Raw genomic sequence first — 110,847 nt, 5'->3', positions numbered from 1 at the left:
GGGGGGGGGGGGGCGATTGAGAAGAAAAAACCTTAAATTGTAACAACGGTCGGTCGCTTTGTAAGCATTTTTTTTGTTGATTTTTATTTAATAGCACAGATAAAACTTTACCCAGCATTTTTTAAAATTTTATTCTTATTAATTAATATCATCTTCTTGCTGCTTGCCCACAAATGTTTTTCGCCAGTCTTAAATAATGTTTACAAAATGAAATTTTTAGTGTCCGTAGCAAAAGTGAGCAAATCAAAGTCCGTGGGAAGCTGCACACAGGACCGTTGCATTGTGAGCTAGCGTGCGATTGTGCTGTTCCAGCCCTCACGTATTTTAGACAACGTTTGACTGAACACAAGCCTGGATTAGAACTACTAACATCTTGTTAGTATAACACTTGAAAGATTTGCTTCTACAAACAGTATTAAAATGCCAAAACTTTTTAAATATCCAACGTCATAAAGTATAAGCAATTTTTAGACAGGACACATCTTTTATCAGAATGCAGTAAATGTCTGACTTTATGATATGACGCTTAAGGCTAAGAGAAAGCTATTTGCCTTCGATGGGTAAAATAACGACACTCTAAATACAGCTGTTTGTATGTAATCAATAAGTATAAAGTTATAAAATCAAAATGACAAGAAAAATGAACATTGTGCTAAAAGTTGTAGAGAACAGAAGACAGCAGGTGCGGTCGCGGAACTCTTATTAAAGTTTATTTTAAAGATAAATAAACATCGCAGCGAGCGGATTCAATTTCAAAATTCTCCAACCGTTCAGTCGCAATAAAATAACTCACGTTACATTATTTTCCGTTTGCTCAAAGAATACCTTTACTGAAATTGTTTAGAAGCCACGTATCTGTCCGGACTATAAAACCTTAACCGGACGGACATTCTAATATCGCTTGGTGGACGTGGCTCGTCCGGATGGTACTCGGGTATGCTGTACCAGAATACCTTAAAACTAGGGATGCTGGGATTTACTTAAAAATTCACTTTCAGAATATTTTCGATAGATATTACGAAGTCTTCGTCGACGTCGTCCGCTGACTCGGCAAAATCAGCGATAACCTTATTGTCTCGTGCATAAAACTCATAAAGATATTTCTAAACAATCACGATTTTCTTCAAACTCCGCTTTGATATAAAATTTCTAGATTCACTTAGAAATATTTAGCATCGTATAAAAACAAAATTAATTTATGTTATTTTATTTATACGGTGCTAAATATAGATTGACTCGTATGAAAAGTGATTAAAAATATACGACTTTAGCTTCATCGTAAATGAGTACCTTTCGAAATTTGTTTTCAAAATGATCAAATTAAAGCTAAAATACGTGATTGCAGAGAATTTAAAAAAGAGGGCTCTGAGTCCCTCTCTGTGCAATAAAAGGACCAATTATCCAAATATACGTAATCGCGCCAAATGTCGTGACCCAAAAAACGATATCACGTAGCAATTATACCTTTTATCGGCCCCTGTGTATTTCAAACGGATTTCTTTCGTGATATCTACATCCCGTATATATTTAGCCGGGCTCTAACTGTCCGGACATACAGATCGGATAAAATTGAACTGTTGTTTTTAAAATGTATTAGTGCATTTATTCGCGCGAGACGAGACGCCTGCACTTGCGATCCGGTACGATTATATTTTAACCTTATCTGGGATACTGTAACCAGAGACCCCTCTCCGCTGGTAGCCACAGAGCAGATTAGTTACTACATTTAGTTTAACAAATTAATGCAACATTATTCTACCGCAATTTAATTAAATGGCATTATTCAAGTGCGGTGTTGTTGTGTTTATAATTTTAAGTACTAAATAATTTCATTATATTACGTATTAGTTAAAAATATCTTAGAAACTTTATTTACTTTTTACTAAGAATTAAAACTGATGAGAGAAACTATTAAGATACTATTACATTAAAATATGATGAGAGAAAAGTAAATCGATAATTTTAGAAATAAATTAGTTGTTGTACTGTACAAAGTGGTTATTCGATTAGTCTGCGGCACTCGTCGAGGATGAGGGGAGGCGGCACTGGGCATGTTTATATGCACAGGAAATGCACAAAAACTGCAATGTTCCCGGATGCCTCTTTAACATAATAATAGATTTCGGCTTTCGAGAATTTATTTTTAAATGGCTGGAGCGATACGTCGCCCGTAGTGGCGGTACTGTAAAAACTGTACGATAAAACCCCTACGAGTGCCGCTGCTCTGCGTAATGTTGCCTTTTAAAAAGCAATTGTTAATCCCGCCTTTTCCCTCTTCGTTCGATGAATGGAAATGACTTCGACTGTGAAATCAATTCTCTCAAAAAGCTTGATACATTTTTGTCAACTGTTTCCATTGTATGCTGCATATGGAATAACTATTTTTTATTAACAATAGAACAATAACAATTAACTTACGTACTATCCTATTTATCAATGACTTAATTCTCAATGATGCAAGTATAAAGTTCTTTACAAAGTTAAAAAAAAAAACAGAATAAGAGAATGTTATCATGGATATGCATATTATGATATAGCATTAGGTAAACATCGTGAGTCGCGCCGTCGCTTTATGATATTAAAAACGACGAAGAATAGCAAAGTAAACGCCCCGGGCGTCATTTTCCATTAGAGCTGTATGTTCATTTGTTAGCCTTATTTCGTACACAACGGTCTGCAGTGAGCTTTATACGAAGCGCGTTCGTCATTTCGAGCGAGTTTTTTTTACGATCGGGCCCAAAAACGCCGAGTTAATCAAGTGAGGCCGGTAATGCCTCCCGAAAACGTTTTTAATTAAGGTTGATTACACACTTCTTTCTCTGTTAAGAATTTTATTATAGCATTGTAACGTTTGACGAGCGATTTGGCCGCTTTAAACAGCTATACAATGGCTCAAATCTTGGCATATGAATGCCTTTCGGTGCGGGGCTTTATCACAAAAAATAAAAAGCAATGGTCACGGAGACTTTGCTGATATTGCATTTTTCGGTATAATAACACGACAGTAGCTCGTAAAACGTTTTCATTTAATAAAGTGAAGAACTTGAATAAGGTATATATGTATTTATATGTATTATATATCTGATGCTATGAGCTCCCCGCTCGCTCGCTCGCTGTATCGCTTCGTAGCGTTTATGGCTTTTACTATACGATGCCTGAATCATTTTATATACAGCTATGTATTTCCACGATATTAAATTTAAATTAATAATGAAAACACAACATTTTATACATATTTTATATCATGTTTAAATTAAAAGTTCTCACGAGATGTTTTTCGATTTATTATACAATGAATTTGAATCCGTATATTTGTCAAATTTGTTTAAATAATAGATACAGACTATAATTATAGCGATAATAGACATGTTTACGTACACAGTATGTCATTTGTAACTTATCCTTCTTGTTATGGATATGTGTATGTCATAATACGTAGTTCTCTCTGGTCCCTTCGCCCTTCGCTCTCGCGGCCCCATGCGTTCAGAACCAGGGCCCCTCGGCCCCTCGGCACCTTAGTTCATCGTATCCCCTTGCAGCATTTGACGGTATATTGTTCTTGACGTGTTAGCGAGTGAGCGTGTTAAGAACGATGCTTGTACATATCATGACAACTGAGGATACCTTTTTTAATTTTAGTAAAAGATCTGTTATTAGTCATACTTACCGTCGACAGTCCACCACGTTCTTACGACGTTAGGGAACAAAAACTCGTCCAAATATTGACTAATTTAATTTGCAAAATATTTCCGGCGGGTACTGAGTTATGAAATTCACTCGTGCCAATCCTGCCGAAACTGGGAAATCCAATTACTGAATAAAACACTCACGCCTAAACAAAGATCACGTAAAACGTCTGTGGAGAATGCAAATCGCCGCCCGCGGCCGGCTCGGCGCGTGACGCGGCTGCCTCGGCAGGGGAAGTGTTATTTCTTCCGTCCACGGAAGTACTTGCGCCAACTTGATTGACAGTACTTATTTATTCATCCCCTTGCCCTCGGGAAGGGTGTTCAGCTTTACCCTTACATTATTAACACACGTGAGTATATATTTTTATTTTTAATTGGAAAACAAAGCAATCATTCTCCACTTCTTAAGAGTTGTTTAAAGGCTCTTAAGGAGAATTTTTGTGTACACTTAGTATAAAATCTAAACTTTCCATAGACAGTAATTAAGCAAGTATTTAACCGATTTTTTACTCTATTTAAATATACTTTAGTCTTTTGTGTGTGTCTAGAATCTTTAAGTTCCAATTCGTTCAATATCTTTTGAAACACAAGACTTTAAACGTAACATATCATGTAAATTGTTTTCTTAACAATTTAATTGTAAAGTCTTTAATATATTGACATATATTTCTGTATTTCACATCGCTTCAATCAATAAAATGTAATCTCGCTGATAAAGTATTTTTAAATCCTAATAGCGTCATTGTCCTACTATCTTATAACCTTACCGTATGACCGATACAATGATCCTTGCACACAGAAACGTTGCAGTATTAATGCAGATTTTATTACGTACTTTTAATTATTTAGAATTGATGTCGATGACCTTAATTTACTTATAATAAGCGTCTATGACCTAGAAGTGGACGTGTATTACGGATTTTCATTTTGTTCGATACTGGATGCCGATGATTTCATAATTTGCGTCATGTTAACGCTTAAAATATTTTATAAAGTATGCGATGCATTTCAGTATTTTAAAAAATACTTCTTAGGTATTTTAATCATCAATTAGCCTATATCTGGAGTGATCTGTCCTCGGTGATATTTTCAAACTTAGAGCCTTCAAGAAGCAAGCGTAACATCATGGCAAAGTCCGGCAACATATCTGTGGCTCCTCTGATATTGCAAATGTTCATGGGCGTCGTTGAACACTACGGTGTTCCCGATGCTCGTTCGCCCCCTTATCTTATAATATATAATATATATATTTAGACATGAATTTGTAATTTTGGTCATGATACGTATAGCAAAGAAATTTCATAGATTAAAAAAAGTTGCCAATATATTCATATGGCAAAGATACTTTCAAGGGAATATTGAAAAGGCTAATACTAAGCTTATAATAATAGGCTATTGTTTTACTGGAAGAGACTTAATTTTACTATAACCTGAAAAACTCTTTAATATTGTCAGTAATTATAATCCTGTCTTTGGAGTAGCTTAGACGTTTCGCAATTTGCCGAGCAGAAAAGTCAATTAGTTCATCGGCTTTCAATTGCATTGCTATGGTTTTCCTTACAAAATGCTCAATGACTAAATACTCTGATGCAATTAGACGTTCAATGCACGAGGGAACGTATCTCTCCCTCAATGTACTAGGGTGACTATTTATTACTATATCCCTCACTAAAATATTTTACCATTCCTCCATACCTCTCCTCCGTCGATTAAAGGTGGGCAACGCATATGCAATTGCGTAAGTCTATGGGCAACGGTCACTTCGCTATTTCAGCGATTTCAGGTGGCCGCTCGCTCGTTTGCCACCTTATGATATAAAAAAAAGGTATCGGTAGAAGGTAAGGAATTGTTAGAAGGTATTTCCAGACCGACGGATTTCGATTAAGATTCTGGAAGAACACATTGGCTACTTATTAGTAGTAGATAGTTTTAAATGCTTAGAGAAACTAAAAAAAACATTTAGGGTTGATGTGATGGATGCAGATAAAAATAGAGATTAAGAACATACTAAGTAGGATTTTTGTTATTTATTTTTATAATTTTCTATCTAGAAAGGCAAAGAACTTTATCGCAACACTTTCTTTCCTTACCACGTGATATTCGACAGATACGACTCAATTGGAAACAATTTTCCACATTTCAAGATAACTTACAAATTTTAATATGATTTACCTTGTTTTATCGGTATTGTAAAATCAACTCGTTTCTATTTAAACCAATGAAACATTTATAAGAAGATTCTAGACTTTCATATTTCAGATGAATAGAACCAGATAGACGTTATATGTTCATCGTCGTATTCTTGTTAGAATTCTTTTGTCTCGTTTCGATTTAACCCCAAAATAAATAAATAAGAGATAAAATGAAGTGTTATAGAAGAAAATAAGGGTAGTTATATATGATATGTCAAAAAAATGTTGTGCCAGAATTATTTTAGAATTTACGAATTTTGGCGCGATTATTGGCTTACTATTTTAAAACATGATCAATAGAAAAGGTTGAAATACCTAAAATAGATGTAATCGAAGACGAAGAATATTTTGTGTCCGTATTAGGAGGTAAAGGGTGACTAGAAATTACTCCGTCGACATGTTATATATAAAAGAATGTAATTAGTAGCGAAGTAGCGCCCAGGTAAACAAAAACAAGTAAGGTGACACACTGATAAAAAATATGTTAATCAGAGTTCGTTGTCCCCTTATCTGCGACCTCTGTATCACTGATAGCTCTTATCAAAATCTAAGCTTCGGTGCACGACAGTATCACACTGCTTAAACACTTTGCACAGAGGATTTAAGACTTGGAAGAAGGTAATTTAGTGTGTTTGATAAGTGTAGGAACATCTTAACATGTTTACTTCAGGACTCTAGTATTATCTGGACCCCTATTGCGAAAACAACCGAAGAAACGTTAAGAGAAAAATGAGACCTGTTTTGTATATTCTTTATTCGAGGACACTAGGGTCGATGATAATTCGTATAAATATATATTTGTTCATGCATATTTGGTTCTAATTTGATTTTGATACGATTTCTTATCATCATATTTTTAAATCGTTGTCATCACTTTAACACAGACATTCCACGCAGTTCGGTTTCACGATATTAATTCATGAACAAAATATGATATGTCATGTTTATCTTAATAAGGAAATCGGCTTTATTGTGTTTGTATGTATATTTTAGATGCGTCCATTTCAACTGTTTAGAAAAACAAAACTACAGATTAATTACGATTTACGATAACAATCATAACAAACATCTTTAGATAATTCAAGGGACAGGCTTTAATCGTCAGCCTCTTATTGTCGTCTAAGGTCATTTGGGCCGATGCGCCAATTAAATTATTCCTTTAACTCTAAAGCAAATAACTTACAGACGTGTTTGCCTTCTTCGTTTCAAACTACTTTATGTACTAATATAGTACATAAAGTAGTTAATATTGTAATACAACTAATATAATGTGTTTAGTATGAGTTTATTTAATTATAACAACAGTAGGTAGTACCAAAATAAAACATAAAAGATAAAAATCAGCATAACAATGTAACGCATGGTATATTCGAAGGTAATGTTACGGACACAAACGAATGACCAAAAACAAATACAATCGTCGGCCGTGAAAATAAAACAATTAACCTAGATACATGTGGATCGAGCGCGCCATGAAATTATAAATGATGTAGGAAGTAGTGTGGTGCGGGGCTCGCGTGCGCACCGCCACTGCACGCCCTCTACATAAATATAATAATTGCAATAACAACTAGCTTCATCACATATAAATACAAAAACAACACGTTTAGTAAACAACAGAACACTAATAAACTAAACTAAATATGTTTTCATTGAAAAATTACAAGTTTTTAAACACCACAATGTGGCTATTATTACAAAGTAATCACAGAATAATGACCATTTTGATGCCTTGTAGAGTAGCAAAAATAACAGTCAAGTCTATTCGAAATATTTATTACAAAGTATCTGCTTAATTCATCTTCCCTTGCAGTGTTTGTTTAAGCTTTCAAACTTTGTCGTTTCGAAAGGATTACATGAGACAATAAGGCGAGATCAAATGTCCTTCATTGTTACTTGTGTCGCAATAAGAACCTTTAAACAACTTAACTACTAACTGACGTAAAATTTTAACGACTAAACACGGATGGAATGTCTACAACTATGTAATTTAAAAAATAGTTTCAATCTTAATATTACTTTAAAGTGTACTTAGGTGAGCTTCTTGTTCTGAGTGCGATAAACCAGAGATTCTGGCCAATAGTCTACAACAAAAATTTGTTTATTCATGTTATATCATATTAATTTATATATATTATATATATCATATCATATATCATAATCATATATCGAAACGCATTCAGTAAAATATAACATTTAAAATAAAATAATAGTGAACAAAAACAACAAAAAGTTTCCCGTTTGCAGCGCATGCGATATTTAACCTTGTATTTTATCTAAAAGTGAGTCAACGGTCGTGGTCTTCTGGTTTCTTCCACGCGCCCTTCGCGTCGCACAACTCAACAGCATTAGATTCACACAAATGCATACATACATACAACATACATACAAACTAAATACGCGAATTAAAACAGAGGTTATCTAGGTCGATGATTCGGTCAAGATTTTCGATTAAGGTTTTTTTTTTCAAGGTCTCATGCAATTCCGCAAAACGAATTAGGGCCGCTGTTTGATTTATTGACGTTAATTTATATATTTTTTGCTTCGCTCTAATTAATCAGCATGAATTAAACGATTCTTGTAATTCATGCCTTCTTTATATAATTATAGTGCACTTTTAGAAACATATTTTATTCATCGTTTGCATCGCAGGTTTAGTTATTTAAAGATCTCTTTTTTTGGTATAGGGGCAACGAATTCAAAGATAATTTTTGAGGATAAGCTGATATTTTTCTAAAAATAGCCCTAAAAAAGTTAATAAATAAATTTTAAAAATTTAATGATTTCTAAAATATTCCTTAAAAGTATTTCATTGGAACGGATTCAAGTTAAATAATGCATTAAATAAATTGCAATGAATTATATTCTTTAGTTTTTCATTTACAATGATATCGGTAAGACGCAGTAACTCGGCACGAGGAGAAACTCACGCAAATCACTAAGAAAAACAGGACTTGCAAAATAGAACGTCATCATTCATGTCACGCCGACCTCCTGTGCATGTCAATAACCTATTTCCTGACAAAGCAAGGTTATGCCGTCACACGGCGATAAACGATAATACGTGTTTATCTAATTTCTATTTATTATCGCATTTCATAATCTAAGGTGTTCACCAAGGAGGCGTTTTAGGACCAATTTTATTGTCGATTCATAATTACTTTCTCTTCAACGTATCTTTTTAAAATTTCCCGTTTTTACTGCATAATGCATCGGGATTGGAAACAATGAGTTGTTTTTTGCGTGTGAATATCACTTGAGTATCAACATGATCGGTATTTTTATGTAGCGTCACTGATACAGTTACTATTATCATTTCTCCCACAATTTACAATTCCCCATACAATTTAAATTGGAATGCAATGCTCATTGCGCTTGGCAACACATATTGAACACAACGCCTTTAAGTTACCTATGACCTAGCATCGCTTTAAGAACAATTTATTTTGAAGAATATGTTTTATATATTACACTATTTTTATCAACTATGTCAATGATACTTCATAATAAGTTGCAACAGCGTTCATTGATGTTACAGTTGTAAGGTCAATCTGCACTGGGCCAGCATGGTTGACTATGGCCTAGTCACCACAAACGTAGGGTAGGCTCCGAGCTGCGAGGAACGTATAGTGAGCTGATGATGATGTTAAAAGCCTTTGCCTATCTAATTTTGTTAATACTCTGTTTGTCTATATTATATATTCTTTCTTTTCCTACAAAAAAATATCAATGTCGTATTTCTTCCAATTCTTGCATCATGATGAGTTGCAATTGTGTTTGTTGTGTGTATTTATCAATATTTTCAACGCAAGATAATTCCTTATAATGCAATGAATATAAATTAGTAAGTTTATAAGGCAAGGAATGAAGCAAGAAGGCGGATGGAGATGTCAACACGTGTTAACTCCGTCAACGAATTCTCTGAGATACGTAAACATTCTCATTGCTTTGAAACATGTTTTGGTTATAAAATAGTACAGCTTTACCTCGATATTGGAACATCATGTCGCTTAATAATAAATATTTCTTCTCTACTTTAACAGGACGGAAATTTCTTGGCACCGAAATAGACTTAAATAAAATTACTGACTATTTTGAATATACACAAATTATATCTGCTAGGAATTGAAATCAATTAAATATAATAAAACCGGCAAAGCATCTACAGTTTCTTTAGTATTGCGGCTGTCCGTGATTTCTTTTCATTATATCTCAGTGCTCATTTACCCTCTATTCATAAAAAAAAATCTTTTATACTGTGGATATATTGTCGTCTGCCTATCTATTCTAGAGTAACATGTTTTATTTATCTTTATTTTTGCCAATACAGATCTAAATTAGTATTTCAAATACTCTAGGTTAAGTTAAACATCTAAATATGTAAGACGTTCTACTTCCCTGTGTTATCAAGCGACAGTCGACAGATTGTCTGGCGCGGAGCAGCGTCGAGTGCGCGATAGCGGCTGCTTAGAAGCTGATAACACGTGGAGGGACACTCACTTTTTATTAGCAATGACGACGTTGTGTTAGTAGATAAATATGCAAAATAAGAAAAGCAAGAACTACGACAGAAATTTTTGGTATCACAAAATTGCTCTTACTAACTAATTATAGATCTGATTGAGATTTATTTCATATATGTTGCAAGCGAGTTAAACAACTAATTTTCTCTGAAGTTCTTTTCGTATTAGTATAAGATTCTCTCTCAAAAATTAAACCTTTCGCACACTACGTTCATTTGTCTTGTCTTGTCACTGCAAAGGACATTTTAGTATCGTTTAGATGACTACTATGTTAGTTAATATTTATATAGAAATCTTATATATAAAAATTCTCGTGTCACAATTTTCGTTCCCATACACCTCCGAAACGGCTTGACCGATTCTCATGAAATTTTGTGAGCATATTGAGTAGGTCTGAGAATCGGCCAACATCTATTTTTAATCCCGCGCTTACGGAGTCGCAGGTGACAGCTAGTATGATTATAAAATGGAACTATCGTTATAACAACATATGCAAGTAATAGGATATTCAGTAAACAGTACACAATATATGAGAGATCAACGCAAGCGGAGAGCGTTGCACCGCCATTAAAAATATACGGACTTTTATTTGTTGATTCGATGCTCGTATGTAATGACGTGTAAGTCGCGCCGGAGGCCGCTTTTAAATAAATATCCAGGGATTTATACGTCGATTCCCTGTCATCCGTTTGACGAGGTAATGTAACGTGGCAAATGGCCAGATTTCGAGAAATTTACCATCGTAATTATCAATCACTTTTACTTGTCCTCTAGCATTTTATTGGCTTACTGTGATGTTATTTTTTGTGTAAAAAAAATTGGCAATTCATCATTGCTCGGTCAGCCAAGACAAGAGTTAATGCACTGAAATATTTACGAGCTTGTTACGAATTTGTAAAGTCGTGGTCGTTGATACAAAACTGATCTCATCCAACATAGCAAATATCTGTTCACCTTATCTAGATAACGTATTGAGGATTTTCTAAGCCAGAATAACTATTACTATATCTATCCTTTTTATTCCTCTATATATAGTTAGGAAATGAAAAAGAGAAAGCGTTGCATTGTCCTTTCAATTACTCTAACACAATTCGTGAATTCGTGAGTTCAATCGAATCGAGCACAAATCTACGCTACATGGTCCGGAACTTAATATGTTCCTTATAAAACCTCCCCTAACAGGAGCGGGGGCAAATTAATTTAGCCTCAGCTATTTGACATTCATTTCGGACCGGCGGCACCCTTGTACGAGTCGCCTTAATATGTGCCAATTGAATTAATCAACAGTCGTATCTGATAGTTGGTATCTTGTGTCGCAAACGTAAAGGGTGCATAGTAAAACCAATTAGTTGGGGAATGTGATTTTCCGATAAACAAGAAGCCGGATTGCAGGATCCAATGGACGATGTATCGTAAAACAGAGATAAACATTTTTATCGCTGGATACGGGGGTTTAAGTCATGTTACACTTGCTCCCATATTTTAATAACCCTATGAAGGTACAATTGGACTTTAGTTTCTTTAAACGCTGTCAGCGCTATGTCCCTTAGAAGAAAATGAAGATCTTCCTCATTGCTACTATTCTTCGGTTTTAGTGATAAAATACTATCTTCAACACACTATAATTTTAAGAACTAATCAAAAATTCTCAGGGTTCTAAACCAACTAATACTTCTAGGGATAAAAATCTATTATCAAAGTATCTTAGGATGTTAGTTTTGTTCTTGAATCAATGATTACCTCGGAACAGTGTGTTCTAAGGTCTGTAAGTCAAGCCTAAGGACGTTACTTCGGCTGCTGAATAACAAGTCGCCGATTAGCATGCAGTCCGCAACGACACTGTCGTGAGACGCGGTCAGAATCGAGACCAGAGACCAGAGACTGGCGACCGGAGACAGCAGGCAGACCGGTCTCGCTATAACAAGATCAGAGCACTTCTAATTTATGCTTTGACATGTGATGCCATCTCTCCTATTGATCACTATTTACGAACGATTAGATTTAGGCTTAAAGTGACTTTATCATTTTTGTATGAAAAGTACATTAAAAAAATTAGTTAGACTATTTTTAAAGTTTTTTTTATTATTATAGGGACTTAATAAAAACAATTTTGTATGGACTCCTTCTGAATTATTACCTATTTTTGTATAAATACGTTATTATTTTGAGGCAGTGACACCTGTCGTTACATTCCCTGTCATCGACCTCACCGTCTGTGTTATGGATATGACATGGCTCTCTTGTATACTTTGATAGGTAACGAAGGGTCTGGAGAGGTCAACGAACCCTAAATGGCTTTTACAAAACTTTCCAAATTCACATTTGCTTAATTGCTTATGAATGGGTGACTTCAGCCCACGTCAATAACACGAGTGAGATAAAGTGATTTTTATAATGGATACTTCATTGAACCTTTCAGCTTCTTAAGGATTAATAAAAGAAAAAGTAGCCTTTTCTTCTCACCTTGTGGATTTAAATTCTATATTTAAAAAAAATATATTTATTTTTGAATATTGCATATGTTTAAAATAGATCTTTGATGTTTAACTCCCGTCAGAACATCATTAATATGCTATGTCAGTAATTCGTCCTGACCTTAACTTATCTGACAGATCTATTTACCTATTGGATGTAACGAAGGTTCGACATCTGAACATACGAGTATATAGTACATAGAGTAGTACATAAGTGTGCGATCACAAACTGGTACAGAATTAGATAAACATCTTCATTATTTATTTAGACTCTTGAAGATTTATTAGAAAACCTATAATACAATACGAGAAGTAAACGTATATAAAAGAGTTGAGCACTACTTTAATTGAACGCAGTAATGTTACCCGCGATCTCTTCCACGCGGAGTGAAAAAATAAATTAGTAAGCTATGTGTTAATCTAGACTACGTTCTATATCTATGCCAAATTTCAGCGAAATCCATACAGCCGTTCTTGAGATATCTTCTAACAAATATCCATCCATCCAGACATTCGCATTTATAATATATGGAAGACATATCTTAAATATTCAACTGTTTTTGGGACCTTTACATTCTAAAAGCGACAGGCGATATCTATGGCGACCTTCTAAAGACCGTTTAATTAAGCAAATTCACAAATAAGATTTCTGAGTGCCCCCAACGAACCCGCTTCTACTATTATTCAAATTTATTGCTTTAATTTTATATGCCCTTCCTTATATTAGGCGTTTCATTACTCCGTTTTGATGATACCATCATATTTTGCCACTCATAATTTCTACTGTCCCCGAATTTTATGGTGGCCTCAAATTTTATACGTTCTTAGGCTTTACATAATTGAGGGGGCTGTAAATTTTTATACTTAAATGTGTTCGTGGAATATATTCCTGGAAGTGTAAGGATTGATTTGCTTCACTAGTCACTTTTAATACTTATGAAGCATCATTTTTTTAGTACTTACTTTTTCGTGTTTATACTTACGAAATAAAAGAGCCGCTCCAGTGCTGTGTCTCCAAAAATGTGTGTGTGTAATTTTTGTAAATAATAGACAAAGGATTATTTCATGAAATATTCGAGTAATTCAGTTAGGCGGATTTGTTTTTACAAATGTATATGTTTTTTACTATTGTATTTTTTTGAGTCGTGTGTAAGTTATGAACAATTTTTTTTCATTTTAAAGTAAGTCAATTTGCTCGTGATACATGTATGTGTAGAATATTGTCTAGGATATGGAAAATGTAATTAAAAATCAGGTTATTTTTTATAAACTGGATGATTTATTTTACCATATAATAATATATATTCATTATTGAAACAAAGTACGATACAAAATGTACACTTTTTATCTTAAATCCATAACTACAGTATCGTTATTCCATACTTAACAATTTAAAACACTACGTACATTATATGCAGTTACTGTACCTTAAAAGGTAAATTTATAATTTACAACGGACGTGGGGACGCCATCGCGTCGACTGCGGCGCGGCTAACGACGCCACGCCGAACTTATCAATACAAAATAAAACCCTTAAACTATTGCAGGACAATAGATTATAATAAAATAAACCCAATAAAGGGTAACATTTTTTTTTCATTCGTTCAAAAGAACCGTGCGTTGTATTCATTTCGCTTAAAACAAATCTGTTCTTCTAATATTTACAATGTTTTAGAACGGATTTCTTGGGGGCGCTAGGGTCGGGCGCCTCCGGCCGCGCTATTTGGTAAGCCGAAAAATCAGAACAATCGTTTAGAGCTACTTAAAAGAGATCCATCGGTAACGGTATTTAAGAGCTTCATTAGTTTTTGGTATAAATTGAAAAAAAAACACTAATTAAAAAATCAGGTATCAATGATGCAAAGGCCACTACGAATTGTAAACGCGTACGAAGTGAGACAGCTCTATTCAAAATAGACGGAGAGAAGAGAGTACGACAAACTGAATTTGTCTAAATTCGACCCAAAAAAAAAATTACAAAAGACTAGAATTGCTCGGAACACACGGTCGTTGTGTGAAACGGAACACAAATTACGTGGCCTTATGAAGTTAATCATCAAGTTATTTACAAAGGAAACCAATCAAGTGTATTTTGATGACGAAGATGACTTCAGTCCAAATCATTGTATACTCGTTAAAGCCTTTTTTTAGCTTTGAATGTAGGAAATATTTTGTATCTGTATGTCATATATATATAAGCGCACACAATTTCAGAGTATACATATGTGCTACTACTCATATAATCTTAAAATTACTTGATAATTTTAATGGACCATTATTTTTTTTTTGTTCCTAGAAAACTTGATGAAATAAGGTATATTTACAAAGAAAATAAATCATGTTATTTGTAAAATTCGATTTTCAAAACTGAAACATATTTAAAAAAGAAATTGTAAATCGTTTTAATAATGTATTGGAAATTTTGTAAAATAACGAAGCAGATTTTTATTAAAATTAACTGAAACAGAAATGATAAGTAATTTTAAAGAATGTATGTTTAAACTTTTGTCATTATTATTATTATAATAAAATATTATTGTTACGCCTACGTTAGTTCCTTGATTCAGATTGTGCGAAGTTTTCCTTTGTTTATCATTATTATTAACTTTATCATAGTACCAATAAATATTAATAAGACAACTACTTCAACAAAGACTTTATTATACCACATCGCTAAAATATCCTCTACAAGTTGTTACCAACGTACAACAAACTCCTTAATTACTGTTTAATCTTATAGACACCGATTAATTACAACTACACACAATGTTTAATTGTGCCTTAGCCGTCATATATTTGTTATTTAAAGGGAAATAATAATAGATCCTAAGTTAAACAGCTTAAAGATTAAATTAACAGCCGATACATACATATTATATTATACACATATAATTATGTTCAAAAACTTTTTTTCAAATAACATAACAAGAATATTTTTAACTTTTCAGTTCTGTGAATTAATCACTAACATTTTGTTTCTTTCTCAATTGAATCGTATTTATAAAAAACTTATACTACGCATATACATGTTTAATTTAATTGTTAATTTTTTAATCCAAGAATTTCGATTTACTTTGTAGGACAACTGATTTACCGTGTTTTTCTGAGACCGTAATCCATGTTAAAAACAAATGTTTTATGCAAAGATTCTGGTTTCAGAAACCTACGGTTAGAAAGTTTTTGTTAAATGATGCTGTGTGATCTCAATTGTGAGTTTCCACTATCCATACACATGTATAAAAACACACCTCTCATTTACTTAAAAAACAGAGATAGTAAAGTGTTTCGATACAGGTATTTTAGTGGAACCTCACAGAAAATATAAAATTCGACAATATCTTGAATTGCACTCCGTATTTTAAAATAGACAAAAATGTGTCTGTCTGCATTGAAAATGTTGAGACCACAAGGTTAACTGTCTTACAATTAATTTGTTTTATTTAAAAAATCATAAAACGAATTAATTGTTGCGGATTTGTTTAAGAGCTGTTTACACTGATTCATTACATGTTTCTTCACATTATATAATATCTACTAAATACATAGTCTACAATAACTACTACGTCTTCTATGATATTTACTTTCTTTGAGACGTTTATTTTACCCTCTAATTTTTGTCACAGTATCGCTTTATTTGACTTTTATATTAACAGTTTTCAATACTTATTTACATTAAAAAACAATTCGACAATTTCAATGAAAAATTTACAAGAAGGCTATGAAGGAATAAAGCCTATGATTGAAGCAGGAAAGTTAGAATTCCGCGGGACATCGGCTCACACCGAGGAAGGCATACAATAACATTTTTTTATTATTTTTTCAAAATGGGACTTTATACAATCTAATATTTAACACAAAATATCAAAACCCTGATAATTCCAAACATTATTGAACCGCAACAAGAAGCGCTAAATTACAAAGTTAAATTCGATGTTGTGCTAAATGTATTCGGGGTTTGTCATCTCACCTTCACACCGATAAAAATTGAACACACAATTTACCACGTCTGTGTTCAACCACGGCTCTAATTATCAATTTACAAAAAACAATTAACGGTTTCTTCTTAAAGCATCCGAAATGTATCATATAAATTTACAATAGATATAGACGTATACATAAAAACTACAAAATTTGAGCGTTCGTGTCACTATTTAAATATATTGCTTTTACTCGATGAATCGATTCAGTGAAAGCGGAACTCAGTCCTAGATAAAGGACTGAGTACAGAAGACAAACAAATATATCCATAAAAAAGCGAAAGTTGTCGCTACCAGAAAAGCGTAACGTGAATAGGTCGAAGTTTAAAAACAAGGGGGCATAGAAGTCGAGGCAACGAAATAGCGGCCATCGATACAAGAATAAAGAGATCTCTTCACGGAATCAACGGAGGTAATTTGGTTACGAGAACACAAGTTATGATACCATCTGTCGATGCAAAGGAAACGTGAGTTCGAGGCCGGCAGGAGGTAGATGTAGTGGGTTGTGCGTGCGCGACTTTATGTCCAATGCGATGGAAATAAGAAGTAGAATAGCGTGCGAGCGACATGTGAGTTGCGGTGCTGGCTATAGCTGGAGCAATTACCTCAGCGTACAAAAGTGCCGTGATTAGTCGTCAGCGGTATGGCAAAGCGCAGCGCACATGTCGGACCGCGAACAGAAATCTATATGAAATGCAAGTCTGGCTTCCGAAGAGACCTTAAATATAACTTTATAGAGTTCAACAGCATCTATATATAACCACTACTCGCTTATACATATCTTGAGCATCGCTAAAATATACACATCATGAAGAGTTTCAAGTTGTTTATTAGGCACAATATTGTTTTTTTTTTTTTCAATTTAATTATAATACATGTATATGAAGTACATATATCGCTCTACGACACAAGACAATATTTACTTACGGTTGCATACAGTTATGTAAAGATAACGCGCATTTTGCGTATTACTTTAAAAATAATTAGATTTCCATAGACACTTACTAAGTATTACATGAAGTTTTTACATAATATATTTATAAGAATATAATAATATAAGTAAAGCATTTTTCTTCTTTATCGATTAGAGCACAACGGATCCCATACATGTACTATCATTTAGGGACACAGAATATTTACAAATATTGGGACTTTTTTATCTGAAACAGTATATTAAGAAGGTATCTTAGCATATGTTAAAGTGATCGAGGTAACATTCGTGTTTGTAAACATTACCCCGTTAAGTGACAACGTTACATGGAATTGACAGATTTCCCGAATTTCTCGAATCTCGAATAGAATTTAGCAATGCCGCGCTGTGGAGGCCGGGCCAGCAAGCAAACGCCACAACATTAAGTACAACATTCGCCAACAGACGGACTCGTGAGCAACTAACTACTTTTATTCATAAAAACTTCCATTAAAGTACAGACTAATTCGTCAAACGGACGCCCGACTTCCACAGCAAAGCAAATTATCAAAAATAGTTACATTATTGTTTTCCCTTCTTTAAAATTATGCCCAGTTCTAAAAATTAAAAAGTTAGAGAAGCTAGCGCAGCTAAAACTAATCTATGCGATATCAGTCTCCACTAGAACCTTACAATTTAGAAATCCATAAAGTAAATCACAGAGTTTGAAACAGCAAAACATTTGAGTGAAATAGAACTAGTGTTTTGTTCATAAGTTTACTTTTACCACCGTCCCGCGATACATCAGCTCCTCTCTTTGATATGTATCATCCCACAGACGTTCTCGACGAAGTAAGCATTAAGAAAAAAAAGGAGAGAGTTGAACAGTGTCCCTTCGCATGCTGATGGGCCGTCACTGTACGTGATACGACACCAGAAGATCATACCTTATCACCGATCGAAGATAACCTTACCTTAAACGACCTAACGTACAAATAGCAAGACATATCAAACCGAAACACCTAGGAAGGCCTCGCCGAGCTGGGCCCCGCGGGCGGCGCGCCAGGACAGACAAGCAGCAGTGCTGCGGGCGCGCGCCGGGAGCCCGCGCTCGGCGTGCCCTACGCTCACTCCAATGTGCCTACTGGAAATATCCGCACTCCCAAATTCTTTCAATGACATACCGATTAGCTTCCGAAAAGGAAATTATAAATGTACTATCTACTATGTGTGCATCAAAGTATAAAGTGAACTTACGTACAGTAAATAGAACGCAAGGCAAACTTGACTATAACCTAGTCTTATTTTTCTATTTGTCGAATGATACATATTTCATCTATTATTTCAGAACATAAAAACGACAATATTTCTTAAAGTAAATATAAAATGATAAGACGACTTAAGAGTTGCGAACGAAGTGTTTAGAAGCCAAGTCGAGTAATGTACACGTAGAGAAAAGGGCGCGGGGCGCGGGGCGAGACTCGACTGGGCCGGGTGGCCGGCGACGGACAGATGAGACGGATCGTTTACTGAGATGCGTCCGAGACGTGCCCTTCGGAAATCGAACCGATCGTGTTCGTGTCGAACGTAATTCAACGAAAACAACACCGTAAAAAGAATTAACTCACAGCCTATGTATAAAAGAAAACTCTTCGCTTCTCGTCCTCGGCGCACACGCGTCGCAGCGCTCTACAGACACTCATCGAGAAAACAAGGGAACCGAGGAAGAATGCGGTCGCCGGCGACCGGTCGACAAACTTAAAAAATTTCACCCTCGAACCTTATTAAATAACTTTGTACATTAAATCCAAAAGTCGACACATGATTTTGGATGTAGGCACTCTCTAGGCGGGCGGCGAGCGGGTGACGAGCGGGCGGCGAGCGTGCGCGGAGCGGCCCTTGCTGCCCCGTGCGGCCCCGTGCGGCGGCTCGGCAATGAGATCAGGGGAGTGGCGGCCGCGCCCGGCAGCGCGCCCGGCACCGCGCCGGCATTACGTCAAGTATGATGAGAACGTGTGGTCCACCCAATCGCCCGCCACGCCGATCTCGCTCAGCATGTCTGACACGTCCGGCGTGCACGAGAACTCGAAGTGTGAACCCGACGACGAGGACGCTGTCTCGAACGACTCCATGTCGGTCGTGAGCGCGTCTAGGTCCACCTCGCAGTCCGCAGGCAGCGGCAGCAGGTCCGTAATCGAGTACAGATCCGTTAGGTCGGCCTGCTCGCGCCGCGTGCTGTCGTCGTAGAAACACGCGGACTCGGGCGAGTCGGGTGCGCAGGCGGGGGAGGCGGGCAGCGGCGGTGGTGCAGGCGTATCACCGGGCAGGCCGGGTAGGCCGGGCGGACCGGGCAGACCGGGCGCGCCGAGCACGGTGGGTGCTGTTGGTGCAGGCCGCGGTCGTCGCCGGCCGCTTCCCCGGTTGTTGTTGGAGTCGGCGCGCTGCTTGCGCTTCTGTTTGGTGACGGCGCCAGTGCGTTGCGCGGGCTTGCCGGTCTTCTTGCGCGGCCGGTACTTGTAGTCGGGGTACTCGCGCATGTGCAGCTGTCGCAGACGTTCCGCCTCATCGATGAACGGCTGCCGCGCTTCATCGTTGAGCGTCTTCCACAGGCGGCCCAGGTTCTTCGAGATCTCGGCGTTGTGCATATCAGGCGTCTGCTCGCATATTTTTCTGCGCTCGATCTGCGACCACACCATGAACGCGTTCATCGGCCTCTTTATGTGATTGGGATTGTTCTTCTTCGTCTGCAACAAAAGACATATCGTACGTTAGTTAAGGTCACGATTCCAAACGGAAAACGGCTCTACGGATCGTCAATTTAGGTTAAACTATAAATCGGTACGATATTCCAGTCCGAAAATCAGCGTTATCTGTTTAATTGTGGCGAGTGTAATTATTATTTCAGGCATGTCCGATCCGCCGAGCGCGCCGGAGAGCCGCTCGTGGCGAATTAGTATGCATGACGTTGCACCATTAAGTCTGCGTCCTTACTATTAATGATATTGTTATCATAGGAATTATTATTATTACAAACAAGTCGAAATCATAATATATTCTAATAGATCGATAGCGGAAAATTTTACGTCGTTCGCGGCATCGGAATAAGTAATGGAGCTAGTGTTGGTCGGGTTTGTGCGCGAGAGCGGAGAGGTGGGCGACCTAATTTTAATTCTATTTCTAGTAATGTGGTGCGGCACCACCACGCGGCGAGCAGCACTTGCCCCGCACACGCGCCGCACTCGAGCCGCACTCGTTCACTGCGACGCGTCTAGCTGCTTCCGTGTCGGTTGCACGATGTAAACATTGAGGAACGAGGATAGTAAAGGACGGAGGAAGTTATTATCAAATCGTGTAGGAAGTGCTAAGGACGCGCGCATCGAAATGTTCATTTTATGTTACTTCTAACGTCGAACGGACGGCGCCCGTTTTCGTATTTGGCTTGCGTACTCCGAGGCATCTCTAAGGAAAAAGTTTACCTCCCTATCTCGCGAAGTCTCCGAGGATGTATAAAAGTAACACCGCACCATGAGAACATAAGCGAATATCTCTTTTATTATTCAAATCTTACTTTCGCTAAACTACGTTTCGCTGGTAACGGAGAGAGGAAAAAAACTCCAACTCGTCTTTTTTTGTTCATCTTATTTATATTCAGAACAAAAAAAGGGTTTGTCAGTCGGCGACTAAATCAAGTTCGGAGCTCGCTCCGGCCTGTGCTCAAGGTGAACTGAATAGAGGTAGACCGTTTTTTGCTCCATTACTAAAAGGTAGTCGGGCTGATGCGAAAATTATTATTACTAATTGTGTGATACGAACATATTGGTCATACAAAATTATCATCAACCTACATTTCTGTGTTTCAAGGACTTTGCAACCTTCGCGATAAATAGGATTGTAATGATTTCTAGGAGCTATTTTTATTATCTTAATCAGATCTAGATTATGCTTATCATAGGTCATCACTAATTAAAACTTTTAAATGTATTCAGTTTTAACATTTAACAGTTTGTTTACGGCATTAGTTATGTTTGTATTAGTACAATTTTGCTGAAAACGTTAAAGTGAGTTTAAACAAACTTGTTTAATTAGTGTAAATCCGACAAGACAATCATGAAACTGCTTAAATAGATGTTTGTTTCGTAAAGACGTCTCAGGCATACGCGTTGATCTCTTTGCGAACACCACGTATTAAAGTAGCTAACGAGAACAAAGTGAGGGTAAAGTTGTTGAAACAAATGTGTAGAATGATTTAGATTGTATAACGAAAAAGTTATGTGGGACAATAACAAAGATTAGATATATAAAACCACCAAAAGAAAATGATAAAGAAGAAATGCGGCATATATTTGTAATATTAACTTTTGCAAGTATGTCTAGTTTAAAAAGTAAGTAAAAAACTCACTCCAAACATACAAGTATTCACAAAATGTCACATTGAACAACTTACATTGATAGTATGTTATGTTATTTCAAATATTTTCATAATATTACTATCGATTACTAATACATCATTTGTACAGCGCGGAAAACACTTCAAGATGTTAGATGGCATTGCTTTTAAAGTGTGTACTCACGACACAACTCTTAAGACTTTAATCCTTATATAAACAAGATAGATAAATCCTTGCTGATTACCAATAATGTCATATTAGACGGCAAATATATAGAAAGATACAAGATATATCGGAATATTAACGTACAAACCTAGATATAAGACTTGGTTTGTTAACACATATAGCCAGAAATTAATATCCGCTTGTCAAATTCATTGCTTAAATAGAATTCCTAATTAGATTTTTTAGTACTGATTTTGAAAAATAATAATTAGTAGCCTATGTGTTCTACCAGACTATGTTCTTCATCTCTGTCAAATTTCAGCGAGATCCAAGCAGCCATCTCTAGAAAGAGATAGATACCTTCTAACAAACATCCATCCAGCCATCTTAATATTCGCATTTATAATATTAGAAAAATAGCAAGACAGTTATAATCATGCACATTTATCAAATATCATAAAACGTATGTGTTGAAAATAAAAAAGTCCGTTATTTAAGGAGCGTTGTGGACATGCGAGTGCACGATCTCAGTTATCCGTCATGTTCAGGAAGCGAAGTGGTCGCCCTTGCAGCGGCGCGGCTACGCGGCCCTCATACAGACTAGATACAACCAAATAGAAGGTTGCTAGGCCATATCTAGCCCCAGGATCACGGCCTCTCTACTTTTTTTTACCTGTACTCGTATCTCGTGTCTTTCGCTTTTTATGTCAGGAAGACGTGTGTGATCGATGTAGACCTTATATGCTCTACATATGGACATTGGTTGGCTTGTTCCGTCATAACTGTTATATGATTTAGGTGCACGTATTTGAAAGGTTGTTATTATAATTGACTAGTTCACTTCCTTTTAGAGACGAAAAAATATTATACATGTCTGTTATGGAACTTAAATTCAATTTGCTCATTTTAAAATATTACTATAAAGAGCAACTAGATGACATTACCCATGATTGTTTAATTTAATGCATTGAAAAAGCCATGAAATAAGCAATCAATGATAAATAGACATATTTGGATACGTATCAAGCAATTAATATCTACCATATAGAAAAATTAAGGCTATAAAATTCATGAAGTTGTCATTAAAGGTAGGAAAAGTGTGAATAAATCATCAATACAGAAGTTCATTAAATCACAGCCATGCATTGCCCATAATCGCTCTCCGATTGTATTCGACAAAACGAAAATGCCAACATCGAACGAATTAATAAATGAATTTACGATTATCAAGCTCGAAAACACGCAGTTGAAGTTTCCGTGTATTTAAATAGCACGTTTATTCAATTCCGGAGTTTTCGCAAGCCGAATGGAGGTCAGAGACGCGATAAGGCTCTTAAAAGATGATTAATAATGACTTCCTTCGAGGGAACTGGTTTTAGCTCATGTAGACAACCGGTCGCGAAGTTGATTCCTTTGATAAAATTTTTGACATCGCCTTCTTGAGCCCTATTTACATTTTCGGAGCAGTTTAAGTATACGTGAACAATATTATTAACAATATTTGAGAAAATTATAATTAAGGCCGAATCGAAATAAGTACTGAAGGAGAAAAGGATGAAAGCGAAATCAATTCCACAAGAGGAAGGTACAAAAGACACAACAGTCGTACAAAATTTGATACTCTCCATCAAGGGCTTAAGCACTTTACAGAGGGAGGATTTTAACACATTATGCGATCTACATTAAAGGGCACGAGAAAATATTAATGAAGATGTTAGACAATCCCAAGTCCTTTAGACCAGAACAAAGGCCCCCGGGGACGGCGATTAGGCCGGGCCTCATTGTAATGACGCCCTGCCAGATGAGGCCTTTTGTGTTCCCTGATAATGACTTATAATAGTCGAAATGAAACTTTCTGAAGATACGCAAACTGCACGGACGACTAGATATTATTGTTACGGTTCCACTGAACTCAATTAAATTAATTTTTGATACTTTATTTTATTTATATACCGAATTATTTCCTTTCGTGTGTGTATATAAGGTAAATGATAATGAAAAATACCAATAAATATAATCCTCTGAATATCGAAATGTAAATTAAAATCCTTAGAAGAAGTCATGATTGTATTTAATTTGTATAAATTGCAAAAATAGAAAACGATAGATAGAGAACTGGGAGTACGGGAGAGGGTTCGCGCTTCACCGATCCTTTTATTAACACGGAGCCTTATTACCGAAGCAATTGGTTCGTTCGTTTCAGAATAAAGAATCGACGACATCTTGCGCTTTATTAACTTGGAATCGCCGAGTTTGCTGGAATTATTACTGTGTTAAATATGAATAGCATCCAGAGCCGTCGTGCTGCGGACTTTTATAAAGATATAAACTCACTGAATATTTAAACAGGCGCTTTTGTCTAGCGATGTTTATTCAAAACTTACAACGCTACGTAAATGAACTTGCAAACTTCGAATTGTCTTTGAATAAAATTTCCCGAGACCGCGAAATACTTAATACTCTTACTCTACTTAAATGTTGAAATGACCCCGATGAAAAGTCGTCTTCCATTTTAAAAGTTGACAGTTACATTGGTGAAGTGAAACAAAAGAACGTTTGTAGAGAGCAAACACAAAGAAACAGAACCGCTCGCGTCGAGCAAAAAGCTAGTCTCTAAATAGAAAAGAAGATATCGAGAGGTCTTGGATTGTTTTAAATTTAAATGTCTGTCGCAGTCGGAGCTCGAGCCGCTAGTGTTGACGATATATGTTAAGTAGGGCGTCTAGAGAAAAGGCTGCGGGCTATCGCTGTATAAGGAAGAGAATATAAATTGCTTATAAGTCAAGGATTCTCGAACGACGCAGTAGGGACGTATCAACTCGTAACGCGCAATTATTGACTCAAGGAATAGTCTCGAAGGTTTATTTTACATTAAATTATAAACTGAACGTTTTGAAATCTAGCTAATTACGTTTATCGTAGGCATTATGTTTATTTAATATACTAAGCCTTTACAGTAAGTAATGTGTAATAAGTAATCTAAATGGATTATATATGTTAAAGTCTGTTAATAACAAACTACATTTGTTAATGTAAATTAGTCCGTACTTTATTAAATGAAATAAATAATAATAAATATGTAAAAGCTTTGATATAATTTAAAATGATAATAAGAAAATTATCATCGTCATCAAAAGATATAGTCAAAACAAATTGTGAGTGATAAATCGCACAGCATTGCGAGCAAGGCTTTTTGTCAATCCAAAAGTCAGAAATGACAACGAATCAGAATGAATTTGAATAGCGAAGCTGTAGCGAAGCAATTATTGTTTGAGTTGGAGCGAGTTGAACGGCTCGCAGTAAATGCTGTGGGCGTCGCAGCTATCCATCAAGTTTCGTAACGTTCAGGGTTACGGAATGTACTTCAATAGATAATCATACTATTGTCGACTTATGGTCATAGATATAATCATTGTTCGATTCCCTTGGGATCGAACGCTCAGTTAAAGTTAGCCAATTCTTACAACTTCAACTTAACTATTATAGTTTAACATTATATTACATTAGAAAATTAACCAGTCTTACTTGAAATTTATATTTATAACAAGGTCTTGATTTAAACAGTTAAATGATACAAGAAACTAGGCTTTTTAGTACTGAATCAATTATAAAATTCAAACCGCAATAAACGTGCTTCATATAATTTGAAAGAAACATATTACTTTTTTGCTACAATAAAACTTTCGGAGTTCACCTTTGGAATCATAGAGCGTTACATGCGGGCCAAGGATTGTTACAATGTAACGTGTAACATCACGTACTACCTTTTGCTTTGAGGCTTTTTATTCGTTTGAGGTAATAAATCAGTCGGCGGCTTTACTCGCCTACATTGAAATTCTCAAACGGTTCATTTTCAATAAAGGATGCCGATTGAATTTTCTGTTGTTATACGAAAACGAGGGTGCCTCATGGCGGCTTACAAATTTCCTCGAAGAATTTTCTTAATAAAAATACTGTGACTTTTATATCTATACTGAATTACACAGTTTCTTCAAAACATGTTAACTTAAAACTCATCTTATTAAGTGTTCAATTATTATCAACTTAATTAACTTAAGTTTGTTTTTAAGATATGTTTATAACAAAGTAATGATTTTGCTAAATTAAACTTGTAATATTATTGATTGATTGAGTATTTATATTTCATTGTTTAGTAGGAAAGGTTGAATGTTCATTATCTAAACCAAATAAGGTAAGTATGGAGTGTAATGTTAAACCGCAGACGCCGGCTTAAATGTTTATATAAAATAGTGTTAATATGCTACTGATAGGAAACAATTTTACATAAATAAAGTAAGCATACAATGAAATATGTACTTTAAACTATTGTGTTAAAGAGTAAAATCGTTTGCAATGATCGATGTGTTGTTATGTTGCTGTTTGAACATTGAAACAATAATACTGGTGAGCTATATATGGAGACGCCAAATTGGTAAACAGAGCCATGCATATCGACATACATTTGTGTATGATTATGTATGGACAGAGGGTTTCCTCGTCTTCAATAATCATTGTCATAAATCAATCGGTTGTTTGTTAATTTAATATAATAAAATTTACATATATGTATTATATATGACACTATGACCCTGTGATACTCAGGGGAAGAATACGTTAGAAATTTATAAAATAACAAGTAAAGTGAAATCCATAGATTTGTAAAAAGTCTGATTTATTTTAGAATGGCGTAAATACATTCAATATTCAAAACAAATTTTATTACCCACTTGAAATATGACGATGCAAAACAAAAGACAATTCCCAATACCATTTGAATATCGAATAATATCCAATAAACGTTTGATCCATCGGATGCTTAGTTATTAGCGTTGACATTAATATAGGCAAAGTTTCGTGTTGCAAATGTCTGCGCCAATTCCGGCCGGGGCTCGAGTGGCTAATGTAACTCCCCGGCTTGTCATACTACTCAATGTTGCCATGGCAACCCGCATAGATCCCACACCATCTCGCCCCTTTGTTGTACAATAATGAGAAGTCGATTTACATAATTTTGTTTCAGTGAGCAGTCAACTTTGAACAAAGTATCAAATCAATTTAATCACATTATAATATCTTGTAGATATTTTTCTTATAAAACTAACTGCTGCACTAAGAGTCGCTTAAAGATTAATTAAGAAGCAGTTTCTATTTTACATTTCAACTAAGACACGCGCTTAGCAACCAATAAAAGTGAGAGTGCATTAGAAAAGGGACGTGCGAGGAACATTGGAATTTAAAAATGGAATACCTTTAAATTTGGCTCAAATACTGATTCAAAATTTAAATAAGTCAAGATTTCTCGAATAGCAGTTAAAATCAAAACACAACCGGAGTTGAAATAAAGGGAGGGAATCATCTTAAGAACAAGTTCTGTGGCCTAAACATATGAAAATTGAACTGTCACGCGCAGCATGTGTGAGACCGTCTCACAGTCGACGCGACTCTAGATGTGCAGTTGAAAGTTGTTTATGACAAACTTTGTACATGTACTCAAATTATAAGACATTGAGTTAAGGAATATTCTTGTATATTTCATTTTAATACAAGTCAGAAATCTTTGAACTTACGTCGTAAGTAAATGATTGAAGTTGTAATAAGATTAACCTAAAGATTTAAATGTTGGTGAAGTATCGTAATGAGATTAGAGATGGAAAATAGAATTTACCTAACTCTCTGTCCCATTTAATAACAAAATGACATCCGATACTGGAACATACTGGAACGGGCATGCTTATCTTTGTTGTTTCAAATAATATTTAGTGTGGGCAGAGTGCTCACGTTTCATATCATAGCCGGTTGAAAGTCACATCGTGGTGTAGGTACGTGTACAGATAATCTTAGATCGGACCACGCGTGATGTAGGTCGCAGCTAGTTTGAATTCACGGCGCGTGTCCATATGAATAGACGATTATGGAGGAAAGGGGTCAAATTGACGGATCTTTAGCGGAGGTCCCCGTGTGCCCGCGGCGCTCGTGACTGCCGGGACACGTGTCGAATTGCCAAGCACATGTAAATGTTTCGCTGGGTACGCTTTGTTCGCTATATTAATGTCAAAGGTTGGGGGAAATGAAATCCGGTAAAACTTTATAGCTTGGGGGAATTCGTTGCCAGATATTCTTACTATATCTAACTGATACAATTTCGGTTTTAAGTAACTTTATCTCTTGCTGCATTTTAATGACATTGTTGTACTAATAGAGTCGCTGAATATTTTAAGGGATGGTTTAAGTAGTCCTTAGAATAACGAGGACTCTGAGTTTGGCAGTAAGTAATAAATGTATGTTGCACAAATAACTTGAACAATTTAATTAATAACAATATTTATAATGTGTGCAAGTCTGTTTACAATCACTTCCCGACAGCTGTTCACCAACATGTGTTAAATTGTCGATATCGTATTTAAAGTAGGTCAATAATATATTCGACAATCCACTAATTGTAATTTGAATAAGTAATTATTTAGGAATGAGTTCACATATGTCTAATAATTTATTGATTCATTATACAGATTGCATACGATTTTGATGTACTATTATGAAATATATTTAAGAAAATTCTAAGCGTTTGTTTTCTCTAAAAATCACTTATATAAATGTAGTTAAAAGGAAGAAGCATTGAAAAAGTTGAAATGAAGCCAACTAACAAAACTTTGATGAAACCTTAAATAATACTGGCTGGATTTTATTTTAAACAGTTTGGAAAAACAAAGTACGCAGACAGGCACGTAAGAGCAATCATGAAATTCTACTACGGAAATATTTGTACTAAAACTTATTACTGTATTTAATTTTTCAAAGATAATGAAAGGGTTATCCATTTTATGTTGCTATACAAGTATTTCTACAATGGAAACTCACAGTAAATACGTGTGGTAAGGTGACTGAAAACGTTAAACTCGTGCATTGTAACACGAAGGCAGTGATTTGTTTTTGCTTTTTGTTAAGCTGCAAAACATGAGCGATCGTGTTTTACGAACGCGCCTACGGGACCTTCATTTCACCTACTGCAGTGTTGAGTTACCGCCGGCACATTATTTGTGGCTTGACTCCAACAAAAAATATAAATCCGACTTTATTATACTTCTCGTGATGATTACACCGTTTGTGGACGGATAGCAAAAACAACTGATAACGAGATTTAAAAGATTTTAATGTTTCATTCTATTATAGATATTGCTTTAATAAATAGTTTATTTGACTGAGATTTGGTTTATAAAGAATTTGCATCTTTTCAATGGTTAACTTCTTAAATAGAAAAAGTTACGGAAGGGTAAGTTAAAATTAAGTTGAAGTGTTCTATTCTATCTATTCTTTGCTTCGCTTTTTTTGTTAACTGTACTAACAGTCTATAGAGAACAGACTGGTTATGCTTTAGTATGATATTTATAATTTTTGTCTACTATATTATATAGCCCGGGGCGTTAGTATGACCTTGGCAACTTGTCCGTTGTTACTCGACTCGCCCTCCAGCGACTATTGTTGCTCCAATTAATGTCAAAATATGTCAAGATAATTCAGCATTGTGTTTCTGATACGCTAATCAGCAAATCATCGTCATATAGTACGGAAAAACATCGATTTATTCTACTAAAAAAATCGATGCTGCAAAAATTGCTGATTCCGCGCAATTAAACTACATTCCTTTTTTATTTCTTTAAGTTTTTCAGCGACTCTATAAATATGGATTAACCGTTTGTTTATTTCTTTCTTACATTAACTTAAATCTTAAAATTTTCTTTCATCTAATTCACGTATTAGTTCCCTCACTTCAAATCGATTCGGGTTAATGACACGAGACGCTTCTCTTTCCTAACAAATGATTGTTATTTCCACAGTGAAAGCAATTCCAGTGTTGGGCAATTTTATTAATACGTAGTTGCCATTAAGAAATTCGACTTGATTTATATTATAAAGGGACCGCCCGGGGCTGGGATTATTTAGTATCGCCATCGACTCGCTAGCTTCGTAATACGGTATTGTTTTATCCTCACTATTGAAAAATTATTGCGCCTTTCTCCCTCCCTAATGAAGCAAGTTTCATTAAATACAAAGATTGAACTTTTTTTATACGTCTATTAGTGGAATAAAATTGCATAGCCTAAATCAAAGGCTAAGAAAACATAACACATTCGTATATCAACAAAGAAAATGTAAAAACAAAAAATAGAAAGGCATTTCCTGACGATGTTACATGACCGCAAAGCGTTCGTCACATTGCTCTTGATATGTTGGCTGTCTTCATCTTTTGCTTTTTCTGAGGCGTTTTAAGTTTGAAATAGAGCCAAAAGTTACGAGGCTACGCCCGTGGAGCCACTGAGCTTGCAACCAGTCATGTCTTTGCCAAAAAAAAAAACATCGGCCTAGCGCGAAATTTTACTCGCCTTTGATTCGAGGCGAGGTCTCGCGCCAATTTCTTTAAAAGCTTCTAATTTGAATAGAACCAGCAAGATTTGAGCTGTTTCCATTTGAAATGCAACGCTTTATAAAATGTTTCACGCGCGCATTTTAAGAATTAATTTATAATAGATCATGTCTAAAAGTCGGAATGTTTGTTGCTAAATAGTATTAACTATGAGATCATCGATATAAAAGATTTATTGTGAAATATTAGCAATAGAAATATATTTATGGAATTAAAATATTGGTTATAGTGAGCTAGTCTGCGTATACATTTATCGTCTAACGATTACGGATTAAAGTCTTATTTAGTATCAGATTACTATATTTTTGTTTTTCTGATTGCTTTGACTAACAAATCATAACTAAGTCATTCCAAATATCATATCAAGTGAATAATGTGATAAAACGTACGTCTAAAATGATGTGGCAACAATTCACATATCAGTGAGGTTCACAAAGCGATGTTCATTTGAGTAGAGAGAGAGAGCGGTGCGCAGAGTATTGACATGTTTATAGTGTACCTGATAACGCCGGGGGCAGATAGAGCCGAATGGGGGTAGAATTAATTCAATAGGCAGTTACAGACAGCTTCAGTTGACGGGATATGAGACCCCGCAGGACGACGTAAGCCCCAGCTTCATGTTCACTACGATATACGTATGTAATCAACCATCAGCATATAGCTGACACTTTGATGTTTAAAATACAATTAAAATACACGATTCTTTTGTTTATTACATTAATGGGGGTATGTAGTAAAACAAAACATATTTAAATCTGGTTATAAAATTATAACTAAACACACACAACTACGTCTTCATAAAATGTCTTGATTTTGCTTACATTACGCATAAATCGTGTATAAAATGTAAATAGATAGTTCCCACACTGGCGCAACTAAGCATTTATAATTAAATAGTCGGTACTTTACGCAGATAATCCAGTTCTCAAGGCACTGGGTCAAGTTAGAAACGTACAGGAACCGAACCCGAGACGCGACAATTATCGATTATTAACCACTTAGCTTGAGGTGAAACTTAATATTAACCAGATCTCAGACGCCTTTCGCCGGCCGACCGCGGTTGTAACGTTAGATAAAATTGTGCCCAGCGCAACTTGCTATATCCAAAGTGAAGCGATTTGAGCATTCAGAAAATATTAACTGTATATGATAACCACAACAGTTTGGATTACAAATTAAATTTGAACTTAAATCTATAGTTAACCTTTTAAACACCAGAATCATTTTTACAGCTCGTTAAATTACGTCTCTAAAACTTTTCTCTTCTAATAAAGTGAAGGAAAATGCCTTAACATTTAATACTATCTAAGGCATTTATTTTTATAATATTATTTAAAATTAGAATCAACAATTTTACATATCACCTGCATCTTATCATGTCACGTCGACTTCTAGTAACTTAGAGTTGAAAAAACACCAGAGAAGTGTCCAAGGATATTATAATTTTAGTTTATTCGAGTGCTAATTTAAGATTCAAGTAGTATCGAATCCGGGCACCTGCAGAATGCACCTGATAACCAACAAACAGGTGATTTTTATGGAAATTAACTTTACTTTTTATATGGTCTACTATCGACAATAATTTGAAAACATTTTAGAAGGTTAAAAAAAAACAAGTTGACAGTTTGCTATTTTTTAAGTACAAAAAACGTAAACAAATGTTGTTAAATATCGAATAATAATGAATAATTCCATGTGTAGCGGATGCAAAGTATCATTACTGTGAAATTTATGATTTTGGAAGATAAATTGAATGCTGGAGTTGCGGCTTCCTGCATCTTAATGTGTGCGAGAGCGGCCCGCGGCGGCGGCTTGAAGGTTAACATAGATTAAACAACCAGAATACAGAATTTTCTTCCTTTTCTTAATATGTGTTTATTTTTCGTTATAAATAATACTTAAATTGATACACACTCTTTGGAAAAACAGCTAATAATTAACTCAAAAGATAGTCCTAAATTCGTTATGGTCCTTCGAGTCGGATTTAAAACTTTGATCTAAAGTTCATCCAATAGAACTGCCTTACACATAGTTATATTAGGCATCTATCAATATAATTTCTACAATTATTTTTTCCATAACTTAAATATCAGCTTCTAAGAGTCAATGGACAATTAGGTATAAAACGATATTCCGTAGAAACCGTTCAGTTAACAGATCACGTAGCAATTGTATGTGTGCGGGGTACAGATACGTGGTTTTTTATGCCCCACCACACAATGTTTATTGAATCTTGTATCGCGTTGCGTAGATCAATCTTACGACTTGACTTGCACAAATGATAACGTTAAACAATAGGTAAATACATGGAACAAATAAAAAACTTAAACGTCTATTTTGAATTCATTTAAAAACAACTTTTAAGTATACTTTATGATTTACTAGCTGTCGCCCGCGACTTCTTCGGCGAGGAATTAAAAAAAAACTAAATTAGTAGCCTACGTGTTCTTCCACGTTATATTCTACGTCTGTGCCGAATTTCAACGAGATTCATGCAGTTCCGTAGGAACTTTCAAACAAACATCCGTCCATCCATCCAAATATTCAGATTTATAATATTAGTAAGAATAAGATATCAGGTTTTGTATTAATTTTGTTTCAAGAAATAAAACACTTTGGATATCTTTAGTTTTTACTCTATGACTAAAACGTAGACAAGATTCAATCGCCTCAATTTTTATTATGTATCCCAACAATTTTGATATGTACATTTCTTTACAATCGATTGCTTTGATATCTAAGAGATATGCTCTCAGGATCGGGTCATTTGAATCCGAATGGGATCGGACCAAAGAATGTATCGATGTAACTTTTAGCTTCAATTTATGACTATGTAAAATGCAGTCTGTCTGGGGACTCATTTTTATGAGTCCGTCCACCTTAAAGTCATTCAGTGCGCTTCATAGATTTTACTTCGTGTATTTATTAAAATAGTTGTAAAATTATTTCCAATATCGTATACAACGAAGCTCTCTGCCGGTGAGCTATCAATCACTAATAAAAGTTTCATAATAAAACTTCCAACAAAATTAAATTATTTGATATGCTTCCGTTTTGAAAACGCTTGTGAGGTTTACGACTTTAACATCAAATAACTGAATAAATATCAGCAAGATTAACGAGTTTAACGCACCGAATGTTCTCGAATGTGGCATTGAAATTAAATACAATAATTATTTTATTCATTGAAATTACACATATTCAAATAATTTGATATTTGACAATCAATCAGTCAATTGATTCAAGATTTGATGTAGGGATGCTTAGGTAGGGGAAATATTATCTTTCTATGCATCTCTTCCTCTCTAAATTAAAGTAAGGTGATGCATTTGCAATTGCGGAAGTATATGGACAACGGTCGCTTCGCCATTTCCGCGAATTCAGGTCGACTCTGTCCGCACAGGGCACGGGACACAGCCTATATAAAACTCCATAAAATTGGTCAAACTGTTTCAGAGGAGTAGTATAACCAACATTGTGACACAATAACTTTATATAGGATATTAAAACCAGTGTAGACAAGTCCCTCTATATAAGAGCTCAAGTTAGTATGTCTGTAGTTAGTCAGAGGAACTTGTACCGGCGTGGTGGCTGGTATAAGATTAACGCCAGTTAGGAAACAGCGCGAGTGTACATTATGCAGCTAACAGGTTGAACTGCACACGTAAATCCGCGACTGCATCTAAATGTAAATGCAGCAAACACTATCCGAGACGTGACCGCGCCCGTTATTTCATCTTAAACAACTCTGTTTGCCCAAATGTTATCCCTGTCTTTGTGTACGTGTACCTCTATTTTGTTGTTTATATTTCCTATGTTCGGAAACAAATAGTTGAATTATTTAGTTCACAATATTTTGTTTATTTAACAATATCATGTAGGAAACTTTATCTTTCCAAAACATCTGTTAATGAAGCTAAAACGTACTATAATTGCCTTTTTTCTGAGTCAACATTTACCTTACAAAACATATCAAGACTTAGTCGATATCACCGTCGCGTCTGGATGATATTTGTAAACACGTTCGCTTCCTAGCTTGTCTGCCACCGCACTAAACGTCGGCCAGATTTTAACTTTACAAACATTATTTATATTTCTCATACGTGTGAAAAACTTTGCAACTTTGTATGTATTATAATATTATTTAAGTAGATACATAATATTAAATAATTCGGTAACCATTTTTATAATAGTCAATGTCAGGCTAAACGTAAATCCGCATTTGTAAACAATTTTTTAAACAAACGAACGGACGAAGTAATATCTTAAGGAAGCAAATTCGAAAAGTTCCGCGAAATAATAGCAAGTTACCGTGGCGTTACAAGAAAGAAAATAAGGCGATCGCTCGACGATGACTATAAAACTCTGTGGAAAAAGCTGGAGCAAAAAAAAAAGTTGGAAACAACACGACCGAAGGAAACTTCGCCGCCCGAACTGAAAGCTAACAACTTTACAAACGAAATGTATGGTCGAAAAAAGGCCAAGATGAAATGTTATTTTCCAAATCAAACAATTTTCAAAGAGCATTTTCTACTTGAGTTTTAAACTTGATTGAACTGAAATTAAGCTGGCAAAAATGACAACTTAATAAAGTTAATTTCTAACTTTAAATTAAAGATTTATGTAATATAAGCTAAGTGAACTTCAGTTGATTTTAAATAAGAAATATCAGTTATCTATATAGATAACTGATATTCTTATTTAATATCAGATATATATCTGAAATAAGTAGATAACAAACAATCCTTAAACCTTACATGCAAAACCACTCTCCCCAATGAAATGCAGAACATTCGAGAAACGAATTAATTCTCTCCGAACTTTGTCTTCTTTACAGCTGTATCAATAAGTTAGTCCGTATCCGGCGTATGAAATATTAAATTTACGCTAAAAATGTTGAGCTCATCTCACAGACAGAGAGGGGAAGTCTCGTAAATTCCCGCCGCGTCGATGTCGCAAGCGGAGAAGTTTGCGCGCTGTCTGACACTTTTTTATTTTATTACAAACTCGAAGAATTTCTTCAAGACCACAAGCAAGCAGCCACCGTCGCTTGACGCCGTACTCTTAATATGAAACTTTCCAAAAGGTGACTCCTCCTGTGAACTCTGACTTAGGACTTATTAAATTTTCTAACTGAAGAGTATTCATTTAAAGTATATTTCTAGAAAATAGAAATCTGTGAAGAATTATTGAAATAAGTTAAAAAGTTATCACTGCATCTGAAAATATTACAAAGACATTTAATCTGAGTTAAATTATCTAAAACATATGCAAATGAATGTATTTAAGCGGCGTACATTAAGACCTATATTACTCGTATTACGATTTCACACTGTTAATTACGAAATCAAGGCTATTACTGTACGATAAAGAGGCGTGTTAAAGAAAAAAAAACGAGAAGTTATTTACATAAGGGTACACGCCACAGAGATTGAATCTCCTAATAACAGCGGCAGCCTACAGCGAGGTAAAAACATGATCGTATCGACATGCGAGAGAATATATTTAACACTCCAGCAAACTTAAACGTACGTAAAAACTTTTGACTGCCAACCTTGAACTTATTGCGTATGCAACAAGGCAATTTATGAATTGTATTTGACTACATAAAAAGATGCAACTTTGTCATTATTCTGAAGTAATAAATTAGGGAGAGGATGGAATTGAGACTAAGTTATTTTAGCTGTTCCACAAATGACAAGAACAATAAACCTGTGATGCATAAAATTTCAAATTACGTCCAAAAAGGTATTGCTGTGAGCAATTTCTCTCCTCGCCGCAATAAGTAATACAGTGGCCTTAATCATGTTAGGAACAAAGGCGTTAATCTACATAAATCACAGACGTAGGAGCCGAAAGCTGTTGCCACTCGATTTATTACGGCGAGAGAAAACGTCATTATCGCTGTATTATTAATGTTTATTACGCGAACGCCCCAGCGGCGTTAGGACGTCCGGAGCGAAGACACGATGTCTGTATCTCATAGCTTGGACTGCTCTTGGATACATCTTAAGAACTTATAATCGCACTTAAGCCGAGACTAATTCAACTCTTAATTAAGTTAGCTGTAACTTTCACGAATGCCCCAATTCGGCGCTCGGCAGACGCGAGCAAAGTTATCAGGGGGTTTCAATGAAAATTTATTAGTCCGACAACTATTTGTCAAAATCGCCCTAAAGGGGTCCGAACGCCGGAATTTTAGCAAATATCTACTCAAACAGTTTTGTTTAAAAGGGTCTCAGAGAACCTCGACCTTAAAATATGTTGGTAAGTATTCCTGTAACGTGTTTCAATTTTAATTTGTATTTACATTTTATGTTTGTTATAGTATTTATTTAAATAAGTACCCATTGTACTAGGAAATGTTGTAGTTGAAAAAGAACGTTTCGTTTGTTGGCGCTACGAAACGATAAATTCCTAGCAAAGATGTCTAAAGAGATTTTCTGAGCCATAACACTAATGTTGATGCATTTCCCCTTTCGAACATATTCCATAATAATGTTTGGGCTGTAAGAGCGTGTAGGAGTTAGCCGACGCAACAAACTGTTGCCTGCATTTTATTGTTGCGGCAGGGGGCGGGAGGCGGGCGGGTCGCGGTCGGCCGGCGGTCGACAGGCCGAAGTATCGACAGGGAAACTTTAAAAACTCGGATGCATTTAATGCGGTGCCGCCGCTCGCTCAACTTAAATAATGTACACACAGAAGTCGTTACAAAGTCGCGGCAACCCGCCCCGAGCCGGGCCGACTCGCTTTACTCCCAGCCATTGTATTTCTTCCTCTTTTTAAACTGAACTCTTTGCATGTCGGTTACCGACGAGGCGAATGGTTTTTAAAGCGAACTGTTCGGGACGCTTTCGAATGGAAGCTTATTGCCTTTAAACATTCGTGATTCTTTTAGAAAGGCCGCGGTTTCTCCATTGAACTTCCGTCTTGAGTTCTAAATGTCCTACACATATCTATTTGTGGAACTATTGATATAAGACGCGTCGTCGACTCATAAGTGATGTGAGTAAACAAAAATCTGTAAAGCTTGTTTGTGCCGAGGTTCACAGTATTCAAAACAGAGGGCGGCCTAATGATATTCATGAATGTTAAATCGAAACACCGCCGTTTTGAAATGTATAGCCGAGCTTGTAAGTTACAAAACAAGCGCCGCGCCACGCGACACTCGGCCGAGATGAAACGCTACACCGCCAACATAGACAACATAAACAACCAAATCTTTATTAACCAACCGTTGTATTACATTACATAAGTTTTCATCAAAAACCTAGAACTTTTAAAGTTTCTCTCAAATATTGAAATTGTAAATAAATTATGATTCCCCAAACATCATTAATCATATTCAAAGTACTGGTACAATAAAATGAAGGCGTTTGAAGATAAGTCCCGGTTTAGAAGCTTAAATAAAATCAGCTTTTATAATCTCAAGAAAGAAGTAAACGGATAAACGCTTCAGACTAACATAAAAGATCAAGTGGCTTCATCCGCGTCGGAAAAATGAACAAATTAAAAACACGAGTTTTTATAAGCCGTAGCCAAAACATAAATACGTTCAAGTTAAAATAGATGTTAGATATAAAATTGGTACAGTCATTGAAAATAAAAATGCAAAAGCGAATAATATAAGGATTAAAATGTTCTGAAAAAGATCTAATAGCGATTTATATGCGCGTGCGATTTACCCGTCCGTTCCGTCAGCTGACAGGGTACGTGATAAATATTCTGGCCTTCAAAAGAATGGCACTATAATCCCCTGTTATATTTCACAATTTCCACCGGCCGGCACCGCTGGAATAGTGTATCCACGTCGTTATCTCCGCGCCTGCGGATGTTCCTCCGACCTTTTTAAAGTAACGCATTAATAACGAGTCTAGACCATCTATGTTATGTCTCTGTCTAGCTTTATGTTCACATCATTTATGCAAAATACACATTCAAGCGAAGTATTCGCGGAGAATTTTCATTTTAACAACTCATGTATCGTCAGCCTTATAAAAGTAGACTAGAAATATGGTTTTGTCAGAATAATATATGTACGTACTTATTACTACAGTATAGTTTACGTCTTGGCGGGTCGTTTTCTATATTACTAATATTAAAAATACGAATGTTTGTTTGAAAGTATCTCCAGAACGGTTGCCTTGATATCGCTGTAATTTGGCATATATATAGAATATAGCCTGGAAGAACACAAAGGCTATTAGGCATTTTGAATTCCATGTGAATAAAGTCGCGGGCGACAGCTAGTCTCAAATAAATGTAGATATGAGAATTAAAAAGTCGAAAAAACATAATCCTCAGAGAGAGACCACTTAGCAATTATGCCAGTAATAATAATGCATGATTAATGCAAAGACTGAATGCACATGCCCTTCCATTTGCCGGCGGGGGGCGGCGGTCAGGGGGCGGCGGTCGGGGGGTGGCGGTCGTTGCATTAAAACTGCCTGTAAACGGAATTTTATAACAGCGACTTATTGAAAATAAACGTATAGAGTTTGGTGGTGGAGCGGACTCTCTAACAAAACCTACCACTGGATACAATTTTCCATTTGCAAATGCTTCACTTGGGCCGCTATAATTTAATATTACAGCAGCGGGGTGGGGGGCACGGGCGGGGGCGTCGGAGGGGCTTCGCTCGGATTGCGAGAGTGAATAATTTGACTATGGAGATTTAGTCAGCGTGCCGGCGGACGCCTCGGGCGCAATTTGTTTGTAACTAACAACTAATAGGACATTTCTATTATAATGTTTATAAATAATAGCTCGATATTAAGACGAGGTATTAAGCATCATTCATCATACGATAATATTGTAAAAATACATACATTTACTCTACTACTAACATCTAAACATTGATATAAAAATGGATTAAAGTATAAAGAGGCTGCCTTATCGTTCTCACAAGGTCTGTTCATAAAAGATTTATACAAACTACAGCAATAAAGCAATCATTCAATGCTTTATATATTTATATATTATGTATTATTTCAATAACGGTTATCAGAGTACGCGAGCGCAATCTAACAGGCATTAGTTTCAATTATTTGTGCGGTTGCGGATCTGTTGGGGTCTGAACATTGCACAATCTCTGCGTAAATTAATAAGTTGCATCAAATCTTATATCTATTAAGCCTCCGGTTCCATAGATTTATAGTTATGTATCTTAGATAGACAGAGTATTGAGTTATCGTGATATTTTTTTTTATCTTACCTAGTTTTAGAACAAATTAACAGTAGTAGCTTAATTTAAGCATTGACTTATGCTTTTCTTCTGATAAGTAAATTTTTGTTTAATTGGATAATAGAATTGAACTTGGGTAGGTTCTATTGACCACACCAAATGGAGTTCAGTGTTCTCTGCCTACACCTCTGGGTTCAGTCGTGAGTATGTAGTATAATTAATGTGTTGAATGAACTTTGCGAGTGCGTGGTGGTGAGATATTCGTAGGTCATAGAGCTGATAAATCATACGAGTGACTTGACACCCTCGATAATGTTACGTCGACTTCTAACTGTAGTTGTATTATTGTATTTGTTTGTTTTTCTTGTGTAATACATAACATTTTAGCGAATTAAGTTAGTTTTTAATCGTTATTAAAAATTAACATTCTATTTCGTAAGTAACTAACATAATAATTATTATTTAATTGAAAGGAGATTGAAAAAGCGTAAACAAAAAAGAGGAGTATTTGTAGGGGCTATAAAAATTAATTAAGAAAGTTATAATTGGTGAAAATCAATTTGCTTATAATAGATTATTGTTAGAGAATAGAATTTTATTTAAATAATAGAATAATAATAGCTGGTCCGTGATGTTTCGGCGATTGAAGACTCGCATAAGGCAAAAGGCTATGTCCATTACGAGTGAGACAATGTTGACATTTGAATAATTCACCGATTATTATTTAGGTTACGCGGAATAATAAATGAACGGTCATTAGTTTCACTTCATAAATAAGCGAATGCTCATCCAGTGAGCCGAGTTCACAGAACCCATCGGCCACTCTGGCCACGCTAGCCACTCTGGCCACTCTGGCCACGCCGGCCACATCGGCCACGACGAAATATAAGTTTTGTTGTTTACTATTCGTGTTTACGTTGTTACATTGTCTATAAACAGTTATGACAGTGACTCGTACACAGAGGTCATTCACCCGACAACCTTGTTGTTATCGCGCCCGCGATAATATTCAAAGTTTATTTTTAAATCTTAATATGCGTTAAGAAAGATCGATGCTCAGCAATCGATGTCGCGGCGAATCGATTCCCGATGTCAACCTTTTGATCGATTAACAATACGCCGGCCCTAACTGGGCGCACATTTTTTGTTTGTTGTTGACATTTCACGGTAGTTCGTCTCGACTTTGTTTCAAACTGTCACCGAAAACATCACGTCTCCTAGGTATCATTCGTGTTTTTGTTAATTACGAAATTAATCGAGACGATGTTTTCGGTTGTCGTGTTTTTTTGTTTTTACGTATTTTTAACTTCGGCCGCCGGTGGTCGGCGTCGGACAGGAAAGCAATCTTGTTAAAATTTAATAAAGCATAGTGTCCGCGGCATCAACGTGAGTTGCGGCAACATTTAGTGGAAGCGAGCCGACAGGCGCCGCGCCGCGTCTCTTACGTACGTTACTTTGAAAAATGAAAACAGCCCCGCGGCGACGTCGTCAAAAAGGCTTCCGCCCAATCATTTTAGCTGGTTTTAGAAATATTGCCGCCTTAAACGTAGAAATAGTCGCTGTTTGGTTACGGAAAAATGAAATTGTTTCGTGCACGCACCTCAGTCACCTTTTAATCAGTAAGCGTCTTGCATAAATTTTAGTTAAGTTATAACATGATGGATTAAATACAGCAAATCATGAAAAGTCACACAAATTTATTAAGTAATTTGAATTTTAACCGAACTATATGTAAAATGAAACTTATATACTGATCAGTTATATATTTAACCTACATCACATAAATCCGCATCCCACGTAATTAAAATAAAAGCTCGCGATGTCATTTAGTGAACATCTGTTAGGCATTCAATACATAGAGGTCTAATTTGCCCGGGGCATCGGATTTCAAACAAACCACACGAACCGAGGACTGCGAAATTTAATTTACCGCAACCGAACACGGCTGCGTTGATAAATAAAATGCAAAAAAAAACATATACGTAACTACTGCCAGTTTCGTATTGCAGTCATAACAGGGTAATAAAAAGCCTGCGCCAGATGCGAAGCCTCCGATTTCAGAGGAATAATATAAAAGGAGTATAAAAAAAGTTGACTCGCAGTTACCTGCGCACGTAAGGTTTGGGGGTTGTGCGGTTGTCGATATTTCACTGAATTTACAACGAACCCCGCGCCCTATTGGGGGATGATATTGCAAGCCTTCTTCTTTATTCGCTATGATGGAAACGATGCAAAGAATAGTTTTTACGACTTCTTGTCAGTTTGAATAACATTTCTCAGGTGTTTTTATAAACTAGCTATTTCCCGCGACTTCCTCCGCGCGTAATGAAAAAGTATTTCCAGATTATGTTTTACATCTATGTCAAATTTGAGCTAACAATATTTATATCGACAAATTATGAGCGAAAGTTTATCCTACGATTAAAAATATCCTTATAAACTAAAACTCCATGTGACACTTTTTAGCGGTATCTTTTTAAAATGCAGACAAGTTCCCTAAGGCAAAGTCAATCGATCCTCAACGCTCCGATACTCGAGTGAATTTTCTTTCACGGGTAATTTGAGTGTAACAAGGGCAACGAAACTACCGCAAAATAAAAAACAACTTCATCTAACGTAGAATTATAAAGAAATATTAATTAATTACTCAAGTATAATTTATGCAATTACTAGCTGTGACCCGCGACTCCATCCGCGACAAACTTTGGGTTTTGGTACAAAATTCTTTATAATAAAATAATAAATAAAATTATCTCCAATAACTTTTAATGTATTATATATTTTACCTAAATATAAACAAAGTATTGAATAAAAATCACGACCCTCAAATTATAAATTCGCTTGAGCTTTATTCATTTCTCTTGCGATGTCAATAATTTTAAGTGCCCTCTTAAGATATTGGCAAGGGAGGAGATCACTCTCAGATGTCCCCTCCCTCGAGTTAAATCGAATGTGCAGCACAAACATTAGTCGATTCCACGTTCTCCTCGATTATTTACACTTCATTAATGGTAACTTTTTCTGAAAGCATTTGCAAATGGATCTCGCGTGACGTCACAAATAATTTATATGTACATTATTTAAATGTCTATACTTGATGTGTTTTAAACTTATAATAAATCGAAACGCTATATAAGTGTAACATTTATATTTTTAAGTTTATATACAAAAAAAACTTCGTTTTTTTCATATTTCTTGTCTACGATTGAATTTGTTTTAAACACTAATATTAACCTTATTTATCACAAAGAATTATAGCGATAGACGAAATTATAGTACGCGGAATTGCGGATCATAAAGTCAATCTAAATAGTTCCGGACTTTATCTTTAAATAATAATGAATCTTAAACTGTTGTACTTAAAGGGAATAGTGTTGAAACAAATGTGCGTGTTATCACCACCAAGGGGTAGGGGAGACATTTATCGGACGGCTGCGCGTAATGATAACGCACGACTTAGCGGCGTCTTTACAATGAACACCGAAATTGGGGACTCGGCTAACGGTAATTCTGAATTTTAGTACTATTCAGAGCATCCAATAACAGAAGTTCTAGTAATTCTACCTAACAAAAGCTCTTACGTAATATGTTCAACAATTTCAGAGAATTGTCTCCTTTTAGTACTCTCCGTAACTTGTTTAGGTCAACATTACGCTTTACAAATTTATTCAGTTTTACGCAACTTTATAGTATCATTTAGAATTACTGAAAATAATTAATTTTTGTTGTTGTATATATTTTTAAAACATTTGGTTGTCATCTCTTAAGTAAACTTTTCAATATCAAAGGCAGGATTAACAAAGCAATCTCGATTTAAAGGTAAAAAAACCTAACATCATCGTCTCTCGATAAAATTCCTGAAAGTAAAAAAAGTAAACGGATACCGAGATTAACAATATCATCTCGGGGTGTACGTCGGTGGAAAAATTCGCGGAATTTCGTTATTGAGCGAGACATCGACGGGACGCGGGGACGCGGGGACTCCGGGACGCGAGGATTAAAACGTCCGATGTCCGGCATCGAGTGCCGTTGCCTGCCGTGCCACGATAAACGTAGATTAAACCGGCAGTGACGGCAACGTAATCCAATGCCGACTTAATGCTACGTTTTTAATATGACACAGAATTACGAAAACCATAGCATAACCTAGTTGATGCATAACAGTCCCTTTGACTGTTCAAGGCATCTCTGACATTCACAGCTTTGTTATGTTTTCAAATAACTAATTATAACTATACTATATAAGGCAATACAAGTGGAGTAAAACCTTCAAAACATTTGCTTAAGTTCAAATTTAATAAGCGCACCGCCCATTTAAAAGTAAATAATTGCCAATAATCAATGAATAAGCTCCCATATTTTTTACCAATGTAATAGAAAGTGATGTATTCAAGCTAACTGATGGCCGAACATCTGTAACAAGGGCAACAGTCGCGCAACTTTCCTTAGTTCGATCGCTTTCAGCCAATCAAGCCAAATAAATCACCCGAATAAATGACGTATACAAAAGTTTCCAATATCAATCCAATTTATTCGTACGGCAGAGACGAGACTCACTTCTTACGATACTTCTTTACGATTTCCTTCTCCTTGATGTTGTCATTTCGGTAATATTCAATGAATATTTATGCAATTTGATTTTGATAAAACTTAATATGATTGATGTCTTTTTACCCCTCACTTTAGTCAAAAATAGTATTTATAATAATATTAAAGATGAAATAAAAGTATTATCATTTAAAAATTGATTAATAACTAATTTTATTCTATCACAAAAAAAGTTTCACGCTTACATTTGCGGTCGACTAACGCCATCTAGTTGAACGAAGGGAAGTTAAAATTTACTTCAAATTAAGGATTGTTTTCTTAGTCTTATAAAACCACATTTTAAAAGAATCTTATATCTTTAAATGAGCAATTCTTATATATATATAATTGGAATCTCGGAATCGGCTCCAACGATTTTCATAAAATTTAATATATAGGGGGTTTCGGGGGCGATAAATAGATCTAGCTAGGAATCATTTTTAGAAAATGTCATTTTATTCGTGTTTTATCGATAATCAACTTAAACATAAACTTAACTCTTTCTATCGGTAAGATCGAAAAATATAATTCATATTTCATCATTTTATTAGTAATTCGTACTTAAATATAATTTTCAAAAAACACAATTTAAAAAGGTAGTAATATTAATGCGATATTTTCAATATATAATATAATATGTTACAATATAATAGGATTTTACTTGTGAATCCATTTCACTGATAAGTGAAGTGCCCGTGGAAAGTGATAGACAAGAGGTATAGATAAATGCTAGGTCCATGTTAGGTTATCAATACGTCACTAACAGTCTTACAGCATAACTAGGTCGACGTTAATATACTAATAATATTGTTTTATTATATTTCAAGCCGGCTAATAATCAGCTTTCAACAATTCTCATTCAAAAACGTCTACAATCACGCGTTATTAGTTAATCTTGATTATAGTTATTTGAACACGAAATTACTGACAAAATTAACTTATTTAAATATAAAACGCAACAAACTAATGCAAATTTTCCTTAATATTAAAGCACAGTTATTATGTATGAATTTAAAAATTCGTTTTGTTAATATTATTGCGGTGCCTTGAGATGTTTAACGGTATCCTTCCAACCAGAACTAACTAAAGTTATTAAAATGCTGATAAACACAGCATTAGCAACAAACCTCTAATTTCTTAATTCTATAATTATTTTTAATATTTTTTTTGCACTATATGACTCATGTTCGTCAGCAAATTAAACTTATGAAACGTGTCTAAACATGTTTTAACAAGAACCTGTTAATGCTGATTAAATCAACAGCTTATTTTAGATTTAAAAAGAGATATCTTAATGATTAAAAAGTGTAAATTTTTATTTCCTTTCAGCTTTTAGGATAAATATGACAAATATGGAAATTTGTATAAAAATTACGGCAGAATTTTTTTTTACAGTTAACTTTACAATCATACATTAAGTATTATGCTATAAATTAAAAGGATCTTGATGTAAAAAAAGAATAAAATAAAATAATTGACCAATAATTACTAGCAATTAAAAAAATCACGCAAGGAATTAAGCGAGTAGAATACAGCTGTGCACAATGGTGAGCAACTGTGACATCGCAGCAGGTCAACGAACCCGCTCTCTAACTACGCAATTGTTGAAAATAACAGTCCGCACAAACACACGGAAATAGTGAAAAATATTGCAAGTGCCGCCCGATAAAACTGTCCGCGTCCAAACATTCGGCTACACTATTCCTACAAAAAACAATATTAAAACTATTAAACTATTTCCTTGGCAAAGTGTATTGGCAACTAATGTTCATTTAGTGTTAGGAATTTTAAATTGAATTTTAACACTTGCAATGACCGTTCGCTTCTTACCCAAATGAACGGACCTGAATAAATATAAAAAGCAAGAAATAAGTAAGATAAAAGTCAATATATGTTAACAAGAAGATGGAATGCCGCCGCATAAGTCGTTTACCTCAGCAGACGCATCACTCAGTTTAAATGTAAATAAAATCAATATCACATCTGTCATACGGGATTTCGGGTCCGTATTATAAATGGTCTAGCTCCGGAGACGAGAATCATAATTATGTAAAACGGTCCGTGATTGTTTTAAATGTAAAGTCATTGAACGTCCTCCCGCGCCGGCTGTTGACCTTTAACCTTACGCCGACACCTCATCAAATGAATCACAAAAGTGGACACATTATAAAAATTCGAATCTTCGATCGTCAACGCGTCTTGTGACGATATGTGTCGAAGTCCGCGCGAAAACTGTCCTATATATTATTCGCGAGAGGACGATAATGAGGCCAATGAACTCGAGCCGTGTTTTTGTAACAATCGTATGCGATACGTTATCGAGGAATGAATCGGCCCGCGCTCGCACTCGCGTAAGAAAAATTTTTACAGTTGACAAAAATTTATTTGCACATTTGTCGAGTGTCGCGCGACCGATTCGCGGATAGGGAAAGTTGTTTATAGAGCTCTATGTTATTTATATATCATACTTACGACCGCAATTTACCTCGTGTGTTGCTTACCTGAAACATACAATACATCGTTAGAGACTACGACAACATAAAACATTTCATATATATTATATATTAATAAAACATTACTCTATATAAGTTAATGATAATACATAGCAGTTAAACGACCGGCCAAATTTTTATAAAGTCCCCGAGCAGATTTAAAAAGCAAAAAGATGATAATATTATGTATCGTGATGTATTATTCAAAGGTTACAGGCCATATGTTCGGTTCGGTGCGGTGCTGTCTCTATTTTTCACGTGAACATCATTCATTTATTCCGACGTTTCCGATCTAGATATTTAAATTGTGATAATCTCAGCCTGTGCCGTATAAAGAATGCGTATTATTAAAGTTTATGGTAAACAGGCATGGACGTAACACAGGCTGCGTGAAAGGCGCGGCGCGACGCCCGTTACGGCTCCGCTCCGGTCTCGTATCCATTGCATGGTCGGCTGGGCCCCGGCCCCGGCCCCGGCTGCGGCTGCGGCTCGCCACCCCCCGGCGCTGCGCCCCCCATGGCTACTCTTGTCCCCTGTTCCTCTAAATTACAGCGATGCTCAACGAAAGGCGGAATTGCACGAAGTTAACATGAAATTCGCTTCGCTTACCTTACCTTGTGTATTTGGTATGCTCGACATGATATTATTGAAATATTTACAACTACGAGCATCGTTTCGGCTCAAACAAATATTTTCATGTTATTAAAGTAAATACGTACTTTGTTTTTATCGTAGAGTTAAAATGCTTAGAACTTTTATATTTGTTGACTAAATGAGAATGATATTAAATAAAGAATTGTTTCAAAGAAGACACAGTAATGCCTTAACTTTCTAAAAAACAAACTAAAAATTAAAGGTTATTTTCAAATAAGATTGTAAAGATGATTTAACAATTATATCAAACATTATGAAGGCACAATTTTTCTCTTTTACTGCTAAAAAAGCAATCACAAGTAAAAATGTTCTCGTTAAGGCGTCGAGGTAAGCGGAGACAGTGTACAGCCACCAAAGTATACATAAGGATATAGGCAAGTATAATATGAACATCAAATAAAAAGAGAAAGTCAACGTTCCATAACAGATACGGTACTGCGTAAGGAAGCGTTTAAGGAAGTTACGACGATCCCCGTTAAAGCGCACGTCAACATAACGAAAGAAAAACATTGAAGGCTTTTAACTTGGTAATAAGTGCTCCAAAAAAATATCTTTTGACATTATCTAAATGTACAAAAATTGTTAAAGATGACGAAGTACTAAAAGAATCTAGACAAATGTCATAGAAATAAAATGATTTGCTAGGAAATAGTACATTGAAACATTGAAATAAATCAGAGTCGACATCTTCAGAAAAATGTTTCAATACCACAAAAAACTTTCACCAAAGTTCGTGGAGAATTCACTGTGACATTATAGATTTATTGCTCGAAGTGAATATATAATTTTTTCCACAAAGGACAAATAGCTTTGTAGTTCAAAAGGTTAATGCAAGGAAAGATTCATACTATAGACTATAACTGATTTAAAAAAAGTCATAGACTGAAAAAAATCTAAACAAAAACATTTGTTTTTATTCCCACGACACAGGTTAGGTTATGTTAGCACATTTAACATAATTTAGGCATAATAGAAATGCTATTAACTGAAATAAGTCTAAAGAAAGATCGAAACTTTCAAATTCAAATATCCCGTTATAGTGCAAACAAAGATAAACCAAAACACAAATGAGTAATCAATTTATACCAAAAATAATATATTAACACCGTAATAATTAATGCCTTTAGCATGAGGATGTTCAGAGTTCACGTGAACCCGTCCTCGTTTGAAGACTGCCGTATAAGGCAGGCTGTACACGTGGGCGTAAAGAACCATATTATTTCACACACGTTCAAGTGAACGTCGACTTGTACAAGGCAATCTAATCTTGACCTTACTAGGAAAATACTTGACTATAATTTAACATTACATTATACATTTTCAACGCATATATAACAATGTCATAGATTAAATAAAGTTAATAACAGAAGCTAATGTTTCTTATTGACTGTTTAAAGCAAGTAATGATTACCTGAATACTTTATTTTAAGATATTTTGTTAGACATAACACGGTTACTTATCACAGACACTTTAGACCTAATCTTAATCTACTCGATAGGTAAATTGAAATCGATTCTTTAACTCAGTACGTTCGACAATAAATTGTAAAATCGATATTATTATATAGAGAGTCGAGTTCGGATGCCAAGTGATACGTGAAGCGATGCGTTGGTGTGGAAGAAACGATTAGTAAACGGTCCAGGGATCATATTTCGAAGACCTTGGCTCGTTAGATCGCTCCGATAGCGTGTTGTATCGGCCTTTCACAGAAGATATTTATAGTGATCGGTTGCTAGCGGTTTTTTGTACTATTTAAGTTCTATGAGCGATTCGTTGCCGGGACGAGGTTTTTGTTACTTCGTTGGATCACTGGTTTTATCTTATGACATAAGGCTAAGCTTACTATCATTTTGTTGTTAAGTCAATGTAATGTTTTCTTTTTCTTATATAATACTAGCTGTTGCCCGTAACTCCGCCCGCGCGGAATTGAAAAAAAACTTAATTAGTAGCCTATGTGTTCTTCTAGACTAATTTCTACATCTATGACAAATTTCAGCGAATTCTGTTGAGCCATTCCGAAGATACCTTCAAACATCTATCCATCCATCTAAATATTCGCATTTATAATATTAGTAAGAAGTAAAATTAGCGAGATTAATCTAATGTTGAGGTTCCTTTATTGTACTTTCATCTCTGAATTAAGGTAGATGTTAAATATTTCTTAATATTAACGTAATCTAAAGTATTATTGTAGTTATGTTGAAAATAAATTTTACAATAATATTATAAGCGTACTGCCCAAAGTTGCTTTATTGGGCAATATATTGTGGGTCTCGAATTAAAGCTAACTTTTAGTTCCGCTGCGCCGGCCGCTGCAAATGTCATAAATCTCAGGACATAATTTACATTTTAGTGAGTTTTAACAGCAACATAACAATGGTATAACTGCCTGGGGGAATGACACGTCTTCAACGGAATTCTTATTGTTATAATACTTACATAATATTTTATGCTACAAGGTAACTGACTTTATCTCACAAATTATTAACCTATGTAGTGTTAGGAAAAATATCCGAAAATGTGCCAGTGTATTGACTCAACACTAGCCTTACTACAATGTCGACGTTTATGTCCCTTCACTAATCATTCTGACATTGAACTTTGTAACGAAAGCACTTCATTGGCACCAAAGGATTCTAATTAATAATGTTTAAAAGTAGGATGAAAATAGTTAAGTAATACTTAGTTACATCTATATAGAAGCTAGAGACAGCAAATCTTTTACGATATCTTCAATGCATTTTTAAAATGTAATTTTAAAACAAGTTCTCACCGGAAAGCAATACTTCTTCAAGTATTGCCTGTCTTTTTGCTGGAGCAGATGGCACACGAGTATACGATTAGAATGTTTTCTTTTTCCCACTCCTTCAAAGAGCTCGGCGGACGCCTAATTGTGACTTAACTCGTACAATAATAACCGAGAGTTATCCGAAGGTCGGTAGGATCGTGAGTAGTAGCTTTAAACTGGTCCATATGCTGATATTATTAAGATAATCCCGTAACAATAAATATGATCACTATGTTCAACGTAATTAGGTTCAGTTTTAATCGTTTGATAATTCACAGGTGTTGTTTGGTACTGATTTTGTTTCTTCCTAGTAACATGATCTATTTAAAGCAATGATTAGGTTTTAACGACCTCCCATATCTGTTTTGTAAATCGCTTATTGTTATCTCTTCAACTCGATTGTGATGTCAGATTATTTCTGACATTATTTGAACCTACTTCGTAAACTTTATCTATTTTATGTTTGGTTCGGGTGTCAAGGCTGTATTACCGATCCTAGTATCCCACAAGACAGCCTTTTACAAGGAAAACCTACCCATTAAACGCTTGTGCAGTCACTTATGCGGTTTCTTAGGCTTTGTATTTTAAAATCCATTGAACATGTCGTTCAACTATCGTAACACTACGTTGATAAGATTACTGTTGCACAGAAACCTAAAAGTAAGCGATGGATAAATTAAAAAAAGTTAACGTCAAGTAACGTTTTAGTTCAATTGTTCAACTTATTCCCTATGTTTAGAACGGCTGCATGGATCGGAATTAAATTTGGCATGTAGAACATATATTGGAAGAACATGTAGACTACTAATTAAGTATTTTTTAATTTCGCGCAGACGTAGTCGCGGTAAAAAGGTAGTAAAAGATACATTTAAAAGTATTCAACTTGCGTTGCCTAGTTTCAGATTTCTAAGTACAAATATAACCTTCGGTGATTCGTGTTTTGTTTTTTTAAATTGATTCCGTAACTATATAACCATCCATTGAACAGATAAAATCTTTGGATGGAATTACTTTGCGTGTTACCACTTCCACGTTCACAATATAGAGGGGAGCTTGTTGAAACGATTCGTAAACTCTGACCGACGTTACGATTTTGTGGATAAAAAACGCAGCAATTTTTCAAATACAACTTCTAATCTAGTTATAGAATAATTTTATAGTCAATAATTTAAATAAATGGCATATCAAGTTTTCGCAAGACTTTTCGAAAAGTTTGCTAGTGGAAAAAGGTGTTAAAAGGAAAAGCTCTTTCTTTAATAGTTGAAAAGCTACAGATGTATTGATTACTTTTATACACAAGAAAAAGACAGGATACAAAAAAGATATGGGTTAATGTATACGAAAGGTGCAAATTTAAAAAATCATCTGCTTAATTTTTGAGGTTAAAACAGTAACTTTGAAGGTATTAATTTAAGAACTTCATTTACAATATCAAAGAATGTTGAAATGCCACATTAAAAATGTTTATTACGTAGCGAATGTATTATTTTGGTTGAACATAATTACAGTAATTACTTTCTCGCGCGTGTTAACGCTACTGTGATACTCGAACTTGCCCCGTCCGCTGTTAGGGCTGACACAATCGAGTTTGACACGAAAACTTCGAGTTTGCATGGTACAGCTCACACTGAGTTTGAAGCACTGGTCTCTATAAATGGATATGCGATTGCTTGGAAATGCCAGATTTTGCTTCCACTGTTGATGTTATAAGTTCTAATCCACATCAACACTACAAACCATTACTATCAGTGCCAAAATAGCGAAAATCAAATAGGCACAAAAAACTACGTCTTGAAGCCAATCCATTTATAAAGGTCAGTGCTTTGAAGCAATTCAGTAGACATTCTTTTGTTTCGTCTGCTAAGAAGTCTAAGGTTGACGAGTCGTCTACTTTATTTTATCTTCAGTAATATTTTCTTTTCTATTGAAAGTTGGCAACCCTATTTGCTGCAAGTTGGAACATGTTTCTGTGGAAGTGTGAAGTGACTCACGAACAACGCATCGAATATAAAATAGTTGTTTATGTTATTATTTTTAACCCGTGCTTTATCATTTATAACTGCGAATTGCTGTTTATTCATTTGCGGTTACTTATTAACGTTTCCGTTTGTTATTAGTGTGATAAATTTATATAATTGACCAGATTTATATATGTAAATAAAAGCAATAATTAACTGATAGGATATATACATCCATTTTTGTCTATCCGATCTGTCTAGAATAAACTTTCATGTTTTGCTTTAAGCTACAAGTATGATAATTAAAAATCAATTAAATGAATTAAAAACATTAAATATTTAACAAAGAATGTGATATATGTAAAACAGGTCGAGTACAAAGTAAAATCAAACAGGAAGACGCTATTCAAATAGCTAGAGCACCGCCGCCGCCGACCCGCGGAGACAGTTTCTCTAAAATCCAATTTATTTGAAGCACTTACTTAGACTCACGTACATAGGATTTGTGTGGCTGGAATACTTGACTTTTATTGGCCGTTACACTGATAATATTAGGAGAACCGTGACAGAGGTGGCACTACCATTCTTCCGCATTTCTTTCGCAACACATACAATCTCCTACCTCTAAAATGGCTATACATATTATTACGAGTATCACATTTAAAAAAACCTTATTAAAATCTCAGCTTCAATATAAAAAAATCTATTTATCTATCTTCCTTTATTTTTATTAATTTTATCGTAATATCAAGAAATAGAAGAAGTGTAAATTGCTTATTCAATATTAAAGTTAACAATATATCTGGTCCATGTAATTTGTAATTCAAAACCACACAGTTAGTTAGAATAGACTCGATAGAAAGGTAGGATGGTATTTAAATTTCAAGGCTTTATTCGCTCAGTTAACATATAACAATGTTATATACAGAAAGAATATATTATAGAACATAATATACATCAACAAAGTTTTTATTTAAATTTGTGCAGCGCCCCCTATCGCAAGTAAAGTACACCAACAATCTCTTACTAATTTTTACATAATTGAAGATACGTAGGCCATTATAAAAATACTGCAGAAATGAAACAGATATATATTACAAGAAAGAGAAGGAGATAACAGATGAGAATTAAAATTTTAAGCATAGCACTTCGCTCGTTGAAAAGACTTTTTAAAACTATAATTTAATATTTGTGTTCACACTGTTGTGATGATTTCTAATGTTTTTAATATGTTAAAAAGAATTAATAATATGTATAACAATAGCATTAAAAGAAACAGATGTATTTTAAAATGTCGCAACAATCTTTGTTAATATTAGGGTTCAACAATAAAATTGAAATTATTAAGAAATATGATTTCTTCACACGGATTTGCGTGTTAAGTTTTAGGTCGCGTTAATTTATGTGAATATATTTTAAATGTAATTTATTAAGTGAATCGAGTTAGTTTTGCATTTTAAAAGCTTTAGGTCACTAACTTTTTGACTGAATCTATTAATCATTAGGTTTAAATAAAACTAGAATAGTTTAAAATGAAATTCTAAATAAGTTAGACTTCACACGCTCTACTTTCATAAATTAAACGATCATTTAGCTAACACTAAAAAAAGAAATAAATTTTAAGCTTAATACTAAAATACCTTGTATCTACAAAAGAGCAAAATTTAACTCAATATATTAAAAAAAATACTAACGCTACTATTATTGCTGAATACAATTAATTCGAAACAATCTTACTAATATTAATGCGAATGTTTAGATGTACATATGAATAGTGGTTGCCAGAAAACACATAAGATTATTAAATACCTATAATAATATAGAGAACCCAAAATGTTAAACAGCGTTCGGTGTTTTAAAGAGTTAATTGCGACATTTGGATGGTATGTTTGTTAGGAGACGTCGTGCGTTCTCTCATTACCACGGCCACGAGAACTGACGCCAACTTGACCTTCTTTTTTATCGCCCGATTAGGAATTAAATGCATTTAGAAAATTAATGCCTTTTTATTGAATTAAATCAAATTATTTTTGTCATTTATGATTATGACAAATAATATTTATATTCAGCTTGAAAAAAATAAGTATAAATATATTTATAAGTCACTAATTTATCAGAATATATTGCGTTTAATAGAGTTTTAATTTAATTTATTATAAATTAATTTTAATGTTGTTTTATTTTTAAAAATTGACTATTCTCTTAGTTTAAATGCATATTAAATGGAAACATTTACTAATCAGGATACTAATAAATTGAATATTCATAAAGTGAGAATAAATTAAATTAATTAACTTAGTAACATAACATGTATATAAAATAATCATTTAATAACGAAATTAAAATGATAAACGGTTTATTTGCACTTTATTAAGTTGCTAATTTTTTTTCTGTTAAAAAACCAGACGAGTAAAGAACCGGTATATTTTAATTTTTACGTCAATTCAAGAACATAATAATAGACTAGATTTCGTGGTTTATAATTAATTTCTTATGTTAACATAATCCAAAACGAACACTTTATACCCGAAATTTGTATACCGCCATCTATCGGTAAGCGGACGTCATCTAATTTATGGCTGACCAGATATCATATGCCGGTATAATGGGCCCGGTGGCGCCTAAAACCGGTTACAAATCACCGTTAATAAAAAATCAGCTTTTAAATATTGAATTTAAATATTTGATCGAAGGGCCGGCTTATTGCGAATTGATCCGAGCATAAATAACAATAAACCTTGGACTGTGTCGCATAAAACCACAATTAATAAACAGATTAACGTCGCGTCGTGTTTACGATTATGATGCGATGCATAAACTAAGCAGTCAGCTGTTACCGCCTACTGCTATATACAGCGAGATTTTATTTTATGTTTATTTGTTTTTAAATAAATTGTAAAATAAAAAAAAAATCAATACCTTTATTTATCTTTATTAACATGTTTTGGTGATTGATTTAGAAGTTAATAAAGGAAAAATCCTAAAATAAAATTTTATATTGTTGCACCAGTTTTTGTATAATACATTGAGTTGGGAAAAATTTTGGTTATTTATTACAAATTGTTATATGTGAGACATCTATTTTCTAGTAGGTATTTAAATTCGAAAGGTCGTTTAGGCAATTTGCTCAGCCTAGACATTATGCATGAACTAGGCTAAGGTCTTAAGTTACAACTTATGATCCTTCATAATTAATGCCTAACTTAAACTTGCTTTAAGATTTTAAAACGTGTTTTTACCAAAATGTTATGTAATTATTTAAAAATATTTACTTACTATGAACAAGTTTAAAAAAGTCAAGTACATTTGGGATTAGAGAAAGATCTCTAAGGATTTGATGGCGGATTACACAACTCCTCTGTCATTGACCTCTGTACGACTACTATTCTTTAACCTATTTGTATTTTACAAACTAATTTGAACAGTTTTACGATAACATTTAACTATAAATTAGTTGCATTTATAAATCATATATTTGATAATATAATTTTGACATTTTTCCTTTTTAAATAAATATTACTTCGTAATAAATAACTCGATAATTTTAATTTAAAAATGTTACATAAAAACAGCAAATTACAAATACTACGGAATATTTAACTTTAACATGTGTTCTTATTTTACTGACTTTAAAGGCGAGTAGAGCCGTAACAAATTAAAACTAGTCAGTAACCTTCGAACAATAATCTGACAATATAATGTTAGAAATAACACGCAACGAGCGGAGTTGAGTACCCCTGGCGCGTGGGCGACCAACACGGCGACATTTCGCAAACATTGGCCCAACTAAAGGACATGTTGCCCAATTACACAGATTTAAATGATATTAAATTTTCTTCCAGTTCATAGAAGAGTTAAAACAATTCGTTGTATATTCAATATCTTACATAATAAAATACTAATAAACATTTTATGAAATAAAACAATCTTAAAAAGTTTTTTACTTCAACATTTACAAGTAAGTTTAATCCCATATCAAAATACTCGATCAGAAAAAATATTAAACGAGTGATAAAACTCGAACGAGAGACCGTAAAAGCTTCGGAGGTAAATTTAAACGAGAAAAAAAAGCGCAACGAAACTTTTCATCTCTAAAGCCTTGAAAGTTAATAAAAATCGTTCCCAAACGACTCCGACAAAGTTGGGCGTAAACAAACCGATACTGTACCGATACCGCGGCTGTATCGTATCTCCCCTAGCTATAAACAAGGAAAGAGAAAAAGTAATTTGTCAAGTAAATCCTCCAAGTCCCTTCTCCATAGTTAGTGAGCACGTGAGAGGGAAAGGACTCGGCGATGTCCTGATTTATGATTAATGCTTCATTAATGATTAATGAACATCCTCTAACACGAGACGTTTAATTCACTTAAACACAATGATATCCTTTCAAACGGCAAGTAAGCGACGGATTAACAGACGTAGACACAAAAAGATCTGATTGCTGAACGAAGGAGCATTTCATTTGTCAATTTATTCTGAATCCCGACTCAGTTTAAGATCTTTAAGGTTTCTTTTTTGTCTGGAGCCACTCGGAAAGTGACTTATTGAAAATTCTTTTCTAACCAACTTTTACAATTCATTTTAAATGAATATCAAACTTTATTTGCTAACACTATGAATGTTTCATTATATTAAGATATTTAAAAAACAAGGTAACATATTAGGCAAAAGTAAATGAAAACAAATTTAAAAAAGAGTAACTAAAAAGAAATCGAAGCAACATTTTGCGCCATTTGTTATATCTCAGGAAATTGTTTGGACTACACCCTCGACACTAATGAATAATGTCCCGGATGAACCGAAGCCCAACAAATACAAAACTTCGCATCATTAGCAAATAACTTTGCCTCGCCTAACGATACTCCGACACAGTATCGCGCGCGGACTATGTATTACACTACCCAAAAAACAGTCACCGTTTACCTACGAATTACTTTATTTAGGTTACAAAAATCTATCCCATTTTTTTTAAATAATATAGATAACTATCAAAACAATCCATTTTTAAATATTTTCAATAAATTATTCTCGTCTTATAAATAAATTTAATAAATAATATATCATCCTTCATTATGATATTAGCGTGATAAAATTTCGTGCCGTTAAAATAAAAAACAAAAGTCCGGTGTACGTACACAGAGAGGTAGCGGCGATCGAGCAGCGCGTCCCCTCCCCTGTCAATTACCGTGATTAATGAACTCGCTGAATATTGAAACGTTTATTCGACCGACGCGAAAGTATTATATTACTTGAAGTGGCCACCGTTGTTACCTCCCCTGTGTCGACTTTTAATAGAGTTTACTTAGAAATTTACACCCAAAATTAAAGATGTTGATTTTATTAAGATTGATCACTTTATATTCACAAGTAAACACGCAAACTGAGTATTAGTTCATAGTCAACAGATCGTGATTATAAATTGTTAATTATTTTGAATAAAATAATATCGTTATTTAACTATACTGGATTAGTTATTCTTGCAATTGTCAGTTCGACTTCTAAATATGTTTAGACATTTTTAAAATTCGTATTTATTTTAAATGTTCAATTTAATTAACAACTTTCTCATTCGAAGTATACTGTTATAATTAACAATGTACTGTTTGAATAGGTCTACTGATTTGTATAAATAAAAGTTGGGTCCAGTTAAAATAGTATTGTCTCAGAGGGAATGTAAAGTAAGATGAACAACGCGGTGTATCCCCGGCGTGGGCGCGGAGTGGGCGCGGCGTGCCGGCTGCTACAGCTCGCTTTATTAAATATTTTCAAAGTAACGTTGGCTGATTAATTAAATTATAAATTCAGAATTGATGCCTCTCTGCTGTACTAATAAAACATTTTCTACCAAAATGGATTTAAATAAGTCTTTCGACGGACTTTATTTACAGTTAGTTTGCATCGAAGAAAGAAATTAAAAAGCTGAATATAAATGTGTAAAACATAATCTTTAATAATAACAGCAATAAATATTTTCTACAATATAAAGACGATTTAAATGGAACCGATTCATATGCAAAAGTAGAAATAGAATAAAAGTTTTCCCATCAGCAAATTCAATTTCACACGAATAAAGTTTGTTGTTGTTGCTGAAAGAAGGAAAGCATCAATTCTCGACCACTTAAAGCCTTCCTGAAGGCAATCGTCTAACAGTATCAAGAGTCTGCCAGGAAAATAGTCACTTTACAGGGGCAACTGTTTTTTTTGCAAGTTGGCAAGATCGAGACATTTTATAGCGACAGTTTACCGCAATCAAGGGGATCATTAGGCTGGAGCTGTCTGCCAAATATCTTTACTCCGCTCACAATGTTTTCTCACCCTTCCTCAGAAAGACATTGTAACACACACCTTCTTTGGACAAATCTTTGTTTTCCTGCCAACTTTAGCGCACTATTTGTTACAAGTTACAACGAAATGTTTTCTTTTACTACGAGTATCTTTGCATTAAAGTATTTTTAACTGAATTTTCTTTACAATAACTTTTTAATTACCAGTGAACGATTGAAGAAGGTTAATATTTAGTTAAATTAATTAAAGCAAGGCAACAGAGCACATCAGGCTTTCGGTTATAAAAAGTCAAATGTAAAAGCTAAGAAATCACTGTCGGTCGGGCGACGTCGGAAAAAACAAAACATCAATTTTAATGAGTCGAAAACCGAGAATTTTCTCTTCCATTTAGAGAGCAATATTTTTTCTACAACATTTAATCAGAGTAAGAAGTGAAATGGTAATTTGTATGGACCGCTCGATGTAAATTTTATGCAAGAATTCTCCCGCCGCTCCCCTCTCCCTAAAAAGGGGAAGATTTTTGCAGCGGACAGAAAATTTTGCTTAGCCAAGTGAAATTTTAACTGCCTTGACAGAGACAGGTCTGGAAATGCGAATACTTAATGCTAACTTACTACCCGCCGGTTCATTATACTATATAATTTTAGAAGTAAAAAATTCTAAAGGGTGACTCTCTCGTACAATTTTTTCTCTATCAATTATTTTAATCGATCTTAAAATACTTTGAGCATCCAATGATAGTCGTATTATAATATAAAATTATCATATTACTACAATATACAAAATATCTATATCTACCCTACCAGATTCAAAAGTCGCCGAAGGCACAAAGTTAACTCAGGATAAATATAAGAGGGAATGAATTTAAATTTGCAGTATATTATTTCAAGTCTCCCATTCGGTTCTCGCAAAGTTTCAAACTCCAAATTTCCAGTTTGTTTCAATTTGTCAGGACTGATGGAAATTCAATGGGCATGACAGCATGGCTCTGTTCTACACAAACAGACCATGACCTCTTTTGTATAACTTTAAGCAACATTATGCTTGTTACGATTTCAATTAAAATTTAACGACAAACTTTTGAAGATGAAATGAAAAAGTTTTCTTCTTATATTAAGAAAACAAACATTGTCGTAACAATTTGTGAGATGTTTAATGAAGAGTAGCAATTAATTATCGTTGTTAATATGTTAAATAAATATAGCTCAGCAAATGAGGAGAAAATGTCGGTCGTATATTAAATATAAAGGTAAGAGAATTAGAGTTAAGTGGCGGCGACAGAATAAGTTATAACAAAACGGTTAATGAGGATGTCGCTACTTAAGAGTCGACGAACGAATTAAAATGTCACTTAAAAACATAGAACAGGAAACGAATGATGTTTAACACTAAAGCTAGATTAGTACTTGTTAGTGCCCGTCTGTAGTAAATGTAATCTGCATTCATCTATGTCAGCTTAGGTAATTGATAACGAAGATTAATAGCATTGTACTACAAGCCATCAGGCCGCTCCAATACGCTAATATATTCAACATACAAACAGACAAACAGCAAGAAAATCTAATAACGAAGTCCGTAACAAAGCAGACCAAAGTAATAAACACAATAGAAGTTTTAATGAATTATACAGAGTAATTCATAACTTTTTAAAAGCAAAAAAATTAACAAGAGATTTAATTGATGGAGCGAGTCTATAAAAAAGTTATGGAGAGGCAACGTCCAAGAGAAATATTAATCGAAACTTTTGTTGTTCATTTACAAAAGGAACTGCTGTTAAACGGCGTTCGTAGTGCGGGAGAAGTTCTTCTAAATTTATTGTTATAGTTTAGTTAAGAAAGGCAATAGCTCTCGCAGGTAACACCGCGCCGCGCCGTGCCGAGCCGTGCCGAGCCGCCACTCGTAAAGGACTCGATATAAAATACGGAAAGGAAAGGTTAACATACGACCATCTCACCGTAATGTTAGCTGTACACCGGAACTGTTATTTACCTGAAAACAAACATAAATAACTATTAGAAAGTTGATTCTTTCATTGACAAAATATTTAGGAAAATGCACATGAAGGAATAAAATTTAAAATATACCAATTTCTAACAATATCTTAGTTATTGTAATAAATAAATAAATAATCTATTTAATATGCATAACGTTTGTGAAGCGAATTTATTTCACAGTATATAGACAAAAAACATAATAGCCTAGAATCGGTTGTGCAATTTGATGTTTTGAGCGAACGTATGATTTATAAAAGTGAATGGATCGTTAGAGTTTCCTTGAATTGAAGCAATTTGATGTACGAACAGAACAACACACGCCATTTTAACTTATTGACATATCAATAATATTGTCTGTAAATATTTAATCAATACATCGACTTTCTAAAAAAAAACATCACTATCTTCTAAACTGCTTTATTTTCATCATAGTTAACTAACTACCTAGCTGTCGCCCGTGACTCTGTTCGCGCGGAGTTGAAAAAAACTTATTTAGTAGCCTATATGCTCGTCCAGGTTATGTTCTATATCTATGCCAAATTTCATCGAGACCAGTTGACTCGTTGTGGAGATACCTTCAAACATTCATCCATCCATCCAAACAATGGAATTAATAATATTATTAAGATTGTATAATTAATACTTTGAGTACGATGTATCAGTTTATAACAAACATGCGGAGTTAGATCGTGTATTTATGTAATTGTGTACATGAGAGAGCGTGTCAATTACACACATCTGCGCGCCTTTGATCTTTTCCATATTCATGAGACATTAAACGTCATTGATTGCCACTTCTCATGTCACTTGATACAGTAAGCACAACACACGTCGATAGCTTTCATACAGTTTTACTATTAATCTTATGATCAGATATCTTATGAACACAGAAATTAAACAATAATGCTTGGAGTAAGCACATAGCATAGTTTAAATTATCATCATCATCATCAGCTCACTATACGTCCCCACCGAGGGGCTCGGATCCTACCCTTAGTTGAGGGTGATTAGGCCATAGTGGCCCAATGCGGGTTGGTTGACTTCACACATATCTTTGAATTTTTTCTTAGATATGTGGAGGTTGCATCACGATGTTTTCCTTCACCGCAAGATGGTCGGATAAATGTACATATGTAAATCGAAAAACACATTGGTACATGGCGGAATTCGAACCCAGGACCTGCAGTTTGCAAGTCAAGTGCTTAACCCCTGAGCCACCGCCGCTCTGAGTTTAAATTATACCTAGAAATTATGTCAATGTTTGGAGTTACAGGACTACAATTAGGTACAAAATACAGACTTAATTATTGTTATGACAACATTTTTAGGTTATATATTTCCGCTTATCCTTAACTTCGTTCCTAACTTATTTACTTGAAATGAATCCAATGAAATAATTCCTTGAAACGGTAACGGAAAATGCTTAGTATTATATTCAAATTATAAAAGCGAAACGAGGTAAAACGGCCAATTTGATTGATGAAAACAATGTCGATGAGGTGTCGGAAAGATTTCGATAAATTCAAAACAAGTACGCATTAACATGAACGAGCCAAATACAGCTCGTTTGAACGTTGCGGCTAAGTTATGCGTTGGCACGGATCCGGCCGGCCGGCGAGCACCGCCTCACTAAATGACAACACCCCGAAATTTCCTTTCAAGAGGTTTATAAAATAAATCTTTTAATCCTCTTATACAATTTTATCGAGATTGCCCGGACCCGGTTGAGGGTTTTTTATTTTTTACTGTTTCCTTCATAGCTGGATTCCTTTTTAGTTTTTCCTGGTATTCCTCTTTTGTAATTAATTTATCTCGGATTCCTATGAATTAGCTGTTTCAGTTAAAATGAATCGCCTATTTATTTCCATAAAATGAATATTTATAGTTTATTTAAATTATAACAATCAGCTCTATCTTACTAATATTATAAATGCTGGATAGATGGATGGATGGATGATTATATCACTGTTATTTAGCTAGATGTAGAACAAAGTCGAAAAGAACACATAGGTTACTAATTAAGTTTTCTTTTTAATTCTGCGCGGACAGAGTCGCGGGCGATAGCTAGTATCCGATATACAATAAAAGATGGATGTCTATAAGACAAATAACATTGGTTATCTTTTAGGATATAACAAAATAGGATAAGATAAAAGTCCTTGTTGTATGAGTGAGGGCATCAATCAATATAGCAGCCGTTAGACAATGTTAGACAGGAACTTGCTTCGTAAAAAATATTATTGATGGAGGCAGGTAAGCCGTTCATACGTCACTTGTACAGGGTGTTCTGAACATCACCTGAGGACACACTTTATGTTAAATACAATTTATTTTACTAACCTCTTGATGTGTATATTAAACACTGGCTTTGTAAAATATTTTTTTCATTCATTTCTTTAGAAATTTATTTAAATGTAACTAAATTTGATGTTAAATTTCCTTGCTTATTGTAAATATCAATAAAGGTTTAGTTAATAAAGTTTTTATAATTCAAATGTTAAAGAATAATGTGTTCACTCTTTTATTTCATATTTGATGATAGTCAAAGAAATTTAAAAGTAAATGGAAAGTGAGCCGCCTGTATACAGCGAGTTTTTTCATATGTTTTGTCGCGCCCCCATGTCGTGGCATAATAAAACGTGGCCTTATCTTCTCCACTATGTTTTCGTTTAAAAACATTTTTCGTTCCTTCATTTTTTATTCTGCGCTACCGCACTTTACACGGCCCACATCGTATCTCGATAAATGCATACGATTTTAAGCTTTATAGCTTTACAATAACAATTATATTCCATTATTCGTTTTAAATAAAGGATGGATCTTTTGTTTCTCTATTGCTCGTTTTGTTCGTATTGAGGATGTCTATCCATTTACTGCACCACATTTCTATTGTTCAAGGCTCGTGTTTCACTTCGCTAAACAATTGTCTCAAAAAGTTGAAAATTCAATGCATTTATAATAAAATATGCAGGAAATATTTTATATCTATAGTAAAGCTGATACAACATTTACTCAAGTGATATTAACTGTAACAAATTTTTGCACTAAAATTAAACAGATGTTTTTACAAAAGTATTTACTAGCTGTCACCCGCGACTCCGTCCGCGCAGAAATAAAAAAATTATAACTGTGTGCCTGTGTGGTCTTCCAGAGCATGTTTTATATGTATGGCAAATTTCATCCAAATCCGTTCAGCCGTTCTGGAGACACTTTCGAATATACATAAATCTATCCATCCAAACATTCGCATTTATAATATTAATATGATTTGAAAATCATGTCAGATTCATTAAAAAAATTATATTAGTTTACTTAGTGAGTAATATTTAATCCATATAATATTTTATATATTTTTTTATGAAGCCCATTCTGAAGCTATGAATGCTAATGAAACGCTTGAATTATCACATTCAAATATTGAAGTAAGGCTATTAGGAAATAGCTATTTCATATAAGATTATGATCCTAAAACTAATGTTGGTTAACGCTGGAGATTTGGTAATAGAAGAGAAGGCGAGGCGAGCCGAGGCGAGGCGAGGCGAGGCGAGGCGAGGAGAGTATTACTTAGTTTTATCTGGGGGCCTATAAACTTTTATCGCAATCATTCAGCGAGCGGTTTCTCAGTGTAAAGCGATGTTTAATGTAATGTCGACATCGAGTGGGGGCTCGCGAGAAAATATTGTTTGAGCAAACATTTGTGTTGGGCCTTGCTGTCTACCAGCCTTGTGCTACCCTTATCTATGTGCAAATACTATACACGCTACAGCGCCGCAAACTGCAAGCCTTTGATAATTGCGATTATAATTATCTCTATCTACTTATATAGTTAAAAATCTAACTTAGAAATACATCAGTATGTCAGTGTTTACCGACATACTTTCTTGTGTTCTGTGTTTAACAAATTCATAAAATATTATTCTTCAATTTATAATAGCGGAAATTATAAAAAAAGAAAAACTAGTAATAAATATAACCAATGTCAACCGGTAACCAATGGTATACTGTAGCTTTCCAACAGTAAAAGAAATTTTTAATTCGGTCTAGTAGTTTCGGAGCCTATTCAATACAAACAAACATATCATTCCTCTTTATAATATTAGTATGGATTAACATTATTCTATTTTATGTCCAGAATCGAGAACTAATAATAAATAAATTTATATTTTTAGCATTTATAATCAGTATATGAAATCTCTGTCCGCTTATGAGTTTGGACACAAAATAGTGTCGGCTAGTTAACCATCAATCGATATGAAGCTCTTGATTTAATCTTCTCACATAAAGCCAGTATAGACAGTACTTGTACAAGTACTCGTACTCACTTGTACAACTATTAATAATTCCTCAAGGATAATTCTATTTCAAACGGTTGAACGGTCGTTACGATCAGGATGATACTCTATCGATCGACAATATATCTTATGCTACACTCATTAAGTTTAAATTGACATAATCGCTAAGACACGTCGGGTCCGGGGTCGAAAATTAGATTAGTTACTAGTTGTTTTAGCATCAATTATGTACATATATTAGCGGTCTACTAATAATAGGAGGAAAACATATATATTACTAAATATCTTAAGGTTAAACTAAGAAGGTTAATTAAAAAAAAACTCGATCCGTTTTTACTTGCGTTTAAACATAAGTTAAGGGATTTAATTTATACTCCACCCATTATGCTTTTTCATTCATATTTTTTCTTTCCAATAGCTTATTCACGCTTTTAGTCTACTAGCTTTCGCACGCGCAACCGACTGCGCGGAATTAAAAAAAAACGGTACTCTATGTGTACTTCCAGACTATGTTCTACATCTGTGTCAAATTTAAGCTACCATCTATTTAAAATACTATACCAACAAAAAGAAAGACAAATCCACTGGCAATAGTTACCAGGAATTAATACTCTGCAACTGTATAACAAAAGCGACTAAATAACCACAGTCAATTAACTTTAGTATTGCAACATTGGTGTACTGGTTATTGAATGAATCTGGTAAAGAGAAATGTAATTGACTAGATCAGTTGCCACATCAATGGAGCCGCGTCAGATATTTCTAGCACGCTTCATTAGACCTAAGGTAACGGCTAACGAGCTATACAACTACCCTGTACTAGATTAGCTTTGCTATATACATGTTATGTAATGTATATTATATACTATACCATATTTCATAAGCTTTTAATAAATCAATTACTTACCATGGGTTTCTGAGATCAAAAACGGAATTAACAATATGTTTTAAATACTTTAAATTTTGGTCTTAGAAACCGACGGTTAATCTTTAATTTTGTCAACATCTATGCTATTTTGTTTTACGTCAACACATTTGTTCACAGACAGAGTGGCAAGTAATAAATAAATATTTATTTTATTCCATTAATTTTTATACGTGCTATTTATGTCTTGGTACATTAAAAATGTTAGCACATGTAAAACCGGTTTAATCAAGAATATTGACTGTAAACATTATTGATACTAAAACAGTACTACGCGAGGAGCGTTAAATATTAAATTAAAAAAAAAACATGTAAAATATTAAACGCTATTAGCTTAAAATAGAAAATATTAAAACACTTTTTAATAAATCAAGTTGGAAAATTCCAATTTCATAAGAATATTAAATCGCGACTTAAAATGAAGAAACTCAAAAGTTGTCGAGCTCGGAAAGTTTTTAATCTTTTGGAGTCTCGGGACAAGATATTTTACTTATGCCGAGATAACTAATCGCCACGTCAAAATGTAAATCAACAACTTAAATTCACTTTAATTGTAAATTTTTAAAGTCGCCAGTTATTTTAGTTATGCATGCTAATTTTATTCCAGCAACATTATATAATGCAACGAAAATTATTTAAAAGACAGTCAATACGCCCTTATTTATCATAAAGTTAACTAAAAAATTTTCAAGAAAAGCCAGAGGAAAATTTTCTTTACAAAGACACTTATTAAGACTTGGAAAGCAAATGGAAAGAAGCGTTGACAATCTTTATGAATATTTATTAAGAGATAGTAAAAGGAAATAGGGAGGATAGAGGAAATTAAACGACTTTCAAAAGCGGTAAATTATTTTTCACACGGCAGTAAGATAAACTCAATAGAAATCACGTATTTATCACGCGAGTGTTTTTCCATAAAGCTAGAACAACGGTTTCATTAAAAAAAACAGCAGAAAACCAGTAGAAAAATAACTATTATTGAAACTGGTTTGGTCAGGAATCGATATACAATAATCATCCTCGAAAGTAGTCACCTTTAGTCAGTCGGTCAGTAGTCAGGAGTTTATAATCAATAGTAGTCAGTTATCAGTGCACGAGCAAACGTCTCGTGTCCGATCTAATAATAACATTGTTTGCTCCACACTGACTCAAGTCGATGCCACAGTGTCCATAAAGCAGATGTTCCAATATCTAAATAACATTTAACCTCATGCCTATCGTCTATAAATAACAGTAATATGAAAAACTTTAAACAAACAACCTAACGGTTATTTTATTTATGTCATTATCGAACTTGTAGTTTAATCTTCAAACTGTAAATATTAAACAGTTCAGAAGTCATTTGATCGTGTATTTATCCATCTTGTATATTAGAAGTGGATTATCTGCGTTCACTACACTATAACCTATAAGACTCTTAAAAAATATAAAAATATTTACAATGTACTTCTATGTATTGCATTCGTTTAGTTCATTGTTTACTCAAAGTATAATTGAACATGCGATGTTCACGCAAATCAATTAAAATTTTTAAAAAAAATCATTTGAATATAGAACTGCGATTAAATGAACATTTAATTATTCGCATGACAAATATAGATTAAGCATTTTACTCATGAGAAGGAAAAAACCGAACTAAACATCCAAAAACTATTGAATTAGCAAATACACGCATTTTATACCATTCCTCGTCAACTGGGCGAAGATGGGGTATTTATTACATAACTAGCTGTCGCCTGCGATTCCTTCCGCGCGGAATTAAAAAAATAAATAAAAGCATATGTGTTCCTTGAGACTATGTTCATCTGTGCCGAATTTCAGCGAAATCCATACAGCTGTTTTTTTCTTTTTTTTGGGGATTTTTGTCCATATCGGACATGTCAATCCCATAGTGCCCTACCTTATTATTTAATAAACGAGCATAATCGTACCGCCGCTATTGATACAGCCGTTTTGGAGATAAATTCAATAACAAATATCCATCCTTCCAAACATTCGCATTTATAATATTAGAAACATTTATATTGCTTTAAACCAAAAATTAACAAGGATCATACTAGATCATATTATACAAATATTTTCAAAATTATTATTTAAAAACCTAAATATGAGTACAATATAATTTTACAAATAAGTATTACTTGCACATCACTACCATATGTCCGGGAATTTCCAATTTAAAACGTCACTTCGTCCATTCCCTTATCAACGTTTCCTTATGTTAACTGTTGCAGTAGATATATATGTAAATATATATTATATGTTAACATATAGTAAATACAACTGATATCATATAACACTGAGCTCTGGCGTGCCGATATCAAACATACGAGAGATATCTGTGCCGGCTGATACCTTGCTCCATCTAGCGTAATTATACGTAAACGAAATAATTAGTCTAAGCTTTATATCTTTCTAAAGGTTTACAATTTAGTATACCAAAAAGATAGATGTAGTAAATTAGAAAATAATTGTATTACTATAATCCATTACTTCATACATAAGCAAGTAAAATACTAAAATGTTTAGAGTTAAGTCATTTGACTTAACTTTAACCGTAGGTTTCAGCGGGTAAAATCTCTGTTTAAAACAGGGATAGACATTTTGGTTTCAAAAACCTACGATAAGACTAGACTAACTATTGTCATTATAGCAAAAAACACAACGAAGTAATTTGGAAATAGAAGAGAATGGAGTCTGAGTGAAGTGACCCGTGCGCGGCTTAGTGCGTGTATAAATGTGTCGTATTTTATATTAAATTTGTCCGCTCCTCGTGGTCCACTAAGCGCACACCTTTAGTTGTCCACGCGCAGTGGTATCGCACGTGGATGTTTATTAATATACCCGCGCGGCGGCGGTGGCGGCGGTGGCGGCGGCGTGGTGCGCGTGCGCGTGCGCATGCAGTGAAGTGACTCGTCGCCGACCGCACAGCGTCGCTACTGCAGTTTGTGCTACACAATGTTGTTAGTCTACGTAACACCACGATGTTTGTATTGTACAGTTACACGTACGACATTATTTATTCAATATTAATTATTTATTTGCATATCGATAATTGAACAAACAGCTCTAAATTAGGTTTGAACTGCGCAATTACAAGTTTTCGTTATTACAATTTCTGTACGAGATGGAATTACACTTTGATGTTTTAATATTTCAAATATTTATTTAGTTAAAGAAGGAATTTGATTGCATTATTTTAATACTTAATACTAAATAAGTATTCATCGTTTGCAATAAATATTGAGTTTCAGAATATCAATTGAAACTAAACGTAAATTTTCTCCGAAGGGATTTAATTCGCCATAAAATCGTTCTGGAATAATAAATAAATTTAAAATCACAATAAAAAGATAAATGGTCGCAACAATAATCGTTAAATGCTTGAGTTTAATCACCCTGAGCAGGTATTTTATCGGATAATCACTTCTAACCTTTTCCAGTGGAAAATGCATCGGCAACTTTTTGGTTTCCAATTTTAGCATAATAAATCCAAGTTTTGGCACGGTCTAGCCACCGTTATCGACACAGGATCGTGCTATTTCATTGTAACATATTGACCAATCTTTTACCCAGATAACGAGAAATTGGAATGGTGGCATTCTACGTTTTATATGGTTCTAGTTAGTGCTTTAATCTCTTATCGAACATAACGCCTCACTAACAATACTTTAGGATTTAGTACATTCTTTACCAAACTCTACCATAGTACTGTATTTCTCTTCAAATTAAGTCAATAAAGTTGAAGGAAAATGTCAGTCATTACACACCATTTTGATCATTATGTTTGATTTATTTATTTATGTTTACAACCGCAATTACTGTGTATATAATTTGATTTTTGAATACTGATCTACGCCTTGAAGTAAGATAAGTCTAATACGAATGCTTTTAGTCTAGATGTTACATTTAATTTGGAACACTGAAGCGGGTTATTTGAATTCCAATTTAGTCCAATGGTGCGTTTCTATCTTCATCGTTGAACCGTAGTGAAGATGAGCGTCATGGGATACGGCATCGAGAATGTGAATTGCTAACGTAGTGTCCAATCTAACGTATTTGCCGTATTCTGTGCGTAGTAGAGTATTTGTGCGCAATAAGTCCACACGTTTCCTCCGACACGTGGCAACGCTTTCGCAGCTAAATGTTCTATTTTCGTGGGCGTTGTGTACTATCGAATTCGATCGTTCACACCGCTCGTGTACTGAAAACGATGAAAATTAAAATATTGGATGCGGTAATTTGTTCATAAAAACTGAGCTACAATGTTTAAAAAGAACTTGAAATTTAAAATAATATTTGTCCTCTTAAAGAAATAACTTTAAAAGGCAGAAAGGAAAGCAATAAAGTTTTATTAGTGAAAGGCGAAACGTAAGCTTCGGTTACGGACACAGGAGACAGCGCTCGTGTCTAGTGTCTGATAAATTCGATGTCTCGTAGACAATAGCGGACTCCCGCGGGACACTTGCCTCGCCTCTGCCGGACAGCATGGAGCACTTCTCATCTTTACTATCGATTACATTGTTATTTAAAAACAGCGAAACTACAAATCGCTCTTTGCTCTTATTTCTATTAAGTGTTATAGATTGAATTACTAGTATATAATACTATTCGGTTATCAAGTTGAAATGGTGTCGCTTGCAGCAATTTACAAAGATTTAAAGGCGTACTTTGTATTATTATCAAGTATCCAGCCAGCAGTTGAAGTGAACGTTCGTCGATACGATTAGTAGATGACATCATTACGTATTAATTCACAATTTCATTCGGCATCGCCATCGCCGCACCGCGCATGGGAACAAAAAATGTCGCTCTGTACACACTACAGTAATTTTCCATGTATTACTCGGTTAATTGCAATGCGATGCGCACTATATTTGTCGTAACGGGGCTAAATGTGGCAGCGGCCGTCTCCCGTGTGCATGGGAACGCACTCGCCCCGTTTATTGCACGCCCCTCTCCGACCGTTTAACACTCGCTCAGGGATTTAATTACAAACATAATGGCCATTACACAGCGAATAGAAATTTCATAAGGTTCCAACCGGCCGGTATGGCGTCAGCGGCGCGGAGAGATGCTTCATTCTTTGCCAAGTCCACGGCCGGTCTCTTTTGTTATCGCGACGGCAATTGCTGGGCGATGAGCGTCTGCCACGACCTCGCTACTCTCCTCACTGCTGACGTCGTGAGCCCGCACTCACCACGCAATTATAAACACATTACCCTAACAGCTCCATCGTACACCAACTCGCCTGGAACGAAGTTTCTTTTCTCCACAAAATGCGGCTCATGTTTCCGAGCGTGCTTTAAAATATTCCAACGGGATCCCTTTTAATCTCTAAACGAATTTCCGACGAAATATAAGCGGTGCCGCCTTAAATGTCAATTTGCGAAATAGGCGCTCGCGCTAAACTGCTTCGTATTAAAAAAAATGTATACGCCATTAACGTGGCAGATAAAAAAAGGATTTTGTGCTCAAAATTCAATATCTCGAGAACGATACGGCAGGAAGGCAAAGGAAATCTGTCGAAGCGGCCAACGAAGAAAAGGATAAAGGGGCCGTAATAAAGAAATCATAGATGTCTCGTAAGTAAATTGTACGATGAGGTAACGCGAGCGACGCAACAAAGGGGAAATCAAATCGAATACAAGCAAAAAAATTGTTGCCATCAATGAGATCGTTGTAGTGCGAAACAATTACTTTAATGACGACATTAGACTGGAGGGCGACGACGACGCGACGACGACGCGACGCGACGCGACGCTAGCGCTGACTCGGATTCACCTTCGTTTCATTCCTCGTTCGCGTCCATTCATTCCCCGCACGAACGACACCTCAATTCCGTCTGTTTAGCGAATACAAATTAAATTCATTAACATTCAAAGACGAAAAGGTAAGAGGGATCAAATTAACAAGTATTCACAATAGACTTATTTTGTCGTAAAGAGTTTCTCTAAGTTGAAATTAGTCGCAGGATTCCTTGGGGTAGCAAACAGATGGTCGTGTCCCTCTTTGAATTCCAGTTAATTCGAACTTTCGGCTACCGGATGAGAGGTATTAAGTTTGGGTTCGCATCGGAGCGTACGGCCTCTTTCTTTCATTTCCTCGTCGAAGAGGATGTCGGAACTTTTCTTATTCCGAAAGCCGGTGTTCGGGAAATGAGAAGCATTAGCGAGTCGATGGGCTCGCGTCAATCGTACGACTCTACGAGTCTGAGCAGCTTCGAGCTGAACAAATTCGCATTAGCATAATTACTGATAATTACCACTAAAAACGTAAACAAATTTACTTATCGAAGTAAACAGCTATTACAATACAATTAGTTATGTAATTTATTACAATCAATAATGATTACGCTTATCAGTGGCGTGACTAAAGTCAGGAAACAAGCAAACGAGAAAACAAGATAAAATATAGACATAGATAAATTAAAAATGTAACATGAATCGTGGAGATGTCAAGTACTATGATTTATTTCAAACAGTTTAATTACTTTACATTTTTGCATTCGTTTTTCCTGCTAGTAACAAAGGTTTAGAAAAAAGAGTTTTTACATACTATAGTATTAAATTGTGTCGGAACTTTAAACTTTATAGCATTGTAATAATTGTTCGAAAGTGATTCATGAATAGCATAACTTTGAGAGTCGTTTAAATATACAAAAGCCGTATCCATTTATTTGCATCTTGGCTGCATTGGACAAAGTGGTAAGTGGCAATGTTTCGGACGTACGGTGTAAATGTTGAATTTATAGTTCGCGTGCGCTTCATAAAAACGAAGTAGCTCATAGCTCGCAGCAACTCGAGTGCTCGAAATGCGAGTGCGTTTTACGTCCATTTATTTATTAATGGATGACGTTTTAAAACTCAACATTATTTAAATCTATCTTGTGCGCTGGTACATTGTAAATTATGTCAGATAATTATGGGAGAAATCAAAGCTACCAATACCACTGGAAGACACCACGGAGCTATCTGTCTTCAAACAGTCGAATGGATGGAGGGTACGCGGCGGTGACGGTCTCTTGTACCGGAGGCCGGACCCACTTTGGGTCGCCATTGGACTAAGTACGTCAAAAAATAATAAATTGAAAATAAATTACATCTACCTAACTCTTTCAGTGCAAAAACAGTGAGCTAACAAACCAAAGTGTCTCAATTCTCGCAACTCATTTCGTGCGCGATTGTACATCCAATTACGAAACAGACAAGTTGTCAGTTTGTATGAATTAATTACAAAACGCATCAGAGAACTGACATCGATACAATCGTTAGTGTCAATTCACATCGCATACGTTTTTTTTTTATACAATTTGCGATTATAATACAGCGGTACTCGCGTTTTTATTTCCTTTATAAATCAATTCATTTGTGACTTAAACTTTAGATATGTCAGATGTATAAGGTTGTTAGTTGTATATTGTAATTGTTCCCCCCCCCCCGCCGCCGCCCCCCAGCTGCATATCAATGTCGGACAAACAGTAAAACAGGATCGTGTATTCTTAGCACTATTAGTGCGGACTCCCGCGGGACGTCTCCGTTCGGAACGCATTCAAAGAGCAGAGACAATGTTTGTTCGGCGGACGTCCGCCGGCCCGGGGGAGCGCCGGGCAAATATTGCCCCAACATTACCGCCTGCAACCACTCGCTTCTGATACAACAACGAATTACCTTCACTTTAACCTTTTTTCCCCAATTTCCCCTTAAGATATACAACGCCATCTGTTATTATTTTTGGTAAATCTATTTCTTTGATATTTTAAAACACGTTAATGATGCTTATTTTTTTGTTAAAACAAATAAATAAAAATAAATGCTAGATTTCGTAGTGAATATTTATTTGAAACAATCTCCTAGATTTATGTATGTTTGAGTTGTTTGTATTAATGATAGTTACAAGTTTTAATTTATATAAGTTTGTACCTACGTTAATGTCTTGCTGTAGCGCTGTATCTTTGGCAAAGAATTGTATAATTAGTTTAAACTCTGGCTAATGATGTTTATTTTGTCTATTTTACTGTTGGTGTTTGAAATGTTAAATAACGTAGGTATATCGGTGAAATGTTGACGCAATTAAATCTTAGTAAAATTTTAATATTAATTTATCTCCTCGAGGTATTCGAGGAAAAACAAGTTTTACGAGGAAATATTTACATTTGAATACAGTCTGATATAAATTCTGGCGTCGGGTTGGTCTTCCGTGCTCTATTTGCAAATTTATCTTTCATCGAAAGGGGGGAAGCAGTAAAAAAAGTTTTGTGTCGCGACGAAGCCATATTTCTCCCGGCTTTCTTCATAAATCGTCAACATGGAGTGATCTACATAACTCCAAGCATTCCGCACTCCCGGGAACGTATTCGTATTATCTTTTTAAAATCACTTCGAAATTGCAATTAAATTCATTCCATTTCGAAACATTTGTCACTTCTTGAGAATTAAAAGTTATTTTTAATTAATAAAAAATTTAATACGAGTTTGCGATAAAAACCAGGTCAATGTCGTTACTAAGTGAGTTAAAACGAAAACGTTCATTACCGAAAATATAAAATGCTTTTACTGTTAACTTACAAAGCGAAGTTAGCGAGCTCCGAATTATAACTTTGCCGGACTGCGGAGTTACTCGGAGCGGCATTTTGTAAAGCGACGAAGACATCGCAACACTTCAAAGATATCTTAGCAATAAGTTTAATGCTCCTTCTGTAATTAGCTTACATTTATGAAAAGGTTGGAAAAGCGGGAAAGGGGGAGGTGAACATTTTCTTAATTAAGTGAGAATAATTGTGCTTCTGTAATCAAACGGATTGTTTGAAATAATTGTTAATATTTAAAGACGTCCTGACGTCCCCAACATTAACAGAACGCAAATTGAACACGAGCGCCCTCTGAATATGTAATTATATACAAAATGTCTTATTGAAATCTAAATCAATCTCGTCTTTATAAACATTAATTACTTTGATATATACGTATACACAAATATCTTAAACAGTTTCTCTTAGAAGCCGATTTCTTTGTATATCGCGTGTTATTTATCTGTAACCCGAGTTGGCTTTAAATTCTTTTGAACTTGATCAAAATTCGATTAAACAGAAACAATGGGCTCCGACGTATAGCGCAGACACGTAACGTGGGAACGGATCTAAGTTTGGGAGTCCGTAGATAATCCAATCGTCTGTTACTACCGACGGATTTGTTGAAAACTCACCTTAATATGTTTATATCACGAACTGGCACTCGAACTGGTAGCCTGCCGCTGAATTAGAAACGCCTCACGACGTTTTTCCAATCGACTATCGAAGTCGAAAAGTTCAAGGTCAAACAATTGTTTCATACTTGAGCAAATATCTTCCTTATATCGGCTGACGTCATCGTTAATTGTAAATGGTCACGCTTTTTATTACTATTTTAAAATATAGAAATTAATTAATAAAAAAACAGAGTATTGTACTTACTATACGAATTTATTTAAATGTAGCGTAATCAATATATCGACAATTGTATTATCCAATGCTGGTTAAGTGATAGCATTAAAAAAGTAAACAAACCAAAAACCGCAATGGTGATCGCTATTATCTCGCAAACGTAATTCGATGTACTTTTAAGCGGGCGAAACAAATTTTTATTGTCAGACTTTTTATTTGCTGTCATTGGGTTTTTAGAAATTAAGGGAAATATTAAAAATTAGGTCAAGGTAAATTTCCTATAAGATATTAATAAGCGGGTTTATTATTAAGTTAGTATTGATACAATATGTTATCTACAAACATATATTCCGTGTGTGAGATGATTGTTAAATCACTTGCCCCAATTAACTAAACTGTACGATTAAATTGTTATTAAATTATTCAATGCTGACTGATTTTTATAAATATAAATGTAACAAAATTGTACAAAATCATTTTAATTTTATTCATATTTCCTAATTTCTTAATTAAATTATAATACATTTTAGTAAATAAATTCATTTTTATTTAAAATTAATGAAAATACGTTTCAATATTTTATTTCAATTGACTTTTATATTTTTAAATAAAAAAAGAAATAAAACATTTTTTGAATTTGAATAAAGAATTCCATTTTTAAACGTCTAATAAACGATTAAAAAAAATTGGTAATTTTAGTTTGAATTTAGAATTACAATTTCGGAAATATTCAACATATTCTCGTCTATAGTGTTACAAATTTGTGATGTTTTTCCCCAATAAATATAAAAGATGTGAGAGCTTATATTTTATAATAAGGTATTAGGATAAAGGACATAACAACGTTAAGATAATATTCAGAAAGTTCATAATCTCGCAGCGGCGCTATGTTAATCGCTCGGGTCTACTTTGATAAATTGGGATTTTTATTCAACATGAAATTACGCGCAACATAATCCTCGCAAAAACTCTGTAGCAAAAGCTCCTCCCATTACGAAATTTGTGTAATCCTCCCCAGTCCCCTACAGGTAGACTAATCTACCTGGAACAATATTGTCTATAGCTTGCTTTATTTATTTTTTTAGTGAATGGAATCGATTAGTTTTGTTGTATTTCTGTAGGCAACGTGTGGGATGTTTATTAACCGTTTCATGTTCCATTTTTAAACTAATTGGTAAAGACTCGTAATGTTTTTTCGTTGCTATGCAGTATATAACGTGATACTTTCTAATCTGCAATCAAATAATCAAAATAATAATCTGTTAAATGAAGAACACGTCACTAAATCAGGTTTAAAAACATAACCGTAATTACGTGTAAACTCATCAGTAACATTCTAAAAGACCTAACATTCCCTTAGCGGTACGTTAACTGATTTTCACTTAGTTGAGTTCGTTAAAAGAGAATTTTGAATTCCGCTTTCGCGAGGGGAGTTTATGTGATTAATTTGCAGAGTATTCTATCGGTGTTGTAGCTTTGCTGACGTCAGCTATATCATACAACAGCGCTAAATAATATAGCATAGAACACATTCATCATTTTTAGTTAACGTTTAACTGACTGAAATAAACAAAACTATTGAAGCAAGATAACTAAATGTTGACACTATATTGCTTTCAGATTAAACATTAATATTACTAGAAAATTCAATAACTAGATATACCTATATAAAATAAAGTAATTTGGAATAATAAATTAAAAAAAATGTTTTAAACCAAACTAATAAAGAAAATTTGTAAATTTTAGATGAACAAAATCGCTACTATTAGCAGTTACAAAGATATAATATAGTTAACATATTTCGAACTCAATGACCAAAATTACAAAGCCACACTGTTAACCACTGTGCCTCATATAAGACAGTTCATATTTAAATAAATTGAATACATTAGCCTCGTTCCCGCGGCCATTTACAACTACGGAATACATAACGACTATGTTTACACAAACGTACACAATTTGCACTAGAAAATATAGTTAATTTCATTTATCCACGCAACTGCTTCTGACAAGTCTAGGCTTTTGAGCAATACTTAGGTATAGCAACTGTCGACCGCGTTACATCCAAGGTCTGTTCTAGCCAAAATGACTTAATTAGAGTAATTTTAGCAAATTAATTGAGTTATAATTTAAAATCTAGATAAAATACGTTTACAATCTCGAAAAAAAAAACAAAAAACTATTTTTCACACAAAAATAATGGAGCTCTCTCCAGAAACTAAATTAGTTAAAATTATGTTTCGGGAGATAATGTCAAATACCCTTAGATCATTTTAAAGTTAATTAAGAATTCTAAATACTTTGTGTGATATCACTTAGTCGAAGTAATATTCTGCTAGCAACTATAGGGAATCGAATGTCGATCCCTTGCCCAATTTCCTGAAGAGAATCTCCGGCCGGAGGGAGTAAAATTACATGTTTGCCCTCCGTATTACGAGGGCTTAGGGTGAGGGCACATTACACAATTATATTTACTACTTTATTGATTACTTGATTGTGTTTAGACAAGTTAGTCATAAAGTTTAATAAAGTAAAATGTGATTTTTGTTTACTTAACCAGAAATATATAAAAAATAATACTAAGTTAATTGCTAACATCTGTTCTTTTTCTAAAAACAAGTCAACTATCACTTGAATAGCTTTTAGTCGATCATTTGAAATGATCAAATACTAACTGTTGCCCGTGACTCCGTTCACGCGGAATAAAAATAAACTATAAGTAGCTTATGTATGCTGCCAGGCTGTTCTACATGTATCCCAAATTCAGGAGATAAATTCTGACAAACATCCATCCAAACATTCGCATTTATAATATTAATAATATTATATGTAGTTTTTGCGTACTATCGTAGTTAAATAGTATAAGAGAAGATTGTCTGTATGTTAACAGCATTACACAAGTTGTAAATGCTAGACACTCCGCCGCGTGACAATTTACAATGGCTGCGAGTTGCACACCAGATTATGACACCATAGCACTAAATGTAATTATAGACTTAGGAAAGAGAAAATCAATACAGATAGGACATGTTAAAGGTATTAAAGAAAAGGGAAACAAATATCTCTTTTAACTACTTATGTTAACTAGCTGTTGCCCACGACTTTACTACGCGGAATTAAAAAAATCTTATAAGTAGCTAGACTATGTTCTACATCTGTGCTAAATTTCCAACTTTCGAATAAAAATGTATCACCTAAATTGAATAAATCTCCGAGAACCTCCTCCTTTTTAAGTATGTTAAAAAACTATATATAAATTGCTGGTTTTATAAACACTTTAAAAAGCTTAAAGAAAAATCATTGAACTTGATATTGACCAATATGTATATCATATGTGAAACAAAACAAGTTTATGTATGATAGAGCGCGTCATATGTCACCGAGCGACATTACCAATAGCTACAGCTATCCACGGCTAGCGAATATCTACAGCTAGCGATGCCTACCTACAGCAAACTGGTACGGCGAGTGCGCCGCGCATAAACCAGTTCCTACAAACCGGTTTCAATTGAACCAAATAAAAGTAAATTGTAAAGGTCATTGCCGATACTGTACGATCGACTTAGCTTTACTTTACTTTACTTAATAGCGGAACATAATAATAACATAACATACATTATTAGGCAAAATTAAATTTGTTGCTACGTTAATTCAGTTAAATTTGTTATTATCATTTAAAACAGTTTGATAAACCAAAATTACGTATTAAGCCAGTTAATTAGTAATACCGGAAATTGAAATTCATTTGGGGAAGTACCAGGATTGCATAAAATTAAAAGAGGTAAAAACTCCATAATAATTTCTCATAGTTTTTTTTTCTATTCCATGAGAGACATTTCAACAGTGACTATGCTAGTTCTAGTTTGACTTTTAAAAAAGCGTTTGTATAAAAAAGGATCAGTTACTTTTATAGCTAATAATTTAGTAACATTAAGAGCTATGTTGGAGTACGAAGTATATTATTTGAAATCTCATGAAAACATAAATTATAGCAATAACACAGGCATTTATCGTGTAACTTTTGTGTTAGACAAAAAAATTGATTCACGACTTCAGTCTAGTCTAGATAATAATATCTTGGCAGGTGATCAAATTCAAGTTTATTTTAATGTTAAAATTGAACGTTTCCTTAGGTATGCATTGATACGGACGATAACTGCGATGTCGTTAACTTGAACACAGTTATTCGATTAAGTTTACATTAAGACCTTAAAGCTTAGATGTTAATGTCTAGACGTTGCATAAACGGAACAAGAATAAAATTCTCAACTATCGAGTGATTTTTAGAATATAATATTGTTTATTTTTCTATTTTTTTCATTTTTTTAGTAACAAAAATCTATGGTTAGGAACTCTGAGAGCCATTTGGATGTAATATTTTCGATCGAACTATACACAATATATATATTTGTTAATTTTATTATAATTGCGTTGCTGTTGCATCGTATAAATGAATAAATTCCACCATCAAGGCAAGGAACTGATAAGAAAGGCTATAAAGATTCAGAGCTTGGATGTGTTGGAGATTTCTTTTTGGAAAGCGGCCGTGCAGTTCGAGGAGCGGTCGTAAACTTTATGACTTTCGGTTCGATGCTGAATTAAACAAAGCGAAACGATTCCTCTATCGGGTTTGGATAAACGAGAATTACTACAACTTAGAGATAGTCCCTTTGGAAATTATACCAATTCGATAACGAATGTTACTAAATAAAAATAATTTAATTTTGAATGACTATTTAACTTTGGATTTTGGTATAACAACTTAGTTTCACTTCTTGCATAAACCTATCCTTCCTCATTTTACTAAATCTAGTGATTGGCATTCACTTAAATGTAACAAACAAATCTATTTATAAGACCAATAAAAAATCAACAATGCTTATTCATTCGTAAGAAACTATATTTAGGTATAATAGGAAAAGAGCGATATTGTTAGTTTTACGGTGACTTCATCACTTTCCAATCAAAGTTGAGTGATAAAGTTGGCACTTGTGAACACCTAATCAAGTCAGCTCGGATTAAGAACGATCTGTTTGCGAAAGTTTTCAGGTTAACCAAAACTGTAAGCAAAACTTTTAATACAACTATTTGTGTACGCACAATCCATTGACTATATAAACAGTAGAAAAAAGTTATAACTCTTAACATAGAGATGTAACTCTTTACATCACTTGCATCGAAAAGTACAAGTAATATTACGTTATAATATCAATTTTTAAAACAAAATATCTTTATTGAGTCCTATTAAATTCACGAAAAGCGTTGCTAATCGAGAAATAGATTTGAATCAAAGTAAATTTATAAATTCCCCAAATTAGTTCAATCATTTGAGAATGTTTACTTTAGTTTAATTAGTTTCTGAAAGCTTCTAAGATATTGTAATCTTTTACAGATTACTTTGAAATAATGACTTGTTTATATTTTGTTTTTAAGAAAAATAATTATCATAAATCCTTGGAAAGTAGCTTTTTAATAAATAACTGAGTTGTTAAATTGTTACATTTAATGTAGATTTCTGAGACTAAATCTACACTAAGGGTAGTTATTAAAATGAACATGCAGGCTATAAATTTTATGCTGATATTTCGTTTCAATTTTGCTGTTGCATCGTTGCAGCAAATTTATTGTTGTTTGCGAGAGTTTTTGTACACGTTACTGATAGAATCTCTCCAAGTTGCAGACTTGTCTTACATCCATCGACTTTGTTAAACACTGGCCGAAAATAATAGTATTTTTAACTACAATCAACGTAATTAAAATAAAATCATATTATACGACTATTTTAAATTGAAACTATTAACCCAATTATTCTTTATACTTTATGTGTATCGTAATTGGTCAGTTTATTTTGTTTTAATTTTGGAATACAAAAAGCTCGAGTCGAGTCGAGTCGAGTCGAGTGTAAGCAAGATTTGTATAAAGAGCGAGTCGAGGCAAAGCGAGTCGAAGCGAGGCAATTCTCTTGAGCAACAATCACCGTTCCCTAACATAATGTTGCCATTAAAACACCACCCACAACAGCAAATTGCATTCGCCGTAGTCGACATGTATTTTACAATCAAACCTTGATTTGCACACAACTGCGCACTGCTCACTGCACACTGCGCACTGCTCATCGTACTTTAGGGTACATAAATTTGTTTACTTTAAAACGATAAACTTAAACACGGAAAGATTTTATACGAAATTGATTTCAAAGGACCATCTTTACGAGCTATTTATTTTGTTATTCAACTCCGTTAACATGATATCAAAACACTAAATAATCCTAACCACTTAAATATAAAAGTTGATTTCTTAACGTTTAATATCAAAATAATAAGTAAAAACAAAACAAGATAAGCACTCCTTAAATACCAGAGGGAGTATTTCGTGATTGGATGTTGTAGGAGAACGCGACTCAAGTTTATATTAGATAAGCACGAAGGAAAAAGTTAGCGGTGCTCTTATAGGACGCCTTTTATTTCTAGCAAATGCTTAAAGTAAATTAAAAAGTCGGACGGAGCGAGTTTTTCAGTCCCAATCGTATAATCTAACAATCGGTTTGGAGAATGGACAATCACAATTGTAGCAATAAAAGGAAACAGAGGCGCCCGCAACCTTGGCGGAGTTGTCGCCTCGAACCCGCGATACGTGCTGCGCTGCCGCCTCCTAAAACAAGCAATAAAAACCCGCAGCCGACGCGACTCACCTCGTCTCATACCAACCATTATAATAATATAGAAACGCATTTATTTACGTCCAAGTAAAATCGTCAAGTATTTCTTATTTAACGGAAAACTATTTTACAATCGACATTCAATTAAAATAATTTACAATTATAATTTTTTTGTCTGTTATCATCTCGTGACTGTAGTAAACCTTAAGTCATTGTTAAAGTGTTTCACTAAGCAATGATTGAACTAATTGATCGCTTCCTGGTGTTGCAGGATCGTTTCAAAAGATTGCAACGATGGGGCAATATCGTGCGACAATTCGACGCGATAGCCGAAAACGATTTTCCTGAATATTCCGTAGAAATGAGCGACGCTAATGCCCCGTGATTACAATTTCCTAGTAGCGAGCCATCACACGGCCATAGCGTACGTACGAGTAATCGCGCTCGAGAAAGGCCATACACACACACACGCAAGAGGATGACTAAAAATATTACGAGTTGACATTGAAATGTTAATGCACTCTGCGCTGCGCCGGCGCATTTTACGAACATTTCGCTCGATCCTTGGCACAACATAAATATCTTGACTCCATTTTTTTTATTATATCGATTGTTTTGACTGCTATAGCTTCATTTTAACGCTATCGTACGATATAGTATATTTGATGCGAAAATTAAAAAAGAAGAATGCTATCTGGTGTCGTTGCACCGGTGGCCGAATGTTCGCCGCGACATTTGCCCGATTGTGTTGTTTATTATCAGTGACGTTTTCGTATCATTTCCTATCACACGATTACTTTCAATCGAATTCTGTTGACAATTTCATAAAAATTTCTAACACATACAATTTAGGTTTTTTATTAGCTATTAATTTTAATTTATAGAAGCAAAGGCACGTGATGTTCTCGAATACTAAAAATACAGAGAACTGAGAATTGACTACGTGATTAGAAGCACTCGTTTCAAAATTGCACAATATTTTTTGATATTGAATATAATTTCAAATTGTAAGGAAATTACCTATCGTCTATTAAATTCATTTTAAATGTATTTAAAATTAATAATAAAAAGAATTTTCGATTTTAAAATAAAAAATGTTTTATTTTTGATAGCTTAATTTATAAAGGTAATTTTGATTTTAAAAAAGAAAATGTGATTTTAAATTTAAAATGAATTAGCCATTTTTAAAATACAATCTATTTTAATTTTTTGAAAAAAGAAATACAAATTTTAAAAATATATAACTTTATAGCGATTTTTAGTAATGTTTTCTTAGAAAATGGATAGATAGTAAGGGCCTTGATCCCGGTGTGTAAGTGGGATTCTGTTATAATTCCAGTGGTTCCGTCCCCACTGGATCGCATGCTACAACATCATTATTCCTCGTTAGTAAGCCGTTTAGCGAATTGAATTTCTGGCTGTGTAACCGCCTCACCGCGCCTCACCGCGCCGCGCCGCCCAATGGATGTTTATTAAGATTATCTGAACGATAATGCTCCAACCCTTTTTACCGACCATTACCTACCTACCGATTTTAATACGACATTTACCTCACTGAATAAATATAATTTTTTCCTTTTTAATTACAAAGGTAAATTTTTAATTGTGCGTGTGCACTGAACGTTAATACCAATTTATGCAGATTAAAAAAGGGTCGTTTAAACGCTATTTAAAAATTAACTTTTTTTAAAAAGATAAATATTATGTTTATCACTTGAGCGGAGTAAATCATATTTTTGTGTTTTTAAAATAACGTCATTTTGTTTTTGCGTATCTATCTACTTATCAATTTTTAGATACGTCGCCGCAACTAAAAACATGTTTACAAAACAACTGAAGCGAACGGCGTGTTCTTATAAATGCGATCCTCACAAATCTACGCATTATTTTTATTACTAACACTTTTGAAAGTTTATTTTAATTTAAATTCAGTCTTAATTTCTTTTTGAAGTTTAAATTCGAAACTCATCTTTGATTATTAACTTGTGTCGAAATTTTAATTATTTTATAGCGAAGTTGAGAGTTTGATGAAGTTACGAAATTGAAAGCAAGTTCCGCAGTTAATTTGATCAAGACGTGTCTACTGAAGTTTTTGGGACTTTACTTTTTAACTCTGTATCCTTCATAGTTAATTATAAAAACTTCCTATTTTTTATAACTTAGTTTTGACGGTAACTTCTGTCGGTAGTTTTGTAATCCACTAATAAAAAGTTTTTATGTTGAATTTTTAAAGTGTTAAACTAGTTTAAACTGGAATATTTTCTTAATTTATTTTTGGAATTTTTAAGTAATAAAAGATTTTTAAAATAAGAAATAATTTTTTTGTTTGCTATTTACATTTTTAAATGCATAAATCTTTTTTAAATGTGTATTTATTTTTTATTTTACACAAATCAATTTGAATTTTATAATCCTAAAACATTTTTAAATGTAAAATTATTTTTTGTGCGCGCTTTTTTTGATCTTGAATTATTATTCTGCACCTAATCCGATATTTTTAAGGAAAATATTTTAATTTAAAGTAATTTATGAATGAGCATTATTTTAAACGTCTGTTAATTTTTTATTATTTTTTTAAATTTCACTTTAATTTTTTTCTTTCACTTTAGATCACTTTGATAAAGTTTTCACTCACCTGAGTGGCATCAGTATATGGTGTAGAAGAATTCTTGTCGACCAGTTGCGAACCGAACACCGGTACGCCGCTCGACGTGGGCGTCAAAGACCTCACTTCAGAAACTTGCTGGGGCACCATTTTGCGTTTATCCAAATAAAAAAAAATAAAATCCCCAGAAACTAAACACAAAACACAGTTCACGTATTGCACTTAACACTAGCGACTGATGTTCGCAAAAAATTTTTCAAAGTTTATTATTTTTAGGTTTAAGTTTTTATAAGAGTCCGAATGGGGAGATGAGGAGCAGCTCGTGTGGAGACGAGGACCGGGGCCTGGCGGCGGGCACACTGCCGGCGACCTCCCAGTACCTGGACACTATCCTCAACACCCGCTCCGGAACGAGTGATCTGGCGCTGCCTTCTTCGCCTGAGAACGGTCCAAAAGTCATAATTTCAGCGGGACGGGACCGCACGGCGAGCGCAGCGGCGGTTGCATTAACGGCGGCTACGTGCGCACTCCGCGACGGCAGGGGATGTACTAGCGCGGCGGCAACGTGCCGAGTGCTGTCAATATACCCGCTCAGCTGTTCGCCCCGCCGCCCGCGCCGCCCGCACCCCGCGGCACGCGCCCCTGCCCCCCCTCGCACCCGCCGCCCCGCGCGCTCACTCGCGTGCGCGCACACATCGCGAGCGCACGCATTATATCTGTATGTGCTTCGATATTTAGACGACAACGTACAAACAACCGCACATTTGTCGAATTCTATGCCGAACATGTATCAATCATTTCATCAACTATTTATTACTAATGTTGAGTAGTTCCTAATTGTCATATTGTTTAATGTTTACAATTAATTGAGTTTTTATCAAATTATAATAATCATGCGTAAATAAGGTTTGAGTTTAGTTGTACAGGTATATTCAATATCAACGTATAAAAAACTAACTTTTTTTTAACTAACTTCGGAAATTGCAGAATTTGTTATTATCCAAACCACCAAAGTGGTGCTATCGATTCTGTCGTGTCTTCACAACCGCTTGACTAAGTTGTTATATTGTCCGGTTTTTAGTAACATTGTGGATTCGAAGTTAAATATGTTCCTTCTTATTTTCAATAAAATTAATATTGATGCTGGGCCTTCTCAAATGGAAATCCATAACGGACAAGGCCTAAGAATTTGGCTAAACTCACGAAAGTCTTTAAAATTTGTATACCTAATGTTCACTATTAATTCGAAAACCATTGGAACCTACAATAAGCTTGATGATAAGTGAAGTGAGAAACTATTGGTGTACACAACTGATACGCTATTAATTTTGGATCCTCGCCAAAGAGACTTTTTCGTAAAATGTAGACAGTTTGTCGATCATAGCTACAACAAGTTGTGACATGTTTAGATAAAAAATATAAATAAAATATGAAGATTGACTATTAAAGGTTAGTGACGCGCACGACTTCACACGGTTTCATAAAATATTGATAACAAAAAAAAATTACGATAATCAAAAAGTCTACTAAAGTTTATATTTTTAATTATTACTATGTTGCAGTGGTTATAAAATCAGCTGACCCGCTTGTCGCTTTGCGTTTTTTTTATAAAAAAAAAATATATCGACGGTTGCGCAGTTGCGTGCGTTAAAATGCGTATATTAAAAAGTTTAACGTAACAACCCACCTGATCTGGACTCAGGTGAGCGATGTATGCGGGCCGGCAGATGGCGCCCCACGCCTAGCAACAAAACGCTATTACTAAAACATTACGACGACTAATTCGCAATATCGTAAATAACGAAATCCACTACGAATTTAAAGAATTATCAAATTAATAAATAAATAAAGCAAATAAAAATAAACATAGCCCAAGGTTAAAATAAAGAAAACATATGATATAAGTAGTTTACATTTAAAATTAATAAAAGTTGGTAATGAGTAGGTCGATATATCGGCTGAATATTTACTGAAATTTGTTTTTTTAAGAAAATATATTCCGAATTTACTGTTTAATAAGATATAAAATAAAATCTAGATTTAAATTATAAAGCGTAAACGTATGTTAAGAGATTCCAATGCATTTTTATTCGCTTGTATTGTTGCACTTTCAGTAAGCTAACGCCATCTAGTGGCGATAGTATCGCAACAAGCGCTTCCTTGCAAATTCAAAGCGTAACTTTTTTGCTAAAACAAATCTTTCGAACAAAATTATCGTTTTTAATAATATTTATATCAATTTTTTTACGGGTTAGCTATATATAATCATAATTTACTGTGATACTTTTTTAATTCTTTAAAACACACTGTGGAAAGCTATTATCTTTTCCCCTTTCAAAACTCGTGTTTTGGCTATAAATTAGTGTTTGTTCGCTTTCTAACTTTGTCAAAATGTGCAGGATTTTCTAACAGCAGTAACCATCTAGCTTGATCTAGATTCCTACTAATATAGACTATAAGCTTATATAAGTCCTTTTTTATAATTTTATTTATTTTGATGTTAACATTCATGTGCAGTTAACACGCCGCGCAGCGCCGGTTGTAACATATGGATTTAATAGCAACTATTCGTATATTTTGTAATTACATCAAAGCATCGGGTTCAAAGCCGCCACGATAATGACAGCTGAAGATCAACACATAAAATATAACGTTCATACCACACAACACGCTCTCTTACATTCACAGGCCGATAGTTACGAGTTTTTTTATTAATTTTATACATGTCACTGGAAAATCGTGTACATCGCCATTCCGTAACTTGTCTAGACAGATTGTAAAGACTCGGCTGATTTTATAACTGAACTCATTCAACAATTGAAATAACGACTTTCTATAAAAGTGACGACGTTCATTGACTGTTATTTAAATTTAATGAAATCTTACCTATTCAAATTGACGAAAACACGTCACTGTATGAATTTGTTCGAGGTCGTTACGGTTTTAGGCAATTTAGAAATGGGCGACATTCACGGTTTGCTGGTGGCATATATTTTTATTACCTCCCCAATAAAGCTTGCACTGTAGAGGAATGCTTTATTCAGAATTCCCTTTGATTTCGTTGAGGGAAATGTTTTTGTAACCTCGGGGCTGTACTCGTTGCAATATTGTTTATATTATGTATTTACTGTGTTATTCAAATGATTGCTTTTATTAACATCTGATGAAATACTCCGTAAGATTTTTAAGTTATACTATCGGATTTAACTGATATTAGCTCTCTAAAACCAATGTTTGATTCTGTGAATTGAAACATAAAAATGAAGCATTAATATATGTTTTTAAATATTGTTTTTGGCAGTAAAAACGGGTGCAACTATTATGCATTATTTGTGTCAGAGAAATAAAAGATCGAATTTGTGTCATTCGATACGAACTTGTCACCCTTTGACCTTTCAGAAATGTGAATTAATCATAGATGCATATCATTGTAACGTTTGCGTCATACAAAGTGCGGATATAAAAAAATGGAAGGTAACATTTGAATATTTAACTTTTAAGAGACAGGATATGTTAAACGCGCATTTCCCTGCGTCACATAGAAACTGACGACTATCTAAACTTGCTTCTTTGGTTGTTAGCGTGTAAGTTTTCGAGACAGTATTTCTTTCAAAAAAACGTTTAAATTTTACATTAGTGTTAGAATATGCATATTTATGTGTATATAGCAATTGACTCCGTTTTTATTCAGTACAATAGCGACTCGTTGTCTAGTCCGTTTCTGTATAGTCAAAGATTTGAATCATCGTTTGTTTTCGCTTACTATGCAATACGCTTTACAGACGTCATCATTTATTACGTTATTGCTGATTAATATTAAATTCGATTGATATAATCTTAGTATGAGTAAAGACGTATATGAAAACTTGTGCATCGACTTCAATATTACTAGCTTTCGCCTTCGACTTCGTTCACATCGAATTGAAAAGTAAGATTAGTCTATGCGCTATTTTAGACTGTTGTCTATGTTTGTTTCATGGCGATGTTGCAAATAAAACATTTCTATTAAGTAGTTGTTTTAGTATCTCCCAAAACATTTTTATACGAAAATATATTTATCTCCCTTTTATTCAACAGAATGATAGAGATGGCAATGTTTTTGTTTTCCTGTTGACATTCAATAACGTAGTCATAGTGATAGATTTGTTGCTGTCATTTTTGTGAAAGTGCCTTCAGTTAGTTTATAATATAACGACACTTTCTCAAGGAAGCCGTGACCTTTGATAAGAGAGGTCATGTTAAAGTGGTTTTAGATGTGTTTTATTATTTATTCAGATTTCTTATTATGTCTCGCTGCAGCTAACAGAAATATTTTAAATATAAAAAATCGCATACTAAATAAGTGTCAAGAAATCACTTAGTGAATGATGGATTTACAAATCATTTTAAAATAGAAAATATTTTGAATTATTTATAAAATTAAATTGTATTTTTTACTTTTATTATTTATTTTAAACAGATAATAAAACATGTAATATTTATTATTTATTAACATTTTTTGAGTTTTTTAGACAAAGTATTTTTTTAAAGCCGAGAAGTCAAGATAAGAAATTAATTACTTTAGTAGGTTCAAAACTAATTTCTTCACTTTTTCAGACTTTGAAACTATTCTATAAATGTCCTTCTCAACTTTTAGTAGATATCTTTTTATCATAGTAATATTTTAAATGCGAAAGTTTATATGAATGAATAGATGGATGTTTGTAAGAAAGTATCTCAGGTACTTATTAAGTTTTTTTTTTAATTTCGCGCGGACAAGTCGCGGACGACAGTATTAAATATATATAAATAGATTATTTCGCTGTACTGTTTGTCAATTAGTACGTAAATGACAAATGTTGAGGGCGGGGCGGTTTCGGATGTCACCATGGAATCACGTACCTTGACCCGGTCAGCATGATGACTCATGCACTTTGTTGTTACCATTTACATTTGATGATTACCTACTTTTTTATGACTAATTCGTTTTATGTGAATTATAGCACTTTTGTTACGTAAATATATTTGCATATAAAGACATAAATAGTAAAGGGGTTTTGACATACGTACGATTTCTCGTAAGATGTATCTTAGCTTTGAAGGTGTTAAATATTTGACACTTAGAACCACTATGTTATAATGTTGGTAGCATAACTCTTATAACCGTAGGTTTCTGAGACCCATATCTCCGTTTAAAGCATATTGTCATAGCTGTTATACCAAAGATGAAAGACAGGGATGACGATATGTTTTATACAGAGATTTTAATATCAGAAACCCACGGTTAGTCTGTTTGATATAGAACATTGCAGTTGGGTGTAATTTCTATGTTGATGTCGCGTGATTTCTTTTTTTTTGTCAATTTTCAATTTTCTCAGCGGGATATTAAAAAGATCGTAAAGGGGTCAACCCTAAGCTAGGTCCCCTTTAGTTTTTGGACCCCCGGGGTAAAGCCCTTGCGCTTTGTATGCTAAAAGGGTTTCCGATGTCCTAACTCGTTAGATGTGATTTTATTTCACATGTTTGAAGTATATATGAATATTACATGGTATGAGAAATAGTTAAGAAGTCCGTTTACATATTAGAATTTCTTTATAAAACTTAAATAAGTTTATATAAGTAGTTATCGGTCTATCAATGTTAACTTAACAAGTATATTTTTTATATATTCACAGATCCAGACGTATATTGTGGTAGCTGTGCTGCGTACCTAACATTGCGCAGATATCCTCCCCACTGTACCAGAAATGGACGTAGATAAAGAGAAAGCGATAAAAAAAACAAAAAAGCAAACTTATCGACAGTCAAAGAATACGAGATCCCACTACGAAAATGCTGATAGAATCAAATTGCCCATGTCAGGGTGGCTGGGACCAGGCCTTCACGAACTAAACATAAACACAATTAAATATCAAACAAAAATCATCTTTATTCTCTCCCAGTAAAGTCGAATTTCAAATGTGGTATACAATTGCAAAATGCAACAAGCTATAATATGATTGTTGCAAGCGTGTTGTGTTCCTAGTACTATTCACCGTCTCTATCGCACTTTATACGATATGCAATCTATCTCGCTCACACTTCAGTAACCGGTCCACTTAGATGTGTTCGTATACAAGAAAGTGGAAGTTAGACGAATTTAAAACTTCGTATTTTCGGTTATTAACAAAATTGTCTTTAGGATTTTTGATCTGTTAAAGGGATCCTTAAACCTTTGACGCGGCTAAGGGGTTAAATATCTTGAGAGTAAAATCAATGGAAGGTTGATAAGTCAATCGCTTAGTGCGATTTAATTATGAACGACCTATTTTCATTTAAATTGTAGGTGATACAAGTAATCTAAGATACATATTAACAAAGCCCACTTAGTGTTGTTATCGTATAGCAAATAATTGATATTTGTCTGTCCGTTCGGTTCGGTGTGGGAACGACGGCCAAGTTTGACCAATCGGGTCATTTAATGAGGTTGAATTGTGATAAGGCATGTCTATCGCATACAACATATAAATATATACTAATTGTTATATATGTTGTAGAGTTTACTGTGCAATATTATAGACATCATAAAATTGTATTTTATTAGCTGTTGCCCGCGAATTCGTCCGTGAAGAATTAAAGAAATCTAGAAATAAATATAGTCTACGTCACCTGGGGATTTCAAATTGGTTTAGTATTTTCGGAGTCTATTTAATACCAACAAACAGAAACAGATCTTTCCTTTTTATAATATCACTCTAGATTATTTTTATAATATTTAAAAAAATAATTTTCAAATATACGTGCTTGTATAGACTAAACGAACTTTCCAAAATCGATACTTATTTGAAGTTAAATAAGTTGTCATTGTAAGTTTTGTTTTAAGTAATTTAATTTAATGTAACACGTTTTCAGGTAAATCTAAAATTATCTTCACTCTTTAAATTCCATCTTACACTTAAGTTTTACTAAAGTGACTCCGAGTGAACTAACATTGTCATCAAACACGCATTTGCTGACTTACTTAGTATCCTGATAATTGTGCCTCTAAAACATCTACATCGACTACTTCTATTTTAAACTCTACGTACTAGAGTTAAGGTATAATTTAGCTTGTATATAAAAGAGAACTAGGTAAGGCAGGCAAGCGTGTGAAGATCAAACGTTTGTATGTTAAAGTTTGTATGATTTATCACTTAAAACTTCATTTATAACAACTTGATAATCAAGTTAGAGTCGCTTATCAAATTATTATTTATGCGCGAAACTACAAAGCTTATGAACCTATAAGTGTGAAGATTTCCAAAATTATAGAACTTTAAAAATATAAGGTAAACTATTAAACTAATTAAAATCAGCTTAACTTATTTGTTCACGTCATCGTAATTTACAAAGTACTAGCTGTCGCCCGCGACTTCGAATTATGAGGAGACTGTTTTTAAATTTTTGAATTCTTAAACTCATGCTAAAATTCACCAGATGCTTGTACTTTAGTTTGTAATTTACGACACATAAGTAATAAACATACGCTATTCAAATTTCGTCATATAAATATTAAGTACGATATTGTAAAGGCACTCACATTAACTATGATGTATATCAAATTAAGAGGGTATTAATAGATTGTTTGAACATGAACGTGAACGCAGCGCATTATGCGAAACTGTTTAATAATATTATTTCAATACTAGAAGCCAGAAGCTTTACAACTGAACGGAATCATTGTTAAACTTACATTGTATCGGTAACTCGACCGCTCGAGAGTCCCCTCACCTTCTACCCTGTCCTACACCCCCCCCCCCCCCCCTCGCCCTCGCCATAACAAAGTTACTTTATAGTAAACAATGGTTCATTTTATTCAGTCGTAACTATTATGAAATACACCAAGGTATTTGAATTATGATTCTTTTCATTGAGATTTATTTAAATAGTCTTCTATTTGAAAACTACTACTGACATATTGGCTGTCGCCCGCGACACCGTCCGCGCGATATTAAAATAACTTAATTAGTAGCATGTGTTCTTCCAGATACTTCTACATCGATGACGAATTTCATCGAAATCCATTGAGGTTTCCCGGAGATACCTTTTAACAAACATCCATCAATTCATCCATGTAAACATTCTCATTTATAATATTAGTATGATAATATATACTAAGAAATTCATAATTTAACTATTATTTCGGAAATTCGTAACGTAATGTTTCTTTTTTACTTGGAATTTTACAAAACGCAAATCTTCCACTTTTTCCGTTTCCATTGAACTTAGTAAATTAATCTTCAATAGATTATTTGAATGTACGGAATAAAAAACTTTCCATCGCACGATGACTAACTCTCAACATGCAATTTAATGTTTGCATTTTCCTCAAGCAATTTATTTACTTTACGAAAAAATTGTACCGCATACTTAGAATTACTATATACTTATTTGCATAGATTATATACACTGAAACAGCCTCCGTTACCTCAGATCATGTTACAGTACTCTCATGATCTCATCATGTTGTTGACAATTGTGAAAACCAGTACTTTCATAAAATTACTATTTTATACTTACCATAACAATTTTAAGGACAAAAAAATTGCAAATTCTATTAATATTTTTACTTTGACTAAATGAGGTAATCGACTTAGATATATCTATAAAACGGAGCTAGATATTGTGGCTATTTACAATTGGTAATCAAGTAAATAATCATTATTAATCTTACTAATATTATAAATGCGAATGCTTGGATGGATGTTTGTTACTGGGTATCTCTAGAACGGATCAACGGAATTTGATAAAATTTGACATAGATGTAGAACATAGTCTAGAAGTACACATGGCTTATTAATTAAGTTTTGTTATAATTCCGCGCGGGCAAAGAATAATAATAATCCAACTATGATATGTTACTGAGAAACATACGCCTATAAAATATCTCTATTATGTAATACATTTAAACATATACGTTTTATATAATTATAATTATTCATTTATGATATTCAGAGTAACCGGTTATTGTTTGTTTGTTTGTTTACAAGTTAATTACAATGTTAGTATGAGAGAGTGTATGTTAGAACTAAATGCGTAATATGATAATGCGGTTAATAGATTATTGTTGTGGTTACGGAACAGTTTCTGCTTTCAATATATCATTTAATTCAATTTTTTTATATTATAAGAACGAAACAGACAGCCTGAATTCGCTGACATAGCGCGAAGTTTTCGCTACTCATGGATAATACAAATCAGATAAATCTATTATTATTTTTACTATTTTGGCAAATAACAGAGATAATCATCTTCTGAATGGAAGCTCATGCTAATGTTAATAGTTCTCTATACGTATTTATAGTTAATCTAATTGTCGCCCGCGATACTGTCTGCGCGTAAAAAAAATATATTTAGTAGCCTGTGTGTTCTTCCAGACTATCCTGGATATATCTTCTAACAAACATTCATACATTTAAACATTCGTAAAGTATGAGTAAGATTAGTGTAGTACAACACATATTTTTTAATCCACATTAAAATTAGTCAAAATCCAAATTGCCTTAAAACGTAAACGATCAGTAACGTAAACATTATATACAAGTTTTGTTGTTATGTAAATATAAGTGAGTGTATTTACATTGGGAATATTATAGATAATAAGTTCTGCTAATTCGTTATCATCGGATGCCGCGGATGGTTGCGCGACTACGAATTGTTCAGCAATTGCTTCATGTTTATAATTATGATGGTGGTGAATTTGAACGTTATCAGAGTAATCTAGTCTATTTCTCAATACTCTGATCGAGCGACTTGTCCTGACATTAATGTCTTTTTTACATTGAGAAATACTATATATGATTTTTATAACATTATCTCGTACTATTTAAACTTGATACTTAGAAATCGATATATTATAAATGAGTGTACATTCATATATTTCTTATACTTATCTTAGTAATATCTTTATGATACTAGACAGGGCCGGTTTTAGCATTTTTCGAGCCCTGGGCGTAATTTTTCCTTCGATCCCCTTTTTTAGTATTGGGTGTAAACTTCCAAATATAAGATATCTTTGGGTGCACCACTGGCACCAGAGTCCGCTTTTGTCGGCGTCCAAGCAGTCGCCCCTAAGCTAACGACCTACTAAGAGGTCGACTTCGTTCGCTTATAAAGGTTCGATGGTATTCATAATTACATAAAACTAGACTATATAAAAACTTGAAAAAATTAGCTTCCTTAAAAGCATTGAAAAAGTGACAGGACTGTGCCATATAAATCTACTTCCATAGTTTAATCATACGCGTTATTTATTTAACAGGCTGTCATGATGTGAGAATATCTGAGACGCGGAGATATTTAGTCCCCGAATGATTAAAACAAACAATTTGCTGACTGACATCACGTAGAATTCTTGGTATCAGATGAAGGTATCGTGACGTACAGTGGTGTGATCTCTTTATTACCACGAATTGACTATTTCTTATCTCTATCTTTCCATAGCTCTGTCAACTTCACTAATGTTTTAAAACACTCATGTCTCCGAGAACTGTCCACTTCGTTAGGTATTTTTATTCATTACTAGCTGTTACACGCAGCTCTGTTCGCGCTTAATTAAAATAAAACTTAATTAGTATCATATGTGTTCTTCCAGACTGTGTCCTACATCCATGCCATATCCATCCATCCATCTAAACATTTTCATTTATACATATGAAAGTTATTTCTAAACCACAAAGAAACCAAACAGTTTTTAATAGATTTAAGTTCATTTTGAATATTTATTTTTAAGTTATTGGTCGAATCTGCGTATCAAAGAAATACATGCATACAAATTTTGCTTCCACATGATCCCTTCTATTGAAGTAGTACCTATACAATAAAATTATGACAACATTAATTGAAATGGTTCCAAATCATAAAACTTTAGAATCTCGTCTGAGTGTTGTTGGATTACGGGCGGAGGTCAAGTTTATAGGGAGGAGGTCTCTTCGAGCGGAATCGAAGCTTAATCGAGTGTTTTGCTCTAAAACAATTAAGGTGGAGTGGTCTTCATAAATCCAGAGTCCCTTTTGAGATTTCTCTCCAAGATATTTATAACGAAAGTTTTTACGAAGGGAAAATTCAATTCGAGCATTAAATGCCTATTGTTATAAAGGATTAATGCGGATTTGTTTTTTTTATTCTTTTCTTTCTTTCCCCGGCTTAGTTGGAGCTCGAGTTGGGAGTTAATTATTCATCGTTTTGTTTCTGTTTTTCTTTTATATTTTTCTTAACTTTGTTACGGAATTTGAATGACAAAGAGTTTACGAGTCTGAGTATTAGCTTAGTTGTTTTGTTTTGTTATTTATTTTATCATTTATCAAACACCTTTTTGAGGAAATTATAAGATAAGTGTTTGACTTTTTAGTAATTATCAAAATATTTATATAGATACAATCTGATATGTAAGCATTAACCGTGAGTTTCCGAACCCGAAATCTCCGTTTAAAGCATATTGTCATCCCTGTCTTTGACAAAACAGAGATAACAATATTTTTGAATGGAGAATTTGGTCTCAGAAACCCACGGTAAGTACAACAATTGAATCCTAGTTCCGGAAACTTACAACTCTCTACAAGGAACTAAAAAAAACTGGAAGAAAACTTATTTTACTCAGTTTTTTTTCTTATAATTTTGTAAATCTTATTTGAATTAACTACCATACAACGTATGTTATTTTTTGTTCCAACAATAGCTAATGTAAATATCTGTTAAAGTTTAACATCAAAAATAACATTTGTAATATAATTGGGGAACGTATCCCGAAAGATGAAACTCGTCTACGTGCGCACCTCGCCGCGCTACAGTCCGGTCCGGTCTCTGAGCAAACAACTACACAGAGAAAAGGGCCGTCTAATTAAAACTAAACCACTCACCAGTTAGTGGCTATTAATATTGCTTTGTAACCATTTTATTATTTAACGAATAACCTTTGCATATTTAATAATGTTTATTTACATATTATTATAAAATGAAATATTTTATGAACAAAAATACTCGTCCGTAAATACAACATACATCTTTTACAAAGAAATAATTTGTAAAAGATTCTGAGAAAACATATTTTATATAAATTAATTTGTAAAATTTTTAGATAATCAAGTTTTTAAAATTCGTACAATAATTAAATTAATTAATGTGGCAATAAATATTAAACACAATTTTAAACTAACGTAAATTAATTATTTCCATTTAATAGTAATATACTAAAATAATAAAACTACACTTTTTAAATGATAGTATAAGGGTAGTTCCACACGAGCGCACGCAGAACGCACAGTAATCAGTTCCATCTACTACAGAATTCCAGCGTGTTACAGACACAAGATATTTTTCCAGCAAAACGAATCTCACTGCCCTGCCGCAATTACAACGGACCTGAGGATTTCATTGCCAAATATTTTCCTTTATCCGTACGTCTGTTCCTTAAAACACAAGATGAAGCGGGTAACAGTGAATTTGATGCATTGGCTGGAGAATAAAATTAGTCTTAGAAAGGCTCAAAAAGGTTGTACCTACATTCAATGCAGTATTGGTAATTTATCAACATAATATACACACACTCGACACAAATTACTAGAAAAGGTATCAAGTAATATTATAAAGTCATTGATGCTACAAACTCAAGGGATGAAATCCATGATTCAAAATCAAGTCGATGAGCGAAAGCGGTATGCTGGAGTCGATGAGGAGATCGCCTCCAGCATACCGCTTTCGCTCGCAATCCAGGCAATGCCTTAAGCTTTTCCCCAGTCTTCATTATTGAAAGGTCGCAATATAGCCGCCCCCGCCCCCGCCCCCGCCCCACTGCCCCGCATCCCCCATCCCTGTCACATCCCCTTAATTAGGACATCTGCTGGGTGTTACGATGAAAAGGTGTGCGCCTTGCTCTACAGCTCCTACATACTGCTACTAGATAAAATATGAAGTCTCGTGCCTCTGTTATTGATAAATTACATTTTCATACCGTTTTCTTACTTTATTTAGGAAATTATTGTTAACCAAGATATCCTGATAGTTCTATATTAAAGAAAGTATAGACATGCTAGTATATACTAGTACTTTTCAATATTACAATGTTGTAATACATACTACACGTAGTTGGTTTCTGAGACCAAAGTCATTTTATAAAAATATTGACAAAGTTATTTTGTAAATAGAAACTATATATTAATAAGTACAGTTATTGACAACTAACTTTTATTTTTATCTAAAACATAACCCAAATTTTTAATAATAAATCAGGCGCTGACATATAAATGTACGATTTATAATTTTGGCGTCATTTATATAAATTCAAGATGATTTAAAAAAAAATGTAGGCTCTATTTCTATAATATATAATTTTAAATGCAGCTTTTAAATGGTATTTACGTAGTCACAAAAGACAATTGTTTGTGAACGTTCCCTAATTACATGTATTGAAAACCTTGTCAGAATCATCAAAGAAACTTAATACATTTATTCCAATTGTGATTGAAATTAAAAAGCAACTGTGAATTGGTTTTTAATTATAATCTATTCCCACGACATTTTTCTTTATTAAACATCATAATATAGAAGTTAAAAGAGAATAAATAATTTGATAAAATTTTACTCGTTATATAAAATAATTACATTTTTAAGTAGATTTTATTATTTCTTTTACCAACATAATTAAAACCCAAACTGCACTTTTGATTAATATACTGAGTAAATATTGATAAATCAATATTTAATGCAAATACATTTTTATTACTAAATATTCAAGTCCACGTACATTTCCCAAGTCCCAATTTTCATTTGTCTAACCGTCCTCGATATTGTTTCCTGCGAAGCAGTTTAATGAAATATCTGTTAATTTGGGGACATTTTTCGCTAAATCCGATGCAAATGATTGCGCGAACCCAATTAAGAACATCTTTGTGACACAAATCAATAATATACGTACACAGACGTTTCTATATAAATTAGAATATTTCTAAAAAAGGGTCTTGACAGACAGACGGACCGACAACAAAGTGATCCTATAAGGATTCCGTTTTTTTCCTATGAGGTACGGAACCCTAAAAAATAATTAAGAATATACGTTTACCTGATTAATATTTGTCATGTCATCATCATCAGCTCACTATTCATCCCTACTGAAGGGCTCCCAGCCTATCCTAAGTTAGGGGTCCCTAGGCCATAGCCAACCACGCTGGCCCAGTGCGGGTTGACTTCACACATATAATTGAGTATCTTCGCAGATATGTGCAGGCATCACTATGTTTTAATTCTTGAAGGCACATCGGATAAATGCACATATGTAAATCAAAAAACACATTGTTTCATGGCGAGATTCGAACGTAGGATCTGCAAATTACAAGCCAAATTCTTAACCCCTGAGTCACTGACGCTTCGTGAATAAAATATTTGGGATGTATTAATCATTCTTTGTCAATATTAACTATAATGTGCAAGTTTGTTATTGGACAAGTAAATGATGACTTTAGTGGATCCATTAACTTTACTTAAGTTCTGTTAATAGTCCGTCTTTGAAACATTTTCTCATACATATTTATGAGCTCTCTGAATAATCCTGTACCAATTAACCTTGGATTCAATTCACCCGCAGAATTTTCTTCGTCTGAAAGCTCTGATTAATGCTCTGTGTAAAATATATCTTAGTATAACAAATGTGATTTGCATATATATCTGTGTTTGTTAAAACATAACGCAATATAACGGCAAAACGGGTGATCGGATCTAGATAACATTTTGGATGTATAGATTATTGTCTAGAATAACGCATATAGTATCTTTTATACTAAATAAATGAAAAAATGTACACGTACCATTAGGTTTATTTGTTTTTCAACGAAATATTTTTTTTTGAAGATGAAATCGTGGTAAACAGTTAGTTTAGAAATAAATTGGTACTCATAGAAGCCAAGCTTTGTAATCGCATCGAATTTTCTTTTAATAAATAATTCTATTTGACGAAAGGAGTTTTAATAATGAAACTCCACAGATAAAACATACAAAGGCAACATTACAAACGAAGTAATTGCTTTCAACAAAGTTTTAAAATGATCCAGTTTGTTTTACAACTTCTAACTTACGTTTAAGATAAAATACAGCACTATTATAAAAAGATGTAATTTTGTTTACATTTATAATTGTAAACAATTATAGCATTTTTAATACAAACAAAAATTAAGGATTATTTTGGTTATTTAATAATTTACTCATCTCCAAATGTACAAAAAATCAGACGTAAAATACTGTTGTACAAAACTAGCTGTCCAACTCAGTGTTCATTAAATGGCAAATTAAACAGTAGGTTATTAAAAAATTGTCACACTAAGGGGCTTTTTAGTGACAACTTAACGTCTCAAGATGTTATATTATTTAAAATTTCAGATATGGTCTTCGGCAAAAGAAATTCTCTTACCTGATCGCGGCCGGTCTCCTCAAATATTTCCACAGCTGTAAAAGTATGAATTTTTAAGTCCTATTCACCTCCGTTAAATAAAGAGAGAGTAAATTTTAATTTTACTTCGCCAGATGATTTTGTTTTAAGCTGAAAGAGAAGTTAATTAAAAGCTGATTTTATTTCACGTCGCCCGCGCCATCGCCGCGCCGCCGCCGCGCTGCCGCCGCGCCCTTGCCTGTGTTATTTCAACATTCATATTTTAAATACTAATTGCCAATTTTCATTTACTCAGTCGGTGTACATTTTTGTAATTCATTTTAGTGTTTTAAATTTTATATTCATTTTTGTATAATTTAACTTCTTAATTAGCTAATTTACTGAGCACTAATCCTAATATAAAGTTTAAATAATTTCTATCGTCTTTCCGAATGAATGTTTCAACATGAAAGACTAAAAACCGTCCACATTTATCTATGTAGTTATTACAATATTTACTGAAAAGAAATGTTTTTTTTATTTATTGTTGTGTTTACATTATTCTACGTATGACAGTTTGAATAAAATTATAGAAGGGGAGGTGAAAAGGGATCTTGAATTTGCACCCAATCGAGTACTACTACCACAAAAAAAATGTTGCAATTCAATTAATAATTTGTTTAATATTAAGATATTTGTTAGTAAACTCAATACATATATAATGTGCAGTTTTACAAATATACATTTAAATAGTACTCAAACAAAACGTTCAAAGTTAAATAATTGGTCGTGGCATTCATTATATTTGTTCAAGTATTCGGTCAAAAGGAATTCAAATTTCCCTCCGCCAGTTGATAAGGCTACCACTGAGTTGACGTGTTGAGCTAAGAATGCTTCAAATTTATGTTATTCATTTCACACAGTAGCTGTGCACTTTACAAAAAGTTGCACCAACTCATGCCGTTTGCGTAAAGTCATAAACAGTTCTAAAAGTCAAGCAATAATAATACTTTGTCACCTACACTGTAAGACCAAAATTGTCTGAAGCTTACTGACTATTCATTCCCGAGTAACTCTTTTGAAATGAAATATAAAGGGCTTTTGAACGCAACAATTTGCATAGGTTTCAAATGGTGATTTGTAAATGACGACATTATTATCAAAAGGGCAAGATTGCAAATCGTTTGCTTTAATCTGCTACAAGGATGGTTAATAATAATAATTTTCGTGTCTTCAACTTAATGTCACCTTCAGAGGCGCTTTACCAACATTTGTATTAAAGTTGAAACTTCGTCTTTGCAGATGTAACATTTTATAATCTGACAATTTGTAGGATTGTCCTTCTCCATGATATCGATAACTATCTACAACATCTATCTATATCATTTGAACTAACATTAAACTTATCTAATTATCTGAACACAACTAATTAAATTTTAACTATAGTTAGCTGATTTCTTTATTTAAATTAAGTCTTTGATTACACGAAAAAACTCTTTAATGTCTATAAAAACTTTTAATATCGCTAATATTTAACAATTAGATGACTAATGAAAAATTCTCTCGTCAAATTTAAGTTAATTACCTTAATACTAATATGAGAAACGATATTTTTCAGTCGTGATTATATCGATAGTGGTCGCATCCCTAACTACAAGGATTGTGGTTTTGTTCAAATATTGTGCGGAGGCTCGGAGCTCACAACAGTCCAAACACGAAGGTGTGTTGTTTATTTGACAAGCAATAGAAATGGCAATAATGTGTCGCGGATGTGAGACACGGAGAGCAACTCTCCCACACGGCGAGCTACTACAACTGCAATTTCAAATGTAAACCTCATCTTAACACGTGTTTTGAAACTGAACTACAGTTTATTCCGAGTTAACTGAGCGTTTTTATTATCAGAATAAAAATAAGAAAATATTTTGTCACCTCTATCTATTTATTTGGCAAATATTGATGCTAAAATGACAAAATACAATTATTTTTTTACCCTATCCTACCAGTACATATTTCTAAGGTATATTCAGTTTTTATAGATTTTTTATGAAGCTATTTTACATCAAAAAGTTTTCAATAAAGACTCCTTAATTTACATCGAAAACTAATTTTATATTATTCAAAAGACGAGGGTTTTGATAGACGAAATAATTACAGCGGGTACAGAACTATAAAGTGAATACTTAACGACTACAATCTAAGTAGTTTTAAATATACTTTGTTGTAACTACGAGGAATAAATGTTAAATTACAAGTTTTCTTAGAGATTTACTGAGAGAGTAACAGTACAGTTAATTTTTTTAATATTGTTTTAACTTGAGATTATTCTGGTGTTTTTCATAAATTAATTCAAAGGAATAATTGAATACAATATGTTAGGGAGATGAACACCTGTTACTTAAATGAAACAGCGACCCGCCCCCGGGGTAACTTACACAGGCCGCTTTTCTTTTACCACGTCTCAAGTCGGGCCGCGAAACTACAAATGTATTTGAATGCGAATGAAAGCGCAATTATAGCATTGAACGCTTTACATTGCGTGTTTACGAAGTCGAGTTTTTTTTTGCGTTTTTTTCTTCTTATTTCGTCAATTTAATGTATTATTAAGGAAATATTCTGATACAATGTATGGTATCTTTGAAAGTTTAAAGCTTAGTTAGCAGTCAATGGTTATGCTGCATTGGGAAATCGTCGTGACAATATCACGCTTACAAACCTCCGTAATTAAGGGACGACTTTATCTTTTTTCCCTTTAAAATGAGATTTGATTAGGTACGGTTCGAAGGCACCCTTTTGTGTTTTAGTCACGTTTGAAATTAAGCCCACAAAAGGTTCCAAAGCCTTTAGTATAAATAATTTATTGGCCATTGAATTTATTGGAAGCTTTTATTTTGTGTTGATGACCAAAAGAAAAACTTGAGCAATGTTTTATTTAAGAAAATTGATTTAAGTTTTTATAGGTTAGCTAATGTTCAGATACTGTTTTCCGATTTGAAAGAATAAAAGATGCGCACGCGAGTGAAACTATTGCCTTATTTTGTGTACGAATTTTGCTTACTTTTTTATTATTTAACACTATTCCCATCAACATGGTAATTGAAAACTGTCTGTCATAAAAAATAAATAAAACTCTAAAGTCAAAGTCTTTGTCCAACAAACAACAAACTTCTTTGTATTTATCAAATAGTTAAAAATATTGTTATTAATTTATTTCGTTTAAAATTGCAGTTTTCTAGTTTTTACACTTGAATTGTTGTAATAAATTCAGTCTTCCTTATTTGAAATAATTATAATTTTCATGGCAAATAACTGTCATATTTCTTAAAAAGAAATCACGTTTTTTTCATTTGTTAGATCTCCGTATTTATTATTAACACCTGGTTTAAAAGCCAGCTTGTTAATAGATATATTTGAAGTTTCTGAAGTTAAATTGACTCGTATTAATTTAAATTAGTTAATTTGTCCAATGCTTTGTCCCACGCTTTGTGGACGCTGCCGGTGTCCACTTAATTCTCCGTTATTCTATGATGAAGATAGTTAATTTGTTAACCGTTAGAAATAATTTGCTGTTAAGTTACGAAACATTAATTTAGTTTACGTTTACATTTTGTTAAACGTGTTTTACATTTTCTTAGTATTGTGACGAAACTATTTTATAAATATAATTATATGTTAAATTATTTTTAAATCCCTTTCCTTGTATATAAAGGTTATGTTGGAGTTGTTACAAGTAAAGTTTTACTTTAGCAAAAAGAAAAACTTTATCCAAGCAAAACAAGTACATATATACAATAGTTTAATCAAAAAACTGTTGTGTACAATACTGTAAATAAGTTTATATATACTTGGGGTGCATATAGATAACTCATTAATTTAGGGTAAACTGCTGAGTACAACGATAGTGTTGAAATTAATATTTGTAGTGGAAATTTAGTAAGAGATATGTTAATGAGAGGGACAAACTGGTCTCGTGTAAACGCAACTTCGTGGTTTATACGCGCGGTTGGACATTACGCGTCACAGAACTTAATACGAACGTTAATTGTCGACTCGCCACCTTCCCTAATGATAATAAGAATCGTTTTCATATAATTCTACGACTTTAGCTTATTTTAGAATTGTATTTCAATTGTTTTTAAAAAAGATAGATAAACAATGTATTCTGCGATTACTGGTAATACAAAATTGTGAATAAATATAGTTAACTATAAGATTTCTAAAAACATAATTAAAGGTTTAAAGCTATTCCTCTTAAATTTGTCAGTTTACAATTTGTCTATAAAAATAACAGTAATCCTAGCATGAGTATATGACAAGCACCATGGTATCGTCATCGCGACCCTATTGGGCGTAAAGTACATCAAAAATCTTAATAATTTTATCGTAATTCACGACGACAATAAAAAAAATCGACTAACAATATATGCAAAAGAGTATTTCCCTTTCATTTATAATTTCCTCGATTTGGTGGCTTGAGTAAACGTGTAGTGGTCACTTATACGAACGTGTTTAAATGAATTAAACCTCGAAAAATGATGAGGTCTCGCGTGTTCCAGACAATTAACTCCCCCTCCCCCCGACTAGCCCGTCCCCCGTCCCCGCCGGCTCCTATCTAAATTGTAAATAAGTCTGAAGGCAATGCAACGACGTGTTAATAAGAGGCCGCCAACAAAAGTATCAAATCATTTGTAATTATTTCGTGTTTGTTCGCTTGTCCGCGTCACGGCACTTTACCTACCCGATGTTATTGTCCAGTTAGCACATTATTTTGTTGTAATTATAAACTATTTATTACTCTATTAATTCCTGTTTTGTTCTCGTTTACAAATTATTCGTTATAGTGTTGTTATATGTTTTCTATTTCTGTAACATTTGTTATTACCTAGTGTTTCAAAAATATTGTAAGTAATTTTATAGAATTTCGATGTAGAATTCATTTAGAATAGGGTTAATATAATTTTTTTATCTCGCTAAATGCGACATTAAACTATATATTTTGTTTTTAACAATTTCAAAGACAATTGTTTCTATTCAATTTGCAAAAGTCACTAAATCAAATTATCGTCGACTAAAATCTATAGTAGAGACAGAAAAAAAAAACATGACAGTTCCTAGTTATTAAAACGGATGATATTAAATAATACAAAGTTAACAATATAAAACGATTAACATATTTTTGTTCTTGTCTTATTTAAAATAATCTACTCTACCGACCGTAAAAAGATAGACACTTGTCTAGAAAATTTATGCGTGTGATAACCAGCCGCTACCAAATCTTTAACGCGGTGCTTTGAATTAAATAAATAAGTTACATAAAGGGAACCATACACGGACTACTTCAAGCAAATCGTACCGACAGGTACGACTAGGCGTTGATCAATAATAGCCTAAACGTCTACGGTTTGAAGCTTGTTCCGACTCACTAAAACAGTCCGTGTATGTTGGCTTTGAGTTTTAAAGGCATGAAACGTATAAACGCATTAGTTGCTCCGGTGCACGGGAATATATTAGAGTGTGATGCAAATCACTTGTAGTAATTATACCGAAGCTAATTTTTGAAGAGGAAATTAAAATAGTAACGATGCGTTATCATTATAGAACATCCTGTAGTTTTTCTTTATTTTTACGACCTCGTGTAGTGATGAAGATTTTATTGATTTTCGATAAAGACACGACATAGTGCAAGATTATCTGAACTACATTGCTACGGAAATGCACTTCGTTAAATGATTCCATATCTTAAATGTACTACACAAAATGATTATAAAATTTATTCCAATACGATACGATATCTAAAGTTTGTAAACTATAGGAATATCAATTCACCCTCATACTTTATATAAAACTTTATGAATTCCAAAGTATGTTATCTCACACAAAATTATATTTTTTATGGAATTAAATAATTACTGAAGTATGGCTAATACTATAATAACATTATAAATGCGAATGCTTAGATGAACGTATAGATGTTCGTTAGAAGGTATCGCTAGAATGGCTACACAGATCTCGGTGAAATTTGACATAGATGTAGAACATGGTCTGTAAGAACACTTTGGCTATTTACATTAAGTTTTTTTTTAATTTCGAGCGGTGTCGCGGGCAAACGCTATATCTAAATATTGCTAGACCTCACGAGGGATACGTGACGTGTAAATCATTTATTGCCCGGTTAATAGTTAGATGTACATTAGACATTTATACGGGATTTTTTTATAGAATGTAGTGAAGCTTTGAAGGATTAAAAGAAATAGGTATAGTTCGTGTTCTGAAGCCATAAAGTGATATAATTATAAGCATACATGCATACGATTGCTTTTATTCCAGTCACCGTGGGATTTCCCCGCAATGACCAGATGGTATAATGTTTTAAAAATTCATTTGTTTCAACCATTCCGAAGATTAAGCGATAAACTATTCCTGGCAACCCTTTCATTTCTAATTAATTGTCTAGCGAGTACGATCGCGCATAATTATCTAATACACTCATTTATACTTCATGATTCCGTATATTAATACAATAGTTTTTTTACATTAAATATTTACAGACGTTGAATAAATGTAAATGGAAATATACAGTTGAAAAAAACACAGTGGGACATAGCGGGATTTGAACACAGGACCTGCAGATTACAAGTCAAGTGCTTAACCGTTGAGCCACCGGTGTTTTTACGGCGAAGGAAAACATCGTGAGGCAACCTGCACATCACATGAGTTGATAAAGATGACTTCCAATCTAATGGTCCACAGTACAGATTGCGTACAAGGGTTTTAATTCGACTACAAATTTAAACTAATCTCAGCATAAGTTTAATGTAATATAACAATTGCTAAATTAGTTATATAATCTGATAAAATTATTAAAATGTAATCTTAGAATGTCTTATACTCGAGAAACTATCACGTGGATATAAAGACATATTGTAAATACGGCTACAAATACATACAAAAAACAAAAATATATTTTAAGGGCGAATTACGTAAAGGGTGAAAGAGTTTTCAAAGGTTCTTGCTGACCCCTAAAAGCGGCACTTGCCGTGTCAGTGGTCGGTATAGAAATATGCAAAGCAACTTTGAAAAGTCGCAGGTGGTTCATATTGCGACGTCTCCTAATGTGTTTTTTTTTCCAACGTAATTAATTTTCAACCGTACGTAATGGCTTTTTAACGCCGCTGTTATATTTTTAGGGTGTAATTTACCCGTTACGGAGTCGTGTTCGATTCCCGGGTGAGACATTTTTTTTGCATGTTTATTGTTATTATGACGTAGCTACAATGTGGACCCCGTAACGTTATTCGGTATGATTGCGGCACCCTGGGGGTGTTTCTGTTTTACATTAAGTGCAATAAATATCAAGAATCGCGTGGCAATGTTTACGTAAAATCTTCTTATAAGCGGAACGCCTCCGCCGCGCCGCGCCACTCGCTAGCGCGCCACACCTCCCTTCCAGCCGAGAGGAATATTATGAATTTCATTTACGATGTATCTTATTTAAATTAAACACAAATCTCAATATAAATAAAAAAATAAATTTGGATTTAAAACACAGATGTAAATAATAATATTGCATTTGATTAAATCAGCAATGTAGCAATTTATTTCAATATTTATCTACATGCTTTAGTTTTATAAACGATATCGAATCATAACTTTCTGTACGAATTATTTGAATTACATGTTTTTTTATTATTAATTTTTTTAATGAATATTTTTTTTTAGATATTTTAATTTGTACCAAATGTAGATAGGTAGTCCAAAAGTTGTATTCCATCATGCGATATGTCAATATTCAATGGAGCAAAGAGTACGTCTAGTTGCAACATTGAACAATAAAAAGCACTCTCCGATGTCCGTTACATTGTACATTCGGTATTACACGTGCGCCTAATAAAATCAAAAACACTGAAAAACGAATAACACTCTTATTACCAAAGTATTTAAGGATATATCACCTTAGCACGGCTGCCGATAATCATTGAACAGAGTAACTTTCAAATAAAATAGGTTAATAGGCTTTTTAACGCCGAAACTTAAAATCTTATAGTTTGTTTTAAACATCTACCTTTTAGTGCAAAGATTAAGTAGTTCAGAACTTTCTCATTATGGAAATAATTGCCGATACAATGTTTTTACTTAACTTAAATTCTAAGTCATAATACTAATAATTACGATTAAATTGTATGAAAACATTATTGAAAATTACTAAAAGTTATACTTAAGTATCTGATATCCACTTTATAATTACCTATTAAGTCAAATTTACCTAGTTTTTTTGATAGAATTAATGCTTTATTATTACATGTTTACTAGCATAATAATAAAAATGTTTTGACATATACTTTGTAGGAGTATTTATTATACAATCGTTTACATGCATCGTATAATCTTTGACGTGGAAATTAAGAAGGTAAGCAGCACGAGTCCGGCTGTGGACGTTTTATTGCATCTTATCTGTACGGTAGCTTGTCACTTGTGAGCTGTAACGTTTTTAACTTTTACAATGACAAATTGTGAACCGATATCGCTGTATAAATCCAAAAATGAATAATACTCGTGACTTAAAGTAGCGATAACAAGGCACCATCGTTTTGTCTATGTCACCTGCATATTGTGAACATCGACTGTATGTAATTTACCCATGTCTCGACGCTTTTTAAACGATCTAATTCAAAGTGTGAATTAATTTTTGTATATAAAGTTGTACAAGTGATTAACCGTGGGTTTCTGAGACTAAAATAGCTTTCTTTGACAAAACAGAGATAACAATTTAAACGGGGATTTTGGTGTCAGAAACTTACGGTAATGGCTAATTGGTTAAGGCCATTATTTTTTCCCTAGTGTTTCTAAACTGACAATATTTGCAATGTGACGGTAACATGTATACATTATTTTGTGTCCGCAACGACGTTTAATGACGTTCCTCTATCCGTGTTTTGTAATACAATGATATTTAAAGTATCGTAAGGTTATATGCGATAATGACTATGACGCCATTGAAACTGACAACTGACAAGGAATTAATAATGACGAAGGCTTACTAATGTAACTATTAGACTGACAAAGATAAGTCATATTGTTAGTTCTGACTAGTCTGTATAGTCAAACAAGGATATCTGGCCCCGGTGAGAGAGCTGTCGCTGTTAATTAGGAAATTAGCTTTTTATCCTTTACGGAAATTATATTTATACTGACCATAAGATTAAAAATACGACTAATAAGTGTTTTTTGCATACATTGGTGTAGGCTTATATTGAAAGATATTATTAAAATGCATATTATTATAGTTTTTAAGTAGAGAATTAACATTCTGCCAAACAAGTGGCATAATGGTCAGAACCTTTGCCTTTTTAGTTATAAAAAAGATAGATGTAAAATTAAAGAGAATCACGCGGGAAATGTGACAAACGAGATGTAGTCACGAATAGAGTTAGCCGGAATTTTATCTTACTAATATTATAAATACGAATGTTTAGATGGCTGGAGGGATGGATGTTTATTTGAAGTTATCTCCACAACGCCAGAACGGATCTTGATGAAATTTGACATATTTGTAGAACATAATCTGGAAGAACACAAAGGGTACGAATTATGTTTTTTATTTAATTCCACGCGGTTGGAGTCGCGTGCGACGGCTAGTAGTAATTAATGTATATAAGTTTAGTATAGGCATTTTGGTTGCCGTGCTGTTGTTTTCAATTTACACATATAGTATGTATATATAAAATTATTTCATTTGATTTATATCCTGGATATTAGTATGGCAAATATTAATATTGCATGGAAACTTTTAGAAATGTTTTGTTCATTATTTAATGCTGTAAGCGCATTTGACAGCTCATCAAACAAACAACTCAATTTAATATTTTAATCTGTTTCGCATTGGATTGTATCATTTATTTTCACAATATCGTAATATAAATTAAGCTTAACATATTTACGTGGAATTCATAATTATAATATCACTCATAATTATATTAAAGGAATTATGTTAAGGCGCGTAGTATCGCGAGCGTTCCTCAAGCAACGCTTTTTGCTGGTTTATAGGAAATTGAGAATATATCTACATATTTATCCAGTTCCCTTTTTTCTTTTTATTGATGAGCAAAGATGTTGTAAATCGGTCGTAAAAGACTTATATTTTTATGTATACGTTCGCTCTATTCATGTCGCTGCCAACTCCTTTGTAATATAAAAAATGATTTACAATATATTTTAATGGTGATACGTAAGGTTCACTCGCTGCGACCGCGACCTATAAAACAAAACACGGATGTTTTCTCTTGTAGCGCCTTAAATCTTAATACACGTTTAACGACTTTACTTTTTTATGTCAATGAAAAAGGCGAGTTGTTCCCCAGATGTTGAAGATAATTCCAATTACGCAGTCATTAAATTTATATAAATATCTACATAACATAGGACAATGTAATACATATCATAACTCAATGAGTCTTGACAATTTTACTATATGAATGTTAAGCGATTTTTTTTAAAAATTCGTGTTGAGTTATTATGTCATAATTTAATTCTCCATCGTCTGGTTTTGATGTGTATGAGAGCGGTATCGCTCCGTGCTATATGCCGGACGAGTCCTTTGTACCCCCGCCCCGCCCCGCCCCGCACCACCCTGCACCGTGCCGCACCGCACCGCACCGCACGCCCCGGGCACCAATAATAATGCATATCCGTTTACACGCGCATAGCACCTTCAATAATTGGAAACGCGTGTTATCCAGCCCTAGCCGCAGGCACAGCCCTAGCTGTCGGCGGACGCACTAGTGTCCGGTGCAACGGTAAAAGTGCAAATTTGAGTACATTCGCAAACGACGGGGAATTTCAATTTTAGTTGTCGATATGTGTTTGTGTTGAAATCTATTGAGTGCTGTCGAATGAAGCGTACTGTTTCGCGAG

The 110,847-nt window shown here is 33.9% G+C and overlaps 1 protein-coding gene across 1 annotated transcript; it reads right to left on the bottom strand.

Moving 5' to 3' along the window:
- Positions 1 to 16,166: 16,166 nt before the first annotated feature.
- LOC106114278 (protein SOX-15) lies at positions 16,167 to 85,143 on the bottom strand. The gene is made up of 2 exons (XM_013307410.1): positions 84,615 to 85,143; positions 16,167 to 20,509 (listed from the first exon to the last, which is right to left on the bottom strand). The coding sequence occupies exons 1-2, from the start codon at positions 84,732 to 84,734 to the stop codon at positions 19,757 to 19,759; spliced, it is 873 nt and encodes a 290-aa protein (XP_013162864.1). The 5' UTR covers positions 84,735 to 85,143; the 3' UTR covers positions 16,167 to 19,756.
- Positions 85,144 to 110,847: the final 25,704 nt, after the last annotated feature.

Source organism: Papilio xuthus, unplaced genomic scaffold, assembly GCF_000836235.2.
Source record: "Papilio xuthus unplaced genomic scaffold, Pxut_1.1 DF828142.1, whole genome shotgun sequence".
NCBI classification, from domain to species: Eukaryota; Metazoa; Arthropoda; class Insecta; order Lepidoptera; family Papilionidae; genus Papilio; species Papilio xuthus.
The sequence above is the reverse complement of the archived record's forward strand: the minus strand, read 5'-3'. Positions and strand labels throughout refer to the sequence as shown.

Excerpts from the sequence above, each read along its gene's own strand:
- LOC106114278 (XM_013307410.1), bottom strand. The coding sequence starts at position 84,734 with ATGGTGCCCCAGCAAGTTTCTGAAGTGAGGTCTTTGACGCCCACGTCG. Across the intron at positions 20,510-84,614 it reads CATATACTGATGCCACTCAG|ACGAAGAAGAACAATCCCAA; the intron begins GTGAGTGAAAAC and ends CTTTTGTTGCAG.